General features: G+C 47.6%; 2 protein-coding genes and 1 long non-coding RNA gene across 4 annotated transcripts; all 3 read right to left on the reverse strand.

The window, feature by feature from the left end:
• Positions 1–2,328: 2,328 nt before the first annotated feature.
• Positions 2,329–80,185, reverse strand: LOC129527054 (gamma-tubulin complex component 5-like). Of its 2 annotated transcripts, XR_008671900.2 has the most exons (5): positions 48,842–48,924; positions 30,807–31,053; positions 4,326–4,379; positions 4,123–4,231; positions 2,329–2,545 (listed from the first exon to the last, which is right to left on the reverse strand). XR_008671900.2 is itself a non-coding variant. In XM_063698908.1 (4 exons), the coding sequence occupies exons 1-4, from the start codon at positions 80,108–80,110 to the stop codon at positions 2,435–2,437; spliced, it is 420 nt and encodes a 139-aa protein (XP_063554978.1). In that variant the 5' UTR covers positions 80,111–80,185; the 3' UTR covers positions 2,420–2,434. The 2 variants fall into 2 exon arrangements, 1 of the variants encoding a protein (XP_063554978.1); XM_063698908.1 differs by lacking the exons at positions 30,807–31,053; positions 48,842–48,924 and adding an exon at positions 79,965–80,185 and having other exon boundaries at positions 2,420–2,545.
• On the reverse strand, positions 60,859–71,117 carry LOC115932987 (E3 ubiquitin-protein ligase HERC2-like). Its single transcript, XM_055363281.2, is given in 8 exon segments — positions 60,859–61,627; positions 61,629–61,859; positions 62,892–63,104; positions 63,395–63,500; positions 64,434–64,624; positions 65,255–65,367; positions 66,485–66,679; positions 66,831–71,117. Coding segments are annotated over 8 exon segments (1,572 nt in total). The 5' UTR covers positions 67,312–71,117; the 3' UTR covers positions 60,859–61,585.
• A 16,347-nt stretch (positions 80,186–96,532) lies between the features above and the next one.
• LOC129527055 (uncharacterized) lies at positions 96,533–103,394 on the reverse strand. The gene is made up of 3 exons (XR_008671901.2): positions 103,296–103,394; positions 98,554–98,606; positions 96,533–96,635 (listed from the first exon to the last, which is right to left on the reverse strand). It is a non-coding gene; the product is annotated as an uncharacterized lncRNA (long non-coding RNA).
• Between the last annotated feature and the right edge of the window lie 10,305 nt (positions 103,395–113,699).

Consider the following 113,699-nt stretch of genomic DNA (forward strand, 5'->3'; position numbering starts at 1 on the left):
TTTCTGAGATTTTCTAAAATCTTACAAACATTCCAGGCAAATACCTATGGAAGGGGCTAAAGGGCATTAAATGGGCTGTAAGAGGTATAGGTTGTGGGTGGCCATTGATTCATTCCTTCAATAAACATTTATTGAATGCTTGGTATTGGTCAAGCCACTGTTCTGAGAGCTGCTGATGCCAAGTAAAATAAGACATGGTTCTTTCCCTTGAAGAAAGGGAATGGAAAAGGTAACCAAGGGAGAAAATAATTATTTTGTCTTGTGTCCAGATGAGGTTTTTCACATTCTCGGCTGGTCTTTTCACTCACTGCTTAAACTCTTTGGAGAGCCTTTACTCCCTTCAGGGGAAAGGATCGAGGCCCTTCCAATGTGGCCTTTTCTTGAGTCTCCAGCCCCATCTCTTACCACTCCTCTCAACACAAAGGTATGCACAGACGATATGCAAGCACACAGGAGATCATCTAAATGAGACTCGAGCAGAGAGTGATTAAGGAAGACTTCCTGGAGGAGGTAATGCAATCTGAATTCTGAAGTGTGAGCAGGGGCTTTGTAACGGTGTTTCCATTTATTTGTGTCTATCCTGATGCATTCTAAAAAGGAAGTAAGATGGTTGGCTTAAGAAATACACAGAGCAGGATAAAAAGAAAATTAGGTAAAACATAGGGTGAGCTTATTTGCCTTTTATGTACATTGCTGCATTTTATTTCAGAAAAGCTTTATAAAGTTGCAGTTTTATTTTCATTTTCCAGATGAGGAAGCCAAGACCCAGTGGTTGAAGTACCTTGGCTGCTGTTTCATAATTATAAGAGTTTATCTGTATAATAAATTCCTAAAAAGTGAAACGCTAAGTCAAAGAGTGTTTGCATTTGGAATTTTGAGAAATAATGTCAAAATATATTCCATACAGGTAATACAAATATACATACGCATAGAATTACCTGTTTCCCACACCTTTTATTAATCAGATCGGTGAAAAACATTATCTCAGTGTTGCTTTAATTTGCATTTATCTTATCTTATGAAATGGTAGGCACTTTTCCATAAGCTTAAAATTACTGATTTTCCTTTATTGGGTATTACTCTCCTCTGTTCAAGTTTCTATTTGATTGCCAGTCTTTTCTTATTTATATGATTGATTTTTAAATTGGGATATTAGCTGTGTGGGAACGCATTAACTCAGCAAGCCTGAATTGCCAAAGCCTTCAGCATCCCCCAAAAGGGCTTATTTTCATGAATAAGCCTTGGCCAGCTTGTGGTAACTGAGCTCTTGAAATATCTGAACTGGCAAATGTGTTCTGTATGCTCAGATCTTGAACCATGTTGTACTAGTCTGTTTAGATAGTTTGCGCAAACAGTGTGACTGAAGGTGAACACCTGCTTTCCTTTGAAGGCTCTGGAACTTCAGTAATTGTGGTCAGTCACACAGGTCCTATGCCTGAGAGATAAGCCCCCAATAAAAGCCCCAGAGTCCTCGGCTCAGGTGTCCAGGTAGACAACACTGGCCACCTGACAGTATGTCAGAAGAGACAGAGCAAGCATCCAAACCAGACTCAAATATGGCAGGGATGTTGGAATTATCAGACTGGGAATTGAAAACAACTATGATTAATATGCTAAGAGTGCTAATGAAAAATGTGGATAACAAGGAAGAACAGATCAGAAATATAAGTGGTGAGATGGAAACTCTAAGAAAGAATCGAAGTGTTCCAAATGAAAAATAAAGTGTCAGAAATGAAGAATGCTTTTGATGGGCTCACCCAGTAGACTGGCATGAGCTTGAAAATATATCAACAGAGCAGGCCGGGGTGGCTCACGCCTGTAATCCCAGCACTTTTGGAACCAAGGTGGGCAGATCACTTGAGGTCAGGAGTTCGAGACTACCCTGGCCAACATGGCGAAACCTCGTCTCTACTAAAAATACAAAAATTAGCTGGGCGTGGTGGTGTACGCTTGTAATCCCAGTTACTTGGGAGGCTGAGGCTGCAGTGAGCTGAGATTGCACCATTGCATTCCAGCCTGGGCAACAGAGCAAGATTCCGTCTCAAAAAACAAAAAAACAAACAAACAAAAAGACATTGCAAACAGGAAACAATAATAAAAACGGCAAAACCAAAAACTGATTCGCTGAAGAGATTAATAACATTAATAAATCTCTAGACATACTAACCACAAAAAAAAAAGAGAGTATACATACATTACTAAAATCAGAAAATAAAGAGGGGTCATCACTACTGATCCCACAGACATTAAAAGGATAATAAAGAAGCTCAGCATGGTGGCTCATGCCTGTAATCCCAGCACTTTGGGAGGCCAAGGCAGGTGGATTGCTTGAGGTCAAGAGTTCGGGACCAGCCTGGCCAACATGGTGAAACCCTGTCTCTACTAAAAATACAAAAAATTAGCTGGGCATGGTGGTGGGCACCTGTAATCCCAGCTACTCGGGAGGCTGAGGCAGGAGAATCACTTGAATCTGGGAAGTGGGGGTTGCAATGAGTCGAGACTGCACCACTGCACTCCAAGCCTGGGCGACAAAGTGACACTCAGTCTTAAAAAAAAAAAAGAAAAGAAAAAAAAGTGTGAAGTTATTGCTATACCACACAGCAATCCCCAACCATTTTGGCACCAGGGACTGGTTTTGTGGAAGACAATTTTTCCATGGACTGTTGGGTGGGGGTTGGTTTCAGGATGAAACTGTTCCACCTCAGATCATTAGGCATTAGATTGTCATAAGGAGCATGCAACCTAGATCCCTCAAATGTGCAGTTCACAATGGGGTTTGCTCTCCTATGAGAATCTAATGCCACCGCTGATCTGACAGGAGGTGGAGCTCAGGCAGTCATCCTCACTCACCCCACTGCACCTCCTGCCATGCAGCCCGGTTCCTAGCAGGCACATATTGGTACTCGTCCACCATGTGGGGGTTGGGGACCTCTGCCATAACAAACACATCCAAGATGCCACATAGCAAGAGAAAAGGATAACCAATCCCACCTTGTGTAAGTGGGTGGGGGCTGTGGACAGAGAGGGGATAGTGAAGCAGACGAGACTGCACAGCCTTACTGATTCCCTCAACAAACATGCACTGTCCACTGTGCTCTAGGTGTCCGGGAACAAATCAGACACAGAGCCCTATGCCTGTAAAATGTGCATTTTAAAGGGGGAGACAAGAAAGGAACTATAAAGAATTGAAATACATAGCATGTGTGGAGACAGTGCCTGAGTTTAATATTAAAACGTGAGTTTCCTCAGGCAGGAGAAAGGGAAAGAACTATGTAGGCACAAGATGTGTCACAGCAAAGCTAGGGAATGTGGTCCCACTGTGTTCAGGGAACCCACAGCTGTTTCCATACGCTTGCCATCCTTGGTTTGACCTCTAGGGGGCTACAGACTCAGCAGCTAAGGTCAGCCATGTGGGCTCTGCTTGCTTATGTGACCCACCCCCAGTAAAAATGCTGGTCACCAAGGCTCAGCCGAGTGGCCCTGGGGGGAGTGGAGGGTAATACTTTACACATGTTGTCATATACTGTTACTGAGAGAATTAACTGCATCCCCAGGTGACTCCACTGGGAAGGAACATTTGGACATGCGTGCCTAGCTTCTCCTAGACTTTGCTCTAAGCACCTTTTCCCTTTGGTGATTTTAATCTGTATCCTTTCACTGTAATAAACTATTAACAGTGAGGATAACAGCTTTTTTTTTTTTTAAGTTCTGTGAATCCTTTGAGCAAATCATTATGCCAAAAGGTGGTCTTGGGGAATCCCCCAAACAATATGAAAGTATACCAGGCATCTAGTAAGCATCTACAGACAGTCACTGCCAAGTGCTGAGAAACCATTTGAAAGTTTTGAGATACCCAAACAATGCTACTATTTGTATCAATCTCTGATCTCTCTTTCCTTAGTAGGACTGAGGTGAAAAAATGATTAAAAACAAGCTCTTTCTTTCATCACAAACTGAGGCATAACTGGTTTGATGGCAATATTTAAGTAAATTTCCAAGAGATCCTGTTAGCCAGTAGATAATACTAAAATAGAATGTTTAAACAGTAACTGAAACAAATTGACGATAATCAGATAGGAAACAGTAAAATACACAATGGAGATCTCATAATTGAAGGCATACCTTTATTTCCTTTATACTGGGAAGTGGTGCATTTAGAAATTCCTCCGTTAATCTCTTCCAACTAGCAGCTTTGCTAAGATCAGAATGAATGACAAATTTTTCATAAATTCTAAAATATAAAAAAAAGATTATAAAGCTATCTTAAAAAGATCTATAAGAAAATACATATATTTCTGGATGTGTATATATACACACTGACTTACCCTTTGATTGTTTTTTCTATTTTGTGGCTGTTGACATCCAAGAAACGATGAAATCTATTAAAGACAAAATGCAATTCTTACGCCAACTCTGTCACACAGGTATGTGAACTCATCTCATGGCCCTCCACATCCCCCATATGCTCTGTACTCAGCTACACATTTCCAGAATGGAGTGTACCTTGTCCTCCGTTACCTCCACCATCAGGCAGGCAAATAATCACCGTGTCCGAGACTGTGCAAGCATCCTTTCTCCAGCACACAGGTGCTTCCTGACCCTCCCAACCTTGTCTTCTGGCTCCTCTGTCTTCCCATAAGCCCCTGTATCTAAGTCCAGCTGAACACATTCTACATCAGGTGGTCCCAACCTTTTTATGCCATAGTGAGGCCCGGTGAAGCCTAAGGACTCCTTCTCTGAATAACATTTTTAAAGCCAAAAAATAAATACAAAGGAATCCCATTATACTGAGATACAGTTGTCAAATATTTAAAGAACTTTAAGATATGGCAAGAAATGTTATTTATGAAAGTATTAAATAACAAGATTTAGCAATAGGTCCAATTAACTACCATTAAAGTAACAGTAAACATCCCACTCCCATCTCCTTCTATTATGAATGAAGGCAGCACACCATAGCAGTATTAGCCTACCTATGACCTCACCTCAGAGGCCCCACCTCAGAGGGCCTCCCAGCACAAGAACACACTCTCTGCTCTTGCAACTGGCTGAGCCTATTCTGGACACTTTGTCTCACGATGCTCAGCGCAACCACGGGCAGGTTGTTATGTCCATCTTAGAATGACAAGACCAATACCTGGCAAAAGTGGTAGCCCACTGAGCTCAGGTCATCTGCTCCCAACCACTGCCCCCACAGGCAAGTGGACAGCTGTCTCGGGATCCCTCACCCTGGCTCACCCCCTTCTAAACTCATGAGGGTCCAGAGTAACTGAAGATAGAAATCGCTATATGAGTGTGGGTGTGTGTGTGTAAATGTGTATATATGTATGTGTATAAATATGTGCATGTATATATGTGGGCATGTGTAAGTGCATATATATGTATGTGTAAATATGTGCATGTATATAGGTGCATGTGTATGTAAATATGTGTATGTATACAAATACTGTACATATAATTATAGGTATATGTGTGTACGGGTATGTGTGCACACATGTATGTGTGTATGTATGTGTGTGTATGTGTGTATGCATATATACATGTATAAATGTGTGTGGATGCATATAGCCATGTGTGCATGCATGTACACATGTATAACTGTGTGGGTATGTATGCATGCATGTATAAAGTGTGTGTTTATGTGTGTGCATAGCTATGTACATGTGTGTGCTGGTCCTCTGGAGATGGCCAAATGGCTCCTGCAGGCACAGCGGCATGTTTGTGGCCAAGAGGAGCCCCACCTCAACGTGTTTTCTGATCCTGGCAACACCTCCCACACCCATCTTGACTGGCTCCAGAGCCTGGCCGGCTCTGCCCTGACACAGGGCCCAAATGTTGAGACCTCAATACATCACATTTCATGAAGACAGTTCTATGTTGCTGCCATAGAGATACCCCTCTCCCAAAATTACATAAGGATTTCTTCACATGTGCTTTTTCTAGTACTCTTACATTATTGTTACTTACACTTAAGTCCAAGATTTATCTTGGCAAAAAACTGAATGCAACTTTTTGTTACTGTATTAGCCCGTTCTCATGCTGCTATAAAAAACTGCCTGAGACACTGGGTAATTTATAAAGAAAAGAGGTTTAATTGACTCACAGTTCCACATGGCTGGGAAGGCCTCAAAAAATTTACAATCATGGCAGAAGGAGAAGCAAACATGTCCTTCTTCACATGGTGGCAGGAGAGAGAAGAATGAGAGCAGAGCAAAGGGGGAAGCCCCTCATAAAACCATCAGATCTTGTGAGAACTCATTTACTATCACCAGAATAGCATGGGGGAAACACGCCCGTGATTCAATTATCTCCACCTGTTCCCACCCTTGACATGTGGGGATTATTACAATTCAAGGTGAGATTTGGGTGGGGACACAGAGCCAAACCCTATCAGTTCCCCTCCAAATGCGTGTCCACTTTCGTAACATGGGTGAGCCACACTTTTGCAGTTGTCTAAGAGGTTGGGTTTGCTGAGTTTGTCATACACCTATATCTGGGACTTTCCTGTTATTCCTGTGTTGGTGTGGCATTATATAAAATGTGGCCAGTTACAGGACAAAGTTCCCTCATTCCTTCTCGTCTTTCGTGTTTCTCTTCACATATTTGTTTTTTCACATATCTGATCTCACACTTGCATTTTTCCCCAAAACTTTTATCTGCAAAAGAAGCCTCGTCAGGTTGTAAAGCAATTGCACTGAAACTTCTGCCAGGTTTGCTTTCATTTCAATGCTGTTTCCCCTGAGAACCGCTCATTGCAGAAGTTCGAGGGCTTTGGGCAGAGTTGGCCTTTCACGTAGGTCCTGAACATCCATGGAAGTGTGCTCCTAGATGGTTTGTTTGGGGTGGTATCCTCAATGGGTGTCTTCCTTACATTTTCCAAGGTTTAGGAAAGCTATGTGTGGAATGCTGTGGGGCCTGGCCCCTCCCAGGCCACATCACAGTGGTCTGGTGCTCCAGCCTCCTCAAGTGAGTGGGTATGGCCAGCGGGGAGCCAAGCCCACCTGAGCAGGGAAGGCCGGCTCCCTCACCCGCAGCCTCCTCGAGGGCCACCTCCCCTCAGGGACATCTCCCCAGCCTATGTCCCCCACCTCTAGGTGCCTGGCCATCCTCATGGTGCAGCAGGACAGAAGAAGCTGGGAACCCCAGCTGACCCCTGCTTCAGATGCAGAGCATGGATTGCTCATCTCCGGAGGAGACAGCAAGTGGTCCTCAAGGACCTGCCAGGAGCCCTGGGATTCCAGAACTCAACCGGGATCTGACTGGGGGAGCAGAAAAGGCCAGAGAGAAAGGAGAGACACAAGAGGGCAGAGACCCAGAGCAGTGTCTGTTCCTAGGACACTGTCCCCTGGTCCCCTGCACTCCAGGGGCCCCTGGAGCCTTGTGGCCCTGGGCTCTGGCCACCTTGCTGTACAAGTGCCTACAATGCTGACTGGGGGCTGGCCAGTTCAGTCTGGGTAACCAGAGGGAGAGCCTCGCTCCACAGCGCACCATGGGACCTGCCTGTGTGCTTCCCATGTAGAAACAGCGTTTTCATACACAGAGAAGTCTGACATGAAACAGTCCACTTGGCCATGATTTCTCAAGAATTCCCACTGACAGGAGCCTCTCTTCTTGAGCACTGGCATTCATGACAAAATTCTACCACTGGCTGGATGGGAGATGTTCCTATTGCTTGTGCAACTTTAAGTTTTCCCCAAGAAAATTTGTCCACAGGAGGAACAAGACGGGCTGTCTGGGACTCACTGGCCGGAAGCCAAACTCAACACCTGTCAAGATGTAGGACCCTGCACTGGGAAAACGGTTGCCCTCCCTGCTCAGGGACATCCGCACAGCACACTGCATTCCTGTCCTTTGGGGTGACATGGGGGCACGCTGCTTTACTTCTTTCCACTGCTCTTTGAAAACTGAGTCGTTAGGAAAGCATCAGCAGTGGATATGTGTGTGTGGAGGATGGCAGTGTGGCTCCCAGGTGACACCTGCATCACTGCTGAGCTCCACACCCTCCAGGGCTGTCCCTGTGACACCCCAGTGGGGCTCATCACGCGCTCCTATCCCTGCCCCTGCAAGTCCCTGCCAGGGTGAGCTCAACAGGGCTCCACACTATATGAATATTCAGGTGCTAGACCCTTAGTGAGTACCACGATGCTGAGTGTCTCTCTCGGAGCCAGGCAATGAGGACAGGGACATAGGCCAGTGGGGTGGCCCCTGCCCCAGCTGCCTGCCCCCTGCCTCTGGTGCATGCGTGACCTTGGGCCATTGGTGCACCCTCTCAGGCCCCCCTCCTAGTTCAGCAGAGGCAGTGGCTGCATTTCTAGAAAGGAAGGGCCCATAGGAAAGCATGCTTTATGTTTGTATGGCTTTTCTGAACACGCTTCTTCCATTGCAAAGTTGCAATGATTGATAGCATAAAATAGAACACATGTTTCAGAAAGGATTCTGGCACAAAAAGTCTGATTCCTAAGAGCTTCAAATAGGAAATGCATTTAGACTTTACATTTTATGAATACATTGAAGAAATCACCTTTTTGAAACTATCCAATTCTCCAGTGCTTGTAGGTGATGGTCTCATTATTTTTGATCCACAAGAACACCTGGCAACCTACAGGAGCTAGAATCCAATGCTCATGGAAATCAACTCTATGAAACTCCAAGACATTGCCCTGTGATGTTGCCATGGCCCTCAACATAATAGCAGCTCTCTACGGGGCCTGCACTGTGAGAAGCCTCCATGCCCTTGTCAGGGTATCTGTGCCCCTGAGATGTCCTGGAGACCAGTGAATCCCTTGGCCTGCCCAGCCACTGTCACTGCTGCATCAGCTCTGTAACAGACAGGGCCCCACAGACAAGGCTCTTACACTCCCAGAATGCCTGCTCCCCACCAAGAAATGGCCCTACTACACATACTCCAAAAACATTGGCCCAAAAATACATATAAGCTACTCTTGCATTCAAATATTTATCGAGCACTCGCTTGGCCAGGGGCAGGCATGAACAAGACACACTCCCTGCTCTCAGACAGCAAAGCCTCCTGGGCACAAGCCCTCTGAGAGTAAGACAGGTAAGCAGCCGCTGCTGCAGGGGAACAGGTGGGAACAATGTCATCACCAAGACAGGGGTGGGATTTGTACTCAGAAAACTCAGGACTAAAGCAGGAGGGGAAAGTAAACTGTCCAACAAGACTGATCCCTTCCCAGATCAACCAAACTAAGCCACCAGGCTGGACCCTGTGACTACTGGATCGTAAATAGCCTCACACACTGGGAGGCAGCCTGCCTGGTCCTGGCACAGCGGGGAGTGACATGCGAGGACCCACCCAGAGCTGGGTACCTGCAGCAGGTCACCCTGGCCCACTAACTGCCCTGGTATCCTGAAGGGCTGGTAGACATTCTCTCATAGCCTTATAAGGGCCTGGGAACTGACCCTCAAAGCTTGAGGGTGCCCCCCAATAATGAAATGAGAGACATTGGGGAAATGCTGTCCACATGCATAGCCACTTGGATGCTGAAGGCAAAACTGCAGCAGGAGGGTTGATAAGGGGTGGCTCTGGGTGCTGGTCCACTGCCCACAGGGAAGGACGAAGGCCAGGAGCTGGGCCTGGCTGCTGCCACCCTTGCCTCTACCGCCTCTTCCGTCTGCAATGTCCTCTGGGAATTGGCCTTCCTCTGTGGTGGGGCCTTTGTCCGCTTTTTTCTGAGCACTCCCTCTTTCATCTGCCTCTAGCAGGGAAGGCTCCCTCTGCAGCTTCAGGAATCACGCAGGAGGTACTGGCCCAGGGCACGCTGGCCACCTGGCTCAGGCCCCACCACCCACCACCGTGCCCAGCTCCTGCCACCCTGTGCCCCTCCACTGCTCGTTTTCTGGACTCCCTGTCACCTCCTCATCCCCCTGAGGTGGCAAACCCAGACACATCTCAGAGAGATGGGGTGGTGCCCTGCTGGGAAGATGTTGTCGACTTCTCTATTTCTTAGAGACCAGTGTTAGTGACTTTATGTATGTTGCTCTTTTGTATAAATAGTAATCCAGGTGACCAAAACACTTAACAGAAAATTGTCACTATTTCAGCCCCCAAAATAGCTATGAACAGCTCCTCCCTTGCAGGCAAGTGGGACTAGAAGAGGTAATAAACGTAGCATCCCAGAGCCCAGTCCAGGGGGCAGGTGTGCAGGGGAGAGTCTGCGCTGGGGTGCAAGCCTGTGGTCCAGGGCCTGGGTCCTCTCCCTGCTCCCAGAAGTCCTGAGGGGATGCAGTGAAGGTCCCCAAGGGCCCCGCAGATGAGGACAGCTCTTGTGCTGGATGAAGGGGTACATTCCCACTGGGTCCAGAGAGCGCTCAGTGAAGCCTGCCTTCCCCTAGGAAAAGGAGAGTGCATAGGACATTAGATCACACCAAATGCACCTCACTGCTTAGAAGGCGACAAACTGCACTTTCTGAAGATGTTTGAAAGCCTGCACTGTCCACTCAAGCTCCAGTTCCTCCCTGTGCCCACAAGACAGCAGAAGACTGAGAAGGTGAAGACTGGCCTGCAGGAGCCACGCAGGGCAAAGCTGGTCTGCATTTGGGGAACATCCTGGAGCTGCAGGGAGGTGGGGCGTGAGCTACTGCAGTGGCCAGGGAAATCAGTTATTCATTTGAATAACCCAAAACTTATCAGCAAAGGAATAAGGTAAATCTTATTTTTTCCTTATTAAAATCATCAGAAGGATAAGATAGGCTGAGTGTGGTGGCCCTTGCCTGTAATCCCAGCACTTTGGGAGGCCAAGGCAGGAGGATCCCTTGAGCACAGATCAAGGATGCAGTGAGCTATGACTGCACCACTGCACTCCAACCTGAGCGACAGGGCAAGACCCTGTCTCAGAAATAGTAATAATAATAATAATCATAATAAGACAAATCTAAATTTGAGATTAACTAAAAGATGTACTACATTAAAATTATGTGAAAAGAACAATTTTTAAAGACTTCCAAATGCCTTTTGCTCCCTAGTAGTAAAGTCTTCTGCAGATTTCCCATTTTATTGACCCCAAAAAGGGAAGAGCAAATCTCCTCTTGGAAGGAAGCATGCCTGGGCAGAGCTGGAACACGCACTGGGTCACTTCGTGTGTAATTCATTCACTCCAGTTTCTATTAAATATAACCGGCCGCTAGTCCCCTCGGTGAATGGGAGCATGTGAAGTCAATTAGTACTTACTCTGTTTCTTTCTATTTAAGAGTCTCTCTTTATGTACACATTCATTCAAGCCAAAGTTCAGACTCCCAATCAGGATTTCTCCCCACCCAAGGAGCAGCACACACAATGGCACCATGAAAGGGGAAGGCTGTGGGCGAGCACACGCCACATGCCCCTCATGCAACCCGCTGCTTCCACCAACCCTCATGGCATTGCAGGAGCTCCCACCCCTGGTGCCAGCACCTCTGCTGCAGTCTCATGTTTCACCTGGTCCCTGCCAGGCTCCTCAGGGTGCTGGCCCTGCACTGAGGCAGGTGGGAAGTGTAGGTCCCCAGCATGCCTGCCTGGAACTGGAGGCCAGGAATCAGTCTCAGACCACCTCATGGACACTGCTCCAGCAAGGCCTGCACACCCTCTAGCTGGGGCACTGCAGGCTGGGATGTGCTGACCAGACCAGCACCTCCTGCCCAGCCTTGCGAAGTGATCACCTTGCTGCTATGAATTTTATTTTTTTTAATCCTAGCTTGAAATACAAAATGAGCAATGACTTGTTTGTTCTAAGCCAAACCTAATCTTCTTGCACCCTTGTGGGGATAGAAAAGCACTTCCACTTAGTATCTCAAAAGTATTATTTTTGTAAGATGAGATTTGCTTTCAAATCAAAGGAAGACGAGGTAACAGCAGGAATGGCACAGAAAGGACACGTAGACATTCTCTCCTCCATAGAAGCAGCAAAAACACTGACAAAACTTGTCAAAATCAATATTTTCAGAACTTTGGAAGTTAATAAAAGTATAAAACAATCCACAGAGCATGTATTCTAGAGGATGGCCAAGGCTCAGTGAGAAAATTTTAACTTGCTCTATTGCCATATCCCTTTACCCAGTTCTGTGCTGGGCTTGAAAATCAGCCCTGCCATGATGATGAAAACCAGAGGCCTAGCAGCCATTGAAGAGAGCAGAATTGGACTGAGGCACTTCCAAATCTCCTTTACAGAGAACTGGCACTATTGGAGCTGTCTGGCAGTACCTTGACTACCCCTCTCACAGGTACCATCTGTATTGGACCAGGCTCAGAGCTCCAGAGGTGAATAGCCTTCTCTCCTGGGCATTTGCCACAAACAATGAGCAGCAAGTGTTTAACATCACAGCTTCCTGAGGCAGCAACAGCTACTGGGGCTAACAAGAAGCCAACCAAAAAACACAAAAGAAAAAGCAGAGTTTGTAAAGCTCCAACACATTCCTAGGCATTCAAGCACAGGGCTGTGCGTGTGCCCAAGAGGGACCTGTGAAGTCCTACTCATTCACCTCTGGTTGACCGTGAGGCTCTGCAGAAGCCAGAAGTGAAGAAGGTGGCAGAATGTCTGGCTGGAAGCTGAAAGTCGACCCCAACATGTACACACAGCCCCTTGACAAAGGCAGGGAGACTTAATGGTCCCAGCCCTTATTTAAGAATATCTCTGTCCGGTCACTAACTGAACAGAGAATTCACTGCCCACACACAACAAAGAATACAGACTCAATAACATGAGTTCAGGAAAGTCACTAAACAAACAGGAACAGCAAAAAGCCCTGGGAAGGGGGAAGAATCTGATTACTAGAGCTTCCATATTATATTCTTTTAAATGTCCAGTCTGACAAAAATATACACATGCAAAGACATGTATGGTCCATACACAAGAAAAAAAAATGGTAAATAGGATGGAGTCCTTGTGAATGGAATTAGTGTCCATATTAAAAGAGACCCAGAGAGTGCACTCACCCCTTCCACCAGGTGAGTACACAGAGAGAAGGCACCATTTACGAGGAACGGGCCCTCACCAGCACCTTGACCTTGCACTTCCCAGCCTCCAGAACTATGAGAAATAATGTTCTGTTGTTTATAAGCTACTCAGTTTATGGCATTTTGTTACAGTAGCCTTAATGGACTAAGACATCTAATCTGACATTTCATATAAATGAAAACATACAATTTATCGTTTTTTATATCTGGCTTCTTTCACTGAGCATGTCCTTAAGGTTTATCCAAGTGGTAGCACATATCAGTACTTCTTCTATTTTTATGGGAACTATGTTCTGTTGTATGGATATGCCAAATTTTGTTTATCCATTCATGAATTGATGGGCAATGAGGTTGCTTCTTTCTTTGGCCATTAGGAATAATGCTGCTTTGAACACATATGCACAAGTTTTACACAGGCATGTCTTTTCAATTTTGTTGTGTACATACCTAGTAACAGAAATGCTATATCAAATGGCAATCCATGCTGAACAGTTTGAGGAACTGCTGAACTGTTTTCCAAAATGGCAGCACCATTTTATATTCCCACTGGCAATGCATGAGAGTTCCAATTTCTCCACATCAGCCCTAACACTTGTCATTGCCATCTTTTTTATGATAGCCATCCTATTGGGTGTCAAATGGCATCTCGCTGAGCTTTTAATTTGCATTTCCCTAAATACCACTGATGTTGAGCATCTTTTCAGTTGCTTACAGGCCATTTGAATATCTTCTTTGGAGAAATGCCTATTTAAATATTTTGCTTGTGGGCATGGGGGGAGTCTTTTTATTATGGAGTTGTAAGAGTTCTATATATATTCCGAATACTAGTCCCTTATCAGATACACTGTCAGCCATTATTTTCTCCCGTTCTGTTGCTTGTCTTTCCACTTCTTGACAGTGTCCCCTTTATTCACAAAAGTTTTTCTTTTTGATCAAGTCCAATTTATGTACTTTTTTGTTTGTGCTTTTAGCATCAAATCTAAGATATTGCATAATTCAAAGTCACAAAGATTTATAACCATGTTTTCTTCTAGGAGTTTTATAGTTTTAGAACTTTCATTTAGGTCTATGATCCCTTTTGAGTTAATTTTTGTATATGATGTGAAGTAGGGGTCCAACTTCATTCTTTTTCATGTGGATAGCCAGTTATCCCAGCACAATTTGTTGGAAAGACTATTCTTTCTGCATTTATTTGTTTTAATACCCTTGGTGAAAATCAATTGAATTTACATATAAGAGTTTATTTCTGGAGTCTTGATCCTCTTTCATTAATCTGTATGTCTATCCTTATGCCAGAAACACACAGTCTTAAATTACTGTGGCTTTGTAGTAACTTCTGAAAGCAGAAAGCATGAGTCTTCCAAGTGCTATTCTTTTACAAGGTTGTTTTGGCTATTCTGGATTGCTTGCATTTCTCTATGACTTGCAGGATCAGTGTGCTGAAAATGCAGATTAATTTGGGTAGTAATGCCATTTAATAATAGTAAGTATATCTTCTTGATGAATTGACACTTTTATTACCAGAAATTCTTGTCTCTAGTAACAATTTTTGTCTTAAAGTCTATTTTGTCCAATATTAGTATAGTCTCTCTACCTCTCTTTTGATTACTGTTTTCATGATATACCTTTTTCCATTCTTTTACCTTCAGCCTATTTGGGGTTTTGATTCTAAAGTGTGTTTCTTGGTGATAGCATACAGTTGGATCATTTACTTTACCCAGTCTGCCAATTTCTGCCTTTTGGTTGAAGTATTTAATCCATCTATGTTTAATATAATTACCAATGAGGTAAGATTTATCTGCTATTTTGGTATTTTTTTCTATATGCCTCATGTTTTTTTCTGTTCCTCACTTCTCCATTACTGCCTTCTTTGAAGTCAAATAGATATTTGCTAGTGTATCATTTTGATTCCTTTCTTCTTTTTTTACTGTATGTTATTTTAGTTATTTTCTTGTGATTGCTGAGAGGATTACAATTATCGTCTTAAAACAATCTAGTTAGAACTAGTGCCAACTTAATTTCAGCTCTATACAGAACCTTTGCTCCTATATAACTCTATTTCCTCTCACCTGTTTGTTCTATTGCTGACTATAAAGTACATGTTTACACATTGTATATCCTTTAACACAGATTTATAATTACTGCTTTATGCAACTGTCATTTAAAGTAGATGGTAGAATGAAGGAGTTGCATAGAAAAACATACATTTATGCTGTGTTTTATGTTTTCCTATACAGATTTCTTTACTGGTGCTCTGTTTTTCCTTATGTGGATTTGAGATACTGTCTAGTGTGCTTTCATTTCAGCTTGAAAAACTCCCTTTAGCAATTTTTGTGGGAAAGGTATAATGTTAAAGAACTCCCTCAGCTTTTGTTGGTATGGGAATTTCTTAACATCTCCCTCATTTTTGAAGGGCAGTTTTGCCAGATATAGAATTTTTAGTTGACAGTATGTTTCTTTTAACATTTTATATATGTCATCCCACTGCCTTCTGGCCTCCATGGTTTCTGATGAAAAATCAACTGTGAATCTAATTAAGGATCCCTTGTATGTGACAAGTCACTTCTCTCTCGGTGCTTTCAAGATTCTCTCTTTGGCCTTCACATGTGTCTTGCTATAAGTCTCTTTGAGTTTACCTTATTTGGAATTCATCGAGCTTCTTGGATTTGTACATTTGTGTCGTTTTCAGTTATTATTTCTTTAAAATGTTTTCTGGTCCTTTCTCTCTCTCTCTCTCTTCTCTGTCTGGAACACCCATAATGTGTATGTTGTACTATTTGATGGCTTTCCACAGGTCCCTTGGGCTCTATTCACATTTCTTCATTCTTTTTCCTTTCTGCCTCTCAGATTAAACAGTTTCAATTGTCCTATCTTCAAGCCTGCTGATTCTTTCTTCTGCCTTCCTAAATCTGCTGTTGAATGCCACTTGTGAGTTTTTCATTTCATTTATACTTTTCAGCTCAAGAATTTCTTGCTGATTTCTTTTTTATAATTTCTATCTCTTTGTTGATAGACTCATTTTGTTCATATGGTGTTTTTCTTATTTCCCATATTTATTTGTCCTTTTTTTTCCTTTAGCTATCTAAGCATATTTAAGATAGATGTTTTAAAGACTTTTTTCAGGAGGTATTAATATGATGTCTGGGCTTCCTCAAGGATGGAAAGAAACAAATCCATTTAAAGGATTTAAATGGATTTTTTTCTTTGTGTGTCTTGGGGTTTGTTTTTTATTATTATTATTGTTGTTGAAACACTTTGTTGTTGGTGGCAGTGGTTGCTGTTGTTGTCACTGTTATTAAATGCTGTAGCAGTCCATTGATTTAGGTACTTTTCCAAACTATTTTTCCAAGGACTGTATCCCTTTTCATGTCTGTGTTTCCTAACATCATGTTCAGCTAATGTTTTGACAGAGATTTTCTTCAATACCAGGAGATTTTACAAGCAAACCAGAAAAAGAGAAAACACAAAACCAAAGAAGCAAACACCTTTCCCAGTCATTGCAAAGTGGCTCTGATGGAGCACTTCATCAACAATTATCAAGTCTCCCATTGAGACTAAGATTAAGCTTGAGGTGAAAGTTTAGGGTTTTCTGTGGTCTTTTCTGAGCATGCATCTCACCCTAATTATGTATGTGGCTTTCTAAATTCATCCACACACAGGTACTTTTGAGTATCCTAAGTTCCCAAGGAATCTCCTACAGCTTTTGCACCTAGGTTTTAGGCAGTCTATTGTATGCCTCAATCAGTATGCATCTGCCCTAGGCCTCTATAGTTCGTCAGACTCCCTGACAGTATCTTCAAGCAATGCTCATCACTTTTCCAGCTTATGTTCTGAGTTAGGCAAAACAGAGCTCAGAGTCTTGTGTCAATCCTTCAGTGAGCCCACAGACAAATCAGAGCAAACGCAATAATTTACAGTTTCCACAACTCTTAGTGCTGGTTCTAAGAGTTTCTGCTTGTTTTCAACGTTTCTGGGGTTGAATAAGAGCTTGGAACTGCTCACTTTGCCATTTTGCCATCACTATTCCTCTGCAGTAAGTCATTGCTTTGGGGATTATTTTGTATCTAAAGATAAATTAGGGGGAAACTGTCATCTTAATTATGTTGTTTTCCAATCCATGAACATTGAAGGCTCTCTACTTATCTAAATCTTCTTTAAGTTCTCTCAGCAATATTTTGTGTTGTTCATTATGAGTCTTGTACTTCTTTTATTAAATTTAATCCTAAAAATGTGATTCTTCTTAATGATTTTGTGAAACAGTTTTCTTAATTTTATTTTCAGATTATTCATTACGAACATATAAAGACAATTAGTTTTTGTATGTTGATTTATAAAACTGTCTTTATTCACAGACATGATTATTTACTTAGAAAATCCCCCACAAAAAAATCTACAAACAAAAAGTTGCCATACTTAATAAGTTACTTTAGCAAGTTTGCAGAACACAAGATCAATGTACAAAAATCAATCCTGTTTTATGTACCAACATTGAACAAATGTAAATTGATGTTTTAAAACAACACCAAAACATAAGTCACTTGGAGATAAATCTTACAAAATATGTCCAACACCTATCCACTGAAAACTATAAAATTTTGCTTAGAGAAATTAAATAATACCTAAACAAATGGAAAGATAAGCCATGTTCCTAGAGCAGAAGATTCAATATTTGAAACCAAAAATAAAATTCTAAGCCCCTCAACCAACTAATGGGAATCCTCCCCTTGGCCAAGGGAGTTTCAAAGAAACCTAAACAATCAGTTCAAGCCATGATGGGAAAGGGAGGTGGGAGGCGTTAGATATGCCTCATTATAATCTCCTCCCGTTGGAATTCAGGCACAGCTGATTAGCATTAACATTTAAAACAGAGACATTAAAACTGATGAAGCAGACTCTTTGTAGCAATAAGATACCAAATTCCAACCTCACCCTAATATAGCATCACATGACAGACAGCAGACCCTAAAAGAAAAGTATTTTGCCCCAAAATATATTTCTTTGACACATTTTTAATGGCCCTACAAAGCTGTCTCTTGTGGGGGCAATTTACATTCTATAGAGAACCGCCTTCCCTTTCTGATCCTGAAGAGATTAGCTGAGAGTCTAGCACCTTTTAAAGGTCTAAACAGGAGACATTTGCCATCTATTGCATCTAAAGGTGGCCACCTATGAGATTTCATCTACTCAAAAAGAACTTTGGTCTCCACAACCTTATCCTAACCCGGACATTCCTTTCTATTGATTCCATGGCTTTAGATAATAACTTAATTCTTTCAACCAATTGCCAATCAAAAAATCTTTTAATCTACCTACAACCTGTAAACCCCCATTTCAAGTTGTCCCACCTTTCTGGATCAAACCAATGTGTACCTTACATGTATTGATTGATGTCTGCCTGTAACTTTTATCTCCGTAAAATGTATAAAATCAAGCTGTAACCTCGGACCTCCTGGTGTTGTGCCCACAGGCCATGGTCCCCACATTTAGCTCAGAATAAATCTCTTCAAATATTTTACAGTGTTTAACTTTTCTCATCAACATTATTATTAAGGTGTCAACTCTCCATAAATTCATCTTATAGACTCAATGCCATTCCAATAAAAATCCTACCAGGATCTTCTCTTTCTCTTTCTCTTTCTTTGTTAATCTAGCTAGGAGTCTATCAATCTTAGTTATTTTTTTGAAGGACAAACTTGGTTTCATTGATCTTTTGTATGGATTTTTGCATCTCGATTTTATTAAGTTCTTCTCTAATTATTTCTTTGGATTGGTTTGTTCCTTTCTCTCTAGTTCCTTTAGGTGTAAAGTTAGATTGTTAATTTGGGACCTTTCTAACTTCTTGATGAAGGCATTTAGGGCTACAATCTTTCTTCCTAATGCTGCATCTCAGAGATTTTTGAAGATTATGTCCTTATTTTCATTAATTTTAAATAACCATTTTTTATTTCTACCTTAATTTTTATGTTCACTCAGGACTTATTCAGGAGTAAGTTGTTTAATTTCCATGTATTTTTGTAGTTTTCCAAGACCTTATTGGTATTTATTTCTATTTTCATTGCACTATGGTCTCAGAATGTGCTTGGTATGATTTCAATTTCTTTTGAATTTATTGAAACTTGCTTTATGACTGAGAATGTGGTCAATCTTAGAATATGTTCCATATGCAGATGGGAAGAATGTATCTGTGGTTGTTGCAGTGTTCTGCAGATGTCTATTAGGTCCAATTGGTCAAGTGTTGAGTTTAAGTCCAGAGTTTTTTGGTTAGTTTTTTGACTTGGTGATCTATCTAACACTGTCAATAGGGTGTTGAAATCTCCCACTATTATTGTGTGGTACTGTAAGTCTTTTTACAGCTCAAGAAGTTGTTTTATGAATCTGGGTGCTACACGGTTGGGTGCACAAATATTTAGGATAGTTAAGGTTTCTGGTTGGATTGTATCCTTACTATGTTATGCCCTTCATTGTCCTTCTTAATTTTTATTGGTTTAAAGACTGTTTTATCTGATGTAGGAATAGAGACTCCTGCTCTTTTTTATTTTCCATTTGCATGGTAGATTTTACTCCACCCTTTTATTTTGAGCCTGTGGGTGTCGTTACACGTGAGAAAGAGAAGATCCAAATAAGCACAATCAGAAATGACAAAGATGACATTACAACTGATCCCACAGGATTATAAAAGATCTTCAGAGACGAGTATGAATAACTCTATGTACACAAATTATAAAATCTAGAGGAAATGGATAAATTCCTGGAAGCACACAATCTCCCAAGACTGAATTAGGAAGAGATTGAAAACCTGAATAAACCAGTATCAACATCTGAAAGAACCTATCAACCAAAAAAAGCCCTGGGCCAGATGGATTCATAGCCAAATTCTACCAGAAGTACAAAGAAGAACTGATATCAATATTACTCAAACTATTCCAAAAAATCAAGAAGGAGGGGCTCTGCCCCAACTCACTCTATTAAGCCAGTATCAGCCTGATACCAAAATCTGGCAGAGACACAATGAAAAGAGAAAACTTCAGAACAATATCCCTCATGAACATAGATGCAGAAGTCCTCGACAAAATACTAGCAAATAAAATCAAGTAGTGCATCGGAAAGTTAATATGCCACAATCAAGTAGGCTTTATTCCTGTGATGCAAGACTGTTTCAATGTACACAAATCAATAAATGTGTTTCACCACATAAACAGAATCAAAAGCAAAACTGTATGATCATCTCAATAGATGCAGAAAAAGCTTTGGATAAAATCCAACAGCCCCTCATGATAAAAATCCTCAACAGACTAGGCACTGAAGGAATGTACCTCATAATACTGAGAGCCATCTATGACAAACCTACAGCCAGCATCATACTGAATGGGCAAAAGCTCAAACCATTCCCCTTGAGAGCTGGAACAAGACAAGGATGCACATTTTCACCACTCCTATTCAACAGAGTACTAGAAATTCTAGCCAAAGCAGTCAGGCAAGAGGAAGAAGTGATAGCCATCCAAACAAGAAAAGAGGAAGTCAAGCTATCTCTCTTCACGGACAATACGATCCTATACTTAGAAAATCCTAAAGACTCCTAGAATTGATAAATGACTTTAGTAAAATTTCAAGATACAAAATCAAATGTACAAAAATCAACAGCATTTCTATACAGCAATAAAGTCCAAATGGGAGTGAAATGAAGAACACAATCCCACTTACACTAGCCACAAAGAAAATGAAATACCTAGGAATACAGCTAACCAAGGAGTTGAAAGATTTCTATAAGCACTACAAAACATTGCTGAAAGAAATCAGAGGTGATGCAAATAAATAGAAAAACATTTCATGCTCATGGACTGGAATAATCAATATCATAAAAATGTCCATACTGCCCAAAGCAATGTACAGATTCAATGCTATTCCTATCAAACTACCAACATTCTTTACAGATTCAGAAAAAACACTATTCTAAAATCCATATGGAACCAAAAAAAGAGACCAAATTGCCAAAGCAATCTTAAAGCAAAAAGAACACATCTGGAGGCATCACGTTACCCAACTTCAAACTACACAATAGAGCCACAGAAACCAAACAGCTTGGTACTGGCACAAAAACAGACACACAGACCACTAGAACAGAATAGAAAACTCATAAATAAAACCTGACACCTACATCTATCTGATCTTTGACATGGCCAATATAAACAAACAATGAGGAGAGGACTCCCTGTTCAATAAATGGTGCTGGGATAACTGGCTAGCCATATGCAGAAGATTGAAGCTGGACCCCTACCTTTCACCATATGTAAAAAGTAACACAAAATAGATTAAAGATTTAAATATAAGACCTCAAACTATAGAAATCCTGGAAGACAACTTAGGAAATACTCTTCTTGACATCAGCCTTGGCAAATAATTTTTGGCTAAGTCCCCAAGAGCAATTGCAACAAAAATTGACAAGTGGGACCTAATTAAACTCAAGAGCTTCTGCACAGCAAAATGAACTATCAACAGGGTAAACAGACAACCTACAGAATGAGAGAAGATACTTACAAACTATGCATCTGACAAAGGCCTAATATCCGGAATCTATTAGGAACTTAAACAAATCAACAAGCAAAAAACAAGTAACCCCGGCCGGGCACAGTGGCTCACGCCTGTAATCCCAGCACTTTGGGAGGCCAAAGCGGGCGGATCACCAGGTCAGGAGGTGGAGACCATCCTGGCTAACATGGTGAAACCCCGTCTCTACTAAAAATACAAAAAAATTAGCTGGGCTGGGTCTTCTCAGGCAGGGCAGAGTGTTGAATCTGGGCTGTCATCTCCACCACACTGACTATTAGAATATAGTGGAGGAGGCCGGGGGCGGTGGCTTACGCCTGTAATCCCAGCACTTTGGGAGGCCGAGGCGGGAGGATCACACGGTCAGGAGATCAAGACCATCCTGGCTAACACGGTGAAACCCCATCTCTACTAAAAATACAAAAAAAAATTAGCTGGGCGTGGTGGCGGGTGCCTGTAGTCCCAGCTACTCGGAAGGCTGAGGTAGGAGAATGGCGTGAACCTGGAAGGCGGAGCTTGCAGTGAGCTGAGATCGCATCACTGCACTCTAGCCTGGGTGACAGAGCAAGATTCCATCTCAAAAAAAAAAAAAAAAAAAAAAACAAGTAACCCCATTAAAAAATGGCAAAGGACGTGAACAGATACTTCTCAAAAGAAGACATACAAGTGGTGAACAAACATATGAAAAAGCGCTCAGCATCACTAATCACCAGAGAGATGCAAATCAAAACCACAATGAGATACCATCTCACACCAGTCAGAATGGCTATTATTTTAAAAATCAAAAAACAACAGATGCTGGTGAGGCTACAGAGAAAAGGGAATCCTTATGCACTGCTGGTGGGAATGCAAATTAGCCCAGCTACTGTGGAAAGCAGTCTGGAGATTTCTTAAAGAACTTAAAACAGAGCTACCATTAAACCCAGCAATCCCGTTATTGGGTAGATATGCAAAAGAAAAATCATTCTACCAAAAATTCATGCACTCATATGTTCATCACTGCACTATTCATAATAACAAAGACATGGAACCAACCCAGGTGTCCATCAATGCTAGACTGGATAAAGAAAATGTGGTTCATATACATCATGGAATACTATGCAGCCATAAAAAAGAGTAAAATCCGCAGGGCACGGTGGCTCACACCTGTAATCCCAGCACCTTGGGAGGCGGAGGTGGGCAGATCACCTGAGGTCAGGAGTTTGAGACCAGCCTGGCCAACACGGTGAAACCCCGTCTCTATTAAAAATACAAAAATTAGCTGGGCGTGGTGGCAAGCAACTATAATCCCAGCTGCTTGGGAGGCTGAGGCGAGATAATCGCTTGAACCCAGGAGGTGGAGGTTGCAGTGAGCAAAGATTGTGCCACTGCACTCCAACCTGGGCAACAAGAGCGAAACTCCATCTCAAAAAAAAAGAATGAAATCATCTCCTTTGCAGTAACATAGATGGAGCTGGAAGCTATAACCCTAAACAAATTAATGCAGGAACAGAAAACCAAATACCTCATGTTCTTACTTATAAATGGGAGTTATGCATTGAGCACACATGGACATGAGTGTAGGAACAATAGACACTGTGGAATACTAGAGGATGGAGGAAGGGGGAGTGGGTTAAAAAAATAAAAAACTACTTATCAGGTACTAGACTCATGACCTAGGTGACGGGATCCATACTCCAAACCTCAACATCACATAATATTCTCATGTAACAAATCTGCACATGGGTACCCCCATATCTAAAATAAACGTTGAATTTTAAATTTTTACACACACTGTATGATTTCATGTATATAACATTATCAAAATGGCAAAATTCTAGAGATGAAAAACAGATCAGTGATTTCCAGGGGTTAAAGATGGCAGGGGGAGGGGTATGTAACTTAAGGGTTTGTGTGAGGGATTTCTGTACGGAATCTGAGATTACGATGGAATAGGTCTATATCTTGATTATAGTAGGGGTTACATAAAGCTACCCAAGTGATAAAATGACACAGACAGACAGACACACACACACACACACACACACACAGAGTACAAAAAAAAAAATCCCAGCAGGAATGTTACGTAAATCAACAAAATGATGATAGAATTTATATGGGAAGGCAAGCGGCATCGAATAGCCAAAGCAATCTTGAGAAAGAACCACGTTAGAGGACTCACATCATTTGATTTCAGAACTCTTCATAAAGATTCAAGATAGTGTGATATTCATGACATGATAATCACATAGACTGATGGAACAGAATAGAGATTTCAGGGGGCCAGGCACGGTAGCTCACGCCTGTAATCCCAGCACTTTGGGAGGCCGAGGCGGGTGGATCACTTGAGGACAGGAGTTTGAAACCAGCTGGCCAACATAGTGAAACCCCGTCTCTACTAAAAATACAAAAAAAATGGCCGGGCGCGGTGGCTCACGCCTGTAATCCCGGCACTTTGGGAGGCGGAGGCGGGCGGATCACGAGGTCAGGAGATCGAGACCATCTGGCGAACACAGTGAAACCCCGTCTCTACTAAAAATACAAAAAATTAGCCGGACGTGGTGGCAGGCGCCTGTAGTCCCAGCTAATCGGGAGGCTGAGGCAGGAGAATGGCGTGAACCCGGGAAGCGGAGCTTGCAGTGAGCCGAGATCACGCCACTGCACTCCAGCCTGGGCAACAGAGCGAGACACCGTCTCAAAAAAAAAAAAATACAAAAAAATTAGCTGGGCACGGTGGTGGGCACCTATAATCCCAGCTACTTGGGAGGCTGAGGCAGGAGAATCGCTTGAACCCAGAAGGCAGAGGTTGCAGTAAGCCGAGATAACACCACGGCACTCCAGTTGGGCACAGAGCGAGACTCCGTCTCAAAAAAGAATAGAGAGTTCAGAAATAAATCAACAGATAAATGGACAATGTATTTTTGACAAAGATACAAGGCAATTTAATGGACAAAGGAGTCTTTTCAACAAACGGTGCTGGAACAATTGGACATCTATAAGCAAAATATAAGTAAACCCAGCAGCATATGCAAAAATTCACTCAAAATGGATTATATGCCTAAATGTAAAACCTAAAACTACAACATTTCTAAAAGAACAAACAGGAGAAAATCTTTGTGATCTTGGGTTAAGCAAAGATTTCTTAGATACAACACCAAAAGTATACTCCATAAAAGAACAATTGATAAATTGGACAACATCAAAATTAAAAATTTCTGCTCTCCAAAAGAAATGAAAAAATAATAATGCAAAGACAAGCACAAACTGTCAGAAAATAATTGGGAAAAATGCATTTTATAAAAAAAAGTTGTGTTGAGAATATATAATGAATCACAAACCCCATAATAGGAAAACAAGCAGACCTCACTCTCCAAATATATAAAACTATAATAAGGTGCCTCTAAATACTTATTAAAATGGCTAAAATTAAAAGTACAGTCAATATTAAGTGCTGACAATGATGCAGAGGACTGGAGCTCTCATGCATTGCTGGTGAAAATGCAAAATGGTACAGCTTCCTTGGAAAGCAATTTGGCCATTGCTTAGACAGTTAAACATATATTTATCAAATAACTCAGCAATCTCATTCTTAGGCATTTATCCAAGGGAAATTAAAATTTACATTCACATAAAAACCTGTATGCCAATGCTTATACTGGTTTTATTCATAATTACCAAAACTTGGGAACAATCCAAGTGCCCTTCAAGAGGAGAATGAATAAACAAAGTGTGATATGTCCACACAACTCCACTCAGCAATAAAAAGAAACACAACTTGGATGAAGCTCAAATGCATTATACAAAGTAAAAGAGCCAAACTCAATGGTTCCATTTATTTGACATGCTTGAAACAGGCAAAAATGTAAAAACAGAAAACAGATTGATGGTTAACAAGTGCTGACGGGAAAAGGAAGCAGCCAAAGGAGTTTTTGTGGGGTGATAGAAATATTCCAGATCTTGATTTGCTGACCATTACACAATTGTATGCATTTGTCAAAACTACTCACCATTTCTGGTGAAATTATACCTCAATTAAAAATACATAAAATAATAGCTTTGAGCAATCTGCAACAGCACTGATAGTGTTTACAACATATTGTTACATTTAAGAAACTACAAAGCAAGAGATACACTCTGAGCACCATTATGTAAAAGCTTGTATTACATATAGGAGAGACCAGAAGGGAACACAGATGAATGCAAGCAGACAGTAACGACTGTGTTAGAGGCACGACGTTGAAGTTTGGAGCCTTCGACCTCCAAACTTTCAGCAATGTATTTATTTTCACTTGATAATGAAATACAGTGACCAATCCATGACAGACGTAAACGCTGCCTTAAATAATTTATCTTCATTATTTTTAACACATTCTCTCTAATTTGCTTCCCTGTCCAATCTGCCATCAAATATATTCCTGCTAAGTGGAAGACCAAAAGGTAATTAGCTAATTTTGAAAGGGCAAATTTTAAGGTCAATTAATTCCTGATTTGTGAAAACAATTAGAAGAAATTAATTACATTTTCCACTGATTAGAAATAAACCTTCCCACACAATCTTGCCTTTAAAAAAAATAGATAATTTAAGTCTGTCAATCTGACAACCAATTGTATTTAAGTACATCTGTCATTCTTACATACTATTTTGAGATACAAAAAACATTGATTCAAAATTTTCTGAGATTTAATTAGGCAAAGCGAATGGGAAAGAGAGAGTGGAGAGAATGAGGAAGTCTGTGTGTCACTCTGTGCTTAATTTTTTTTTTTTTTTTTTGAGACAGAGTTTCACACTTGTTGCCCAGGCTGCAGTGCAATGGTGAGATCTCAGCTTACTGCAACCTCAGCCTTCCAGGTACAAGCAATTCTCCTGCCTGAGCCTCCAGAGTAGCTGGGATTATAGGCATGTGCCACCAGGCCCGGATAATTTTGTATTTTTAGTAGAGATGGGGTTTCTCCATGTTGGTCAGGCTGGTCTCGAACTCCTGACCTCAGGTGATCCACCTGCCTCAGCCTCCCAAAGTGCTGGGATTACAGGCATGAGCCACCGCACCCAGCCCTGTGCTTAGTTTTTTTATGAATAAAATTAGCATATTAGATTAAAAAATTCATCTTTAATTGGGCAATTTTGTTTGTTCCATGTCATTACGATTGTATGGACAAGACGTATTCCTCTAACAAAAGGGTGGAAGTCCTCAGCTAGGACAGGGGAAACAGCCCTGAGGAATGTCCAGCAGCGTTCCAGGGCTGGACATACAGAGCAGGCGCAGGGTCCCAAAGACAAGGGTTGAGGTGCCCAGAGAATGAAGTCTGCTTTCTCCATATGTCTTTGTGGTTGGTTCCCTCTGTTATAGGACTACTATTAAAGGAGGGTAAAACTGTGACTCACGTCCCAATATAAAATGAATGCAGGTCAATATTTTGTTTAACTCATCAATTAGAAGAAACTGATAAGATGCAAAAAACCACACAAACATGGGCAATTAGAAATGCTGAATTGGGCGGAAGCGGTGGCTCATGCCTATAATCCCAGCACTTTCGGAGGCCGAGGCGGGTGGATCACGAGGTCAGGAGATCGAGCCCATCCTGGCCAACATGGTGAAACCCCGTCTCTACTAAATATACAACAATTAGCCGGATGTGGTGGCGAGTGCCTGTAGTCCCAGCTACTCGAGAGGCTGAGGCAGGAGAATCGCCTGAACCTGGGAGGCAGAGGTTGCAGTGAGCCGAGATTGCACCACTGCACTCCAGCCTGGGTGACAACGTTGAACTTACAAATAAATACAAAACTGGACAATGCATTCCACGGACACAATCCAACTTTACTTCTAGGGAAAAGAGTTATTTGCATTATTGTCAGCTTTCTGATCAGTTGCAAACAGTGAAAGATGCAGATAACCTGGAAGGACTCCAGACCTCCCTTCACTTCCTATAAAAGACACCAATCATCTTTGTGTTCCATTTCCAACTTTTTCACAACAATTTCCTTCATCACTATTCATCTCTGGGGTTGGTGATGCCTGAGTGGCTCCCAGGAATTGGCCTGCTGCTACTCACACCCTCCAGCAATCCCATCTCTGAGTGTGGGCTGGACCTAGTAGTGACTGGCTTCTAACCAACAGAATACAGAAGAAGGGATGGTGTCACTCCATGATTAGGTCACAAAAGACTGTCCCTTGTGCCTGCCCAGATGGAGTGGGCCCCTGGAAATGAGCTGAGGTGGCCTCCAGTCAACAGCCGGCAAGGAACTGAGGCCATCCATCCAACAGCCCAGGAAGAACCACACCTGGCCAACAACCACACAGATGAGCTCAGAAGCGGACCTTGCTCCAGCTGAACACTGAGATGCTATGGCTAGAGCCATACATGACAACTTGTCCCAGCCTGTGAAGACCCTGAGCAGAGGACCTAGGTCAGCTGTGCCCAGATTTCTGACCCATGAAACTGAGAAAATAAATATGTACTCTTTTAAGCTGCTAAGTATGGGAGAAATTTGTTACCTGGCAATAGATCCTGAATTCACTCTTCCTTCCAGCTTTCTTTATATGTATATCCTGCCTTGTTTCACACAGATTTTAATCATTTTAAGAAAATACCTAGTAATCAGTTTGTGCACAGGTGATGTAACTGACCCAAGAAATTGCACCTGAGCTGCCTAGGAGCCAAAGGAAAAAGGGGACACGGCAGGCTACAGCCTCTGCCTGCTTCTCTCCTGCAGAAACAACAGAAAACCAGGCTACAAGGGGATGATTCCCTGAGAGCTAAAACATAGGCCAGTACAGTCCCCCAAATTACCTTTTCAACACAGTCTGAAGCAATCTATTTGCAGCATCTCACAGTGTTCTTTCGTTCTGCTCATTCTCTTCACAACTGAACCCATAATAGATGAGTTTGACTTCATTGAGGCTAAGGGGTTTGCTGGTTTCCACATACCTGAGACTCCCACCTATGGTAGATTCAAAGACTTACGTATCTTTTCTCTGATAAGATTACTGGGTTTTTTTTCATTTTCTGCCTATTTTCATGAAACAAGAAGGGCAAAATGTAATAAAACTCTTCAGTAACCTTTAGCCTGAGATGACAGTGCTGGGATACTGTGTACACGGCCACCAGGCGACACGGCCACACACCTGCCCAGGAGTGTGCTGTTTCAGGGGGCTCACCTAGGGCCATGTGGGCAACAGCCTGTGCCCTCCACACTCAGACATTCACACCAGTGAGCCCTTCCCCCGAGAGCCCTCACTGTGGGTGGGTTGGGCCAACACGCCATTCTCCTCATGGTGCTGAGAGCTGCCCCTTGAGGCTGCGGTTCCCTGTTGCTCCTCCTCCTGGGAGAAGCTCCGCATGGGAGGTGCTGCTCACTCATGAGGGCTCACGCCTGTGGACAAGGGTAGCACCTTCTGGCATCTCCACACTCAGCCTAGGTAGTTGCCAGTGCCATCCCGACACCCCCTCCCCATGCCCTGCGCAGGCTGTGGGGTCAGGGCACCCTCACCCTCCCTTCACTGGACCACCACACCTGCCAGCTCCTGCCCCCATGTGCCTGCGCCTGTCAGCACCTCTCCACGCTCTCCTTCCTCCTCCACCTGGAATCCTGCCTGGCTGCCCAGGGCCTCCTGCCTGTGGAGCTCATGATAGGCCCCAGTCTGCCCCTGGTACACCATACATCGAAGCAAGAAGTGAGGTCAAAGAACTTGGAACATATGCAACATATGCTCTTCTGGTTTTCCCAATTCTTGTCTCACTGGAAGCTGAACATTACCTTCCATCACTCACATCCTGGCTGGGACAATCCTGCTGCCTCATCTGCCTCCCCATGCACAGGCCACGCAGTCCTTCCGGCCATATTAGACACTTCCCAACAAAACACTCTTTAAAGAAAAGGAAAAGGCAAGCTTCTCGCTGGGAGAAGATCCTGCAACATGGGACCAGAGAAAGTTAATACTCAGACTATTCCATATGAATCTGGGGGGAACAGACACATTCAGTGTATAACAGAGAACATTTGCTGCAGGCTGTTTTTAATAGCACATACTGGGGGATGAGGAGCAGAAACTGAAAAGCCGCCAACAGGAGAACATGTATTAATGGTAGCATATTCACATAATGAAATTCTATGCAAGGAGTTCACACGAATGAACTAGAGCTACAGGCATCAGCACAGAGAAACCTCAAAACACGTTGCCAAAGAGAGCAACTCAAAGTTTCACCACTTGCAAAAGGACAGCATAGACTGTAAGTCAACAGAAACATTCAGTGAAAGCATGAGCACGCACGCTGGGGAGCTCCCCCTGGAGTGGGCAGGATGACAGCAGCAGCATGCACTACACCCGCATGCAATTCTGTGGTGCTTTGTTAAAGGCTGGAGAGACCATCAGTACTGCAGGGGTCAGGGCTCTGGCTGTGGGAACGAGGATCCTCAGATCTGCCATGTAATCGATATGGCCCAACAAAGACAGGCAGAGACACCTACTCATAGGATGCTGCTTTTCTCTTTACAAGGACATCTATGTGAACTGCAAATTATGGGTTTGCAGTATAAGCACTGACATGTAAAAACCATTCATTGTCTTTACATAAGTAAATATTTAAAGATGTATCAAATTTTTCCTTAAGGAATGAAATCATGTCTTTTGCAGCAACATGGATGTAGCTGGAGGCCATTATCCAAGCGAATTAACCCAGGAACAGGAAACCAAATACCACATATTCTCATGACAAGTGGGCGCTAACCCCCGGGTGCACATGGACATAAAGAAGGCAGCAGGGGACACTCGGACCACACAGGGGCGGGAGGAGGGAGGGTGGAAAAGTAACTATTGGGTACCATGCTGACTACCCGGGTGATCAGTCGTACCCCAAACCTCAGCATCTCACAATATACCCAGGTAACAAACCTGCACATTTAACCCCTGAATCTAAAATAAAAGTTGAAATTATTTTTAAATTTCCTTTTATGTAAATTCTGACTTTTCTGACATGAAAAACAATACTGAGTTAATTCACTTGCTATATGTATAGAAATAAGGCATGCCCTAAGAGACATACGCTTTCCAAAATTGCAGAATAATTGCAATACTTTAAATAATATATTAACTGTTAAGTCTTCATGCTACAAACTCTTTTTTCTATTTTTATTATCTTTTGGAGCTAAATTAAGTTCATCATATTTTACAAATATCAGTCATCAAAAACTAAGCCATGAAAGTGATCTAATGCTGGAAAAATTCTTGCAAAATTTCTGGAAATTTTTCCCACAACAAACGTGGGGGAACGATGCTCATGGAAACCCAATCTGTGTGAAGTCCACATTTACAAGATGGCACTATTTTAAACTCACCTCCCTTTTGTGAGGAATGAAGCAAACTCCTGGCCTGCAGGAGCACAGGAGCTCTGCCCGGCAGCCCCGCTGGGGCAGGAGTGCGAGGGGTCAGCCCCACCGGCTCCCCGAGGAAGCCTGCGCTTGCCGGCGCAAGTTCAGCGAGTCCAGTGGGCACGGACGTCTGCAGGAGCTCCACCACCGGCGCGCCGGGGTACTGCCTGCCGTCTCTGCCCTCCAGATGCATGCTCCACTGCCAGTCTTCTCTCTAGGGCAGCCAGAAAGAAACCACTCTTGATGAAAGGCACACTGAGACTAACGTTTGCACCTTGGGAGTCCGTACAATAGGAAGGTTGCTTCTACGGAGGCAGTCCCAGAGTTCCAGCATCCTAACCACGCAAGAGCATTTCACACTAGTGAGAAGTGAAGCCAGCTGGACTTCCTGGGTGGAGTGGGAACTTGCAGAACTTTTTTGTCTAGCTAAAGGATTGTAAATGCACCAATCAGCACTCTGTGTCTAGCTAAAGGATTGTAAATGCACCAATCAGCAATCTATAAAATGGACCAATCAGCACTCTGTACAGTGGACCAATAAGCACTCTGTAAAATGGACCAATCAGCAGGACGTGGGCAGGGACAAATAAGGGAATAAAAGGCTGGCCACCCCAACACACTGGACTCCCCTACTAATCTGTGGATAGTTTTGATGTTTCGCTTTTCACAGTAAATCTTGCTGCTGCTCACTCTTTGGGTTTGTGCCACCTTTAAGAGCTGTAACACTCACTGGGAAGGTCTGCAGAATCATTCTTTAAGTCAGTGAGACCAAGAACCCACCAGAAGGAACCAACTCCGGACACCCTAGCAGTGGCCTAAGTGTTCAGCAACACAGAGCTAGTTAAGTAGATTGTGATGTGTGCACAGCATGAAATTCTGTGCTACATTTAAAATGATCTAAGAGATGGTTCTTGCTATTGGGAAATGCTATGGGTGTGTAAAGAATAAGGACAAGTGGTACACTGTGGTGTTTTTATTGAAATAAATATGTATAAATTACATACATAGAACAGAGGCCCAAAAGACACACCCTCCAAAACATGGCTACCTCTGGATGGCGAAAGTGCCCATGCGGGTCCTTTTTCTTTGGTTTTGTTTGATCTATGATTTTCACATTTTTTGCATTTAGCCAATTAATACTATTCTGGTGAGAATATAATAATACCTACGATAAAAGTAAGAACTATTCCTATACTTCTAAAGTAATGCTGTCCTACTTTGGGGCTTATATTTCAAACCACTCACCATTTTATTTTTTGCATTTTCAAGCAGCCGACAGCACCAGAAATGACCTTTGGCCTTGCAACCGCTTGGTTTGCTGTCCAGGGTAGCTGGGAAGCCAGGACTGACTGTGCACTTTGGCCATGCAGGATGTCTGGCGCTGAGATGCAGAGGCACATGCTGGGGCTGGAGTTAGCACAGTAGTGCATCACCACTCCTAATCGCCTGTTTCACATACAGTCTTCACAATGCCCCATGAGCACAGAATTCCAGTGGACCCAGGATGAAAGGAGTTCGCTGAGACTCAAAGCAAGTACAAGACGTGTGATGGCTACAGCTGAGTAAGCCAAGCACTGACAGCCCCAGACGCACACTTCCTGGTGGAGCCAGAACTTACTTCAAATATAGAAAAACATGACATTCGAAGAAACCTGAATGACCAAGGAAGTCCATATATCCTTCTCACCATTGTTATTTCCCTGCTTTAACCAACCACTTATGCTGAGAGTGATCACTCACAAACCAGTAAGCCGAAGGCAGGCCATGTCAGCAGAATGTTCTTGTATCATAAAAGTGAGATAAAACGGTTGCATTGGTTTTAGACAGTGGCTCCACTGCCTGGTAAGAACAAAGTACAAATGTACACACCAGCTATAAAAAAGTTGTCTGATTTCACAAATTCCATACATGAGCTAAATGTTTCAATATTTGCATTTAAAACTGATGTGGCATCATATAAAGATGACTAGTAAAAGTAATGCTAACAATTTAAAATTTAAACTTTTTTATTTAGAATAATGACATTAAATACCAATTTAAAAGCACCATGACAAGCCAAGAGAGAGAGACTATGGAAGAAAAGAGAAAACTTTATCCTTACCATTAATGGCATTTTCCCTGGTTTTTGAACAAAGGGCCTCACAAATTATGTAACTGCTCCTGCTGAGACTTTAGAGGGGGTCCTCCTGCTCTCCATTGACAATTCCAGGGTGCCATTGCCCCTCCTAAAACACCCAGCTTCTTTAGAAGAACATGCCATTGGAATTGCCACAGACTGAATGTGTATGTGCCCTCCAACAAACTCAGAGGCTGAAACCCTGCCCTGTAATGGGATGGTATTCAGAGGTGTGGTCTCAGGGAGGTGACTGGGATTTGGAGAGGCCCTGAGGGTAGAGCTCTCATGAATCAGCTCCAGACCCTTCTGAGAGTCGCGAGAGAGCTCAGCTCCTCTCTCCACCATGTGTGGACACTGCGAGAAGATGCTGTCTGTGAACCAGGAGGTGGGCCTCCCCAGACACTGAATCTGTTGGTGCTGTGATCTGAGACTTCACAGCCTCCCAAACTGTGAGAAATTATGTTTGTGGCATAAGTCATCAGTTTATGATGTTTTGTTACAGCAGCATGAATGGACTCACACAGGAACATACCACCCACCCTTAGTGCAACAAATGTCCATTCTCTTTCAGGCCATGTCCCTTCTCCAAGACCTCACTCCCCTCTTTCCCAGTGGAGCCTCTCTGGTCAAGCAAACACCCTCCTCTTACTTGCCCCAACTCATTCTCTCAAACTTACCTGATAAACGAGTTTTTTATTGCTGCAAAACAAATCACCACAAAGTGTACCTGTTAAAAAGCACACACGTGTATAATCTCAGAGTTTCTGTGGGTCAAAGCCAGGGTGGCTCAACTGGGTTGTCTGCTTGGGATCTCAAGGGGCCACTGGGCTGTGATCTCATCTGGAAGCTCAACTGGGGAAAAATCTGCTGCCAAGGTCACTCAGTGCAGACAGGATCCATGTCCTGGTGGCTGCATGACTCAGGGCTGCAGCTTCTTGCTGGCTGTGGGCCAGCAAGAAGTTTATGGTGTTTTGTTACAGGAGGCCCCCTCAGAGGCGCCCTTCACCCCAACAGGCTCCTGCATCCTCACCATGTGGGCTCCTCCAGTATGTCTGCTTGCCTTTTCAGGCAACAAGGAGCATCTGGAGAGCGAGCAGCAGTGAGGCAGAGTTTTATAGGCTATTACGTGTCAGGGGGACATCCACCGCATTGCTGTATTATGTCAGCTGGAGGTCAGTCCTGGGTCCTGCCTGCCTACACTCAAAGGGAGGGGACTAAACCAGGGTGTGAACACCAGGAGGTGGGGACCATGGGCCCCTAGAGTCTGCCACCTGTGGCCAAATCCCAACCCTGCTCAGCAGCTGAACATGGCTGTAGAAAACCTTCCTTGCTGCCTATGCCTGCAGATGACATCATATGAGGAACCCCAGGTGGGCCCCAGTACTCCCCAGCAATCCCACCGCACCTCCCCAGACAGTGTACGCGCCTGCTCTCCTCCACTCCCCACTTAAACCCCACACACCCTTCCCCCTTTCACTCCCAGCTGCTGCCTCTGCCTCTTGCTCCCTTCACTGCCTGAATCAGCCAGGGTCCAAGAAGGAAATAGAAGCTACTCTGAGAACTTCTAGAAGGAGCTGGAGCCCCAGAAGAGATGCCCCAAAGAAGAGTGGGGCATCCTCCCTCCCCTAATCTTCTAGAAGAGTCTCCTATTGGCTGAACTCAAGCCAGAGCCCAAGCTGGAGTCAGACACTGGGATTCAGAACACAGTAGGGCAAGAGTGAGGAATGTCTCCAAGAGCAAAACGTCCCAGAATGGCTGTGCTGGCAAAACTAGAAGCAATGAGAATAAAAGCCCAGCCTCTCAAGGGACACACTTGTCTACAGCCCTGCCAGGTACAGTGGAGCCCACCTGCTCCCACCCCCACCCAGATTGCACTGTTGCATTCCTCCCCATCCCAAACCTCACAAGCTGGCATGCAAACATACTGTCCTATCTGCCAACACTAAAAATATACAGCTCAGGACTGGTGCTTTCAGGAAGACAGAGAAGACCTACTTTTCCCTGTTCTTCCTGCTAAGTACAACTAAAAACCTGATGTTTAGAACAAAAAGCCCCAAAGAAGTCTGCCCCCAGCCAAAGGACCAGGAAATGAGTAGCCTAGCAAGACAGAAAGCTTTTAGACAATCTCTGTTCTACTGCAGCCTAATACTGCAGACCCACATCCACTCAGGAGAGCAAAGGCTGAGTGGGCACCCTCCAAAGGCTATTACACAGTGCCTGGCCCCCAGTCCTCACACGGATGCTTCGCAAAAGGCTGAGTAGGGAGTTTGGACATTCACCGTTGCTGAGTGCTAGGGAGTTCCACCTCCTCCCTACACACTCCTCCCCCAATGGTTTAAATGGGGACCACCATGTGAGGAGCCTGGACTTCATCCCTGCCCTGCAGTAAAAGGGACCCCTCTCCTTCCTTGCTGACATGGTCTCAGAGGAGGCCAAATGGAGAGTCAGGGCATTCACTTCTGCTCAGCAGTAATGAGGCCACCCCCCAATGGTGTCACTAGAGGTCAGTAATGAGCAGTAATGAGGTGTCCCACCCCACTCAGCCAGCGTGATATCAGCAGAGTCCCAGTGAGAGGCAGAGGTCCCACAACCACCCAGCAATAAGGTGGAATCCTTCCCCATCTTGGGGAACCTGAACTTCTAACCCTATCTGGCATCAATGAGACAGTGTCGGGCCCTTCTGCTGGAGTGGTGTCAAAGGAAGGCACCTAAACAGAAGGTTTAAGTGGTGATTAGAGTCTTATGTAATACTCAAAATATGCAGGTTTCACTCAAAACCACCTGTCATAGTGATAACCAGGAAAATCTCAACTTGAAAGAAAATAGATGATGACACCAAGATGATGGAGATGTTAGAATTATCTGAAAAAATATTTTTAAATCAGCCAAAATAAAAATGTTTCAAAGAGAAATAAACACATTTGAAACAAATGAAACACAGAAAGTCTCAGCAAATAAGACTCAAATGAAACTGAAAACACAATAGCAAAATTCAAAATGCAAAACTGAACTCAACAGTAAAATGGAGGGGACAGAGAAAAGAATCAATAAGTGGAAGATAGAACAATAGAAATTACTCAACCTGAACAATAGAGAAAATATAGTCTAAAACAATTTATCAGAATCTCAGAGACCTATGGGACCATAACAAAAGACCTAACTTTCATATAATCCAAATGCCAGAAGAAGATGATGAAGAGTATGTAGCTTAAAAAGTATTTGAAGATCTCATGGCTGAAAACTTCCTAAATGTGGCAAAAGACATAAACCTACAGATTTGAGAAGCTGAGCAAACCCCAAACAAGATAATCCCAAAGAAATCCACACCAACATATATAGTGGGCAAAATTTTAAAAACTAAAAGCAAAGAAAAAAGTCTTAAAGAGAGAAATTAAAATGTCCCTACAGGGAAAAAACAATTCAGACGACAGAAACCATGGTGGCCAGAAGAAAGTGACATAACATTTTTCAAGTAATGAGAGGAAGGAACAGTCAAGCCAGAAGCCTATATCCAGTGAAAGAAAAATCAAGATGTTTTCAAAGAAAACTAAAAATTTATTGCCAGCATACCTACCCTGAAAGAATGGCTAAAGGAAGTTCTCTAAACAGAAAGGGAAAATGAAATAATACATTTTAGAACATCAGGAAGGTAAAAGAATATAGGTAAGGAGAGGCATGGTGGCTCACACCTATAATCCTGGCACTCTGGGAAGCCAAGGCAGGCAGATTCATTGAGCCCAGGAGTTTGAGACCAGCCTGGGCAACATGGCAAAATCCCATCTCTATTAAAAACACAAAAACTTAGCCAGGCATGGTGGTGCATGCCTATAGTCCCAGCTACTCAGGAGGCTGAGGTAGGAGAATCACCTGAGCCAGGGAAGTCGAGGCTTCAGTGAGTCAGGATTGTGGCACTGCACTCAAGCCTGGGTGACAGAGTGAGACCCTATCTCAAAAAATAATAATAAAATAAAAAGTAAGTCCAGGCTGGGCACGGTGGCTCACAACCTGTAATCCCAGCACTTTGGGAGGCCGAGGTGGGTGGATCACCTGAGGTCAGGAGTTTGCCACCAGCCTAGCCAACATAGTGAAACCCCATCTCTATTAAAAATACAAAAATTAGCCAGGCGTGGGGGCAGACACCTGTAATCCTAGCTACTTGGGAGGCTGAGGCAGGATAATCATTTGAACCCAGAAGCCGGAGATTGCAGTGAGCTGAGACTGCACCATTGCACTCCAGCCTGGGCAGCGAAAGCGAAACTGCATCTCAAAGGAAAAAAAAAAAGTTAAGTCCAAGCAAGATTCTTAACAGATGCATCATGTCCTGTTTTCATTCAGAGAATGCAAGTGCTTAATGGAAATAATTCTGTCATCTACTGTTGATAGCATGCTATTGAATAACATTTATACGTAGGTAAATATGTTTTCCCTCTCCTCTTGATTTTCCTAAATTCTGTTGAATGTTTGAAGCAAAAATTGTAACACTCCTTGATGTGTTTATTAATGTATGCAGAAGGAATCGTCAAGACAATTCTATAACAAATGAGAGAGGTAAAGGATGTAAAAGGAGGTATGTTTTCTTGATTTTACTCAAACTGATAAAATGATGGCATCAGTAGACTGTGACAAGTAACATGTATATATACTTTAATACCTAGAACAACAACTTTAAAAGAGATACACCAAGAAATATTATAGATAAATTATCGGGGGAAATTCACCCCCGATATTTCATGTAGGTTCTTTTCTATTTTCCCTAAGTGTCAGCCGGTCTGAGAAATAAAGGGAAATAGTACAAAAGAGAGAAATTTTAAAGCTGGGCATCCAGGAGAGACATCACATGTCGGTAGGTTCCGTGATGCCCCCTGAGCCATAAAACCAGCAAGTTTTTATCAGTGATTTTCAAAAGGGGAGGGAGTACATGAATAGGGTGTGGGTCACAGAGATCACGTGCTTCAGAAGGTAATAAAATATCACAAGGGAAATGGAGGCAGGGCGAGATCACAGGACCAGGGCAAAATTAAAATTGCTAATGAAGTTTCAGGCACATGTTGTCTTTGATGACATCTTATCAGGAGACAGGGTTTGAGAGCAGACAATCGGTCTGACCAAAATTTATTAGGTGGGAATTTCCTCATCCTAATAAGCCTGGGAGCACTACGGGAGACCAGGGCTTATTTCATCCCTCATCAACAACCGTAAAAGACAGACATCCCCAAAGTGGCCATTCCAGAGGCCTCCCCTTAGGGACACATTCTCTTTCTCAGGGATGTTCCTTGCTGAGAAAAAAAATTCAGCGATATTTCTCCTATTTGCTTTTGAAAGAAGAGAAATATGGCTCTGTTCCTCCCGGCCCACAGGCCACCAGACTTTAAGGTTATCTCCTTTGCTCCCTGAACATTGCTGTTATCCTGTTCTTTTTTTCAAGGTGCCCAGATTTCATATTGTTTAAACAATTTGGGCAGTTAATGCAATCATCACAGGGTCCTGAGGTGACATTCATCCTCAGCTTACAAAGATGATGAGATTAAGAGATTAAAGACAGGCATAGGAAATCACAAGGGTATTGACTGGGGAAGTGATAGGTGTCCATGAAATCTTCACAATTTATGTTCAGAGATTGCAGTAAAGACAGGTGTAAGAAAGTATAAAAGTATTAATTTGGGGAACTAATAAATGTCCATGAAATCTTCACAATTTATGTTCTTCTACCATGGCTTCAGCCGGTCCCTCCATTCGGGGTCCCTGACTTCCCGCAACAACAAATCAAAATGGAATTCTAAAAAAATGTTCAATTTACCCATAGCCTTAACATATCAGAAAAAAATGCATTACATGTAAATGGTCTGAATACATCAACTAAAAGACGGATTGGCAGAGTGAATTTAAAAATATGACTCAACTATGCAAGGTCTATAAGAAATTTACTTCTAAAATAACAGTATATGGATTCACATGGACATAAAGATGGGAACAACAGACACTGGGGACTACTGGAGCAGGGAAAGAGGGTGGAGGTCAAGGCTTGAAAAACTACTTATTGAGGACTGTGCTCACTACCTGGGTGACAGGTTCAGTGGTACACCAAACCTCAGTGTCACACAACATGCCTTTGTAACAACCTGCACATGTAGCCCCAAATCTAAAATAAAAGTTGAAAAATAAAATTAAATAACAATATAGGTAGGGTGCAAGTAGAAGGATGGAAAAAGATACATCATTCAAGCATCAATCCAAAGAAAGTAGGAGCAGTTATAGTCACGTAATATATGCTAAACTTCAAAGCAAAGAAAATTACCAGGCACAGAGAGAGACATCTTGCAGTGATAAAAAGGTCACTTTACCAAGAAGACATAGAAATCCTAAACACATATGCACAAAACAACAGAGCTGCAAAATATCTAACACAAAAACTAATAGAACTAAAAGGAGAAAGACACGTTTATAGTACAGTTTTATAGTTAGAGACTTAAACATTCATCTCTCAGCAATTAATAGAACTAGACAGAAAATCAGTGCAGTTATAGAAGAACTGAACAACACCATCAACCAATAGAATATAATCAATATTTATGGAACACTCCATCCAACAACAGCAGAATATTCTTACAAAGTGCCTACAGAACATACACCAAGACAGACTACACTTTGGACCATAAACCAAACCTCAACAAATTTAAAAGAATTGAAATCACACAGAGTATTCTGTAGCCACAATGCAATCAAATCAGAAATAAGTAACAAAAAGAGAGGAGGAAAATTTGCACACTTGGAAATTAAACATACTTCCAAATAATCCAGGATTCAACAAGAAAGTCTCAAGGGAAATCAGAATTATATTGAACTGAATGAAAGTGAAAATACAACATATCAAAATTGGCAGAACACAGCTAAATCAGTGATGGGAGGAAATTTACAGCATAAATGCTAGTATCAAAAGGAGAGCAAGTATCAAAAATAATATAAGCTCTCATCTCAAGAACCTAGAAAAAGAAGAGGAAAATAAACCCAAAGCAAGCAGAAATGAGAAATAATGAAGCTGAGATTAAAAATCAATGAAATAGAAAACAAATCAACAAAAGTAGTAGAAAAAAATCAATGAAACCAAGAGCTACTTCTTTGAAAATATCAATGGAATTAACAATCCTCTAGCAAGACTGGCAAAGAAAAAAAACAGAATGACAGTTATTAATGTCAGGAATGAAACAGGAAATACCATTACAGACCCTGAAGACATCAAAGAATAATAATGGTATATCAGATTGCCATTTTACAACTTTACATACATAACTTGGAAAACTTAGTGATTCCTCAAAAAGCACAAATTACTATAACTCACCCAATATAAAATGGGTAATTTCGATAGCTTTATAATTTCTATTAAGTAAATTAAATTTGAATTTTTACAAAAGAAATCTCTAGGGTCAGATGGTTTCACTAGAGAATTCTGCCAAACATTTAAATTAACACCAATTCTATACAATCTCTTCCAGAAAATAGAAAATGAGGTATACCTCATCAGTGAGTTTTATGAAGACAATATTACCCTGATACCAAAATCAGATACAGTACAAAGAAGAAATACTACAGGCCAATATCTCTTATGAATATGGTGCAAAAATCTTTAACAAAATATTAGCAAAGGGAATTCAGTAATATATCAAAAGAGCTACACACATAACTAAGTAGGGTTTGTTCCAGGAATGCAAGGCTGGTTCAATGTTCAAAAATCAATCAATGTTGAACATGGAGCTACCATATGACGTAGCAATTCCACTTGTAGGAATATGCCCATGAGAAATGAAAACATATGTCCACACAAAAATGTGTACAATAACATTAATAGGATCATTAGTCATAATACCCTAAAAGTGGAAACCACCCGGCCCTGCACGGTGGCTCACATCTGTAATCCCAGCACTTTGGGAGGCTGAGGCAGGAGGATCACTTGAGGTCAGGAGTTTGAGACCAGCCTGGCCAACACGGCAAAACCTCGTCTCTACTAAAAATACAGAAATTAGCCAGGCATGGTGATGGGCACCTGTAACCCCAGCTACTTGGGAGGCTGAGGCAGGAGAATCATTTAAATCCAGGAGGCGGAGGTTGGAGTGAGCTGAGATCGTGCCACTGCATTCCAGTCTGGGTGACAGAGCAAGACTCCATCTCAAAAAAACAAAAGTACAAACAACCCAAATGTCCATTACTAAATAAATAAAATGTGGTATATACACACAGTGGATTATTTGACAATAAAAATGAATGGTGTCTGACACATGCTAAAACATGAATAACCTTTGGAAACATGCTCAGTGAAAGAAGCTAGTCACAAAAGGCCACATATTGCCTGACTCCATGTATATATAAAATCTTCAGAACAGGTAAATCCATAGGGAAATAAAATAAAATAAATTACTTGCTGCTTATGGCTAGGGGAGGGGATAGGGTTGGAGGGAAATGAAGAACAAATGCTAATGAATGTGGAGTTTCACTTGGGTTAACAAAAATGCTCTAAAATTGATCATGGTGATGGTCACACAACTCAGTGAATATACTGAAAAAAAACCATTAAATTGTACATTTATTTTGAAACAGGGTCTCTCTCTGTAACCCAGGCTGGAGTGCAGTGGTGCAATCACGCCTCACTGCAGTCTTGTCCTCCCAGGCTCAGTGATCCTCCCACCTCAGCCCCCAAGTAGCTGGGACCACAGGCACACACCACGACACTCAGCTAATTTTTTATTTTTAGTAGAGATGGGGTCTTGCTATGGTGCCCAGTCTGGTCTCAAACTCCTGGGATCAAGTGATCCTCTCACCTTAGCCTCCCAAAGTCCTGGGATTACAGGTATGAATTTGTACACTTTAAATGGGTGAATTATATGGTATTTAATTATAATCTCAATAGAACTGTGAAAAATATCAAGCAATGTAATCTACCATATTAAAAGCTAAAGAAGAAAAATCACATGGTGATATCAATTGATGCAGAAAAAGCATTTAACAAAATTCAACACCTATGCATGATAAAACAAAAACTCTAAGAAAACTAGGAATAGAGAGGAACTTCCTCAGACCTATTAAAGAACATCTGCAAAAGACATAGAGCTAACATTACGCCTAATGGTGAGAAACCTGAAGCTTTCTCAGGAAGACAAGGCAAGAATGTTCCCTCTCACCACTCCTAAACAATTTTCAAAATTCAAAAGTAAAAAAAAAAAAAGTAAAATGGGCAAAGATTTCACTAAGGAGGATATGCACACGGCAACTAAGCACGTGAGAAGATGTTCAAGATCGTGAGCCATTAGGGAAATGCAAATTAAAACTATGAGCTATCACTGCACACCTATCAGAAAGGCTGAGATAGAAAACAGGCCAGGCGCAGCGGCTCACACCTGAAAGCCGAGGCAGGCAGATCACCTGAGGTCAGGAGTTCGAAACCAGCCTGACCAATATGGTGTAACCTCGCCTCTACTAAAAATACAAAAATTAGCCAGGTGTGGTGGCGGGCGCCTGTAATCCCAGCTACCGAGGAGACTGAGGCAGGAGAATCACTTGAAACCAGGAGGTGGAAGTTGCAGTGAGCCACTGCACTCCAGCCTGGGCGACAAGAGCAAAACACCGTCTCAAAAAAAAAAAAAAAAAAAAAAAAGAAAGAAAGAAAGAAAGAAAGAAAGAAAAAAGAAAACAGAGACACCACCACCAGCTGCCTAGGACTTGAGAGGCTGGTTCACTCCTGCATCACCAATGGGAATGTAAAATTGTACAGCCACTCTGGAAAGCAGTTTGACAGTTCTTAAAAAAACTAAAATTGCAACTACCAGCCAACAATTGCACTCCTGGACATTAATCCCAGAGAAATGAAACTTTCATTCACACAAAACCCTGCACGCAAATGTTCATAGAAGCTATATGAAAAATTGGAAGCCACGCAGCCGTCTGTCCGTAGGGGTGTGTGAAATAGGCCGTGGTGCATGCATGCCGGGAAGACCACGCCACAATCAAAAGGAACAGACAATTCATACACAGCAAAGTAGAGGAATCCAGAGTGAAAATCCTCAGTGAAAAAAAGCAAGTTCCAACAGACTATTTACTCTGATTCCATGACTACAACATTCTTGAAACGGCAAAGTTATATCAATGGGGAACAGGTTAGTGGTTGTCCGGGGTTGAGTAGGGGCTCTCGTTCCACCTCACTTCCTGCCTCTTCCCTGGGAGACAGAGGCCTCTGCTCACCCAGAACTCTCCCTCTTTCTCACACATTCCTCATCCAGTTCTTCCAAACACATCCTAACTCCTCCTAGTCCCACCTGGTCATCACCTCTCATGCAGATGATGGAGCACTCCAATCCCACAGCCTGTCCTCTGGGGGACCCCAACACCCTAGCACACAGCCTGTCCCTTAGGGGACCCCAACACCCTAGCACACAGCCTGTCTCCTAGGGGACCCCAACACCCTAGCACACAGCCTGTCCCCTAGGCGACCCCAACACCCTAGCACACAGCCTGTCCTCTGGGGGACCCCAACACCCTAGCACACAGCCCGGTCTGTGGGGAACCCCAACACCCTAGCACACAGCCCATCCCCTGAGGGACCCCAACATCCTAGCACACAGCCCATCCCCTGGGGGACGCCAACACCCTAGCACACAGCCCGTCCTCTGGAGGACCCCAACACCCTAGCACACAGCCTACCTCTGGGGGACCCCAACACACTAGCACACAGCCTACCTCTGGGGGACCCCAACATCCTAGCACACAGCCTGTCCTCTGGGGGACCCCAACACCTTAACACACAGACCGTCTTCTGGGGAACTGCAACACCTAACACGCACCCCGTCTTCTGGGGGACCCCAACACCCTAGCACACAGCCCGTCCTCTGGGGTGACCCTCCCCTCACCCCAGCCCGTGGCTGCACTCTCACGGGAACCACAGCTTCAGCCTGGCTTTGCTTTACTGGCCCCATGCGCTTGACTTGCCTAGGGCAGGGCCACCCTGGGCAGAGCTCCCGCCTGTAGGGACACCTGCAGCTGGCGGGAGAGGGGTAGGGGAGCTGTAAGCCGGCGGCACAGGGCGGAGTATGCCACAGCCCCAGCCCACCCCTCCAGGTCCTCCCCGCGATGGCGCCCAGGACCCTCCTTCCAAGCAAGACTCACACCGAAGTGATCAAGTCGTCACCAAATTTTAGAAAGAAAAAATAGATAGTTGTGGCTTATTTTTAGAAAAAAAAAAAAAAAAAAGATGGTTCAGAGTCGGTGGAACCTTCCAGTCCTCACACCCAACCCCAAATCGTTTGTGTGGGCTACTGCCGGCCCTCTCTCCGGCTCTGCGCTCTTTCTGCCTGCAACCGTGCCCCCGAACTCGGGACCTGCGAGGTGGGGGTGGGCCCGGGCCCCTCCTGCCGCCCCTGCTGCCAGCACCGTCTCTCCGAGGCCCTCAACGCCCCGCCGTGCCGTGGCCTTCAGAGCACGCCAGACGCTCACCAAGCCTGCCTGAGCCCCGCCTCCCGCAGCCGTGCCCAGGGCGGAGTGTGGGGACGGCACCGGTGCCAGGACCGACAGAGGTCAGGGCGCGGCGCCGGGCGTGGTCCTGACAGCTGCCCTGCCAGGGAGGGGACGGCGTTCCACGCCTGGGCCCTTCTCCACTGCGTACAAGAGCCTCGGTCACCTGCTCGGCCCAAGAAAAGGCTCCAGGCCTGCGGGTGTGAAGGAGCAGCAGCCAAGAGAGCGGTGCTGCCGGCGCTCAAGCTAGGCCGGGTCACCGCCTCCTGCCCAGGTCCAGGCAGCCCCGGCCTTTCCCGCTGGTACTGGCGCGCCCGTGGCCGCACGGCTGAGTGCTCCGGGCATGGTGGGTCTGCGGGACTCGGAGCAGAGCTCGAGCTGGCGGATCCCCGGTTGGCGCCCGGCGGGAGGGCAGGAGTGGCCCAGCCAGGCCGCCCTGCGCACTCCCCGCCCGGGTGCGCCCGGGGGACCGCGGCCCTCCCACCCCGCCCCTATGAAACGACAGCCGGCAGCAGGCGCCGCACGCCGACTTCACAGTGGCGGCGATCAACAGCGTGTGGAAAACAGCTTCTTCGTAAATCTTAAGAACATTGTGGCCGGGCTCGGTGGCTCACACCTGTAATCCCAGCAATTTGAGAGACCAAGGCGGGCGGATTACTTGAGGTCAGGAGTTCGTGACCAGGCTGACCAACATGGAGAAACCCCGTCTCTACTAAAAATACAAAAATTAGCCGGGCGTGGTGGCGCGTGCCTGTAATCCCAGCTACTCGGGAGGCTGAGGCAGGAGAATCGCTTGAACCAGGGAGGTGGAGGTGACGGTGAGCCGAGATGGCGCCATTGCACTCCAGCCTGGACAACAAGAACGAAACTGTCTCAAAAAAAAAAAAAAAGAACATTGTTCTTCGAGTTCTTTAAATATCTGACATAATACCGGCAAGGAACGAGAAGCACCAGGTTTAGGCGCTGAGGTGAAAATTTGGCTGTCGAAAGGCAGTCCCTCTGCAGCCAACTCCCCTCTGGTGGACAGTGTCCAACATCCAGAGAAAACACCCGTCACTGAACGCTCCCCTCCCCACAAAGCGCTGCTCGGCCCCAAATCGTCCCTAATGCGCTGCTCAGCCCCAAGGCGTCCCTCTGAGCGAGAAACCGCCCCTGGCTATGCTTGCAGGGGCCTGGCTGGGTCCACAGGGCATGGCTGTGTCTCTCGGAGCATGGCCCTTGTCTCCGGGGGCCTGGCTGCGTCTGCAAAGGCGTCAATGTGTCTCCGGGGGCGTAGCTTGTCTCCGGGGCGTGGTCGTGTCTCCGGGAGGTGGCTGGTCTCGGGGGCGTGGCTTGTCTCCAAGGCGTGGCCGTGTCTCTGGGGGCGTGGCTTGTCTCCGGGGCGTGGTTGTGTCTCCTGGGGCGTGGTCGTGTCTCTGGGGCGTGGTCGTGTCTCTGGGGCTCGGTCGTGTTTCCGGGGGCATGGCCTGTCTCCGAGGTGTGGTCGTGTCTCCGGGGGCGTGGCTTTTCGTTGGAGGTGGTCTGTGTCGGGCGTGACTGTGAGCCGGGGGCGTGGCCGTGTCTCGGGAGCCTGGCGGTGTCCGCAGGAGCGATGCTGTGACCTTTGCATTTGAAGCATTCCTTCTAGTTCCCGGATCCCAGGGAGGGGGCAGGAGAAGCCCTGCGGCCAAGAAGGCCTGAAGAAGCCCGTCCAGGGGTCAGCCTCCTCCTCAGCCGGTCCTGGGCTGAGACAGGGGTGTCCCGCTGAGGGCAGTGTAGGGTGCGGTGCCCCCACCCCACTTCGGGCCTGGACCGAGATCGCGAGTGTGACCGTATATCCCTTCAGGTGGATTTTTCAACATGTGAACTTGGTTAAAAGCTTCTAGAACGTTAAGCCAAACATCGTGGCTTTCCATCCGTTTTCTGTTCTTGTTTGAAAGAGTACGCCTCCTTCCAGCCTGGGAGGAGGGGCAGGGCCCGGGAGAGGGCCTCGGGAGGCCGCGGGTGGGCTCTGCCGAGGGCCGCGTTCGCAGGGCCCCCCGTGACTGGCGGCCCCGCGGCAGGCCAGGCGCACCTCTCGGGGAGGAACGAGCAGCGCCAGCAAACGCGCAGCCGGGCACGCGGCCGCCCAGCCCCGCTCCCAGCCCGGGGCCAGGACCCCTCCCCGCGGCGCCGCTGCTGCAAGCCTCCTCTGCTACCCCAGCTGCGGGCAGTTTGGCCCGGCGCTGTGCCGCTGTAGTTCGGTGTCCCTTCGCCCATCCTGCAGGCCAGCTTGGAAACTGTGTCCCATGCCCCTCGAAACACCGGATCTGCTCCCCGCCGCCCTGCGGAATGCGCCTCCTGGCGCCTCAGTGGGTGGCCGGGCCCGAGAGCACAGGCGCGCCAGCCACACCTCCCCACGGGTCGGACCCACACGGACCCCGCCGCGCTCCGTCGAAACTGCGCGGGTCCCGCGGGTGGCCGGCGCAAGAGCCACAGCCCGCGACAAGCCGGCTGCCTGCAGGTCAGTGACAGAACCCCAAATCGAAACTGCGGAAACCCAACAACCAGCGAGTGAGCTGGTACAGCCAGCGGCCCCAAGGAGCTGAGGGAGCTCCAGCTTGTGGAGTCTCTTCTCACATGTCCAGCATATGGAGAATGCCACACTGGGTCAGCCCCTGCCCCAGATCCTGCCCCTGGCCTCCAGGCTCTGGGCTTTCCTCCCCTTTGTGGTAGCCTTTATCTCCATTGCAAGCCATCTTTCCACTACTAACAGTTAAAAGCCTCCCTTTTCTCTCTACTCTCCCAAGAAACCTCATCCTCACCTGTGGACAGGTGGCCGCCCAGCTCTCTTCTGCAGCTCAAACCACAGTGTCCATCTACCTCTTTGTGTCCCTAGACATAAAGGTACCCAGAACTCCCAGAGTGCTGAAGCCACACCTGGCCTTTCCCAGAGGCCCACTGATCCCACCATCCATCACCCATCACCAACTGGGAATCTACCCTGCAACTCACCAGTGTTTCCCTGCCCCGGCCTGGCAACCACACTCAGTGGGAAGGCCTTGGCAGTGGCTTTCTTCAACTCCCCAGCTGCTCCCAACCCCCCAGCCACAGTTTTCCAAAATGCATATGGCCTCAAACTCAAAATATTTCCTTGCTGCCTGCCACTCCAGCATAGAAACGGGGACCCAGGTGACACAGGTGTCATGCTGCTGGGTTTCCAGGGACAGCCAGGACCTCCCTATTCCTGGTATTCCCGATATCTTCAGATCTCAGCTGCTCCAGGGGCTGGAGGTTGTGGTGTTCTCATAAAACAAGAACAGTATAGGCATTTGCTTTTCATCAGTGTAATGAAACTTTAGGGACTTATGATCCTAAATCACATTACACCAATGTGAACTGCACTCAAATTGTTGTAAACTAAATTTGCAGAACAAGCAGTTTTTGTGCAATTCTTTGCAGTCTACTCAGCTCTTTCACCGCTGTGTTCAGGTTCAATCCTCATTAGTTCTTCTATGAGAGATAGTTATCCCCAGATGCGTTCAATGCCCAGCTCCTTGCCCTGGCAGGCCCCGTCCCAGGGTCCTGGATGGCAGACGCCATGCCCGCCCCGCGAAGCTCAGGCTCACCAAGCAAGCAAACCACAGCTGGTTTAGGTAGACAGCAGCTGCCCACAACTGCTAACAGCCTCGGGTTTCTTTTCCTCAGAATCACTCACCCTAAATCTACACATTGTAGACTGTCACATTGGTCTAAGTAGTGCTCCTCAAAGTGCACTGCACATTAGAGTCACCTGGGGAGCTTCACCGCCGGGCCCCAGGCTCTGATTCGCCCAATGGGAAGGGAGCACCGGGCACTTGTCCTGAGCCCCTGGCCCCTGCCTGGGTCTGCAAACCCAGAGCGTCCACATACCAGGCTTCCTGTGCTTAACATTGTGTCCTTGAAAAGAGCTAGCTGCACTAATGCCCATTGATTTCACTGTGTGTGACCACAGTAAAGAGAAGCAGCTTTGAGGGATTTAGTGTTTTCACTCCAGTGCATTCCATTCTAAGGAAACGCCTGACCACGGCTCACGGCTAGGAGGCCCCGCAGTGCCAGATGCTGCCCTGGAGTTCAAGTGGAACATTTGCTGTCTGAATCTTTCCAAACTCCCCCCACCCATGACCTCGCGGCCCACCAGGGGGCGACTTTTTCCTGGGTCGCCTGGCAGAGAGCCGTGGGGGGTGCTCAGGGGGCAGCTGCTGCAGGCCCAGGCGGACTCAGCCGCGCTAGGTCGGCTCCATCGCACCCGTCTGTGCACATTGACCTTTAGGGGAACTTGCCTTGCTTCCTAAGCCGCGACTCAGCCGGGGCTGTGTAAACCCTCCCTGCCTGTTCCCAGGCTAGGCTGGCTCCTCGCCTCCTTCCTCCCGACCGCGGAGCACGTGCACTTTACCTGAGCACTTGCTGATCTTTCTCCAGGAGTGAGTTTAAGGTCCGCACCTCCGCTCTGGATGGTGAGCGGAGCACAGCCTTAGAAGTAAGAACTCAGAGGGAGCTCGGCGCTCCCGCAGCGGGTCCCCCACCCAGGCACGGCCCCGGCCCCGGCCCGGCCCCGCCCACAGCACTCCCCACTCGGCCCCGCCCACAGTGCGGCCACGCCCATAGTACGCCCCTCCAGGCCACGCCCACAAAGCTGCCCACATGGCCCCGCCCACAGCTCGCCCCCTCGGCACCTCCGGCCCCTCAGCTCTCCAGCTCCCGGCGGCGCGGGCTGCGGCGGAGCCTTGGGCGCGGGCTGAGAGCAGCTCCGTCTAAGGCCGCGCCGCCCCGGCGTCCCCGACAGCGCTCTCCGCGGGGATAGTTTCCAGCTTTACCTCTGAGGAGGCGGCCCAGGACCGCGGACAGGCTTTTCCCTATGAACAAGAACGGGGAAATGCTCAGTGAATATTCTGTTCCCTTCAGAGCTCTCCCAGCGGGCACTGAGAGGCCCTCCAGCCAGGACGCCAAGGTTACACTTGCCGACAGCCCCTCCTGCAGCACAGACACACACACGAGATACACAGACACACACAGATACACACACAGACACACACAGATACACACAGACACACACACAGATACAGAGATAGACACGATATACACAGACACAGAGATACACAGATACACATACACAGAGACACACACAGAGACACAGCAATACACAGACACACAGATACAGGACACAGATACACAGATGACACACAAAGACACATGCAGATACACAGACACACATACACAGATACACACAGACACATGCACAGATACACAGAGACACACAGGCACAGAGATACACACAGATACACAGATATACACACAGACACAGATACACAGACACACACAAATATATACAGATACTCACAGATACACAGACACACACAGGTACAGACACACAGATACAGATACAGAGATACAGATACAGAGATACAGAGACACACACAGATACACACACGGACACACACAGAGATACACAGACACAGATATACACAGGCACACAGATACACACACAGATACACACATGCACAGATACACACAGATACAGAGATATACACACAGAGATACACAGACACACAGATACGCAGACACAGAGATACACAGATACATAGACACACACAGACACACACAGAGATACATGCACAGACACACACGCAGATACACATATACAGATATACAAACATAGATATATGCACAGACACACACAGACACACAGATACAGACACACACACAGATACACGCACAAACACATGGAGACAACACAGCTACAGACACACACACACAGCTGCAGTGGCCAGGCCCTGCACAGGAATTGGCAGGAAGTAAGAGGCTCCATCCACAGTGTAACAGCAGAGCTGAAAGAGATCTCATGCCTTATAACAAAGCACATTGCACAGCCACAGGGTGGGCCAGGGGTTGCCCTGGTAGCAGGGACCGAGGATGTCCTCGGCATGGCAGGCTCCAGGACACTGAAGTTCCCAGCCAGGGGCCTGACAGCAGGAGAGCCCGAGATCTCTGAGACCACATTCACTGTCGCATGTGCAGACCCCTCAGTTCAGACCACCGTGTGCGTTAGGTGTGGATATGGCTGGCAAGCAGCCTGCATGGTGACCCCATCCTTGTGGGATGGCGGCGCCAGGGAGCCTGTGACCACCGATGCACCAGTTCCCGTCCCAAAAATACTGTCTCATCCTCGCTCATCACTGCACCTGCTCCCCTCCCAGTGCCTCAGGGACACTGTTACAGGGCGGGAAGGGGCCCGGGCACAGAGCCCGGGGGAGGCTCCCTGAGTGGGCAGAAGGCTCTTGGTGTGCATGCAGATCTGTCGAAATGCGGGCTTTGAAACGCCAGCAGGACAGCTGCGGCCAAGCGTGTGGCTCTCTGTGCCTTACAGGTCACAGTTGTTTTTGTGTAACTGCTGAATGTATGGGGAAGGAGCAACCCTACCCCAGCTCCAGGGATAGACCCTGAGTGGCCACAGTAATGGAGGAAACCCAACTTCCATGCCAGGGACTGGCTCGGGTGAGCCAAATCTATGTGTCCCAGCCCTGGGGGCAGCTGAGGGGTGACAAATCTCCCCCGCGAGCAGACAGGCACCCACACCCAGCACAGCCACATGCTCACTGTCTCTGGGCTTCTTAGCTGCCGTCAATCAGTCCCCTTGGTTGATTGACCCTCAGGGCCAGACCCTCAGGGCCAGATGGGGTCTCCTTTCCTGGTGGCTGAGAGTGAGTGTTGCCTGCAGATGCATCAATGGAAGCCTGTGTGTGACTCGAACGGCCAAACTTGCCTTCAAGGGGCACCGTGCTTCTTCAGTTACAAGTGATTGGGGCCAGTCTCAGAAATGACGTGGTTTCTCCTAAGCTGAGCATGAAGATTTGGGTCCCAAACAAGATATGATATAGAATTATACTCTTTTTGGCTGGCCCAGGAAATTCCAGAAGGAAATCCCAAAGTAAGTCCCCCCCTAAATGTTCTTGGCAAAGAACAGCACCATTGGAATCAGATATAAAAGCCAAAGGTGGCTATTTCCAAGCAGAGGGCTGGGATGCAGTGTGGCTTTGGTGTACGTGTATGTGCATATTTTATGTTTGTGGCTGACCCAGTGAAGGCACCCTTGGCTTCTTGCCCTGGACAGGCAGTTGTGACTCAGAGGACAATGGTCCAGGAAAGTGAGAAGCTCTCAGAATTGGGCAGGCCTGAGGGTGCAGGAAAGCGCTGCCTCCCCGGACCACAGCATCCAGAGAGAAGAAAGCGCCTCCCAGCCCAGCCCTCCAGCCCCGTCATGGGGAAATCTGTCTACAGCTTCCCTTTATGAATCCCTCCCCAGGGGTACCCGGGGCCACCTGCTGTGCAGGCCTCTGCAGTCCCCAGTCTCTGCCTGTTCCTGCCACGGTTCAGCCCACAAACCCTATGCACCCACCCCTGCCCGAAGTTGGCTTGATTCAGCAAGCATTCTATCAAGTTCCCAGATCCTGAGGGTCTGGAATTCAGAAAGGCACAGTGGAAACAGCTCGTCTGCTTCCCACTGCAGCCAGGGCAATGTGAAGGCTGGAAATGACTGGAGTCTGGAGGATCCGGAGGTGCGCTTGCTCACTCTAGGGCAGGTCTGTCGGCTCTGCCACGTGGCCCCTGCACCAGCTCTTGGACTTCCTTACAGCATGGCAGCTGGGGCCCAAGAGACAGGAAAAGGAAGCCACCAGTTCCTTAGGGCCTGCACCCAGGACTGGCAGGAGTCATTTCTGCCATATTCTATTGGCCAAGCAGTCAAGGAGCCCAAGGAAGGACACAGACACCAGTTCTTGAGGGGAGGAATGTCAAAGAACATTGGAGCCATGTTTTTTGTGTTTGTTTCTGTTTTTGAGACGGAGTCTCACTCTGTCGCCAGGGTGGAGTGCAGTGGCGTGATCTTGGCTCACTGCAACCTCTGCCTCCCGGGTTCAAGCAATTCTCCTGCCTCAGCTTCCTGAGAAGCTGGGACCACAGGTGGGCGCCACCACACCCAGCTAATTTTTGTGTGTTTAGTAAAGATGGGGTTTCACTATGTTGGCCAGGATGGTCTCGATCACTTGACCTCATGATCCGCTCACCTCGGCCTCCCACAGTGCTGTGATTACAGGTGTGAGCCACCGCGCCTGGCCAGAGCCATGTTTTAAAGTTACCACGGCTTTAGGAGGCAGGAGCTGCATAATGAGGGCTTGATGCTAGCTTCTGAACTTAAATTCTGGACTTTAAAGACATGTTTAAATGTAATGAGCTGTGGAGTCACAGGAACTCCCATTCATTGCTGGTGGGACTGCAAGATGGTACAGCCACTTTGGAAGACAGTTGGGCCGTTTCTTACAAAACTAAACACTCTTAGAATACGATGCAGCAACCAATGTTCCTTGGTATTTACCTAAATGATTTGAAAACTTATGTTCACCCAAAATCTGCACATGGGTGTTTATAGCAGTTTTATCTGTCATTGCCAAAACTTGGAAACAACCAAGATGCCTTTCAGGAGGTGAGTGAATAAACAAACTGGGGTACATTCAGACCATGGAATATTTATTATTCAGAGCTAAAAAGAAATGAGTCTTCAAGCCATGAAAAGACACAGAAGAACCTTAAATGCAGATTACTAAGTAAAACAAGCCAATCGGAAAAGGCTGCATACTGCCTGATTCCAACTAGATGACTTTCTAGAAAGGTAAAACTATGGAGACAGTAAAAACATTGGTGGCTGTCAGGAGCTAGTGGGGAGGGGAGGGATGACTAGCTGGAGGGGATTTCAGGGCAGCGGCCCTAGTCTGTATGATACTGTAAGGCGGATACAGGGCATTAAACATTCGTGCAAACCCACAGAAGGCACTGCCCGAGTGAGCCTTGATGTAACCCGAGGCCTCTGGATAATGCTGGTGTGTTGGTGTAACCCATGGGCCAATCTGGTGGGCAGCATGTGCACTGGGGCAAGCTACATGTGTGGGGTGGGTGTATATGGGACTTCTCTGTACCATCTGATCGATAATGTCTTTCTTTTAATGAATTAGAGGAAAATAGAAAGTCTCATTTGTGTGTGGGGAAAAAATCAATTTTGAAAAGTGACTGGGATGGGCAAAAACTCCAGGACCGACTCAGGAATAAAAATGATTATAAACTTCATCCGGAAGAGGGCGGGTCCTGTGACTGGGATGGGCTGGCCCAAGTCCCGGGTCATCCTGAGCTGAAGGCTCCATGCGGAGGGGCGGCCCTGGGTGGCAGGAGAATGGGGAGGCCAGGCCCGTGGGGGTGGGAAGAAAGTGGGGTCCTGAGAGCTGGTGCTCCAGCGGGGAGCGAAGCTGGACACGGGAGTCTGCAGCTTGAGGGACGAAGGTGCCTGCTATTGCTTCGGATGTTGAGTAGTTGGTATCTGTGTGCGTATGTGTTTCCATTTGCATTTGGATCCCATGAGAAATGAGGCCCAGGAGGTCCTGCAGACAAAAGCCTCCCACCCTGTGGAGCTGGCCTCCATGCAGAATGGACCCATTCGAAGACCTTTTTAAAACGATCTTTTGTATTTTCTTGTTTTAGAAACGGGGTCCCTCTGTGCAGCCCAGGCTGCAGGGAGGGGCATGGTCATAGTTCACTGTAGCCCTGAGCGATTCCCTGTTTGAAGTGTTGACTATCTTGACTATCGGGGAGGAGTGAGGTCTGCGCGATTCGGCCGGGAGGACCCTGAGTAGGACTCACTCGCCAGACTGGCCGCCAGTGGGCCTGGCCCTCCCTGACATGGTGAGCCATCATGGCATGTCCCTGGCAGTGACGAGGGATGTCCTCAGGCCCCGACCCTCCTGTCCAAGCCACCCAGGGCAGGCCTGTCAGGGGCCTTCCTTGTTCCAATTTTTCAGAGGCCCAGCGCTCTCCTTCGGCATCCTGCCCACCTGCCCAGCTGCAGGCAGCATGGGGAGGGGGATGGGGTGGGGAGAGGGTAGGGAAGACGGTGTGTGTGAGGGTGAGTGTATGTGGCGGGGCCAAGATGTATGTGTGTGGGGGGGGTGTATGTGACGGGCTGTATGTGAGGGATGTATGTGTGTGGGGGGTATATGTGTATGTGTATAGGGTGTGTGTTTGGGGTTGGTGTGTGGGTGTGTTTTGGTGTATTTGTGTCTGGGGTGTGGGGGGAGGGTGTACGCATGGGTGTGTGTGTACATGTGTGTGGTGGGTGTGTGTGCATCTGTGTGGGGTGTGTGTGTGCATGTGTGGGGGTATGGGTGTGTGTGCGCGTGCGTGTGCCTGGTGTGTGTGTGGGGGGTGTGCATGTGTCTGTCTGGGGTGTGGGGGTGTGTGTGCATGTGTGTGGGGTGTGTGTGCATGTGTGTGTCTGGTGTTTGGGGTGTGTGCATGTGTGTCTCTGTGTGGGGTGTGTGCATGTGTGTGTCTGGTGTGTGGGGTGTGTGCATGTGTGTGTCTGGTGTTTGAGTGGGGTGTGTGCATGTGTGTCTGGTGTGTGTGTGGGGTGTGTGCATGTGTCTGGTGTGTGGGGTGTGTGTGCATGTGTGTCTGGTGTGTGTGGGGTGTGTGCATGTGTGTGTCTGGTGTTTATGTGGGGTGTGTGCATGTGTCTGGTGTGTGGGGTGTGTGTGTGGGGGGTGTATGGGGGGTGTGTGCATGTGTGTCTGGAGTGTGTGGGTTATGTGCACGTGTGTGCATGTGTGGGTGTGGGTGCGTATGTGTGTGGTGTGTGTGGTGTGGGGGGTGTGTGTGGGGTGTGTGTGATGTGGGTGTGTGGGTGTGGTGTGGGTGTGGTGTGTGTATGGTGTGGGGTGTGGGGTGTGTGTGCGCATGTGTGTCTGGGGTGTTTGGGGTGTGTGTGCATGTGTGTGGGGTGTGTGCACGCGTGTGGGGTGTGGGGGTGTGTGTGGTGGGTGTGGGGTGTGTGTGCGCATGTGTGGGGTGTGTGTGCATGTGTGTGGGGTGTGTGTGCATGTGTGTCTGGGGTGTGGGGTGTGTATGCATGTGTGTGGGGTGTATGTACGTCTGTGTGCTGTGGGTGTGTGTGGTGTGGGGGTGTGTGTGTGGTGTGGGGATTGTGTGGTGGGGTGTGTGGTGTGTCGGGTGTGTGCATGTGTGTCTGGGGTGTGTGTGTGCATGTGTGTGGTGTGTGGGGTGTGTGTGCATGTGTGTGGTGTGTGCATGTGTGGTGTGTGGGGTGTGTGTGCATGTGTGGTATGTGGGGTGTGTGCATGTGTCGGGTGTGGGGGAGTGTGCATGTGTGTGGTGTGTGTGCATGTGTGTGTGGGGTGTGTGTGCATGTGTGTCTGGGATGTGGGGTGTGTGTGCATGTGTCTGGGATGTGGAGTATGTGTGCTTGTGTGGGGTGTGGGGGTGTGTGTGCATGTCTGATGTGTGTGTGCATGTGTGGGGTGTGTGGGGTGTGTGTGCATGTGGGGTGTGAGAAGTGTATGTGTGTGTGCATGTATGTGGGGAGTTGTGTGGGGTGTGTTCACGTGTGTGAGGTTTGTAGGGGGTGTGTGTATGTGTCTGGGGTGTGTGTGTGCATGTGTGGGGGGGTGTATGTATGTGTCTGGGGTGGTGTGTGTGTGCGTGTGCGTGTGCGTGTGCGTGGGGGGCGTGTGTGTGTGCATGTGTCTGGGGTGTGTGCGTGCGTGTGTCTGGGGTGTGTGTGTGCACGCGCGTGTGTGTGTGCATGTGTTGGGTGTGTGTGCGCGTGTCTGGCGTGCGGGGAGCATGCATGTGGTGGGGGTTCTGCCTCTCACTCCCTCACCCAGGAGGAGGCTGTACCCAAAGCAGTGTTGCCAGACTGGGCCAAGCCAGGAGCAAGGCTGAGAGGCTCCACCCGCGGGCTCCCGGGCTGGGACCCGGGGTGTCACCCGCAGTGCTGAGCGTTTGTGCTCTGAGACCTCGTTGTCCCCAAGGGTCTCTCCACCCTCCGGGCCCCGGGCTCCGGCCCCGCCTGGCATGAGGAGCAGGGAGCGCACAGCAGGGTGGGGGCACCGGGCGCACGCGGGGAATTTCCCCACGACCACGGCGACGCCAAATGCCTGAACCTCCACGGCTGCCGGCAACAGCGAGCGCAGGGAGGGGGCTGTGCGCGCGGGGGCCCTGGTGGCGGAGCAGGCGTCACCCCGAGAGCGCCGAGGTTTGTGGTCGCAACCCCGGGAGCCCCGCTGCGGGAGGAGCGGCGTGGCCGGGCAGAGGCGACTTCCTCGCAGGCAGTACCGGGCCCCGCGGCCGCCTCCGGGCCTGTCCTGGTGCCCCGGGCTTCCACCCGGCGGGCTGGGGTGCGGGGGCTGGTCTTCGCCGAGATCCTGCTGGGAGCGGGCTCCGGCCCCACGGTGAGCCCAGCCCCAGCCTCGGTGATGCGCTTCGCTGCCGCGCGGGGAGGGAGAGAGAGTCTGGCAGGGTCACGAGGCGCCGGCCCCGGGGCCGCTTGAAACCCGAGGAGACCCCGCTCGCTCGCGCGCCCGCCGGACGAATCCTCGCAGAGGTCCCGGGGCGCAGCCTCGCAGAGGTCCCGGGGCGCAGCCGGCGTGAGGGTGGGGCCTCATCGCAGGGGCGCCGGGAGCCTCCCCGCTCCGCTAGCTCAACTCAGGGCGGCTCAGAGGGGCTCTTACCCTGAACCTCGGCTTTTCTAAAGGAAGGGCAGACCCCAGATTTCCCCCTTCTCTTCTCGAACGTGGTTTGGGTGTTCTTCTGGTTTCTTTTTTGGCAAGTCAAGACAGCGCACAGTGCACGGAGCTCCGAAGCTCTCTCAGCTACTCCCGGATTTCTGGTTAAACCTGAGGGTGAGCCCGAAAGACCGCTGCCGCCGGCGGCCACCCCAGCGCGGGTCCGCTGAGAATGGAAACAGCACGTGCGCGCCGGCCAGGCCGCCACCTCTCCCTCCTCCAACAGCCCCGGCAGCCGCAGGGGCCAGCCCCGGGCCAGCCAGGGCCCAGCACAAAATGCCTTCCAGCGACAGCAGCGCCGGAAGCCCCTTCTGAGGTCCTGGATAAGCCTCGGCGCGGGGGCCCCGCGCTCAGCCCACCCCGCATGCCTCCGCGCCAGGGCTTGCTGGTGGGTGGCCGCCTGCCCCGGGCTATCCCGGGCTGGGCACTCGCGCCGATCCCGCCTCGCTTGTGGAGCTGCACTTGGGGGGAAAGATGGACCGGCAGCGTGGGACGCAGAGCCAGGCCAGGCCGCACGGGCTGTGCACAAAGATGTGCCCGACAGGCGGGGAGAAGGCACGGCCCACCGGCTCAGGAGAAAGTCCTGGAGGGGAGGCAGTCCGCCCCTGGGCACAACGCGGGGGACCATATTCGGACACCACCAGAAGTTCCTGTCGGAGACGCTAAGGGTGCCCACGGTGTCGGGCACCATGTAAAGCTCTCCTAACTCTAAACAGACTGCAGTTTCGTGCACATCATAAGGGCACAGCCACTGTCACCGATTTTATTAGCAGAAAAGCAAACATGAGGCAGGAAACCACAATTAATCCCCAATTCACAATGCTGGTGAGCTTCCAAACAATTGTCAATGTGACAAGTTTCCACTCCTAGCACAGATGGGTCGTCTGTCTTTTCTACAGTTTAATGGTCTCTGCTGCACACATTTGTCTGTCAAAGTGAACTATGTAACTTCAGGCTTTGGAAGTTGGATGAGAGTAAAAAGTTAAACTGAAGGTGACATGGAACTGTCCGAGAGGGTCCTCTTGTCCAAACATGAAGAAGCTGTGGCTACAAAAATTACTAGCTTTTTTTTTTTTTTTTTTTTTTTTTTTTTGTGGGAATGAAGTGCCCTCCAGTATGCTTTTAGTTAAAAAAGAAGAAAAAAAAAAAGGCCGGGTGTGGTGGCTTATGCCTGTAATCCCAGCACTTCCGGAGGCAGAGGCGGGCGGATCACGAGGTCAGGAGATGGAGACCATCTTGGCTAACACGGTGAAACCCAGTCTCTACTAAAAATACAAAAAAAAAAAAAAAAAAAAAATTAGCCGGGCGTGGTGGTGGGCGCCTGTAGTCCCAGCTACCCAGGAGGCTGAAGCAGGAGAATGGCGAGAACCCCGGAGGCGGAGCTTGCAGTTAGCCGAGATGGCGCCACAGCACTCCAGCCTGGGCGACAGAGTGAGACTCCGTCTCAAACAAACAAAAAAACCATAACACTTACGCCATTGCTTCTAACTGCAGAAAGCAGAGACACAGCCCCCGAAGGGCAGCTGCATGGGGGTCCCGCCTTGGTGTCTGCGGCCTGCCTCCTCTGGCACATTAGCTTCACCCTCAGGACTCTTTCATACGAAAGCTCTCAATCCTCATTTTCGTCTGGGTTTTACCTATCACATTGGAAATTACTACTGAAAAAATTTAAAATATTGAATACGTTTAAAATAAAAACAAACCCATGACTTGTTAACATGGACACAATTTTGAAAAATCATTTTCCAAAACAAAAAAAATTAGAGAATGGCATTAATACTTTTATTAGCCTCTTTAACTGTCTGGCTTAATGGAAGTGTAAACCAAAAAAAGTGGCCCGGCGCAGTGGCTCACGCCTGTAATCCCAGCACTTTGGGAGGCTGAGGCAGGCAAATCACGAGGTCAGGAGATCGAAACCATCCTGGCTAACACAGTGAAACCCCATCTCTACTAAAAATACAAAATTTAGCTGGGCGTGGTGGCGGGTGCCTGTAGTCCCAGCTACTCGGGAGGCTGAGGCAGGGGAATGGCGTGAACCTGGGAGGTGGAGCTTGCAGTGAGCCGAGATCGCGCCACGGCACCCCAGCCTGGGTGACAGAGCGAGACTCTGTCTCAAAGAAAAAGTGAGACAGGCCTCAGTCCACTTAGAGGTTGATTTTGCCACAGCTGAGGACGTGCCAGGGAAAGAGACAAGCCACAGTAGGCTCTGTGTCCGGGGCTTCTTCCAAAGAGCTTTGAGGATTTCAATATTTAAAGGGGAAAAAGGCAGGAGGGGAAGGAGGAAAGAATAAAAAGGAGGGAGAGTAGGAAAAGTGAGAGAAGTGGGGCACACCCTTGTGAGGCTTTGATGAGTGCTCGCTGAATCGCAGGGGGCAGAGGAAGAGTCAATTATACATTCGGCTCACACTCAGTAAATCTGCACTTTACATCAGATAAAGTCAACCTAGAGTCGAGGAAGAAGTCAAATATGCATTGGTCTGGGAATGTGCGTACAGACAATTTCTAGTCTCTATCCCTTACGGAGCGATGAGCTGTGACTTTACATAGTCTGGGTCCGGGAGGCCACCTGGGGAGATACCTGTTCAGGCACACAATGAAAAGGCAGTTTCCCATGTGACTGTTTCCAAGCTCACGCTTTTCTTCTGGCCTAGTGGGCTTGCGGGTGGAGATTTTCCTTCCTTTCACAGAAGACAGGTGAATTCTCATTTCTGTCTGTGCATCCCCACATTGTGAAGTTTTGGTGGAAGGAGCTGAAGAAAATCTGGTCTCACAGAGAGACGTAGTAGGAGATAGAGGCTCTCATGGACACCCTGAAAGGGCCCCTCAGGAACTCCAGGGGTCCTCAGCCAGGACTTTGAGAACCCACATTCTAGAGGAAGAAGGCATTTGCCAGCCTGATTTGGGGGTTGGCCAATGGAAAGTGGGTGGACAGTGCAGCTCTGGGCCCTCTTACACCTGTGTCACCACCGTGATACACACGCCTGAAGCGAGAAGAGAGATGTGAAGCCTGACACCTCCTAACCGCGGGCCCAGAGCCACTCAGCAGAGGCCGGCCCAGCCAGGCGCGCGAGTGAGAAACGCTGCTTCTCACTGACTTCAGGGGCAATTCTGTTATGCCGCAAAAGCTGACAACAAAAGGGTTGGTGATATTAACAAAAATAATGCCACACAGCTTATGGAAGTTTTGAGCTAAGCTGAAAATAGACTAATCCTGGCATTTACCAATTCAGTCCTGGAAAGGTTCCCAGAAAAAAAATAAAACTTTCCCTCTTTGGATCTTCTGTGCCAGTGCTAAACATCGTGTCCCTGAATAAACTGTCTCCCGACGTGAAATACATAGTTTTGCCTCAATCTGATAGTCTTCAGCTCAAGCTCTAATGCGTTAGACCTGCCAGCCAGTTTTCCTAGCCTGTTCTCAGTTCTACCCTTCGCAGAGTGCGTGCCATACACAAGCAGCCCAAACCGTGTACCATGGCTGCCTGGACCGAAGATTCTCAGCCCAGGCCAATGAAAGCAGAAGCCAAGGCTGTGCAGACAGATGGGGCTGGGGAGGAAGTCGGAGGAAACCCTGAAGGCTCCAGAGCCCTTCAGCCCCTGCCACCAACTGGTCCCATGGAATCTTACATTCTCCTAATCACTTCTTTGTGACTTGAGTTTGGTTTCTTTAACAAAAAAAAAATCTCAACTTGGCTGAAATCTTTCCTACTGCTGTATCAAGAACTAACTGATTTTTTGGTTGTAGTATATCCACTGGTGCTAGTCTAACTGGTTAAGAAAGCTCAGCCTACACTTTTACGTCAGATGTTTTATTTATAGATAATTAAAATTTAGGCATATACATGACACAAACATTATATATATATAGTACACTTTCCATGATAGAAGTTATGATGCTGTTCACAGAAAGGCCTCAATTCAGATGACATAATGCATATGCTACAAGGGGACACCTGGGAGATGGGACACCAAATGGCCTTCTGGTTTTTCATTTTGGTTTAAATATCCTCTGGATGCATTCAAGTAATACTAATCATTTCATGTTCAAAAGGCTTTTAATAAACAAATTCAGAGTAAAATTAATTGAAATATTTATAATACGATTTGTTACACAGTTATTTCCAATATACAATCAAGACGACTCACGACACTTGAAAGAAAGGAGAAAGAAAAAAAATCGATTGCACCCACAAGTAAAAAGGCTTTATTCATTTTGGGGATGCTGCAATTTGGTATTTATATAAACATTTACACACTTTAGTAAACACAGTCCTACATGTAATGCAGCATTACGGGTGAGAAGACCCTTGGAAGTCGAGCGTCCACAGTGTTCCACGCACACAGGCGGACCTTCTCACTGTCATTCCCATCACGGCCAGTCAGTCTCTCCACCCCCTCCTCCCGCCTGGCTCGAGGACGGACGCTTCTCATCAGACACACCAGGAAGCCTACAGTCTACACAGCAGCGAGCGCTCTGCTGCCTGGCTCAGGCTCTCGTCTCACGAGGACGTTTCCCCATCTTAGTGTCCTGTTAAATAATCTTGTGTAGAGTCCGAAGCAAAAGGAGTTGACATCCTCGTTATCTGAATCGTCGCTGCTGTCGTCGGCGGCCGGCTCTCCTGTAAGTGTGATGCGAGCGTAGTCATCTGTGTCTATGGACTTGCAGCAGTGGATGGCGTACTTGAGCTTCTCCTCCAGCACCTGCTTGCAGGAATACCTGGGCAGCTTCAGCAAGAAGAAACAGGTGTAGGACTCAGGGAGGAAGTGGTCTGGAGGGTTGTATTTATCCAACACCTGTTAAGCAGAAACATGAAGTGATCAGAAACTGAGTATGGCTGCAGTCTACTTTACTGTGCTCATTAGACTCTTCGTGCTCACAAAACCATATTTTTTGCTAAGAACAAAACAGCAGAAAACATAATCCAAACAACTTTAGGAGTAACAAGGAGCAATTAATTCCTAGAACTTGGAGTAAGAAACATCACCTCACTATGGAGATGACGGCTCTCTATTGTCATCCCGGGAAGAGGGCCCGAGGACCACACCACCTGTGTGGATGCAGGGTGGCCTGGCTGGTGGAGGACCAGGCACGTGACCACGGGAGAGCTCTTCATGAGTCTACCAGCCCAACTTTGACCCCTACAGATTAAGATACTAGGAAACAGCAAGAATTATGGACAAAAACTAAGAATTACTGACCTTCTAAGATAGAAAACTATGCATGCTCTCCAAGGTGACCCTGAAAGACGGCCACTTTTCTAACCCTGGCAGAGACGCAGGTCAGGCTGTGCTGGACACATGCTGGGAACAGTGGACCCCATCGATCCATCCACCCAGGCACTGCTGTTACGGTCCCAACAGAGAGTGGGGGCATTAGGCCATCCCCTCTCAGTGACCCGGCAGGTCCATTGAGCTTGTTTCTGACCACTGGCCCACAGAGTTGGAACCCGAAGCAAAACCCTTGTTCTCAATCCAACGAGCGGCCTCATTTTTCTCGGTATGTAGCATGTTACTTAGTGACTCACCTAATTCGACCAGATAACTGAATGAGTGCTTTACGTGGGTTTGAAATCTAGAGCAGGCTGACACAGCAGTGATGTATTCTGGGGATGGCCAGATACATTTTTAAAATATAGGTAATGGTACCCAAAACACATAATCATAACATTTTGAGCCTTCACATCAGAGAAGTTCGATGTTTTCCATTTTCATTTCTGTAAAGACTCAAGAGGCCCATTTTCCCATGTGCTGCAGGACTGTGGGTGAGAAGCCAGCCACCGTCAGCTGACATCAGCCCAGGGCTGGCAAGCCCAGCCAGGAGCCTACCTGGATGACGAAGTCTCGGCCCCGGAAGTCGGCGATGGTCCTGGGCAGCCTCGTCCGGCCCCAGACGAAGCGAAGGAAAAGAGAGTGCTCTGTGTTGGAGAAGGACTCCATCACCTCCCAGAACCACTGGATCAGCGATGCGGGAGGCTCGATGCCTTTATAGGTGGCCACCGACTTGAGAAGGTGCAACAGGATGTCAGGGCTGCCACACACCTGCGGGAGGATGTCTGTCAGGGCCGCGTGATGCTTCCCACCCTGGCATTTCCGCAAGACTCCATCACGCTCCCTCTCTACACCAAGGCCTGTTTGGGGGTGGGGAAAGGTCTGGGGGCTCTAGGTGGGCCCACACACAGCCTCCTGCAGGCGGGTGGAGGGACGCGCTCAGAGTGCACTCCCTTCAGTCAACACACAGGGCAAGGTTCTGACTCTAACTGCTCTCACTGATTTGTGGGTCAGCAGGCAAAAGGCAGCTGCAGGGCAGCTCCACCTGGGGGTCGGCATACCATCGTCTCCAGTTCGTAGCCGGTGAACAGAGAGAGGAGGGGGACAGGCACAACGCGGGACATTCCTTCCCGAACAGCAGCCACCTGCTCATCAAATTCATGGAGTCTGGAAGAAAAAGCTCACTTTACACTTCTGTCTTCAGTGACACTGACTTTATGCTGCTCACACCAAGCCTTGGCATGCAGCACTGTGGCCGCACACATCCCAGCTGGGAGAACAGAGGGAGCAGCTCCAGATGGCATGAGCATGCTTAGCAGCTCGGCACTGCAGAGCTTCTCCCGACACCGGGCTCATCTCGTCCAGCCGACAGGGTACGGCCTAATGACCACCTACAGCTATGCATACCCCAAGACGCCACTCTCAGTACCCACAGGACACCCCAGGAGAAGCCAGCACCAAGAGGGGAAACACAAGTGCATCCGCCCCAGGCCCGAGACACTGTGCTGACCCACAGCAGACACGATACGGGGAACAGCACCGCCCAGGACACCTGCCAGGACTACCCTCACCAGAGCCCACAGGGCCCACCTGCCACACGGGGCCTCACCCAGACACTCTCAGATGCTTCCAGGGGACATGGGACAAGCAGTGGAAGCTGTGGGTGGTGGTAATGACCTGCCAAGCCTGAATCACGGCACCCAAAGGCCTGTGCACAGTCACACCTGGACACCTGGCAAAGGATGCTCTGTGTCACTCAAGCAGCCTGGAGGGGGTTGAGACAGCCCCAGACACAGCCCTGTCCTAGGGAAGCCAACAAAGAAAGCACACAGGGGCAAAAACTATGGCCTCTCCAGGTGCAGTGACCCAAATGGGTGGATTTTGTTGATCTTGGTATTCTGGTTAGAGCCAGGAATGTCAGAGTAATAAATACCGACCCTGATCACAAAATAAGCTTCATACCCACAGATCAGCAATAGTTGGAGCCAAATCCATTACTTTACTGTGTATGACACTCCTGAAAAACACACATGTCCACACAACCACGTTCTGCTACTTTTGCTATTTATGTCAATGCAACAGAGACAGATGACCACCAACCTATAGTTTATCGCCAGCCGCACGTACTCCGCGCGGTTGTCCAGGGTGATGTGCGTGTGCTTGGAGCTCAACTGAATGTCCTCGCCGCTGGCGCTTGGCACTGTGAAGGGCAGGCTCATGGCTTCAAACTCCTCTGAGGTGGCTTCATTGTCTCGGATGTACATGAGTCCAGGAATAAAATCCTTATCAACCTTTTAAGGAGAAAAAGAAAGCCCATGTGTCAATTCAGGGCTCATCTCCATCCCAGACTCCAGTCCACCCAGCACACTCTGTCAAGCAGGAACCAGGGTCAGCCTCAAGTGCATCTCGAGGCTGCAAGTGCACAGCACACACCAAGATATAAGAGGAGCAACGAGAGAGTACTTCACCCAAGGAGCTGAACGAAGAATTCACAATTCAGCCAAATGCTTAAAACTAACCACCGAGAAAGTTACAGCAACTGGCTAGCAAGGGTTCCCTCCCTGCAGCCGAGGCATGACACAGCCATGGGGAATGAGCTGGCTATGGTCGCCCCAGGACAGAGCCTCCCGTGCAAGCCTGACTCACGGCCCCCAGCTGCCCAAAAGCTCAGCTTCTTCACAGGGGAGGCAGTGAGCTTCCTTATCTGACAAGACAGTGTATGTTACAAAACACCAGAAAATAGATGGTCTATTTTTTTTTTTTTTTTTTTTTTGCTACTCAAAGGTGGTCCACAGCCAACAGCCTCTGCGTCACCTGGGCACTGAGATTAGGCCAGAGTTCACAGCCTGACCGGACCCGCAGAACAGACTGTGCCTGTTAACAAGACCCTAGAGGCCCCGCCTGCCGCCCCAGGGAGTTACCTCACTGAGGTCCGTGATGGTGAGGCTCATCCCAGCCAGCTGCTTCCAGACAGGCTCGGCAAGGTTGAGGCTCAGGTGACTCCCGGTTCGGATGGCAATGCCCAGCAACACACCTGATCATTCAGGACACAAGTGACAGAGGACACTTGAAAAGGATGACAAAACTTCCCGCTCACTCACACACGCCACTGACGGCAGCAGCTCCACACTGAGGACTCAGAGCCTTCTGAAGCAGCAACACCCAAATCATAGGTCTAGGCCCTTCCTCAAGGCCGCCCGTCCTGCTCTAAATCTATCCTTTTGTGCCTAAAAGCCTCTAACTCCTCACGTCCTTTCTGCACGCACTAGTTTAAGCCACACAGTGGCCAATTCTTCTTCTTATGACAGCAAAGAGCTGGAACTTCCCCACGGGAGTGTCCTCCAGGGAGCTACAGCCCTGCCCAGGAGGTGCTGGCTGTGGTGGGACGCACAGCCGAGGACACCCTGCACACCCTCAGTGGGACAGGAAGGAGGGACTGGCCAATGGCGAAGACCTCACCCCACTCTGATCCCAAGTCTCAGATAAACATTGAAGATGCAGAAACAGAATCTCCCATCTTCTGAGTACCCGAGGCAGTCTCCAGTCCTCAGCACGTGGCCGGGGCTGGCTCTGCCAGTGCCTGCAGCTGTGCACAGAGCTTCCGACGGTCCACCACCGTCAGGCCCTCAATGCTAGGCACGGAAGTCAACAGCACCTCGTTCGCTTCCACAATGTTGGTGAAAGGCACGATCAATATTAAAAGTCTTTTCTTTTTTTTTTTTTTTTGATACAGAGTGTCGCCCAGGCTGGAGTGCAATGGTGCGATCTCAGCTCACTGCAACCTCCGCCTCCCGGGTTCAAGCAATTCTCCTGCCTCACCCTCCTGAGTAGCTGGGACTACAGGTGCATGCCACCACAGCCAGCTAATTTTTTTTGTATTTTTACTAGAGACGAGGTTTCACCACATTGGTCAGGCTGGTCTCGAACTCCTGACCTCAGGCAATCTGCCCGCCTCAGCCTCCCAAAGTGCTAGGATTATAGGCGTGAGCCACCGCGCCTCACCCTAAAAGTCACTTTTATTGGTAACAGTCTCAAAAACTAAAAGCAGATATTCAAGATATCTACCGTCACTCCTCAAACAGATGGTACACTTTAACTCAAGAGCAGGCACAGGCCACAGCGACACAGTCTCAAGCGGCCGAGAAGCTCACCCAGGAAGCGGAACATGCTGCTGTGCACTGGTGCTCTGGCGGCCGGGCTGAGCAGGTAGCAGTCTCGGTTGGCCCCAGACTCATCCCTTCCGTTGGGTGTCACGATCAGCAGGGGCGTGAGTCCGTTCTGCAGCTCCTCACAGATCTCAGCTATGGACTCGCTGTAGCCGCCCCCACAGTCATCCACAGATTCACCTGCAGGGGAGAAGCAGCCACTCGAAGTCCCCTCACACAGTCCTGAGTAAAGAGCCCCAACGCTCCCACACCATGTGGTCTCTGTGCTCCCTGTGGGCTCAGGCGACCACTGCCGGGGACACAGGTGCTCCAGCGCGCGGCAAGTTCTCACCCACAAACTTGACTTTCCAGACACGGTGAGGAAGGAGGAGGCTGTCGGGACCAAACGAGCTCATCTTAGCACACATCTGCCCAAAGACAGACTTGGTGCCGTCGGGGCCGGCCAGCCCGCCTTTGCTCCTTGATCGTTTGACCTGGAGAGGAGGAAGCAAGCAAGCGTGAGGCCGCTGCCGCAGCAGGAAGCACACAGTCAGGGATATGCGGCACTGGCGAGTGCACGAGGAGGAGGCGCCGTGCATGGGCCCCTCCCTGGTCACACACCTGCTTGTGTGGACGCCAGGCAGACCCTGCCATCTGGGGCGCTCGACTGTGGACACCCGAGACCGCTGCCTCACCCCATTGGGCATGTCGCCAGTGATGTGCCCAGCAGCCCCCAGGACTAGTGTGTCTGAACAAACACACCTTCCAACATGACACACACCACCACCACGTCCACAGCTGCGGCCCGGCAGCACCACCCTGGCACGGACCATCCTCACACCCTATGCACTGCTGCTACTTCACCATCTTGCCACGACCTCATGAAATAAGACACCAGGAACTCCAAAAGCAGCTCCCCCAGCAGACCAGAACAGACTCCCGGCACTCAAAGATTCAACCCAATGCCCCTGAGACTGAAGCAGACACAGTGAGTGAGTGCCTCAGCCGGGACCAGCCCTTCCCCACATCTGCTTCCACCCATCCCATTTCCAAGCCTTGGGGCCACTCAGCCTCCCCAACACAGGCAGTCACTCTCCCTGCCCATCCTTCTCATCCTAAGCTACAATTGCTAAAGGCTCAGGGGACTCCAATTCCCAAAGACACCAGGGCAGGAGCCCTAGGGCCCCGCCGCAGCAGGACCTCGGCACATCGGAGCGCTGGTGGCCAAGACTGTGCGTCAGAATCATCTGGGAAGCCCAGTCTGGAAGGATGTCAAAAAGAAAAATTGAAGAAAAAATGGTCCTGAGAATGTATTTTGATGACTCCTCCAGTGAAGCTCTCTTCACCTTTAGCTCACATAAAGCTGAGTTTAAACAGCTTACAGCGCAGGCTGCCATAACCAAGACTACAAATACAAGAAGAATGACAGGAGCCACAGTTGCCTGTAGAATGAACTTGTCTGCGTGCCACACACACGGCTAGTGTTCACAGACGTGAGTTCCTGGAAACTCGCGGCAGCTTGTTAAGGCTCCATCATGCCCAGAGGAGACTAGGCTACAAGAAAAGAACAGGACACGCCCTATGTCACGGCGGCTGCGTGAGAGGAGAGGTGCACCCAGCTCCCCGAAGCCCACGGGGCTGCCTCTCCTCCACGACGACACCCACTAGTAGAGGCTGTCTGCACTCAGAGGCTGCAGAAAACAGCAGCCATGAGGCTGGAGGCAGACAGGCTCCTGCGGGACAGCACTTTCTCTGCTCAATAGAAACACAGATGATTTTAACTGTCTTTAATCTGAATTCCCTAAATTTTCAGAAATGTGCATGCAATAACTCTAATAAATTTTTAAGTATAAAAAAGTTTTTATGTAGTGATGTTCAGATCCTGCTATAAAACTAAATAAAATTCCCAACAAACAAAACCTTCCAGTAAGATGACCTGTGTTCTGGAGTCTCTGAAACTATCCAGACAGCTGTGAGAGTCCCTCCCATGGCATCCTCTTGGGAGGCGTGCCCCTGAGCCCATCATCGCGGCCATGGGGTGGTGGGTTGGAGACACCTGTGCAGCCTTCCTCGCTCCGTGCTGGTGTCCTGTGCACACCCTGAATTCAAACAATGTTTTTCTCCATGTTCATTTTTAGGCAGAAAATCACTTCTATTTCTACATCTGTAGAAAATTTCCTCGCTTTGGGAGGGGCATGCTACCCTGAACGGGAAGGAGCCACCTCTGGCACCCGGGGCCGTGGCTGAGCCAGAGCAGCCCCCAGACATCAATCCACATTGCACACTAGGCTGAAGGGTGTTTATCTGATTCTTAAGAAGGCCTGACACCGGGCACGGTGGCTCACGCCTATAATACCAGCACTTTGGGAGGCTGAGGTGAGTGGATCACCTGAGGTCAGGAGTTCAGGACCAGCCTGGCCAACACAGTGAAACCCTGTCGCCACTAAAAATACAAAAAAGGCTTGGTGCAGTGGCTCATGCCTACAGCACTTTGGGAGGCCGAGGCGAGTGGATCACCTGCAGTCAGGAGTTTGGGACCAGCCTGCCCAACATGGTGAAATTGTCTCTACTAAAAATACAAAAAAAAAAAATTAGCCTGGCATGGTGGCACACACCTGTAATCTCAGCTACTCGGGAGGGTGAGGCAAGAGAATTGCTTGAGCCTGGGAGGTGGAGGTTGCAGTGAGCCAAGATCGCACCACTGTACTCCAGGCTGGGCGACAGAACAAGACTCCCTCTCAAAAAAAAAAGGCCTGATATAAGTTGTCGTTTTTTGTTTGCTTTGAGACAGTGTCTGGCTCTGTCGCCCAGACTGGAGTACACTGGTATGATCTCGGCTCACTACAACCTCTGCCTCCCGGGCTCAAGCAATCCTCCTGCCTCAGCCTCCCAAGTAGCTGGGACTACAGGCACCCACCACCACACAAGGCTAATTTTAGTATTTTTTGTAGAGACGGGGTTTCATCATGTTGCCCATGATGGTCTCAGACTCCTAGGCTCAAGCAATCCATCCACGTCAGCCTCCCAAAGTGCCGGGATTACAGGCATGAGCCACCACCAAGGACTAATATAAATTTGTTTGCCATTTACCCAGTTTGTTTTTTCAATTGCATACTGAACGTTTTTGTAACACAAGCTGGGGATAGCAAGATGAGTAAGAAAGAGGTGCTCAGCATGTAATGACTTAAAAATTTCAGATGATACAAAGACAGAAACAAAAGTGCCTAACCTGCATCCTAGTTTATCAAAACTTCACTGATTCCCAGAGCCCCCCAGGCTTGAATACCCACCCTGAGAGCCCCTGGCCCAAAAAGTCTGCGTGTGGTTTTGAGGGAGGTGCAAGTCAAGGTGCACTCAATCGCGGGGGTTAGACAACGCAGAAGCCATCAGCTGGCCTTGCCTACAAGCTATAATGTTTATGATGCACAGCAAACTGAAGCCATCGTCCAAGGTAGGGAAATAAAAGCTTTTTTATGAATCTAGTTAAACAACCTATTTATGTGAGGACGTGACTGGCATACAGCTTAGCATTAAACACTCTGACGTCAGTGAAGAGACCAGCTCCATCAATGTGGTCACATGAGCTGTCCAACAAAGGACAAGAGTTTCGTATCTTAATTCAAAATGCCCCCAAGTATAACTCTGAAAACATTTCTAGTCTTGTAATCAACATCAGGGTAAAAATCATGTGTTAATACAAAGGTACAGGAACAAAGAATTTGTTCTTCATGGCTCTCTGTGTCTGATCCAAGAGGCGAGGCCAGTTTCATTTGAGCATTAAATGTCAAGTTCTGCACGCTATCATCATCAGGGGCCGAGGCTTCTCTTTGTTTTTAATTAATTGTTTTTAACTGTGAGTTTATATACACTTGAAGCAGTATACATTTAGAAATGGTCTACTTGTCATTTCTTTGATTACTACCCATGAGACAGTATTAGTAATTCTGGCCTATGAAATTGGCAAAGAAAACTACCAGTGGTGGGGAGGGTGTGAGGATGGTGGGAACATGAACTGTTATAACCTATAATCGGATGTATCATCAAATTGTCACTGGGCCTCTGACCCACTCCACTTCTCAGAACTTAACAAAAGGGGTGACCGAAGATACACCCAGATAGCCCTGCCTGTACCACAGAAAAGTGGGCACGGCCCCCAAGCACCATCAGAGAAATCTGACAGAGTAAACCAGGACACACCCCTGCAAGAGAGGAGCAGGCTGCAGGCAGCTGCCAAACACAAGCAGCCCCACAGGACCCTATTCCATGGCAGGGAGGAGAGCAGCAAATTTCAAAAGGCAGTGATCCTGCTTTGGCTGTAACAAATAGACACACACCTCCCAATGTAACAGCAGCGGTTATCATCATGCAGTGGGAAGAGGGCTGATTTTATTTTCCCCATTCTTGCTGACCTGTGTTTGTGCTTTTGGACTATCTGACATAAATCTTCATTACTTCTGTATAAAGAAACACACTGACATTCCTGGAAGCCCTAGCACATCACATACAGGAAGCCCACAAAAAGGAAGGTGGCACCTGCTCTTTAAAGTTGGGGTGCACAGGATGGCAGGCTACCAGCGCTCTCGTCCCAGCCCAGGTACCCACGAAAGCATCACTTCTAAGGCTGTCAGACTTGGAGAGTAATCTCCATGTGCTACCTGGATAGTAATCTCCATGTGCTACCTGGATGCGGTTCAGCTCCACGATGGGGCCATGCTGACGATCGCGTACCATAGTTGCTCGTACTACTTTCCGGAAAGCCGCCTCCTAAAACACATCAAACAGACAAAATTTAGAATCTGATATGGAAAGCATCACTCCTGAAGAAATCATCACATAGTTTTGTTTAAAATCTGTGTTGAAGACCTTCTTAAGGACAGAAAACTGCCAGTTCCCTTTTCTCAAGTTGTGAGGGTGCAGGGGAACAGGCTGGCCCCGAAGCACACAGGGACAGACAGCCAGGCAGGTAGTGCCAATGGCCAGGCAAGAGGCAGGTCCCTCAGGAAACTACCTCCACCCAGCAGCGTTCCGGAGGCTGGAAGAGCCCAGCACACACAGGGCACAAAACAGGGAGGGCTGGGCCTGGCAAGCACCTGCTCTGACTCAGGTCTCGAAGTCAAGGTTTCCCTGCCAAACATCAAGTCCACCAGTGGCAGGGACTGATGTTAAACCACTGACTGCCACACAGCAGCCACAGGGCCAGGGAGCACCGTGGAGCCAGCTAGACCTTGGATCGGGACAGAAAAGACAGACCAGGGAGGGGAACAAGGTCCTGGCTGTGATCACACTAAAAGAAATCGGGAGTGCCTGGGGTGAAGACAGCAGGGCGTGGCCAAACATCAGCACCACAGTGAGGACCCAGCCGTTCCCCAGGAGGGAGCAGGTCGGCCATGCCCGTGGGGGAAAGGGCAGAGGATGCAGCACGCAGCCGTGCCAATGGAAAGGGATGAGACAGGTCAGCAGGGGTCTCAGCTCTCTTGGCCAAGTAGGCAATCGTGCCTTCTTTCGGTTAGGGGTGGGCTGTGGGAGCACAAGGGTCCCTCAGTGGAGGCTGAGCCCTTGCCCAGCTCAAAGCCTAAGAACTCCAAGCCCTGAAGGCAGGAGGTGAGGGCCCCAAGCGCCAGAGGAGACCCAGAAAGGGTATCCTGGAGGCACCCCAGCCCCATGCCTCTCGCACAGCCCAGACTCATCCTGCTCCCAGAGGCCCTGCCTGGACCTCAGGGCAGCTCCCCCTCCACAGGAGCACTCCCCTCTCCTCCCAGTCACCAGCCCGCCCACCTTCCTGGAGAGTCCGTTTTGGTGCTCTGGACTGGGAGTAGTAACACCCACTCTCTGAGGCCGATCCTCACCATAACCAGGACCAGAACCGAGGCTGCCTACACATTCCCTGACCAGAGGTACCTTTCAGATGCCCTCAGCACTCCCCTGCTCTCCTGCAGCCCCAGCAGGTGCCAGATGCTGCTGCCCACCACTCCCCTACCACACACCAGCTCCCACCCGTGCCCCGCTGACAGTCTGCACAACGCTCGCACAGGGCCAGGTGGGACGTGCCCTGCCTCTCACTTTTTTTCTCCCTACAAAGAAAGGGTTTTTTCCTCTGTGCTGCCTATTATCATCACCACTTTGAAGGATTAAAAAAAGAAGGTAAAATTAATCATTTGCTACTTTTTATTATTGAACAGTAATTGAAATTATGTTTCCTATCCATTTTACCTGCCCAAGATTTCTTCTGCCTCTCTCATCAGAGAGATGGTCTTTCCATTAAACACAAGCCTGACCACTTCCACCCTCAGGCACACGTGAAAGTAAAATGAATGTACCAGTCCTGTTCAGCAGAAATCGTTCTAGCCAAGTGGAAACAAAGCCGGTCTTTAAAAAGTAACCTGCTGGGACAGGACTCCAAAGCACTGCAATTTTATTAAATCACTAAGAATGGGCCATAATATTCGACAACAAACTACGTTAGAGAATCACAATCAGGATTAGTGGTCCTCAATCCAATTCTATAACTTTTCCCTATACAGAGATGCCCCTACCATATGGTAATTAGCCCCTTCGAGATCATCTTGTCAAGCTGCTTGCCAGAAACTAACCCAACTTCTAGAAAGCTCCAACTATTAGCAACATCTACAGGTCAAAACCTGCCTGGTGACTTTCAGATGCCCTCACTCATGACTGTATTATTCACCACCTGTTAATTCTCACTTGGCCAGCAATCTCTACACATTCAGGCACGGACCTTCGAGGTGATATATCTGTGACTCCTGGCCCCCTCTGCTGGACATCCTGAGAGAAACAGCCCAATCGCCGGCCTTCCTGTGTCAGTGGGGACTTGCCATAGCCACAAGGCCAGGCAGGCAGAGAAGGACCGCAGGAACAAAGGCTTAGTTTATGAAGGCCCCACCTCATCCTTCTGGAGCAGTGAGAGGCAGAGATTATGAAGGAGAGATGCAGCATCTTACTGTTTGTTTTTAATATAAACTCCAAAAGGGAACAGATTTTTGTCTGTTTTCTCATTGATATAAAGTACCCAGAACAGAGCCTGGCATGCAGGAGGCATTCCGTGAACATTTGCTGAATGAGCTGTATTCTATGTGTTCTATTCCCAGTATAGGAATTCTATTGGGTTACATGTACTGAAGACACCAGTTTCCCCTAGAACAAAGATTGCCACTTGAATACCTTTCCCTGGGATATCAGAATTCCTCGGAGAGTGTCGAACCCAACAGAAGGCCCGAGTCCAGTTTCGTCGAGCGAGCCTTCCAGGTCGAACATGGGGATGCAGGGGCAGAAGAGCTCGGAGAGGTGGTGCAGCAGCAGCAGACGGTTCCTCAGCGCAATGATGGGGATCTCCTGCAGGTGATTGTACTCCATGGGGACCTAGAACACAGAAATGGCCTTCAGTGCCTCAGGCACCAAAGGCACACGGGGGCCAGTGTGGCATCCATTAAGGATTCTGAAAACAACTGTTTCAAAAACAGAGAAGCACGATGGTGTCTGAGTTTGGTTTGCACAACCTCACTGTGCTGCTTTTAAAATAATATTCTGTCCAGTTTGACTGTAAAAAAAATTAGTCTATACAAATAAATTTACTAAGAAATGTGAGGCATGTACTAGCAGAACAGTTTGATGTGGAACAGTTTGGTGTGGGTTATAAGATATAGAAGGTGATACACACTGTACACACAGAATATTGGCTGGCATGAACATTAAGGTTCTTTTGAGACAGGGTCTTACTCTGTCACCCAAGTAAGAGGGCAGTGGTGCAATCACTGCAGCTTGGACCTTTCAGACTCAAGTGATCCTCCCACCTCAGCCCTCAGCCTCCCAGGTAGCTGGGACTACAGGTGCATGCCACTATGCTTGACTAATTTTGTAGAGACAGGGTTTTGCTATGTTGTCCAGGCTAGCCCTGAACTCCTGAGTTCAAGCAATCCGCCCACCTTGGCCTCCCAAAGTGTTGGGATTACAGGCGTGAGCCACCACAACCAGCCAAATATCAAGGTTCTTAAATGCACTGTGTGGTTAACATTTACTGAGCCTGAATTATTTTCACCAAGAAGCCTCTGTAAACACACAACGACAGGATGCAGCATGTGACAGGAGCACACTTTGCTTGCCCCCGACCCACCCAACCTGCCCGGACTCACCTGTGCAGGGAGTTTGCCAGCACTGGCGGGCTTGCTGGTCGACCAGGCGAGGGTATGTGCTGAGCCACAGGCCACACGGTTGACCTTCTTACCCTGAAGGGCAGCTACCAACCGAGGCCTCTGGATGGCATTGGTGGTTCCGTCTCCCAGTTGTCCCTCATCATTGTCGCCCCATGTATAAACCTCACCTGAATGAAGTGAATTTAGAATCAGAACCTGTATACTAGGGCCAACAAACGCATGGCTGCCAGTGTCTTCCCATCACACACAGCACCAACGCTCCCTGCCCTTCAGCTGGTGTTGACCTAGTTGTCAACTTTACATATGACCTAGATGTAAATGTCTGCTTTATGTATGACCTAAACATGAATACATGCTAATTACACATCCAAAGAGGCGAGTGTACTTCCCAGGACTCTCCACAGCCCCTGGTGGCCACCAGGCCTCTTCCAGTGAGAGACACACAACTCTGGTCTTAAGCCTCCAACAGTGTTAGTTCTCAGGACTAGGCATGAACAGCAGCAGTTCTCAATCAGAATAATATTAGAACAGACAGCAATATCCCGAACATCCCAAATCCATCTAGTACTAAAACACACAGCAATATCCCTAACATTCCAAATTGCTCTTGCATGCGAAACAGAAAAGGAAAAGTCTGTTTTATTTATTTTATACTTTTTTTTTTGAGACAGGGTCTCACTCTGTTGCCCAGGCTGGAGTAAACTGGCATGATCACAGTTCACTGCAGCCTCAACCTCCCCAGCTCAAGTGATCCTCCCACCTCATCTCCCAAAGTGTTGGGATTACATGCATGAACCACTGTGATGAAGTCTCACTTTGTCGCCCACGCTGGAATGCAGTGGTGCGATCTCAGCTCACCGCAACCTCCGCCTCCCGGGTTCGAGCGATTCTCCGGCCTCAGCCTCCTGAGTAGCTAGGCTCACAGGCACGCGCCACCATGCCCAGCTAATTTTTGTATTTTTAGTAGAGACAGGGTTTCACCATGTGGGTCAGGCTGGTCTCAAACTCCTGACTTGGTGATCCACCTGAAAATCTATGTTTTTAAAATCAAAACCACAATGTGATACCACCTCACTCCTGCAAGAATGGCCATAATAAAATAAGAATAAAAAAATAGATGTTGGTATGGATGTGGTGAAAAGGGAACACTTACACTGCTGGTGGGAACAGAAACCAGTACAACACATTGAGATTTTCCCCCACTAGAGGGCGATAAAAACTAACAACAAGCTATCTGTGAAAACGCGTTGTGATGGAAAGCATTTTCCACGCTCCACTATGGAAAAGTGTGGAGATTCCTCAAAGAACTAAAAGTAGATCTACCATTTGATCCAGCAATCCCACCACTAGGTACCTACCAAGAAGAAAAGATGTCATTATTTGAAAAAGCACTTGCACACGCATGTTTATAGCAGCACAATTTGCAATTACACAAATATGGAACCAGCTCCAAAGCCCATCCATCAATGAGTGGATAAAGAAAATGTGGTATATATACACCATGGAATACTACTAGCCATAAAAAGGAATGAAATGATTGCATTTGCCACAACCTGGATGGGACTAGAGACCATTATTCTAAGTAAAGTAACTCAGGAACGGAAAACCAAAACATATATTCTCATGAGATGAGGATGCAACGGCATAAGAATGACACAATGGACTTTGGAGACTCGGGGGAAAGGGTAGGAGAAGAGTGAGGGATAAAAGACTACACATTGGGTACTGTGTACACTACATGGGTGATGCGAGCACCCACCTCTCAGACTTCACCTCTAAAGAGCTTATTCATGTAACCAAACACCACCTGTTCGCCAAAAACTTGTTGAAATAAAAATAAATTTAAAAAATAACATAAAAAAAGAACATGCCGTTTCTGTTCATATCCTAAACATAAGATTCACCATTCACAAGAATCATCACACTTTTCAGTGCACCGTGTGGGACCTCAACCAAGAAATACCACCGGAAAATAATCTCAGGCAAGGTCCCTGGTGACCAGAATGGAAACAAGGCTCATGTTCTCTGGAGACACCATCAGGATTGTCAAATCCAGAGAGACTCCTCGGGTGTCTGGAAAGTGTGACGCCTGCGTGGTCAAGGGCAGTGTACTTGTCTCCTGCCCCTGCCTGCTCTCCACAGGTTGGTCCTAAAGCCACAAGGCGGGTGTCGCACACACAAGGTGAGGAGGGTGTCTCTGCAGACGCAGCTGGGCATAGGGAATGAGTCTGTGAGAGTGAGGAGGGCTTCCACCCAGGTGCTAGCTCCGAGGGGAGTCAGCCAAGACCCCTACATGCAAGGGGAGGAGCCACACAGGGGAGGAAAAGATGCTGGTTATGCACGGGGGGAGTGGCCAATTCGCCAGAAGAGAAAGGATCTGCAAGGTTGCCATGAGAAAACTGGAATGAACCCTGTGGATCCAAACTGGACCTGGGGATACTGGTGGGAACTCACAGTTTTCAACAGACATCAAACATAAACCAGGGTATTGTTTACATTACTATTCCCTGGCTTTGTCCACTGAAGAGGTCTGGGGAGCGGTGACGCCTCAATAGCAATGAGCACACCCATCATCCAGACCTTGTCTTCTCAAGGCCATTCTCCTCCACAGATGCCAGGGCTCCTTGGAGAAATGGCCAGGTCGAGGCGTGGGGCATGGCGGGAACAAGGGGAGGCTAATCATCTTCTTCTGCCAGAGCAAAGAAGTACTCCCAGACAACGGGGACACACAAAAAGGGGGCAGAGCCAGCCAAATAGAGCACAACTAGAGCATCAAAATAAATAGACTATATACCCCAATGAATACATTAGGATCCATGATTCCCACTCAGATAAAACAAATACATGAATTGATTCAAAGCTGCATGAGAAAGGAATATTTAAATAGATTCAGGATGTCCCTACTAAATACTTGTTAATTATAAAGAATGTCTGCAGTGAAAAGCATGGCAGACAATGTAACCAAGCAACTGTAGTGAGCATCATCAGCAAGCAGACAAACTGCATGTCACCTGCAAGGATGAACTGTGACGATCAAAGACACACAACCCGAATCTACTGCAGAAACATCGGAAAAAATCCAAACAGAAGAATGTGCTACAAAATAACCGGTGTCAAGTTGCAATAAGCCCAGGAAGACGAGGAAGTGAAACGATGATGCCAGGCACTGAGAGAGTGTCACAGGACAGAGGATACAGCTTGCCAGCTGACTGGCAGGCAATGTGCTGCAAATGGGCATGGGCATCAGGCGGGGTGGGGAGTATGAACTGGCTGGCAGGACGAGCCTCCCTGTTTGTGGGAAACACACTGAAAAGCTCAGGACGCGGCAGCAGGACAGCAACTCACTCTCATGTGGACTGGGATAAGCAAGTTCTAGGTAATGTACTTCCAACTGGTTTGCTTCCAACTGTGATTTGTCTCAAAATTTAAAATAATTAAATAAATCAAATCAAAGTTCTGGATCAAGAACTGCAATGTCCTTCCACTACAGGCCACAGAAGTTGCTCATTCATCCATGAGCCTCTTCCCTCAATGAAATGATTAAAGGGTGCATGCTTATATAATTCACCAAAGGCTCTAACAAGGAGCACAGTTTGTGCAAAGGCCATGTTAATGAAAGATGGCGCCCACATTTTTCACTGCTGCCATAACACATCCCCACAGCCCGGCTGGCTTAAACAACACACACTTAGGATCCTTTCGCTCTGCAGGTGAGAAGTCCCACTCTACTTTTTCAGTTAGAGAAAAGTGAGCTTGCTCACTGCAAGCTCCGCCTCCTGGGTTCACGCCATTCTCCTGCCTCAGCCTCCCGAGTAGCTGGGACTACAGGCGCCCGCCACTACGCCCGGCTAATTTTTTGTACTTTTAGTAGAGACCAGGTTTCACCGTGTTAGCCAGGATAGTCTCGACCTCCTGACCTCGTGATCCACCCACCTCGGCCTCCTAAAGTGCTGGGAGTACAGGCGTGAGCCACCGCGCCCAGTCCACAATTTTCAAGAATGTAAACATGAACTATTCATTTTTCTGATGGTTTAAAGCATCATAAAATTACAGCACAGCCTATGCAACTAATGTATATGTACATAGCATAGCCTATGCAAAAAATGTTTTCCATTTTTTAGTATCAAAGCGAGCAATCTGTACTTAAATAAAATTACACTACTGAAAAACACATGATTCTAGGCCAGTAAATGGGTGAATGGAACACCACTTTACCTATTATAATTTAGTTCCTGAAATCTGTGAATGAAAATAGTAACCTCCAACGTCTCTCCCAGCTCTAAAATGATGACATTCTGCCTACTGTCATTTAGAAATATTAGTAGAAAAATAACTTGGAATTCAGCATTTAAGTTTCTGTATTGTATAACCTATTTCACACATTGTTTATTTTTATAAGTTACATTTAAGAATTCAGTTTATTACTTCAGAAACTTGGCATGGTTTAAAAGAATCTGAAAACCCCGTATTCCTATTATAAGCCAACTAGACACTCTATGGCTATGATCATTAAGGTAACTAAGATTACGGATTTTGAAAAACTGTTCATTATTCAAGAAGATTTTTACTGAAATTAAACAGGTAGAATATTAACATTAACATTCTTTTAGTAATAATTTCATTATGGGTAATGACTCTAAAAGTATTAATTTACATCTCCCATAAAGAAAAATAGGAGATCTCACTTTACGTAAATATCTAAATTCTGTAAGTCTTTAAAAATTAGTTACAAGAGAAACTGCATTAGAAATTGTATTAGGTTACTTAGCGTGCTACGTGCCAGGAGCTGTGCAGAGATGCAGCATTCTAGCTGGAGTGGAAGTGGAGGAGACAGTAATGACAGGTGAAATCAGTGTCATGACACGCGTTTTGGAAAAAGGAGAGCAGGGTGAGAGAGATCTTACACTGGGCTGACCAGGGAGCAGGAGTCAGTGAGAATACAATCTCTTTAATTAAAAAAAAAAAAATTATAAAGATGGAGTTGCTACGTTGCCCAAGCTGGCCTGGAGTCCCGCCTGGGCCTCCCAGAGCGTTAGGGTTGCAGGCGCGCGCGCCGGCCGGCAAGAAACCCAGTTCACGCTTTCCCCGTGACGATCAGGACGCATCCCGGGTAACACGCCGTAGGCTGCGCAGGGCACCGCGCCGAGACCGCTGGCCGGCGGGGAGCAGGCGGCGGCAGGGCCTGCGAAGGCTCCCTGAGGCCGCGCCCGCCTCCGCCCCATTCCCTGCCCCAGCGCGCCCCGACCCCGGGCTGCGCGGGACCCACGCGCGGGCTCCGGGCTGTGGCCGGGAACCCGCCCGCGCGCCGTGCCCCACACCTGAAGTTGGACCAGGCGAAGTTTAGGGCGAGCTGGAAGTTGGGGTCTGCCTCGTCCTGGAGGCCGGCGACACCCCGGACGAGCTCCCGCACGTCGCGCTCCTGCTGCGCGTCCACCCGACTCCACGGTGGCCCATTCCGCGCCATGTTCCGCGCTCCTGCAGCGCGCGTCTAACGAATTGGTGCCTGTCGCGCGAGAGTTCGGGCACCTGCCGCAGTCACCTCCGGAGCTGGCGGCTTTCTCGCGAGAGTTCGCGCTCCCGTGCCGTGCGACTTCCAAGCCGACCGCTTTTCTCGCGACAGTTCGAGCTCCCGCTGTGGAGGGTACTGCCTGGCGCTGTCCCGTGGTGGGGACTGGAGTGCGCATTTTCTGGTTGCCCGACGGTACGTTTTCTACTGTACTCAGAGTTAGCTGGTGTCACCGTGAATCAAATACATAAGGGTCTCTGGCCGGCCTCGGTGACAATCAATGATTTTGAGAGCAGCCCGTTAGGTGCCCGGTCAACAAATGCATTGGGACCCGCCTTTCCAGGAACCCTGAACTGCTTAGCTGCTGAACCCTCCCTGCCCTGCAGCTTCTCCCTCCAGTGATGGTCCCTGCGGATCTCCGTGCCCCATCCACACAACACAATCACGCTACACACATCCATGCTACACAACCAGCATCAGCGAAGCAGCTGTCCCGACCCGCTAGCAGTCCCTGCTGGCTCTTGCCTCGCCTGTTCCTCAGGGGCGGCTTGGGGGACTTCATAACCCCACCTGGCCAGAGGTGCTGGGGGGGGGAACTTCATAAATGTCACCTGGCCAGAGGTGCTGGGGGAGATTTAATAACGCCACCTGGCCAGAGGTGCTGGGGGAGATTTAATAACGCCACCTGGCCAGAGGTGCTGGGGGGACTTCATAACCACACCTGGCCAGAGGTGCCGGGAGGACTTCATAACCACACCTGGCCAGAGGTGGTGGGGGAACATCATAACCTCACCTGGCCAGAGGTGTTGGGGGGTATCATAATCCCACCTGGCCAGAGGTGCTGTGGGGCCATCATAACCCCACCTGGCCGGAGGTGCTGGGGGGCGGGGGGAACTCCGTAACCCCACCTGGTCAGAGGTGCTGGGGGTGACTTCATAAATGTCACCTGGCCAGAGGTGCTGGGGGGGATTTCATAACCCCACCTGGCCAGAGGTGCTGGGGGGACATCATAACCTCACCTGGCCAGAGGTGCTAGGGGGATATCTTAATCCCATCTGGCCAGAGATGCTGGGGGGCCATCATAACCCCACCTGGCCGGAGGTGCTGGGGGCGGGGGGAACTTCATAACCCCACCTGGCCAGAGGTGCTGGGGGCGACTTCATAAATGTCACCTGGCCAGAGGTGCTGGGGGGGATTTCATAACCCCACCTGGCCAGAGGTGCTGGGGGGGACTTCATAACCTCACCTGGCCAGAGGTGCTGGGCATTTATCATAATCCCACCTGGCCAGAGATGCTGGGGGGACATCATAACCCAACCTGGCTAGAGGTGCTGTGGGGCCATCATAACCCCACCTGGCCGGAGGTGCTGGGGGGCGGGGGGAACTTCATAACCCCACCTGGCCAGAGGTGCTGGGGGGGATTTCATAACCCCACCTGGCCAGAGGTGCTGGGGGGGACATCATAACCTCACCTGGCCAGAGGTGCTGGGCATTTATCATAATCCCACCTGGCCAGAGATGCTGGGGGGACATCATAACCCAACCTGGCTAGAGGTGCTGTGGGGCCATCATAACCCCACCTGGCCGGAGGTGCTGGGGGGCGGGGGGAACTTCATAACCCCACCTGGCCAGAGGTGCTGGGGGTGACTTCATAAATGTCACCTGGCCAGAGGTGCTGGGGGGGATTTCATAACCCCACCTGGCCAGAGGTGCTGGGGGGACTTCATAACCCCACCTGGCCAGAGGTGCCGGGAGGACTTCATAACGACACCTGGCCAGAGGTACTGGGGGGACATCATAACCTCACCTGGCCAGAGGTGCTGGGGGGGGTATTATAACCCCACCTGGCCAGAGGTGCTGTGGGGGGGACTTCATAACCACACCTGGCCAGAGGTGCTTGGGGACTTCATAACCCCACCTGGCCAGAGGTGCCAGGGGGACTTCATAACCACATCTGGCCAGAGGTGCCGGGGGGACATCATATCCCCACCTGGCCAGAGGTGCTGTGGGGCCATCATGACCCCACCTGGCCAGAGGTTCTGGGGGGTGGGGGGAACTTCATAACGCCACCTGGCCAGAGGTGCTGGGGGTGACTTCATAAATGTCACCTGGCCAGAGGTGCTAGGGGGTATCATAATCCCACCTGGCCAGAGGTGCTGTGGGGCCATCATAACCCCACCTGGCCCGAGGTGCTGGGGGGCGGGGGGAACTTCTTAACCCCACCTGGCCAGAGGTGCTGGGGGTGACTTCATAAATGTCACCTGGCCAGAGGTGCTGGGGGGGATTTCATAACCCCACCTGGCCAGAGGTGCTGGGGGGACTTCATAACCCCACCTGGCCAGAGGTGCTAGGAGGACTACATAACCACACCTGGCCAGAAGTGCTGGGGGGACATCATAACCTCACCTGGCCAGAGGTGCTGGGGGGGGTATTATAACCCCACCTGGCCAGAGGTGCTGTGGGGGGGACTTCATAACCACACCTGGCCAGAGGTGCTGGGGGGACGTCATAACCCCACCTGGCCAGAGGTGCTGTGGGGCCATCATAACCCCACCTGGCCAGGGGTGCTGGGGGTGACTTCATAAATGTCACCTGGCCAGAGTTGCTGGGGGGGATTTCATAACCACACCTGGCCAGAGATGCTGGGGGGACTTCATAACCACACCTGGCCAGAGGTGCCGGGAGGACTTCATAACCACACCTGGCCAGAGGTGCTGTGGGGCCATCATAACCCCACCAGGCCAGAGGTGCTGGGGGGCGGGGGAACTGCATAACTCCACCTGGCCAGAGGTGCTGGGGGTGACTTCATAAATGTCACCTGGCCAGAGGTGCTGGGGGGGATTTCATAACCCCATCTGGCCAGAGGTGCAGGGGGGACATCATAACCTCACCTGGCCAGAGGTGCTAGGGGGTATCATAATCCCACCTGGCCAGATATGCTGGGGGGACATCATAACCCCACCTGGCCAGAGGTGCTGTGGGGCCATCATAACCCCACCTGGCCGGAGGTGCTGGGGGGTGGGGAGAACTTCTTAACCCCACCTGGCCAGAGGTGCTGGGGGTGACTTCATAAATGTCACCTGGCCAGAGGTGCAGGGGGGGATTTCATAACCCCACCTGGCCAGAGGTGCTGGGGGGACTTCACAACCCCACCTGGCCAGAGGTGCCAGGAGGACTTCATAACCGCACCTGGCCAGAGGTGCTGGGGAGATATCATAACCTCACCTGGCCAGAGGTGCTGGCAGGGGGGACTTCATAACCACACCTGGCCAGAGGTGCCAGGGGGACTTCATAACCACACCTGGCCAGAGGTGCTGGGGGGACTTCATAACCACACCTGGCCAGAGGTGCAGGGGGGACTTCATAGCCGCACCTGGCCAGAGGTGCCGGGGGGACTTCATAGCCGCACCTGGCCAGAGGTGCCGGGGGGACTTCAAAACCGCACCTGGCCAGAGGTGCCGGGGGGACTTCATAACCCCACCTGGCCAGAGGTGCCGGGGGGACTTCATAACCACACCTAGCCAGAGGTGCCGGGGGGACATCATAACCCCACCTGGCCAGAGGTGCTGGGGGACATCGTATCCCCACCTGGCCAGAGGTGCTGGGGGACATCATAACCACACCTGGCCAGAGGTGCTGGGGGACATCATAACCACAGCTGGCCAGAGGTGCTGGGGGACTTCATAACCACACCTGGCCAGAGGTGCTGGGGGACATCATTACCACACCTGGCCAGAGGTGCTGGGGGGACATCATAACCCCACCTGGCCAGAGGTGCTAGGGGGACATCATAACCCCACCTGGCCAGAGGTGCTGGAGGGACATCATAACCCCACCTGGCCAGAGGTGCTGGGGGCCATCATAACCCCACCTGGCCAGAGGTGCTGGAGGACTTCATAACCACACCTGGCCATAGGTGCTGGGGGACTTCACAACCACACCTGGTGTGTACCAGCACGCCAGCCTAATTTTTGAATTTTTAGTAGAGACGGGGTTTTGCCATGTTGGCCAGGCTGGTCTCATCCCCTTACCTCAAGTGATCCGTCCACCTCAGCCTCCCAAAATGCTGGGATTACAGGCATGAGCCACCGCACCCGGCCCTATCCTGGAACTTTACTGAATTCATTTATGAATTCTAACAGTTTTTTGGAAGAATCTTTAGGTTTGTTTAAATATAAGGTCACATCATCTACAAACAATGACAATTTGTCTTTCCATTATTCATGCTGTTTGTTTCTTTCTGTTGTCTAATTGCTCTGGTTAAAACTTTGAGTACTGTGTTGAATAAGTGGTGAAAATGAGTATCCTTGTTTTGTTCCAGATCAGAGAAAAGGCTTTCGGGTTTTTTTCCCATTTAGTATAATACTAGCTGTGAGTTTATTTTATATGACATTTATTATGTTCTTCCTATACACAGTTTGTTCAGGGTTTTTCTCATGACAGGATGTTGAATTTTATTGAATTTTTAAAAGCATCTATTGAAATAATTTATGGTTTTTGTCCTGCATTCTTTTGATGCATTGTGCCACGTCTATTGATTTGCATATGCTGAACCATCTTTGCATCCCGGGGATGCATCCCACTTGATCAAAATGAATGATCTTTTTAATGTGTTCTTGAATTTGGGATGCTAGTATTTCATTGAGGATTTTTGTATCTACATTCATCAGAAATATTGGCCTGTAGTTTTCTTTTTTGTTTGTTTGTCTGGTTTTTGTATCAGGATAATGCTGGACTTGTAGAATGAGTTTAGGAGTATTTGCTTCTTTTATATTTTTTGGGGTAGTTTGAGTAGAATTGGTATTAGTTGTTCTTTAGATATTTGGCAAATTCAGCAGTGAAGCCATGAGGTACTTAGCTTTTCTTTGATGGGAGACTTTTCAGCACTGCTCCTATCTCACTGTATGTTATTGGTGTATTCATGCTTTCCATTTCTTCATGTTTAAATCCTGGTGGGTTGTATGTGTCTAGGAATTTATCAATTTCCTCTGCCTTTTCCAATTTTTTAGCATGTATAATAGTTGCTCACAGTAGTCTCTAAAGATATTTTGAATTTCAGTGATATCAGTTGTAATGTCGTCTCTTTGTCTGATTTAATTTATTTGAGTCTTCTCTTTTTTCTTAGTCTGTCAAAAGAGTTTGTCAATTTTGTTTATCTTTCCAAAAACTGACTTTTTGTTTTGTGATCTTTTGTATTTTTTGTTTCAATTTGATTTCTGCTCTGATCTTTATTATTTATTTTCTTCTCTTAATTTTAGGTTTGATTTGCTATTGCTTTTCTAATTCTTTAAGGTGGTGCATCATTAGGTTGTCTGAAGTCTTTTTACTCTCTCTCTCTCTTTTTTTTTTTTTTTTTTGAGACAGGGTCTGGCTCCGTCACTCAGGCTGGAGTGTAGTGGCGTGATCTCGGCTCACTGCAACCTCTGCCTCCCAAGCTCATACCATCCTCCCACCTCAGCCTCCTGTGTAGTTGGGACTACAGGCATGTGCCACCACACTCAGCTTTTTTTTTTTTTTTTTTTTTTTTTGGTATTTTTGGTAGAAACGGGGTTTCATCATGTTGCTCAGGCTTGTCTCAAACTCCTGAGCTCAAGCAATCCACCTGCTTTGGCTTCCCAAAGTGCTGGGATTACAGGCATGAGCCACTGTGCCTAGCCTTTACTCTTCCAACATAGGCATTTATTAGTAGAAGCTTCCCTCTTAGTACTGCTTTTGATATATTTCATAGGTTTTGGTACGTTGTATTTCAATTTTTTTAAGTTTCAAGAAACTTTAAAATTTCTGTCTTGGTTGCTTCATTGAGCAATGGTATTCAGGAGCATGTTATTTAATTTCTATGTATTTGAATAGTTTCCCAAGTTCCTCTTGTTGTTGATTTCTAGTTTTATTCTATTGTGGTCACAGAAGACAACTGATATAATTTTGATTTTTTCAAATTTTCTGAGACTTTTTTTGTGGCCTAAGGTATGGTCTGTTCTGGAGAATGTTCCATGTGCTAATAAGAATGTGTATTCTGCAGCTGTTAGATGAAATGTTCTGTAAATATCTGTTAGATCCATTTGGTCTCTAGCGCAGATTAAGTCAGATGTTTCTATGTTGATTTTCTGCCTGGAAGTTCTGTCCAGTGCTGAAAGTAGGTTGTTGAAGTCTCCAGCTATTATGGTACCGAGGACTATCTCTCTCTTTAGCTGTAATAATATTTGCTTTATACGTCTGGCTGCTCCAGTGTTGGGCCCATATATGTTTACCATTGTTATATCCTCTTGCTGAGTTAACCACTTCATCCTCATGTAATAACCGTTTTTGTCTTTTTTTTTACTGTTTTGTCTTGAAACGTCTTATATCAGAAACTTTATCTGATATAAATACAGTGACTCTTGCTTTTTTGTTTCCATTTCCATGGAATATCTATTTTCATCCCTTCCTTTTCAGTCTGTGTGTATCTTTATGGGTGAAGTGAGTTTCTTTCCTTTTTTTTTTTTTTTTTTTTGATAGAATTTCTTTCTCATTGCCCAGGCTGGAGTGTAATGACACGGTCTTGGCTCACTACAACCTCCGCTTCCTGGGTTCAAGCGGTTCTCCTGCCTCAGTCTCCCAAGTAGCTGGGATTACAGGCACCTGCCACCACTCGTGGCTAATTTTTTTGTATTTTTAGTAGAGACGCGGTTTCACCATGTTGGCCAGGGTGGTCTTGAACTCCTGAACTCAAGTGATCTGCCTGCCTCAGCCTCCCAAAAGTGCTGGGATTACAGGCGTGAACCATTGTGCCCAGCCGAAATGAGTTTCTTATAGGCAACATATAGTGAGTCTTGTTTTTAAAATACATTCAGCCCCTCTATGTCTTTTTATTGGAGAATATAGCCTATTTATATTCAATGTTATTATTGATAGGTTATTAATGCCATTTTGTCACTTGTTTTCTGGTTGTTTTATTAGTCCTTCCTTTCTCCTGGTCTTCCTTTTTGTAGAAGTGATATTCTCTGGTAGCATATTTTGATTTCTTGCTTTTTAATTTTTGTGTATCTATTATAGGTTTTTCCTTGGTGATTACCATGAGGTTTGCAAAAAACATCATCAGTTCTTTTAAACTGATGACAACTCAACTCTGATCACATAGAAAAGAAAAAAGAAAGAAAAATTAACTTTGTCACTGCTGCTTGTTGACTTTTTCTCGTTTCTATTTTTATATTTATTGTATCTTCACAATTGTTTTACTTATGATTATTTTTGATGGGTTTGTCTTTTAGTCTTCACACTAATGATATCAGTGATTTTTTTTTTTTTTTTTTTTGAGACAGAGTCTTGCTCTGTCACCCAGGCTGGAATGCAGTGGTGCAATCTCGGCTCACTGCAAGCTCCGCCTCCCGGGTTCACGCCATTCTCCTCCCTCAGCCTCCCGAGTAGCTGGGACTACAGGTCCCCACCACCATGCCCGGATAATTTTTTGTATTTTTAGTAGAGACAGGGTTTCACCATGTTAGCCAGGATGGTCTCGATCTCCTGACCTTGTGATCCACTCGCTTCGGCCTCCCAAAGTGTTGGGATTACATGTGTGAGCCACTACGCCTGGCCAAGTGATTTTTTTTTTTTCTGAGACAGAGTCTGGCTTTGTCATCCAGGTTGGAGTACAGTGGTGTGATCTTGGTTCACTGCAACCTCCACCTCCAGGATTCAAGTGATCTTGTGCCTCAGGCACCTGAGTAGCTGGGATTACAGGCACGCACCACCATACCCAGCTAATTTTTGTATTTTTAGTAAAGATGGGGTTTTGCCATGTTGGCCAGCTGGTCTTGAACTCCTGAGTTCAAGTGATTCACCCACCTCAGCCTCCCAACGTGACATGAGTGATTTATACTCTCCAATTACAATATTAGAATATTAGGTATACTTACTTTCATCAGCAGGTTTTGTTCTTTCTGATGATTTCTTGTTGCATATTAGCATCCTTTACTTTCAGAGTGAAGTACCTTTAGCATTTCTTGTAAAATTGATCTAGCATTGATGAATTTCCTTAGCTTTTGTTTGTCTGGAAAAGCTTTTATTTCTCCTTGGTGTTTGAAGGATAACTTCGTTGGATACAGTATTTTATGTTAGAAGTTGTTCCACTCAGGACTTTGTATATGTCATTCCACCCTCTCCTGGCTTGTACGGTTTCCACTGAGCAGTCTACAACCAGATACATTGGAGCTTCTTTATATGTTATTTGCTTCTTTCTGTTACTGTTTTTAGGATCCTTTTTTTGTCCTTGACCTTTGAGAGTTTGATTATTATAGGCCTTGAGGGAGTCTTATTTAGCTTGAATCTTTTTGGTGTGTGTGTTTTTTTTTAACCTTCTTCTATGTGGATATTACTATCTTTTTCTAGGTTTGAAAAGTTACATGTTATTTGCCTGAATAAACCTTCTACCCAAATCTCTTTCTCCATCCTCTTTAAGGTTAATAACTCTTATTATATTTGTCCTTTTAAGGCTGTTTTCTAGATAGCCTTAAAAGGGCAAATATAAGAGTAGGCATACTTTATTCTTTTATTTTCTGCTCTGTGTATTTTCAAATAGCCTATCTTTGAGCTCAATAATTTATTCCTTTGCTTGATCAATTCTGGAGGCATTCTGATGCATTTTTCAGTTTGCTAATTGAATTTTTAGTCTCTGGGATCATACCACTGCACTCCGGCCTGGGTGACAGAGTGGGACTCTGTCTCAAAGAAAACAACAACAACAAAAAAACAACAAACAAAAAAACTTGTCTCTGGAATTTGTTTGATTTTTTAAAAATTATTTTCATTTCTCTTTTTTTTATAGAATTCTAAGTTTCTTCTTTGTGTTATCTTGAAATTCATTGAGCTTCCTCAAGACAGTTATTTGAATTCCTCATCAAATTATCTTGGGGCAGACATCTTTCTGGCCAGAGGGGGGTTATCTCGAGGCTGGCATCTTCCTGGCGGAGGGGGGTTATCTTGGGGCTAGCATGTCTCTGGTCGGGGAGGAGTTTGGAATGTTTCTGGTTGGAGATGTTATTTGTGGTTTATGGTCGTGCTGACCTTAGCCATTAGGCTGATTCCCTTTGGATTGAGGCAGTTTTTTACCAAGGTAAAAATCAGAATAAAAATTAGAATCAGGAGCTTGTCCAAGATGGCAACGCTCCTGCTCTGTCAGTACCCACTTGGAAGGCACAGTCTTCTTTACTCTTCCCTCTCCTTCCCCCAAGATGAAGGAGTCTCTCCATGACAAACTGCCTGCAGTTGGGCAAGGGGTTATGCGAGCATTCCCATGGCTGCTGTAGCTGTTGTTATGCTAGGTCACACCACAAGTTCACAGCCTCTGAAATGAGTGCAGCACATCTGCTTGGCCAAGGATGCAGTCACTGTGGGCTGGCAGCCACTCAAATTTACTCAGTACCCAGGCCATTTTAGCCAGGCTGTGGTGAAGCAAGCTGGGACTTGGGTTCCTCCTATTGGAGTGGAGGATTCCTCTCTGGCCTGGGGCTGGTTTAAGTGTTCCCTCTGTGGGCATCAGGGGTTTCTGTCCAGTGTTGTGCACCATTGCGACAGAAAAGCACTGATTTCCAATGTGAAGTTCCATGCTCATTTCACTCTGTCTCCCACAAACACACAGATTGTTTCTCCATGCTGTGATGCCTGGGGTTGTTGGTGGTGGTAGTGGTGTAGGCAATGTAACATTGTCCTTCCTACCCTCTTCAATGTGCCTTTATGTTATATTATGTTCAAACCAGGTACTGTTGTCACTCATTTAATTTTTTGATTCTTACGAAGGTGCTTTCTTGGGTAGATAGTTGTTGAATTTGGTGTCCCTGTTGGGGAGATAGCAACCGGAGGGTTCCATTTACCACCTGGTTCCACCTCCCTCCTCTAAGCAAGCTTCTTCAGAAATGCATTATTTGCTGTTTTCTTTTAGCAAATGGAACTTTTAACAGAGAACTCTAATCTAATGTTGAGAATTTAATATTGTTAAACATTGTTCAATAGCAACACTATCTTACTTTTGTTCATAAGAGCTTGTTATGCCAACTTTACATATACTTGTTTAAAAGGTAAATGTAAGCAAGCTTCTTTAGAGATGGATTATGTGGGCCGGGTGTGGTGGCTCACGCCTGTAATCCCAGCACTTTGGGAGGCCAAGGCGGGTGGATCACAAGGTCAGGAGATCGAGACCATCCTGGCTAACATGGTGAAACCCTGTCTCTACTAAAAATACAAAAAAAATTAGCCGGGCGTGGTGGCAGGCACCTGTAGTCCCAGCTACTCAGGAGGCTGAGGCAGGAGAATGGCGTGAACCCGGGAGGCGGAGCTTGCAGTGAGCCGAGATCACGCCACTGCACTCCAGCCTGGGCAACAGAGTGAGACTACATCTCAAAAAAAAAAAAAAAAAGAGATGGATTATGTGGTATATTCTTTCAGAAATTGGAACTGTTTAACAAATACAGAATTCTGTAATCTAGTGTGGAGAAAATGCTATTGAAAGATAGTTCTTACCTTTGTTCACAATGGCTTATGATGATGGGTTTACATAAACACGGTTAAGAGGTAAATCTTCACAAGCTTCTTTAGAGAGGCATTTTGTGCTGTTTTCTTTCAGAAATTGGAACTGTTTAACAAATACAGAACTCTGTAACCTAGTGTTGGGAACATGCTATTGAATGATATTTCTAGTATTTGTTCCTTAAATCTTATAATGGAATGATTACAAACGCTTGTTTGAGAGGCAAATCTAAGCAGCCTTCTTCAGAGTTGCTCATTTGCAGTTTTCTTTCAGAGAATGAAAGTGCTTAATTGCTAAAAACTCTGTAATCTAGTGTTAACAACATGCTATTGAGTGACATATCACACCTTTGTTTCTATAATAAGAGATTATTGTAAGGTATTTACATATACTCATTTAAAATGTAAATTTAACCAAGCTGCTTAAGAGATGCACCCTATGGTGTTTTCTATCAGAGAATGGAATTGCTTAACACATAAAGACTATGTAGTCTAGTGTTGAAACATGTTATTGAATAATATTTCTCATTTGAGTTGCTACAGGCTTATTAAGTGGTGTTTATGTATACATGTTTAAACGGTAAGCTAAGCAAACTTCATCAGAGATGTATTGTGCCCTGTTTTGTTTTAGAGAACAGATTTGGTATTACATGGACAACTCTGAAATGTAGTCTCAACAACATGTTCTTGAATGATATTATCATCATTCTGAAAATGTTATTATGAGGTGTTTACATATGTGCATTTAAGAGCTAAATCTAAGGAAGCTTCTTCAAAGATGCATAATTTGCTTTTTCCCCAAGAGAAGTATTTATTACACAGAGAACTTGGAATCTAGTGTTGACAACATGCTATTTTATGTGTTTGTGATCTTTGCTCCACAGAAGTTACTGGGAGGTATTTACATATACTTGTTTAAAGGTAAATATAAATGAGTTTCTCCAAAAATGCATTATGCTGCTTTTGTTCAGAGAATTAAATTGGTTAACATATAAAAAACTCTTTTTTTTTTCTGAGACGGTGTCTCATTCTGTCACCCAGGCTGGAGTGCAATGGCGCGATCTCAGCTCACTGCAACTTCTGACCCCCGGATTCAAGCGATTCTCCTGCCTCAGCCTCCTGAGTAGCTGGGATTACAGGCACACACCACCATGCCCGGCTAATTTTTATATTTTTAATAGAGATGGGGCTTCACCATGTAGGCCAAGCTGGTCTCGAACTCCTGACCTCAAGTGATCTGCTTACTTCAGCCTCCCAAAGTGCTGGGATTACAGCCACTGCGCCCAGCCAAAGAACTCTTAAATATAGTGTTAATAACATGCTACTGAATGATATTTCTTATCTTTGTTCCAAATGAGTTATTACAAATTTACATATACATGTTTAAAAGGTAAATCTAAGTAAACTTATTTAGGGATGCGTTACATGCTATTTTTTTTCAGAATATGGAAGTATTTATTACATAGAGAACTCTGTAATGTAGTGTTGGCAACATTCTATTGAAAGATATTTCTTACACTGAAATACTTTTCCTGAGGGCTTATAATGAGGTGTTAACATATACACATTTAAAAGGTATATGGCAGAAAGGCACCATGGGCTGGTTTCTTTCAGGAAATGAACTATTTATCACAAAGAGACATATGAAATCTAGTGGGTTTTTTTTTTGTTTTTTTTTTTTTTGGCAAAGTCTTACTCTGTCACCCAGACTGAATTACAGTGGCACTATCTTGGCTTACTGTAGCGCCTGCCTCCCAGGCTCCCAGCTCAGCCTCCCATGTAGCTGGGATCATAGACATGTACCACCACATTGGGCTAATGTTTTTATATTTTATTTTTTATTTTTAGTAGAGTTGAGGTCTTGCTACATTGCCCAGGCTAGTCTTGAACTCCTGGGATCAGGTGATCCACCTTCCTCGGTCTCCCAAAGTACTGGGATTACAGGCCCGAGCCACCGCGCCTGGCCTGAAATTTAATTTTGATAACATGCTGTTAAATAATATTTCTTATTTGTTCCAAAGGAGTTATTATGAGGTGTTTACATATAAATACTTAAAATATAAATATAAGCAAGCTTCTTCAGAGATGTGTCATGTGGTGTTTTGTTTCAGAGAATGGAATTGTTTATAACATATAAAATTTAAAAGTCTCTTTTTGACAACATGCTAATGAATGATTTTCTTTTTTACATTTGTTCCTAAGGATTTATTATGAGGTATTACAAGGCGTGTTTAAAAGGTAAGTCTGGCTGGGCATGGTGGCTCATGCCTGTAATCCCAGCACATTGGGAGGCCAAGGTGGGTGGACCGCTTGAGCCCAGGAGTTCAAACATGGACAACATGGCAAAATCCCACCTCTACAAAAAATGCAAAAAAATTATCCAGGCATGGTGGCATGTGCCTGTAATTCCAGCTATTCAGGAGGCTGAGGTGAGAGGATCACCTGAGCCCAGGAGGTTGAGGCTGCAGTGAGCTACGATTGCACCACTGCACTCAAGCCTGGGTGACAGAGCGAGACTATGTCTCAAAAAACAAACAAAAAACAAAAACAAAACAAAAAAAGGTAAATCTAAGCAAGCTTTGGCAAAGTACATCATGTGCTGTTTTCTTTCAGAGAATGAGAATGTTTAGCACTTAAAGAACTCTGTGATCTACTGTTGATTAACATGCTATTGATGATAATTCTTACATTTGTTCCTATGGCTTATCATAAAGTGTTTACATAAAATATTTAAGGTAAATCGAAACAAGTTTCTTTAGAGATGCACCATATGTTTTTTTTTGTTTCAGAGAGTGGAATTATTTATTATTATTTCAGAGAATTCTGAAATTTAGTGTTGACAACATGCTCTTGAATGATATTTCTTATTATTGTTCCAAAGAGGTTATTATGAGGTATTTACATAAGCACATTTAAAAGGTAAATCTAGGCCAGGCACGGTGGCTCATGCCAGTAATCACAGCACTTTGGAGGGCTGAGGTGGGTGGATCGCTTGAGGCAAGGAGTTCGAGACCAGCCTGGCCAACATGGTGAAACTCTGTCTCTACTAAAAATACAAAAAGTAGCTGGGTGTGGTGGTGCATACCTGTGGTCCCAGCTACTCTGGAGGGTGAGGAAGGAGAATTGCTTGAACCCAGGAAGTGGAGGCTGCAGTGAGCTGAGATTGCACCACTGCAGTCCAGCCTGGACAACTGAGTGAGATTCATCTCAAAAAAAAAAAAAAAAAGGTAAATCTAAACAATTTTTTTCAGAGGTGCATCATGTGCTCATTACTTTCAGAGAATGGAAATGGTTAACACATAGAGCACGCTGTAATCTAGTGTTGACAACATGCTATTGGAATGAAATTTCTCACATTTGTTCTTGATTTCTTTTTATGTATTTTCTATCTGAGTCTGTTTTTGTTTTGCTCTAAAGGAATACCTGAGGCTGGGTAATTGATAAAGAAAAGAGGTTTATTTAGCTTACATTTGTGCAGCTTGCCTGAGAAGCAAGTCCCCTGCATCTGCATCTGGTGAGTCTCCTGGGGGGCTTTCACCCCTGGTGGAAGGTGAAGGGGTGCCGTGTGTGCAGAATCACATGATGAGACCGCAGAAGCAAGAGAGCAAGGAGGGGAGTTCCAGGCTCTTTTAAACATTCAGTTCTCATCGGAATTAAGAGTGAGAATTCACTCATTACAGAGAGGATGGCATCAACCATTCATGAGGGGTTTGTCCTCATGACACAAATACCTCCTATTAGGTCCCACCTCCACATTGGGTACAAATTTCAACATGATATTTGGAGGGAATGAATATCCAAACTTTATCATTTCACCTCAGACCGTCCAAATCATATGTACTTCTCACATTGCAAAATATAATCACCCTTTCCTAATAGTCCCCAAAGGCTTAACTTGTTCCAATCATCAACTCATAAGTCCAAAGTCTAAAGTCTGATTTGAGACTCAAGGCCAAGTTTTTACACCTGTAAGCCTGTACAACTAAAAACAAGTTGTTTGCTTTTAAGATAGAATGGTAAGACATATACTGGGTAGCGTTCTTATTTCAAAAGTGAGAAATTGGCCAAAAGAAAGGGTTATTGCAAGACTGAAATTGGCCATGCAAGACTGAAACCTATTGGCGAAGGCATTAAACCTTTAAGCTCCAAAATAATATTTGGGTCCATGTACTGTATCCTGGGCACCATGGTGCAAGAGGTGGTCGCCCCAAGGCCTTGGGCATTCCCACCCCCATGGCTTTGCTGGGTGCAGCCCACCTGGCTACTCTCACAGGTTGGAGTTCAATGGCTTTGGCTTTTCCAGGCTGAGGGTGCACACTGCTGGTGGCTCTACTGTTCTTGGGTCTGGAAGGTGGCATCCCTGTTCCCACAGCTCCATTAGCCATTGCCCTAATATAGGCTTTTTTTTGTGGGGCCCTCAACCGCACTATCCACTCAGGATTGCCTGAGTAGAGTCTCTCTTTGGGGGTTCTGCCCTGCAGCAGCCTTCTGCCTGGGCACCCTGGATTCCTGGCACATCCTCTGACACCTAGGTGGAAGCTTCCAAGCCTCCCCCACACTTGCATTTTGCAGACTTAACACATGTGGAAACTGCCAAGGCTTATGACTTTCACCCTTTGGAGCAGCAGCCCAAGCTGTACTTGAGGCTATTTGGGCTATGGCTAGAGCCAGAATGGCTTGGATATGGGAGCAGCATTCCAAGGTGCCACAAAGCTGTGGCACCTGGGGCCTGGCACCCAAAAACATACTGTCCCCCTAGACCTCTGGGCCTGTGATGAGAGAGGTGTCCTTGAAGATTTCTAAAATGCCTCTAGGGCTTTCCTCCATTGTCTTGACTATTAGCACCTGGCTCCCTTTTGTCTCTGCCTATGTCTCTAGCAAGAGATTGCTCCACTGCCCCCTTCAATTCCTTGTCTGAAAATGCTCTTTCCTTTCCTACCACATAGCAAGGCTGGAAATTTTCCAAATTTTAATGGTTTATTTCTTTTTAATTATAAATTCCACCTTTAAGTCATTCTCTTACTGTCAAATCTGGTCATAGGCTGTTAAAAAGCAGCCCTGCTGACCGGGCACAGTGGCTCATGCCTGTAATCCCAGCACTTTGGGAGGCCAAGGTGGGCAGATCACTTGAGGCCAGGAGTTCAAGGCCAGCCTGACCAACATAGCGAAAACTCGTCACTACTAAAAATACAAAAATTAGCCAGGCCTGGTGATGTGCACCTGCAGTCCCAGCTACTCAGGAGGCTAAGGTCAGAGAATCACTTGAATCCAGGAGGTGGAGGTTGCAGTGAGCTGAGATGGTGCCACTGCATTCCAGCCTGGGTGACAGAGTGAGACTCTGTCTCAACCCCCCCCAAAACAAAACAAAACAAAACAAAAAACAAACAAAAAAACCCAGCCATGCCACTTCTTGAACACTTTGCTGCTTAAAAATTTCTTCCGACAGATACCCTAGGTCATCACTCTTGTTTGTCCTTCCATGAATCCTTGGGGTATGGACACAATGCAGTCATGTTCTTTGCTATGGTGTCACAAGTGTGACCTTTGCTCCATTTCCCATTAACTTCCTCATTTCCATCTGAGACCTCATCAGACTGGACTTCACTGTCCATATCATTATGAGCATTTTGGTCACAACCATTCAACCAGTCTCTAGGAAGTTCCAAACTTTCCCTCATCTTCCTCTCTTCTTCTGTGCCCTCCACACTCTCCTAACCTCTGCCCATTACCCAGTTCCAGAGCTGCTTCCACATTTTCAGGTATCTTTGTAGCAATGTTCCACTTCTAAGTATCAATTTTCTGTATTAGTCCATTCATGCATTGCTATAAAGAAATATCCGAGACTGGGTAATTTATGAAGAAAAGAGATTTAATTGGCTCACAGTTCCACAGGCTGTACAGGAAGCATGATGCTGGCATCTGCTTGGCTTCTGGGAAGGCCTCAGGAAGCTTCCATTCATGGCGGAAGGCAGAGGGAGAGCATGTACTTCACATGGCCAGAGTAGGAGCAAGAGACAGTGAGGGGAGCGGTGCTATACACTTTTAACCAGAGTTTATGAGAATTCACTTACTATTGAGAGCACAGTACCAAGATAGATGGTGCTAAACCATTCATGAGAAAGTGCTCCCATGATCAAATCACCTTCCCATCAGGACCCACCTCCAACATTAGGGATTACGATTCAACATGAGATTCAAGGACACAGATCCAAACCATATCATGCTCTGTAATTCTTTCTTTAGCTTGGCCTATTCTGCTGCTAATGCTTTTGATTGTATTATGAAATTCTTGAGGAGGAGCCAAGATGGCTCAGTAGATGCAGCCAGGAGGAATATTCTCCCACAAAGATACTGGGATATTGAGAGAGACTGGCACACTCTGAGCAGCTCTTCAGAACAAAAGTGTTGAGAGTGGACAGAGGGAGGACACAGATGCTGGACTGAAGGGGGAGTATGCTGGGAACTCTACACGGGGTTTCTGAGCACCAGGACTTGTTGCTTGCTCCTAGCGTCTCCTGGGGAAGGAGTAAACTGAACAGGTGAGGAGTGGCCTACTCTCACCATGAACCTCCAGAATCCTAGCTGCAGGAGACCCCACAACCCCCACAGACAACTGAGCTGACAGGAAGAGCTGCCTAGAGAGGTAGTAGGGGCAGGACTCCAGCCTGTGCAGAGCCCAGAGGGTTTTGGCATGGGAATGGCTACAGTGGAGCATGGCCAGTGACATCCATCCCCCAAGGTTCGCCATGCTCCTCTGGGAGATTTTAGCCTTAGCAGGACTGTTGGACCTGGACAGAGCAGGATGGTCTTGCCCTTGGTCTTGCTCAGTCTGATCTGAGTGCCCCCTTGTCTGCTGGCCTCTCCTGAGGTCCCAGCCTGGCCATGCCTGCTTGCAGCACAACCTTGGATGCCCAATCAGGGTGCTTCCCAGGGACCCTCATCACAGCTCCCTTGCTGGTGGACTGCACCTAACCTTTTGGAAGCTCCAGCAGACTGACCTCTGCTGATGCACACCAGTGTACCCACGGCCTCTTCCCCCACTGCTTTGTCAGCACACTCGCATGGGCAGATCTTGCCTACCATGCTGGTGCATGTGTGTGCAGGTATTACACCATGCCACTGCTACTGGCATGAGTGCACCCTGCTGCTCTCCACCCCTGCTGATGTGTGGTCACTCTGCCATGTCACCAGTGCCAGTATGAACATGTGCACAGACACTGACAACCCTGCCCCTTCCACACCACTGCAATCACCAGTGCAAACGCATGCACGGACACTGGCAATCCTGCCCGCATCATGCCACTGCTGTTGCTGGTATGAATGCACACGTGGACACCAGCAACCCTGCCCCCACAAGTTCCCTGTCCCTGCCATGCTGCTGCCAGTGTGAGAGCATGTGCAGGAATGCTGCTGCCCTGCTCTCACCAGTGCCCCTCCCCAGCCAATGTGCATGCACCCCATTGTGCTGCTGCAGCTGCTGGCATGCATGAGTGAGCACAAATCCCACTGCCATTGCCCCAATGAAACACTTTGGCTGACACCCCCCATTGGAGTGTTGGGGGTCAGTGGACCAGGAACACCTTGGCCCCTCTAGTCTGGCAAATTCCTAAATCAAGGGGCCAGAGAAGAAAGCTGGGAGCCCAAAACCAGTCCCCCAGAGTTAGAGCAGTTAGCCCAGGAGTGCTGAGCTAAGCCTTAGCTCCCCTAAAATGATCCAGAAACAAAATCAGTTAAATGAACCCACCTTACATCACAATCAAACCCCAAAGGGCATCACATATACAAGCAAAAAAACCCATCCAAAGGAAATAACTTCAAAGATTAAAGGAACATCAGCCCCACACATAAGGGAAAGAATCAGCGTAAAAACTATGGTAATTCAAAAAGCCAGAGTGTCTTCCTACCTCCAAATGACTGCACTAGTTCCCCAGCAATATTCTTAACCAAGCTGAAATGGCTGAAATGACAGACACAGAATTCAGAATAGGAATAGGAATGAGGATTATCGAGATTCGAGAGAAAGTTGAAACCCAACCCAAGGAATTTAAGGAATACAATAAAATAATACAGGAACCAAAAGATGAAATGGCCATTTTAAGAAGGAACCCAAATTGATCTGATGTAGCTAAAAAATTTATTTCAATAATTTCTAAATACAATCACAATTATTATTATTATTATTATTATTATTATTATTATTATTATTGAGACAGAGCTCTGCTACCCAGGCTGGAGTGCAGTCAGGGGATCCCGGCTCACTGCAACTTCTGCTTCCTGGGTTCAAGTGATTCCCCTGCCTCAGCCTCCTGAGTAGCTGGGACTACAGGTACAGTACACCACACCTGGCTAATTTTTGTATTTTTAGTAGAGATGAGGCTTCACCATGTTGGCCAGGCTGTTCTCAAACTCCTGACCTCAGGTGGTCCACCTGCCTTGGCCTCCCAAAGTGCTGGGATTACAGGAGTGATGGGTCTGGCATGGTGGCTCACACTTTTGATCCCAGGACTTTGGACTGCTGAGCGCGGAGGGTCGCTTGAGCACAGAAGATTGCTTGAGCCTAGGAGTTCCAGACCAGCCTGGGCAACATGGTGAAACCCGGTCTCTTTTTAATTTTTTTTGAGACTGGGAGTTTCGCTCTTGTTGCCCAGGCTGGAGCGCAGTGGCATGGTTTTTGCTGGCTGTGGCCTCCGCCTCCCAATTTTGGGAGGTTTTCCCTCAGCCTCTGGAGTGGCAGGGATTGCAGGCATGAGCCACCATGCCCGGCTCATTTGTTTTTTATTTTTTTATATTTTTAATTTTTATTTTTTGGTACAGACGGGTTTCTCCCTGTTGGTTAGGCTGGTCTCAAACTCCTGACCTCAGGTTATCTGCCTGCCTCGGCCTCCCGGGTTGCAGGCGTGAGCCACCGGGGTGCTGGGATTGCAGGGGTGATCCACCACGCCTGGCCCACTTTATTAATCAGAAAGGAATAGATCGGCCTGGCATGGTGGCTCACGCTTGTGATCCCAGGACTTCGGACGGCCGAGGGCGTGCAGATCTCATGAGCCTAGGTGTTCCAGACTGGCCTGGGCAACATGGTGGAACCCGGTCTTTTTTTTTTCGAGGTGGAGTTTCGCTCTTGTTGCCCGACTTGGAGTGCAGTGGCGCGGTCTCAGCTCCCAGCGGCCTCCGCCTCTGGGTTTGGGTGGTTCTCCAGTCTCAGCCTCCGGAGTGGCTGGGATTGCACGCGTGAGCCACAATGCCCGGCTCATTTTGTAGTTTTTTTGTACTTTTTCTTTTTGTTCTTTTTTGGTAGAGACGAGGTTTCTCTATGTTTGTCAGGCTGGTCTCAGACTCCCGACCTCAGGTTACCCGCCAGCCTTGGTCTCCCGGGGTGCTGGGATTGCAGGTGTGAGCCACCGCTCCAGGCCCAATTTATTAATCAGAAAGGAATAGAGCGGCTTGGCGTAGTGGCTCACGCTTGTGATGCCAAGAATTTGGACGGCCGAGTGCGGCGGATCGCTTGAGCCAGGAGTTCCAGATCCGCCTGGGCAACATGGTGACGCCCGGTCCCTTTTTTTTTTTTTTTTGAGGTGGAGATTCGCTCTTGTTGCCCAGGCTGGAGTGCAGTGGTGAGGTCTCGGCTTGTCGGGTGTCTGCCTCCTGGGTTTGGGTGGTTCTCCTGCCACAGCCTCCCGAGTTCCAGACTGGCCTGGGCAACGCGGTGAAACCTGGTCTCTCTCTTTTTTTTTTTTTTGAGACAGCTTCTTGCTCTCTTGCCCAGGCTGGAGTGCAGTGGCACGATCTCAGCTCACTGCAAGCTCCGCCTCCCGGGTTCACGCCATTCTCCTGCCTCAGCCTCCCGAGAGGCTGGGACTACAGGCGCCCGCCACTACGCCTAATTTTTTTTTTTTTTTTTTTTTTAGTAGAGTCGGGGTTTCACCGTGTTAGCCAGCATGGTCTCGATCTCCTGACCTCGTGATCCGCCAGCCTCAGCCTCTCAAAGTGCTGGGATTACAGGCGTGAGCCACCGCGCCCGGCTTGTTTTTTTTTGTTTGTTTGTTTTGAGACGGAGATTCGCTCTTGTTGCCCAGGGTGGAGTGCAGTGGCGCAGTCTCGGCTCGCCGGGCCTCCGCCTCCCAGGTTTGGGTGGTTCTCCTGCCACAGCCTCCCGAGTGGCTGGGATTGCACACGTGAGCCATCATGCCTGGGTCATTTTTTTTTTTTTTTTTGGTGGAGATGGAGTTTCTCCATGTTCCTCAGGCTGGTCTCAAACTCCCGACCTCAGGTTATCTGCCCGCCTCGGCCTCCCGAGTGGCTGGGATTGCAGGCGTGAGCCATCGTGGCCGGCTAATTCCCTAACTGTGCAATTGCAAGGTCACTAAACAAACTCAACAAAACGTATTTTTCCTTAAATAGTAAAAAATAATATAATGCATGTTTCAATTAATTATCTTTGTTTCTCGCTTCTGTATTATGCTTCCCCCTGCACAGATCTAACCCCGCCCCACAAAATGCTTAAAAGATAGCCCTTGGTTCCAGAACTCAATGCTTTAAATGTTAAGCCGACTGGGCCAGTGCACTTAAATAATATCCTCCTAAACTCCATCAGTCTCTCTAATTCCTTAAAAATCCCGCTACAGGATTACAGGCCTGAGCCACCGCGCCCGGCCCAATTTACTTATCAGAAAGGAACAGATAGGCCTGGCATGGTGGCTCACGCTTGTGATCCCAGGACATTCAACGGCCAAGCCCGGGGAATCCCATCAGCCTAAGAGTTCCAGACCGGCCTGGGCAACATGGTGAAACCCGGTCTATTTATTATTATTATTATTAATTTTTTTTCTTTTTTGAGGCGGAATTTCGTTCTTCTAGCCCAGCTGGAGAGCAGTGGCGTGGTCTCAGCTCCCCGTGGCCTCTGCCTCCAGGTTTGGGTGGTTCTCCAGCCTCAGCCTCCCGAGTGGCTGGGATTGCAGGCGTGAGCCACAATGCCCAGCTCATTTTTTTTTTTTTTTTCTTTTTGGTACAGATGGGGTTTCTCCATGTTGGTTAGGCTGGTCTCAAACTCCCGACCTCAGGTTAACTGCCCGCCTCAGCCTCCAGGGATGCTGAGATTGCAGGCGTGAGCCACCGCGCCTGGCCCAATTTATTAATCAGAAAGGAATAGACCAGCCTGGCGTGATGGCTCACGTTTGTGATCCTAGGACTTTGGATGGGCGAGCACGGCGGATCTCTTGAGCCTAGGAGTTCCAGACCCTCCTGGGCAACATGGTGAAACCTGGTCTCTTTTTTTTTTTTGGCGGAGGGGGGGCGGAGTTTCGCTCTTGTTGCCCAGGCTGGACGGCGGTGGCGAGGTCGTCTTGGTTCGCCAGGCCTCTGCCTCAGCCTCCAAGTGGCTGGGATTGCACGCGTGAGCTACCATGCCCGGCTCATTTATTTATTTATTTATTTTTTGGTACAGACGGGGGTTTCTCCCTGTTGTCAGGCTGGTCTCAAACTCCCGACCTCAGGTTACCCGCCCTCCTCGGCCTCCCGGGGTGCTGCGATTGCAGGCATGAGCCAGGGCGCACGGCCCAATTTATTATTTTTATTATTTTTTTCGAGACGGAGTCTCTGTCACCCAGGCTGGAGTGCAGTTGCGCTATCCCGGCTCATTGCAACCTCCACCTGCAAGGTTCAAGCGATTCTCCTGCCTCAGCCTTCTGAGTAGCTGGGATTACAGGCGCCCGCCACACACTCGGATGATTTTTTTGTATTTTTGGTAGAGACGGGGTTTCATCATGTTGGCCAGGCTGGTCTCGAACTCCTGAACTCAGCTGATCCACCCACCTTGGCCTCCCAAAGTGCTGGGATTACAGGCGTGATCGGCCTGGCTTGGTGGCTCACGCTTTTGATCTCAGGACTTGGGATGGCTGAGCGTGGCAGATCACTTGAGCCTAGGAGTTCAGACCGGCCTGGGCAACATGGTGAAACCAGGTCTCTTTTTTGCTTGTTTTTTTGAGAGGGAGTTTCGCTCTTGTTGCCCAGGCTGGAGTGCAGTGGCGCGGTCTCGGCTCCCCGCGGCCTCCCCCTCCCGGGTTTGGGTGGTCCTCGTGCCTCAGCCTCCCGAGTGGCTGGGATTCCAGGCATGAACCACCATACCCAGCTAATTTTTTTTTTTTTTTTTGGTCCAGACGAGGTTTCTCCATATTGGTCAGGATGGTCTCAAACTCCCGACTTCACGTTACCCAACCGCCTCGGCCTCCCGGGGTGCTGGGATTGCAGGTTTGAGCCACCGCGCCCGGCCCAATTTATTAATCAGAAAGGAATAGATCGGCCCGGAGTGGTGGCTCACGCTTTTGATCCCAGGACTTCGGACGGCCGAGTGCGGCAGATCGCTTGAGCCTAGGAGTTCCAGACCTGCCTGGGCAATATGGTGGAACCTGGTCTCTTTTTTTTTTTTTCTTGAAGCTGAGTCTCGCTCCTTTGCCCAGGTTGGAGGGCAGTGGCGCGGTCTCGGCTCGCCTAGGCCTCCGCCTCCCAGGTTTGGGTGATTCTTCTGCCTCAGCCTCCTGAGTGGCTGGGATTGCGGGCGTCAGCCACCATGCCCGGTTAGTTTTTTATTTTTTATTTTTTTGGTAGAGATGCGGTTTCTCCATGTTGGTCGGGCTGGTCTCCAGCTCCTCACCTCGGGTGATCCGCCGGCCTCGGCCTCCCGGGGTGCTGGAATTGCAGTCGTGAGTCACTGCGCCTGGCCCGAAACCCGGTCTCTTAACGGAGAAACAAAACAAAAGACACAAAGATTAGCCGGGCGTGGTGGGCCCCGCGGGTAGTCCCAGCTACTCCAAAGGCTGATGCAGGAGGATTGCTTGAGCCCCGGGGGTGGGGGTGGTGGAGGTGGCAGTGAGCCATCATGGCCCTGCTGTAGTCCAGAGTGGAGGACAGAGCGGGACTGTGTCTCAGGAAAAGGGAAAGGAAAAAAAAAAAAAAAAAGAAAGTATATAAAATTGTTAAATCAAGGAGCAGCTGGACAGTGTATTACACTGAGAGAAGTAGAGGCAAAGGTTAGCGGACACCAGTGGTCACTTAGTGGAACTGCAGGTGCTCCCCGACAGGAGGCTGCTACTATTCCTAAAGAACTCTATTATTGACTTAAAAAAAAAAGTTGTAGGTTTGTTACAATATACAAATAGCTAAACTTTATATAGCTTCAACCCTCTTCTAGCACTGCTCTAAGCCTTTTCCTGCTCTGAAATAGCTACTATTGTTACCTTCATTGTAGGTATGCCGGAGGTTGTTGTGGAAGGACCAGGGAAACTGACTATGAAATTGACTTGCAAGTTTCAGACTTAAAGGTTCTTCCTGCTCTGCTTCTTACATTGCCACATTTTAGTTAACATATCTCTTAAAATACTGGTCTTTTCTATATTTGGAGGGACTCCTCTTGCAATTTGAAGTTTTTTCTTGCACTAAGCATTTGGTCATAAGATCGTCTGTGTTTTATGTCAGTTTAAGTTCAGACATTGTTCAGTTAGGAATGTAAATATGAGCAAACAGGTATCTGATTGAAATAGATAACCTAGAAAAAAATCACTTATGAAAAAGTCAAGAAAATGTGAATTCTGGATTTGCGGCTATTTTCAGAATGTATTAATTTTTTGGTATTTAATGGCATTGTGAATATATTTTAAAAAATTCTTTGTCTTCTACAGATACATATAAGGTAATTAGAAAATGATATGATGTATAGTTTTTACTTCAAAATAATTCAGAGGAAGAAGGAATGTGTATAAATGAAGTGGGAATATAAATGAAACAAAACTAGCTGTGGCCAGGTGGGGTGGCTCACGCCTGTAATCTCAGCACTTTGGGAGGCCAAGGTGGGCGGATCACTTGAGGTCAGGAGTTTGAGACCAGCCTGGCCAACATGGTGAAGCCCTGTCTCTAATAAAAATATAAATAAATAAATAAATTAGCTGGGCGTGGCAGCAGGTGTCTGCAATCCTAGCTACTCGGGAGGCTGAGGCCGGAGAATTGGTTGAATCTGGCGGCGGGGGGGGGGAAGTTGCAGTGAGCCAAGATAGCGCCACTGCACTTCAGCCTAGGCAGCAGAGCAAGGCTCCATCTCAAAAAAATTAAAATAGCCTTTTGGTGTGGTGGCAGGGGTTGTACTTGACAATAATTCTATGTGAGAAGGGCCATGATTAATCTGTAAGTGTTTAGAATGATTTAAGTATAAGTCAAGTTCATAGAGACCTTCCATTTACTCATAGGTCATTTTTGTTTTATTCAGTGATGCAACCATTATTTTACATGGTTAAAAAAGATATTGACCCCATATCATGTACTATAATAGATATGTTCTAGGTAGCAGAGATACAGCTATGAACAAGACAGTCAACATCTCTGCTGTCATGGAGTTAGCTTACAACTAATGTGGAAGTTAGAAACAAAAAATGTTAATATGACATGCAATGCTAGGGAGAAGATTAGAGCAGGTTAAGGGAAGAAGAGGGGTGGAGGCCCTGGATGATAGGAGATAGAGTTGTCAGGAAAGACTTGGAGGAGGAGATAACAGAGCATGGCCTGAATAAAGTGAAGATGGAAGCCATGTGATGAGCTGGGAGAAAAGCATTCCAAGAGAGGGAACAGCAAGTCCAAAGGCACAGAGATGAGAAGAAACTGTTCACAGAATGGGAAATTAGTATGTGAGACTCAAACAGTAAGTTAGGGGGAAGAGTAGGAATAGATTAAGTCTGAGAAGTAAAGTGCGAGATCATCTAGGGTCTTGTAGACCATGGTAAAGATTTTGTGGCCTGGCACAGTGTCTTACGCCTGTAATCCCAGCACTTTGGGAGGCCGAGGCGGGTGGATCACGAGGTAAGGAGTTCAAGACCAGCCTGGCAAAGATGGTGAAACCCTGTCTCTACTAAAAATACAAAAAAAAAAATTAGCCAGGTGTGGTGGCACACGCCTGTAATCCCATGTACTCCAAAGGCTGAGGCAGAGAATTGCTTAAACCTGGAGGGGCGGAGGTTGCAGTGAGCCGAGATTGCGCCACTGCACTCCAGCCTGGGCGACAGAGCAAGACTCTGTCTCAAAAAAAAAAAAAAAAAAATTCGTCTCTAAGCTCCCCACCACTCTAAAGATGGGCCATATTGGCCGGGTGCGGTGGCTTATGCGTTTAATCCCAGCACTTTGGGAGGCTGAGGCAGGCAGATTGAGGTCAGGAGTTTGGGACCTGCCTGGCCAACATGGTGAAACTCTGTCTCTACTAAAAATACAAAAATTAGCCAGGCCTGGTGATGTGCACCTGCAGTCCCAGCTACTCAGGAGGCTAAGGTCAGAGAATCACTTGAATCCAGGAGGTGGAGGTTGCAGTGAGCTGAGATGGTGCCACTGCATTCCAGCCTGGGTGACAGAGTGAGACTCTGTCTCAACCCCCCCCAAAACAAAACAAAACAAAAAACAAACAAACAAAAAACCCCAGCCATGCCACTTCTTGAACACTTTGCTGCTTAAAAATTTCTTCCGACAGATACCCTAGGTCATCACTCTTGTTTGTCCTTCCATGAATCCTTGGGGTATGGACACAATGCAGTCATGTTCTTTGCTATGGTGTCACAAGTGTGACCTTTGCTCCATTTCCCATTAACTTCCTCATTTCCATCTGAGACCTCATCAGACTGGACTTCACTGTCCATATCATTATGAGCATTTTGGTCACAACCATTCAACCAGTCTCTAGGAAGTTCCAAACTTTCCCTCATCTTCCTCTCTTCTTCTGTGCCCTCCACACTTTCCTAACCTCTGCCCATTACCTAGTTCCAGAGCTGCTTCCACATTTTCAGGTATCTTTGTAGCAATGTTCCACTTCTAAGTATCAATTTTCTGTATTAGTCCATTCATGCATTGCTATAAAGAAATATCCGAGACTGGGTAATTTATGAAGAAAAGAGGTTTAATTGGCTCACTGTTCCACAGGCTGTACAGGAAGCATGATGCTGGCATCTGCTTGGCTTCTGGGAAGGCCTCAGGAAGCTTCCATTCATGGCGGAAGGCAGAGGGAGAGCATGTACTTCACATGGCCAGAGTAGGAGCAAGAGACAGTGAGGGGAGCGGTGCTATACACTTTTAACCAGAGTTTATGAGAATTCACTTACTATTGAGAGCACAGTACCAAGATAGATGGTGCTAAACCATTCATGAGAAAGTGCTCCCATGATCAAATCACCTTCCCATCAGGACCCACCTCCAACATTAGGGATTACGATTCAACATGAGATTCAAGGACACAGATCCAAACCATATCATGCTCTGTAATTCTTTCTTTAGCTTGGCCTATTCTGCTGCTAATGCTTTTGATTGTATTATGAAATTCTTGAGGAGGAGCCAAGATGGCTCAGTAGATGCAGCCAGGAGGAATATTCTCCCACAAAGATACTGGGATATTGAGAGAGACTGGCACACTCTGAGCAGCTCTTCAGAACAAAAGTGTTGAGAGTGGACAGAGGGAGGACACAGATGCTGGACTGAAGGGGGAGTATGCTGGGAACTCTACACGGGGTTTCTGAGCACCAGGACTTGTTGCTTGCTCCTAGCGTCTCCTGGGGAAGGAGTAAACTGAACAGGTGAGGAGTGGCCTACTCTCACCATGAACCTCCAGAATCCTAGCTGCAGGAGACCCCACAACCCCCACAGACAACTGAGCTGACAGGAAGAGCTGCCTAGAGAGGTAGTAGGGGCAGGACTCCAGCCTGTGCAGAGCCCAGAGGGTTTTGGCATGGGAATGGCTACAGTGGAGCATGGCCAGTGACATCCATCCCCCAAGGTTCGCCATGCTCCTCTGGGAGATTTTAGCCTTAGCAGGACTGTTGGACCTGGACAGAGCAGGATGGTCTTGCCCTTGGTCTTGCTCAGTCTGATCTGAGTGCCCCCTTGTCTGCTGGCCTCTCCTGAGGTCCCAGCCTGGCCATGCCTGCTTGCAGCACAACCTTGGATGCCCAATCAGGGTGCTTCCCAGGGACCCTCATCACAGCTCCCTTGCTAGTGGACTGCACCTAACCTTTTGGAAGCTCCAGCAGACTGACCTCTGCTGATGCACACCAGTGTACCCACGGCCTCTTCCCCCACTGCTTTGTCAGCACACTCGCATGGGCAGATCTTGCCTACCATGCTGGTGCATGTGTGTGCAGGTATTACACCATGCCACTGCTACTGGCATGAGTGCACCCTGCTGCTCTCCACCCCTGCTGATGTGTGGTCACTCTGCCATGTCACCAGTGCCAGTATGAACATGTGCACAGACACTGACAACCCTGCCCCTTCCACACCACTGCAATCACCAATGCAAACGCATGCACGGACACTGGCAATCCTGCCCGCATCATGCCACTGCTGTTGCTGGTATGAATGCACACGTGGACACCAGCAACCCTGCCCCCACAAGTTCCCTGTCCCTGCCATGCTGCTGCCAGTGTGAGAGCATGTGCAGGAATGCTGCTGCCCTGCTCTCACCAGTGCCCCTCCCCAGCCAATGTGCATGCACCCCATCGTGCTGCTGCAGCTGCTGGCATGCATGAGTGAGCACAAATCCCACTGCCATTGCCCCAGTGAAACACTTTGGCTGACACCCCCCATTGGAATGTTGGGGGTCAGTGGACCAGGAACACCTTGGCCCCTCTAGTCCGGCAAATTCCTAAATCAAGGGGCCAGAGAAGAAAGCTGGGAGCCCAAAACCAGTCCCCCAGAGTTAGAGCAGTTAGCCCAGGAGTGCTGAGCTAAGCCTTAGCCCCCCTAAAATGATCCAGAAACAAAATCAGTCAAATGAACCCACCTTACATCACAATCAAACCCCAAAGGGCATCACATATACAAGCAAAAAAACCCATCCAAAGGAAATAACTTCAAAGATTAAAGGAACATCAGCCCCACACATAAGGGAAAGAATCAGTGTAAAAACTATGGTAATTCAAAAAGCCAGAGTGTCTTCCTACCTCCAAATGACTGCACTAGTTCCCCAGCAATATTCTTAACCAAGCTGAAATGGCTGAAATGACAGACACAGAATTCAGAATAGGAATAGGAATGAGGATTATCGAGATTCGAGAGAAAGTTGAAACCCAACCCAAGGAATTTAAGGAATACAATAAAATAATACAGGAACCAAAAGATGAAATGGCCATTTTAAGAAGGAACCCAAATTGATCTGATGTAGCTAAAAAATTTATTTCAATAATTTCTAAATACAATCACAATTATTATTATTATTATTATTATTATTATTATTATTATTATTATTGAGACAGAGCTCTGCTACCCAGGCTGGAGTGCAGTCAGGGGATCCCAGCTCACTGCAACCTCTGCTTCCTGGGTTCAAGTGATTCCCCTGCCTCAGCCTCCTGAGTAGCTGGGACTACAGGCACAGTACACCACACCCGGCTAATTTTTGTACTTTTAGTAGAGATGAGGTTTCACCATGTTGGCCAGGCTGTTCTCAAACTCCTGACCTCAGGTGGTCCACCTGCCTTGGCCTCCCAAAGTGCTGGGATTACAGGAGTGATGGGTCTGGCATGGTGGCTCACACTTTTGATCCCAGGACTTTGGACGGCCGAGCATGGAGGATCGCTTGAGCACAGAAGATTGCTTGAGCCTAGGAGTTCCAGACCAGCCTGGGCAACATGGTGAAACCCGGTCTCTTTTTAATTTTTTTTGAGACTGGGAGTTTCGCTCTTGTTGCCCAGGCTGGAGCGCAGTGGCATGGTTTTTGCTGGCTGTGGCCTCTGCCTCCCAATTTTGGGTGGTTTTCCCTCAGCCTCTGGAGTGGCAGGGATTGCAGGCATGAGCCACCATGCCCGGCTCATTTGTTTTTTATTTTTTTATATTTTTAATTTTTATTTTTTGGTACAGACGGGTTTCTCCCTGTTGGTTAGGCTGGTCTCAAACTCCTGACCTCAGGTTATCTGCCTGCCTCGGCCTCCCGGGTTGCAGGCGTGAGCCACCGGGGTGCTGGGATTGCAGGGGTGATCCACCACGCCTGGCCCACTTTATTAATCAGAAAGGAATAGATCGGCCTGGCATGGTGGCTCACGCTTGTGATCCCAGGACTTCGGACGGCCGAGGGCGTGCAGATCTCATGAGCCTAGGTGTTCCAGACTGGCCTGGGCAACATGGTGAAACCCGGTCTTTTTTTTTTCGAGGTGGAGTTTCGCTCTTGTTGCCCGACTTGGAGTGCAGTGGCGCGGTCTCAGCTCCCAGCGGCCTCCGCCTCTGGGTTTGGGTGGTTCTCCAGTCTCAGCCTCCGGAGTGGCTGGGATTGCACGAGTGAGCCACAATGCCCGGCTCATTTTGTAGTTTTTTTTTGTATTTTTTCTTTTTGTTCTTTTTTGGTACAGACGAGGTTTCTCTATGTTTGTCAGACTGGTCTCAGACTCCCGACCTCAGGTTACCTGCCAGCCTTAGTCTCCCGGGGTGCTGGGATTGCAGGTGTGAGCCACCGCTCCAGGCCCAATTTATTAATCAGAAAGGAATAGATCGGCCTGGTGTGGTGGCTCACGCTTGTGATCCCAAGAATTTGGACGGCCGAGCGCGGCGGATCGCTTGAGCCAGGAGTTCCAGATCTGCCTGGGCAACATGGTGAAACCCGGTCCCATTTTTTTTTTTTTTTTTTTTTTTGAGGTGGAGATTCGCTCTTGTTGCCCAGGCTGGAGTGCAGTGGTGCAGTCTCGGCTTGTCGGGCCTCCGCCTCCTGGGTTTGGGTGGTTCTCCTGCCACAGCCTCCCGAGTTCCAGACTGGCCTGGGCAACGCGGTGAAACCTGGTCTCTCTTTTTTTTTTTTTTTTTTTTGAGACAGCGTTTTGCTCTCTTGCCCAGGCTGGAGTACAGTGGCACGATCTCAGCTCACTGCAAGCTCCGCCTCCCGGGTTCACGCCATTCTCCTGCCTCAGCCTCCCGAGAGGCTGGGACTACAGGCGCCTGCCACTACGCCTAATTTTTTTGTATTTTTTTTAGTAGAGTCGGGGTTTCACCGTGTTAGCCAGCATGGTCTCGATCTCCTGACCTCGTGATCCACCAGCCTCAGCCTCTCAAAGTGCTGGGATTACAGGCGTGAGCCACCGCACCCGGCTTGGTTTTTTTTGTTTGTTTGTTTTGAGACGGAGATTCGCTCTTGTTGCCCAGGGTGGAGTGCAGTGGCGCAGTCTCGGCTCGCCGGGCCTCCGCCTCCCAGGTTTGGGTGGTTCTCCTGCCACAGCCTCCCGAGTGGCTGGGATTGCACACGTGAGCCATCATGCCCGGGTCATTTTTCTTTTTTTTTTGGTGGAGATGGGGTTTCTCCATGTTCCTCAGGCTGGTCTCAAACTCTCGACCTCAGGTTATCTGCCCGCCTCGGCCTCCCGAGTAGCTGGGATTGCAGGCGTGAGCCATCGTGCCCGGCTCATTTATTTATTTATTTATTTTTTGGTACAGACGGGGGTTTCTCCCTGTTGGTCAGGCTGGTCTCAAACTCCCGACCTCAGGTTACCCGCCCTCCTCGGCCTCCGGGGGTGCTGCGATTGCAGGCATGAGCCAGGGCGCACGGCCCAATTTATTATTTTTATTATTTTTTTCGAGACGGAGTCTCTGTCACCCAGGCTGGAGTGCAGTTGCGCTATCCCGGCTCACTGCAACCTCCACCTGCAAGGTTCAAGCGATTCTCCTGCCTCAGCCTTCTGAGTAGCTGGGATTACAGGCGCCCGCCACACACTCGGATGATTTTTTTGTATTTTTGGTAGAGACGGGGTTTCATCATGTTGGCCAGGCTGGTCTCGAACTCCTGAACTCAGCTGATCCACCCACCTCGGCCTCCCAAAGTGCTGGGATTACAGGCGTGATCGGCCTGGCTTGGTGGCTCACGCTTTTGATCTCAGGACTTGGGATGGCTGAGCGTGGCAGATCACTTGAGCCTAGGAGTTCAGACCGGCCTGGGCAACATGGTGAAACCAGGTCTCTTTTTTTGCTTGTTTTTTTGAGAGGGAGTTTCGCTCTTGTTGCCCAGGCTGGAGTGCAGTGGCGCGGTCTCGGCTCCCCGCGGCCTCCCCCTCCCGGGTTTGGGTGGTCCTCGTGCCTCAGCCTCCCGAGTGGCTGGGATTCCAGGCATGAACCACCATACCCAGCTAATTTTTTTTTTTTTTTTTTGGTCCAGACGAGGTTTCTCCATATTGGTCAGGATGGTCTCAAACTCCCGACTTCACGTTACCCAACCGCCTCGGCCTCCCGGGGTGCTGGGATTGCAGGTTTGAGCCACCGCGCCCGGCCCAATTTATTAATCAGAAAGGAATAGATCGGCCCGGAGTGGTGGCTCACGCTTTTGATCCCAGGACTTCGGACGGCCGAGTGCGGCAGATCGCTTGAGCCTAGGAGTTCCAGACCTGCCTGGGCAATATGGTGGAACCTGGTCTCTTTTTTTTTTTCTTGAAGCTGAGTCTCGCTCCTTTGCCCAGGTTGGAGGGCAGTGGCGCGGTCTCGGCTCGCCTAGGCCTCCGCCTCCCAGGTTTGGGTGATTCTTCTGCCTCAGCCTCCTGAGTGGCTGGGATTGCGGGCGTCAGCCACCATGCCCGGTTAGTTTTTTATTTTTTATTTTTTTGGTAGAGATGCGGTTTCTCCATGTTGGTCGGGCTGGTCTCCAGCTCCTCACCTCGGGTGATCCGCCGGCCTCGGCCTCCCGGGGTGCTGGAATTGCAGTCGTGAGTCACTGCGCCTGGCCCGAAACCCGGTCTCTTAACGGAAAAACAAAACAAAAGCCACAAAGATTAGCCGGGCGTGGTGGGCCCCGCGGGTAGTCCCAGCTACTCCAAAGGCTGATGCAGGAGGATTGCTTGAGCCCCGGGGGTGGGGTGGGGGTGGTGGAGGTGGCAGTGAACCATGATGGCCCTGCTGTAGTCCAGAGTGGAGGACAGAGCGGGACTGTGTCTCAGGAAAAGGGAAAGGAAAAAAAAAAAAAAAAAAAGAAAGTATATAAAATTGTTAAATCAAGGAGCAGCTGGACAGTGTATTACTGAGAGAAGTAGAGGCAAAGGTTAGCGGACACCAGTGGTCACTTTGTGGAACTGCAGGTGCTCCCCGACAGGAGGCTGCTACTCTTCCCAAAGAACTCTATTATTGACTTAAAAAAAAAAGTTGTAGGTTTGTTACAATATACAAATAGCTAAACTTTATATAGCCTCAATCCTCTTCTAGCACTGCTCTAAGCCTTTTCCTGCTCTGAAATAGCTACTATTGTTACCTTCATTGTAGGTATGCCGGAGGTTGTTGTGGAAGGACCAGGGAAACTGACTATGAAATTGACTTGCAAGTTTCAGACTTAAAGGTTCTTCCTGCTCTGCTTCTTACATTGCCACATTTTAGTTAACATATCTCTTAAAATACTGGTCTTTTCTATATTTGGAGGGACTCCTCTTGCAATTTGAAGTTAACATATCTCTTAAAATACTGGTCTTTTCTATATTTGGAGGGACTCCTCTTGCAATTTGAAGTTTCATCAGATGCTCTGAATGCCTGTATTTTCCTAAATACTTTGTGTAATTAAATCATCTAATCTTTACAAACATCCCATGAGATAGGTACTCTTAATAGCCACATTCTGTAGACAAGGAAACCAAGGCTTAGAGAGGTTAAATTACTTGCCACTTGTCACACAGCTAATAAAATAGCCAAGCCTGCTCTCAGACCCAGGTCTGTCTGACTCTAGGCCCATATTCCTCCCATCATGTTCTTCTGCCTCCCCCTCTTCTCCTGAACTCTTCTCATCTTAAGGACTTCATTCTTCCCTCCTAAGCTCTGGTAATTTAATATGACAGCCTGGGAGTTACACACTTTTATGGAAGTGCCGACACATTTCAGACCTCTTGCACAGGGCAGTTGCCTTTCCCAGAAGCACATCTCTCTGGAGCGGGAGGCAGCAGCCCAGAAATGCTGTATCAGGAGGAAAATTGACAGAGTTGGAAGTTTCTAAGTGGGATGCAGATGAGTGCTCTTCAGATTGTTCTATGCTGTGACCTTTTCCTGTGGCGCACGTTTTGTCCACTGTAGACAGAATGAGGGCTTCTCTATCACA

The sequence above is a fragment of the Gorilla gorilla genome, chromosome 16 (genome assembly GCF_029281585.2).
Source record: "Gorilla gorilla gorilla isolate KB3781 chromosome 16, NHGRI_mGorGor1-v2.1_pri, whole genome shotgun sequence".
Lineage (NCBI taxonomy): Eukaryota > Metazoa > Chordata > Mammalia > Primates > Hominidae > Gorilla > Gorilla gorilla.

What these genes read in the sequence shown, in the direction of transcription:
- LOC129527054 (XM_063698908.1), bottom strand. Translation starts at nt 80,110, where the DNA reads ATGGCGCGGAATGGGCCACCGTGGAGTCGGGTGGACGCGCAGCAGGAG. An exon ending in ATAGAAAAAACAATCAAAGG is followed by an intron (nt 4,232 to 4,325) that starts GTAAGTCAGTGT and finishes TTTATATTTTAG; the next exon opens with AATTTATGAAAAATTTGTCA. An exon ending in CCAGTATAAAGGAAATAAAG is followed by an intron (nt 2,546 to 4,122) that starts GTATGCCTTCAA and finishes TTTTTTTTTAAG; the next exon opens with ACTGAGTGTCACTTTGTCGC.